Genomic DNA, 144179 nt, shown 5'->3' on the forward strand with positions numbered 1-144179 from the left:
TCCATCGGCTCCTTTAAGAATGCAGCTCTCGCTGCTGTAGCTGCAGCTTTCTTCGCCGGCTCCTTTAATGGAGTGGCTCTCGCTGCTGCAGCTGCCGTTGCCGTTCTCACCACCGCTGCTGACGCCGCTGCTGCTGCCGTTGCCATGACTTCCCCCGTTGGGCTGGGTACACGGGCCCCGCAGGCGCGGGTCCCGCTCTCGGGGTTCCCTGCGGGCTTTCCCCACCTCCCGGGCTGCTCCGCTCCCGGGGCCGCCTTTTATTGCTGATGGGTATCGTCTCTTGCTGACGTCACCCGGCCCCAGCTGGATATAAACACGGTTTACAAATCGCGCTGGCAGTTTTCCCGCGTGCGTGTCCCTGCTCCCTCCGGCTTCTGTGTGGGGTAAGTAAGTGTTTACTTCCCCCCTGGTTTTGCCCCAGGGTTTCCTCCTAACCCTGGCGTCCCTGGGACACTTATCAAAATTTGCTAGATGACTATATATGTTGTAGGTTGTGTAGGATTAAATATTTGAAAACACTGAATAGCTGCAAATACAGCTGAGCATGCTTCGGTAGATGTTAATATTCAGCTGTACACATGCAAAATGATTTTTTTTTATATGGAGATTACATTGCAAGTATCCCAAATTGGAAGTTACTGCTGAATTGTCAAGCATTTTCTCTCCTGGGCCAGATAGGAAATGCTGCTACAACCTGTCCAAGCATTTTTTTTAATTATTTCCCAAATACCATAAAATCCTTTAATTTGAGTTGACTAAACCTAATCAAACTTATTCATTGCTTCTTAACTATTTTATTATTTGTTGAAAATAAATTTTAACAACACACGACTTAACCACAGATAGAAAAAAGTAAATACATATATCAGTTCAGAAGAAACTCTTGGCTGCCATCGTGAGGAAGGATGTAAGATGGGCAAATTTCAAATAGCTGGTCAATGGATTCAGATCCAGAATTCAAATGAGCTCGTAGATGCTTCTCTTCATTCATTCTGAAGTACCTGCTAGTGTTAGAACAATACAATGAGAAGCTTATTAATTATATTAAATTTTTAAACCTAATACAGAAGTATCGTATGAACTCCTCACAAAAAAGAATGTTAATGTCAACACAGCTACAGGAATTAAAAAAAAAAAAAAAAGCACAGTGGTTCACTGGTTGATTTCAACCGATACTGGAAAGTAAATAGAAACATGCCCCATGAAATATAACTTTACTCCCTGAACTAAAGTGGTTATATTAAAAACAAAACATTTCACTTGCAGTAGAATTTAGTACAGGGACAAATATTTGTAAATTACTTTCATATACTTTACTGCACCTTATCAGTCATTAGGAGACTGTTAACCTTGAAATATGATGAATATGATGAAATTTTTATAGATGAAGCTCCCAATCCATTTCCTACCAGAGTTCTCTATCAGGTGCTTTCAGCTGAATTTCCTTTATCTGGAGAAAGGAATTATTTATGTGTATTTCCACAGTACTATAAAGAAGGTATAATTTCTCACACTGTAATATATGAGTGCTGTCATATTTACTCAGTGACATGGGAGTGATCCTATCATGTGAAGATGATCAGTAATTCTTTCCTCCAGTGGAAGAGAGAAAAGCAGAATGAGCTGAGCTACAGCATGTCTCTCCATCATCAGTAGATATGAGATGACATGTTAAGCTAGAGATTTGGGCCTTCCCAGAAAAGCGCATCTTTCCCCTATAGGCATGCCATCTGCCATTCAGACTATGCAAAAAAATATTTCACTAGTCCTGAATTTTAGTGATAGATGAGAACATGAAAAAAAAAGCCCTAGACTAGATATTATACAAGACATGGTGAGAAGCTAAAGCCATGCAGCTGAAGAGCTTTTCTGGGGCTGGGAAAATATCATCTCTGGGAATTAGTAAGTATCACTGAGGAGCAGAAACAGTGCGAAATCAGCATCAGTGCTAGCAGTGATGACTTGTAGTTTGGTCCTGAAAAAAGTTGGGAGAATTTTTTTTTCAGAAGCATAATGGCTTGGAAAGGAAAGCATCAACTTACAAACAGAGCCTTTGTATCCATCATTAAGTATGTTAAAAAGTATCTTTATCTATCATTAAGTTCTAATTCAAATGCAACAAACCCAGAAAGACCTACATATTCATTAAATGTCTGTTTTTGTTTGTTTGTTTAGCAAATACAAACCCTGGAAGCCAAGCAAATGTTTAAGATGAAAAGGGTTAAAATACTGCTCTCTCCTGAGACTAAAAGGAATACTGTGAGGGAAGATTAAAGAAACAGTAGTGGTGCTCTGTAGGCAGTCCTATCAATTTTTGATTGCCTGGCAAGAAGAGCCAGGCTGGCAGCCACTTTACAGTCCTAGGTAACCACAAGGCAAACTTTAGGAGTCCTGTACATGGTATTTTGACAAAAGGTTTGGAGTAAACTAAATACTAGGGCTGTGTGCAGCTTCGGTCCCTGATTCAATTCAGCGGAGATCTGGCCTAATCCAGTGGCTGAATCTCCGAATCTGAATCAAATCAGAGGACCCTTTAATCTCTCCAAATTGAATCCAAACCCTCTGAATTGATTTGGAAAGATTCAGAGATTCAGACATAGAGACAGCTTTAAATGGTTTTTATACATACCTCTAGGTAGCAGGGGCTTGTGAGTGCTGTGATTCTGGGGCGCAAAGAGTGTCCCACAGAAGCACAGGGGGCTCTCCAGCACACTCGGCAGCAGACCAGGAAGTGGACCATAAGCACGTCCGGTTCACTTCCGGGTCCACAGAGGAGTCCCCTGGCTCAGTGACTGGTGCCTCCTAGGTCTCAGAGTGGGGGCGGGGCACCTGGTGTCCCCTGTGGCCGATTGCCAAGCCAGAGGGGAGATGGGCACCCCCTGTGTACTCCCCAGCAGACCTGGAGGTGGACTGGAAGTACTTCTGATCCACTTCCAGGTTCACCACTGAGCACATGGAGGGACCCCTGCACTCCTGTGGGACGCTTCATGAACCCCAACATCACAGCAATCTTGAGCCGTGCTGGTACCTCAAGGTATGTAGAAAAAACTTGTAAAGCTGTGTCTATGTCCAAATCACAGATTCAGCAAAATTGAATCAGGTTCAGTGATCTGAATCAACAAATCGAATCACTGTTTCTGATTTGGGCCAAATCTGAATCTGAATTGAATAGGGCCCACTTTGCACATCCTTACTAAATACCAGTGTACTCAAATGTAAATTCCAGAATTTAGGTTATACGATAGAGTCATAATATAAAGGTCTTCACTTATGATTTAAATATAAAAAAGCAAATAGTAAACAACCAAAATTGTTTATAAAATAAATGTGTGCATTGTAGCCTCAGTTTTACTTATCAGAATTATTGAATTATGTAACCCTATGGAGCTTGTGTGGTCTGACATGGGAAGTGCTCTTCCATTCAGGAAAAACACAAATCATCTGCAGATGCTTCCTCAGCCTGACGAAGGGCTTTTAAACCCAAAAGCTTGCTAAGAAAAAAATTTCCAACTATTCAAGTTGGTCTAATAAAATATATCAGATTCACCCAAATAACCTTGTCTCGGTATTTTGATGCATTTCATACCTTACACACACATAGACACACACATGCAGACACAGACATGCACACACAGATATAGAAACACACACACAGACATGAAAACACTGACACACACACATGCGGATCCAGACACATACACCTCTACCCCTGCCCCAGCAGGTAAGTGTGGGTTAGGGAGGGGGTTTCGGGGGGCGCAGATCAAGAATGGTTGGGGGGGAGGGGTCTCTGTGCCTGCTCACAGAAGCCAAGCGGGCAAGGGCAGCAGTACCCTCTGCAGGCCACACACATGCAGCCTGTCTGGCCAGCTGGGGAGGGGGTTTATATGTGGTGGCCACCACCACCACCAGCCCGCAAAACCGCCACCATGCCCTGTACCACTTTCCACTTTTCCTGTGCTGCTTTCCTCTGTCAGCAGCCAGCAGAGCCATACATGCGACCGGCCACGGGAAAGCAGCATGGGGCATGGCGGTGGCAGAGGGCAGTGGCATTAGTGGCTGCAGTGTGCAAGCCACTCCCCTGCCTGGCTGTCTGGGTAGCATGTATGCAGCCTGAGGAGGGGCACCACTGCCCTCACCCACCCTGGCCCTGCTCCTGGGAACAGGCACAGAGAGGGGAGGGGCACTGCAGTGTGCAGCATGGGGCCAGCAGCACCCAGTGCACCCCTCCCCTTTCTGCTCCCATGGTAAGAAGCAAAGTATGGGAATGTGCCAGGGGAGGTGCCACTGCTGCACCCTAGGGTGCGCTCCATACTCACTCATCTGCTGGCCTGTACATACCCCCTATGGCCTTTCTAAGTACCCTTGGGGGTACGCATGTCCCCAGTTGACAACCCTGGTAAAAGATATCAAATTTACCCAAAGAACCTTGTCTATATGGTAAGTATATACTTATGCTAAAGTCACAAACATTAAAGAAAATACAAAGAGGTCTAGCTTTGTTAGCATGGCCAAGAAATTAAGGAGGAAAAACAGAAGGTAATTAGGAGGTATTTCAGTTCAGTGGGAAGATAACTAAAGAATCTTTTCCCTCTGAATCTGTAATTTCACGCTGGACATAAATTTTGACTAACTAGCACTTTCCAAAATCACAGGAAACTAGTTTGACCTCAGTTACAAGGGTATTAAACAAAAACATAGAAACTGGCCATTCAGAGATATTTTTTCAAGTTAACAATATACACATGTAATGCCCATGCACACTTGTGTGTGCATCTGCTTGCTGTTGTGGTTTTTTCTGTTTTTATTTTTTCTTTTCTTTTCTTTTCTCCTTTGGCATATGGGCAAGATGGCCTCCCTTGTTCTAGCCATGTGCTCTTCTCATAGAAAGCTAGGGCTTTGTATCTGGGTAGGACATGTAAAATACTCTGGCCTGATTGGCCAGGGGGAGCAAAGCCTTCTTCAGGCCAATTGGTTAAGAGAGAGACTGGACTGTGGCACTCCCTGACTGGACAAGACTAAGGTGATGTAATGCTCAGTCAGCTAGTATGTTTTGGCAGTTAGCTTTAGCAATGTTTTTAGCAATATTTTAACAATTTAAACTCAAAGCTACGTCTACTTCGGCTTCAATGACATAGCTATAAGGATTTGGTTTTGAAATGGGATGATTGTTTTCCCCTTTGATTGTAAAGATCTATCAAAGTAAAGTGGTAGGGGTCATCTGTAACACTTCTCCTTTTACAGTTATGCTGGAAAGAAATTATGATGTATTTCTGGATTTATATACTTCATTTCAGAGGCTGATGGAAGGTGTTGGCCCTCACCTGCTACTGGTACCCCAAAATGTGAATCTGGCCATTCTTACTGCCAACCAGTCCCTGGCACAAGGGTTACACATACACATATAGAGGAAATACAGATGGAATTATGGAGACCCAAGGCAACCCTCTATATAAAAGACCTGTTGCTAGCATTTATATCATCTTTCCTAGTGTCTGACTTCTTCAGCAATAATATAAATACAAACATGTGCTTTGCTTTCAGTTAGACACAGGAAAAGTTTACATCTTGTGCACTGGGGCAAACAATAAAAGTTGAGTTGTAGGCCTATCTCACTTATCAGGGATTTATTCATCAATATAACTGTGATAATGGTAGAAAACACAGAAATCAAAGATGGCCAGAAGCAAGTAACATAACACATTAATCAGGAGATACCATGAAAAAACAAGTGGCATTTTCCAAACAGGAAAGTGGAGTTTTCCAAACAGCACTACATGATCTCTTTGGGGACAGTAGCTACTAAATGTCTGTGCAAGCCCAGCAGCAATACCCTCAGTCAGTGTGTTGTTCTCAAATGACCAAGGAGTTAAGTATATAGAACAAAAATACTAATTTATTCAGAGTGCCCTCTTAGTGTTACCTCTGCTGTTCTCTCCCACCCTTTTCCCAGGCTGATGTAACAACTTATATATGACACTGTTAATGGTATCCAAACAGTAAGCATGTGCAGCAGTGTTGGAGCAGGTAGACAAAGTGATGCAACCAACATTTTATGAGTCATAAGGTTTCTTAGGAAAGAATGTAGACCAGCAAAGCTTCAGTCAAGATGAAACTTCCTTGCAGACATGAGCTACTGCAAGGACTTGTAGAACATAAAATAAACAGCTTCTCAGGGTCTCTCATAATAAATCAGTCCCATGGAGGAGCCAACCAGAGAATTTGAGTGAGGCAGGACATTTACAAACATTTTCTATCATTTTTCTACCAGCAGATCACTGAGGGGGTAGATTCGATCATTCCAACGCAACTAATGCTCTGATAATATTGCTTCTGTTTGTTGCCCCTTTCACATGGCATGCAGCACTATACAATTGTTTTAAACATACACAGCTATGAATTAACAGTGTCTTTAAAATTTACTTACCTCAGAGGCTACACTGAGGATATGACAATTTCCCCTTTAGACACTGTACTCTAAAAGGAGGAGATGTTGGATCCTTCACATATCCCTCTTTGCAAACAAAGTCTATAAAATCTCCAGATGCAGAATATAATTTCCCTACTGGAGTCCATTTCAGCTTAATATTGTTTTTCTCCAAATCCTCTTCAGATACTGTACAGGGCTCTGGAAACAGGAACATATAATTCAACTGTTTACACATGGCTTTGCCATGGGAAATTTCATTTGTGCAATCTTATATTACAAACCCTTTAGGTTGAAGAATATTTTCAGGGAAGATTTGTGCTGGAGCAGCTGAGGTTTTGAGAGCAGGTATGACCCTGAGATAAGCCTTCAGGAGTCCTTCTGGTATTTGCAGAACTGAACAATTGGGGGTCAATGCACCACGATATGCTTCAGCCACACCTTCCTCAGCACTAATTGTTGAAAGCTGACATTAACCTAAGTAGGGGTGGGCAGTCCAGGCACCAACCCTGGGCACTGCCACTTAGAGAGGACACAAGAACAGTAGCCAGTGCCAGCCCAGTTATCACTAAAATCCTTTGACAATTTAATGAATTATTTATTTATTCACATGCAACTTACACTTTTTCCTTTAAAAAATGGTATTTCAAAACTGGGATGCATGTCTCTACTGGGGAAGCTGATTTCTTTGTCTGAATGGACGCATGAAGATACCATGCAGTAATGGCTTCTACTTTTCTATGGACCAGCAAACAAGAAGGGTGGAGTCCAGTTCTAACCTTCACACAGTTGCTGCTGAATTCACAGCAGCTTTTGGCTGGGTGGTAAAAGTATTAACACTATAGCCTAAGGCAACCAGTGAATTAGTTGATGCATGTCACTAGCATTCAGCTTGGGCTCTGAAAAAGCGATTTAAAAAAAAAAATTCTGCTTTCCAAAAATAAGATGCATGCCTTATTTGGGGGGGTGTGGTATGCAAGGAAAAAAGCAGTAATTTCAGGGTGACTGGCTGGAAATGCTGACCATGTATCATTATTTCACAGTAGCAAAGGGCATGAGAGTGTTGGGCTAATGCCTCTGATAACCCACACTGAGGGCCAGAATATGTCCTTCACACATTCTGTTTTAAAATCAAGTTTGTAACCTTAATCTGGGGGGAATTTCAGAATCAATGACAGCTGACTTGGACCCCACTACTAAAAACCACCACACTACAGAACTCATCACAAAACATTTTTATTAAAAAAACATTCTACCCACCTATGCAAGTTGGAGGCTCTGTCCATTCCCCTACATTGCATGTAGCAAATTGAGACCCCTCCATGACATATAGATGTTGGCATTTGTATTCCACTCTTGAGTCTTGATCATACTGTTTCAATGGAAAGGAAGTGATATCTCCATTTTCAATAGCAGGTGGGGGCCCACACTTTCCAAAAAATTCTGTAAAAACAGAAATGTTACAGATGACCCCTACTAATTAACTTTAATAGATCATTACGATCAATTAAAGGGGAAAATAATCGTTGTATTTGAAAACCAAATCCAAATTAAATCACTGAAGCCAAATTGACAAAATATTATTTCTTCATAAAATAAAAAAAACGAGTGGCTCTAGCTGTCTCAACCTCTAATTCAGGGCCATGTTTCAGATGGAGAATGTGTGGTAGTATAAGATAATTTAGTTCCCAAGCATTGCAGACCCACTAATTCTACCATCCTGATTTCAACCAACTGACTTCCAAAGAAAAAGGAAGGAGGCTTGGACAAAACTCCTCCATATCCATGGCTCTGCTTAGGACACTTAGGGCATATAAATACCAATTTAAATTAAAAAGAACCCCCCCCCCCCCAAAATAAAGCCCCAAACCATCCAGAATACCTGTGCTTTGATACTATTAGGTTTTGGCATTATGGGGTTTTTCCCATTTGTAATTTATATTTTTAAGATCAGAAGCTCTGTTTTGACAGATGGCTGATCTGCAAAAAAAAGAGAAATCCAAGGAATGTGGTTATGTACAGGGACCATCCGGATGCAAACATTAGATTATTTATTATTCCTGAATAGTTCTTTCCAAACAAATGTTATTGCTTGGTAATGAGACTGATTCTGCAAACCCTGCCTAGAACCCAGGTGTCCTACTCCCTAGTCAGGCAACCAAGCCATTAGGCTAGTGGCCTAAGATGCTAGGAGTGTTCTTTCTTGCAGTTGGAGAGGGCAATCCTAATTCCCCACAGAGATAAATAGAATACTAAACTACTAAACTGTCCATAAGTACTATGTACACCACAACTTTGGTGGATGAAGGGCAAATAGGATCTGACCTAACCTGATAAACTTATAATTGGACTGCTATCATGTCCCCTTTTAAGTACCTTTTGCTCAACTTGAATATGCCTACCAAAGTATCTCCCCATATGACTTGCTTACTGAGATCTCTATCATCTTTGTCACCCACCTCTGGAGCCTCTCTAATTTCTCCATGTCCTTTGTAAAATGTGGAGCCCAAAGTTAGATACAATCCTCTGGGTGAGGTGTAACCAGTGCAGAGTAGAGAAACATCATCACCTCCCATGTCTTCCAAAACTGAATTTGCCCTTTGTGCTGCTGCATCACACTGCAGACTCACATTGAGTCCATGATCTACCAAGACTCCCTGATCTTTGTCCATCATGCTGCCATCCAGACAGGTATATGCCACCCATGTTGTAGTCGTGTTTTTGATTATTCTTCCACAGGTGTAGCACATTGCCTTTGTCTATGGGTCAATGTTAGGTGCTTCCCTCTAGTACACTGTCATTGAATCTACACTGATAATATAATAGAATTTCAGAGACTTTAAACATCACTTACAAGCATGGAAAACCAACTGGATTCCAGGAATGGGTTAATGGTAACAAGTTGTATCAAGTTTTTTATTGGCCTTTCAGTTGTAGACCTGAGAGAGCTACATTTGCATTTTAATTGGGTCAGTATCTGGTTGGTTTTTAGTGTAGTAAGCTGAGGTCCTGGAGCAAGCTGTTGTTAATCACTTTGACTTAATGAAAGTCCTTGGCTTGAAATGTGATGTATTATCTGCCTAAATAAAGTTTCTTGTGTTGGGATGCACTGGTTGGTCATTCATGCAGATGTTCACTAGTAGAGGTATGAATACATTCCCTTGAGGGAGGCAATTTCCTCATCTCAAACTTCAGGTCTGCTTTTTGACCATTTGATGTAGAATCACTGGTTTCCTGTTAGAGATTCTATTGGCTTTGTTCAGTGATAATCTTTCATCATCCTATAGATATTGGCAAGAAGCCTTTGGTGGTTTATTGTATCATATGCTGCTGAAAGCTCTGCAGACATGATACCTATGACCTGTGATCTTTTTTTGGTGCACTGAGTGATGTTCAGCAGTTGGCCAGTAATATGCCACGCTCAGGCAGAATTTAGTCCTCTCTGGGTTCAGGTGCTTCCACAAGAAGTGAAAGACAATTTATGATGAGACTTATATAGAATTTCTACAGAAGACATAGCTCAAACTGAGGCCCAAATTTCTTTGGTTCAGAAGCATCGTTCTCTGGCTTTAGCAGTACATGCATTCTTGATTGCTACATCTTAGAGATTTTTAACATGGATTTAAGAGGTGGAATAATTGAGCCTTATTCCAGCTTGATCTTAAGTGATCAGTTTTGCCATTCTTGAGGGAGTTTATTTCCACATATTAGTTTGCTAGTTGAGTACTGTACCTCAGTGTAATTCATTCCCTGGTCTTTTATCAGTGAATCCTTTTTTTTGCTTTATCAGCCTTCAAGGAGTTCATCCTATCACTAACTTGGTCTTTATTAAAGTTGTTGTGTTTTTCTCAGGCTATTGATAAGTTTCCATACGGCTGTCCATGCTTCCATACTGTTTTGGGACATGTCTGTACTTTGTGTGAGGTTCTGCCTTGACTTCCATCTTTTCTCCATCAGTGCTGAGACCACTTCTTCACAAGCTCTGATGCTTTCCACGGTGAGTGGATCCACTTTATACCCTGGCTCATATTTCCTATATCAATAGGCTATTTTGTTTGATAGTTATGGCACAGTTAGTTCTGTAGCCTCCTGGGACAGGTTTCTTTGAGGATGTGTGCACTATTTTCTGGTGATAGTGCACTACTGACTTCTGTATGATAGCATCTAGGGCCTTGGTAAAGCCTTTCCACTTCATTTTTTTTTTTTAAATTAAAATGCAGCAAAAGGGTGCTGAATCTGGTTTTTAACAGCAGTTTTTATCTACTGTATTTACTTGTGCAACCCGGGTGGTACACGGAAAAGTACTTCCTCTCCGATTCAAGGGAAGTCAGCAGGTGCAGGTATGCTGTGGGGAGCATGGCTGCCTAGCTATGGGCCATCTCACCTCCTTTCCCTACAGAGCAGAGACCCAGGACACCCAGTGATATTTAACTATGTACAGTTTTAATGATACAAAATAATATAAAACTTATAACCATAAACTTACACACACACACACACACACACACACACACATTCATAGGTTATTTACAGATATAGGTTTACACCAGCAATAGCTCTTTCAACTCTGAACTCTGGCACAGGCCTATCCCCCGTGGCCTTCTGAATAGACTGCAGCCTACTGCCCCTCAACAGAGCCCTCTAGCAGCAGGCAAAGGAGCACTGAAGGATAAAACACAGGTTAATTAACAATTCAACATAAGGACTAACCAGCAGTGATGGAACAATAATTGAACATACATGATCAAGTTACATCAGTAGAGTCACCAACACATATGTGGATAACCAATACAATTGAACATAATCAGCTTATAATCCTTTTATATAGCAGCAATAGGGATGCAATAATTCAAACAGAATCCCAAATGCATACATAACCAGACCACAACTATTGGCACAGTAACTGTTCCCTAAGAAGATATAGCAGCCAAGGAAAAGATCCCATTACCTAATAGGACATCATTACCCTATCCCAGGTTGCTGAACTAGGAGGGCCCTGTAACTATGACACCCCCCTTAAACAGGGGTCCTAGGCTCTCTTCTGTGCCTACGGGCAAATCTCCCCGACTCAGAGGCTTCTCCTTCATTCCCCACAGTGAGGAAGGCCCCTTGTCCCCTGTGGGAATCCCCTTTCTGGGTAACTCATGACTCGCAGCATCCTGCCTCTTCGAGGGTGGTCATCCCTCTGGTCGCCTCTCATGGCAGGAGGGCCCAAGCTGCCTGGTGCAGCCACACCGTGCACGACTCTGTGCACCAAGGAGGCTGGGATCCTGCCTCATTCAGGGTTGGAAACCCACACTGCCTCATGCAGCTGCCAGGGTCCTGTCAACTCCTGGATCCTCCATGCACCAGTCTGTGCACTGTCACTCCTGCCCTGTGCAGGGTTGGAGACCCGCGCTGCCTCATGCAGCTGCTGAGGTCCTAACCGCACCTGTACCTTCTGTGCACTGATCTGTGCACCATCACCGCAGTTCCCTCCAAGGCAGGGCAGGGACACAGCCACTTGCCACTCCTCATTTGTCAAATGTGTCTTCAGGGCACTTTTGGGGAAACTGCTCCACCCTGCAGGTCAGCTACACCAGCTCTTCATCAGCCCTCTTCATTGTCCCACATCGAAGCCTCCTATGTGCTGGGCATGCTGTTTTTTTATTCGCCCCGATTGGGAACAAACCAATCAGGGAACTCAAGGGATTAGTTCCCTTTCAAGTCCTCTTTTTACCTTGCCCCTGGGTCAGGTCAGGGCTTTTTTCTGCCATTCCCTGATTGGTGGAGAAGGGAAACTGCCTCCATCAATGAAAGCCCAACCCCTTTGGGCTCAAGCTGACAATTGGGGCTGTCGGTGAGCCTGACAACCAGTCTGCCACACTTGACTATAAGATGACTCTGAATATAAGACAATTCACCAATAATTAGATTTTATGTATGAAAAATTTACACATTGTTAAAATTTTCCAGGTATAGAATCTAAATATTGGAGGGTTGTCTTGAATCCCTCCCTCCCACTTGGGAGAGAGGTCAGGTGTCCCCTTTCCCTCTGTCCTGTCCACTTCTTCCCCTTGCAGCCTTCCTGCCCCTCCTGGCACTTGGACCTCCCAACCCCCAGCTCCCCACAGCCCCTTCCCCTCCCACTCTTCCCAGTCTCTTCCTTTTCTGCCCAAATCCCTCCCCAACCCCTAGGGTCTGCCCCTCCTCCCAAACTTCCCAGTCTCTGCCTTTTCCCATTCCTTCCATCCTTGCTGTCAGACATTTCTTGGGCTGTTTTGTCATAGAGCAAAACATGTGGAAGCTTAGCCCTTGCCTAGCCATGCAGCAGTGTCAGCACTACTGATTGGCAAGGTAGGCAATGCAAGAGTTTTGGTGCTACTGATTGGCCAGGCAGGGGGAAGAGTTTCCATGGGCTTCATACCCAGGAGAGACCACAGCCCTAGCTAGAGCTGAGCTGTTCCTGAGAGTAAGAGAGAGGGAAGGGGTTGGCAGTGGGGCAGAAGCTACAGAAGGAAAGTGGAGCAGGGGGGAGGAGGCTGCTGTAGATCTGGCTCTTCCCAACCTGGGCTCCAGGCCAGAATCATAGTTGCAGCAGCTACCTGTTACCCTCTCTGCTTCCTGTGCAACTGTTAGATAAGGCTTGTTTCCCCATGCTAATGGCGGTGCGGGGGACTTCATCTTATATTCAACTAAATATGATATATGGTGACTGGCCTACACTGTAAGAAAGGAATATGGTCCATAACATCTTTGGTCCACATTTCAGCAATACTGTTGTTGACAAACACCAGGCTGGGATCGCACTCCCATTTGTATATGCTTATATTAAAAGAACTAGGATAATTTAGCTTGGGGATTAGGCTGAGACTCAAGGGGCATTTATATATGTGCTCTGGGAGGCTTGGGGGTGGGAGGGGCTTTTAATTAGCACAGCTCCAATAGTCACACTAATTAAAAGCACCAGGAGCATCACATGTATCAGCCTCCCCATGTGAAAAATGGTGGTGTGGTGCTTTGAACTAAAGCTCATTGAATAAGATTTAGTTTAAAGCTCCCCACCACTGATTTTCAGTGCAGGGAAGCTGATACATATGACATGAGATGTGGGATTAATGTAGTCTGCTCTGATGCACTGGAATTACAGTGCATCGAAGCAGGCTTCCTGCACATGTATAGGAGCCCAAGAGATCTGGATCCATCCACATTTCAACGAGTTCCCTGTTTGCGTTACTTTTGCTGCAGGGGAGATCATGCTCAGGGGCAATCAGCATGGGTTCACCAAAGGCAGGTCCTGCCAGACCAACCTGATTGCCTTTTAGGACCAAGTAACTAAATCCTTGGATGATGGCATCTCTGTGGACATAGTCTTTCTAGACTTTAAGAAGGCCTTTGACACTGTCTTTCACCCCATCCTCATCAATAAATTAAGTGACTGCGGCATTGATGCCTGCACAGTTGGATAGGCAAAAAATTGGCTGATGGGGTGCACCCAGAGAGTAGTGGTGGACGGGTTGTACTCAACCTGGTGAGATGTGAGCAGTGGGGTACCCCAGGGCTTGGTCCTTGGGCCCGCACTGTTTAACATCTTCATCAGCGACTTGGATGAGGGGGTGGAAAGCACGCTGTCCAAGTTTGCTGATAACACTAAGATGTGGGGCAAGGTGGACACACTTGAAGGGAGAGAGAGGCTGCAACTAGAGTTAGACAGACTACAAAAGTGGGCAGATGAGAAGAGGATGGGGTTCAACGTAGACAAATGCAGGGTGCTGCACCTTGGGAGAAGGAATCCACAGCATACATACAGGCTGGGGAGTTCCCTTCTTGAAAGCACAGAGGTGGAAAGGGATCTTGGAGTCATTATTGACTCCAAGATGAACATGAACCGCCAATGCCAGACCGCAGCCAGCAAGGCCAGCCATACCTTGTCATGCATCCAAAGGTGCATCTCAAGCCAGTCCAGAGAGGTGATACTTCCCCTCTATGCGACTTTGGTCATTGACTCCCACTCTATGCGACTGGAGTCAGGCTGCAGTTGGAGTATTGAGGGAGTTGGACTGGAGTTGGTGTACTGAGATAGCACATCTGCTAGGGTTCATCTCTAGGCTGTGCTATAGTTCAAGCTATTAAGAGCTATGGGCTCTACAAAAAGGCTATTTCTTCTACCTGTAAGTTGCCCATTATGGCCTGATCCTATTCACATGCAAAGTTTAGTTTTGTGTGTAGTTATAGAAGTAAGTGTAAGCGCTATAAATAGCAGCTATGCTCTAGAAAACTGGTATCAGGAATGGGAAATCTATAACAATGTTTATCTACATTGAGTTATTTCATTTGGTGAGCCCATAGCTTTTTACTAATTATGCAAATAATTTAACCACTTTTGATTTCTATTTATTCCCACATCATTGTATTCATTGTTTCTGAGTAGAGGTACTCAGACATATTTGAGTGACAAGCAATCAATATCAGACATAAAAAATAAATATCAAAGGTCCCTATTTGATTCTAATATCTGTCCAAAACGTGATGTCCTATAGAATTTTAAACCTTCAGTAGGACCTCCCGAGCTATGTCATTTTGTGACATACAAGAACATGGTTGCATCAGACCAGAATATGTGTATGTGTTTTTTTTTTCCTAGTTCCTTTTCTACTTTGTGGATTGGCATAGAAAATGGGTGGGAATCTTTGATCTGCCTCTACTCCACCTTTCCTGTGCCCACTCCGGTTTTTGGGGCTGAATGCAATTGTGCCAGATCCCCACGAAAAATATACAAGAGAAATATCCCTAACCCGCTCTCATGCCTTCATCATACATCTGGCTTTACTTGTTTTGACTAAACTCATGTTGTGAGTGTGTTAAGGCATATTTGGATGGAAACAGCAGGTATGGTAACCCCTTCTGAGGGCATGGGGCCTGCCAAGCTTCAAGAAGATAGGTGCAGGGGTTTCACTGCCAGGGAAGACACAGCTTTCTTTTTAAGAAGTGTGTGAATGTGGTGCGGAAACAACAAGAACAAATTTAAATTGAAACTAAATGGATTGGATAGGGATAAGTAGAGGGATTCTAGTTAGTAAGCTATATCTAGCCCTTTCCAAGAAGAGATAATAGCTGGAGACTGACTAGTAGACCTGTGCAAAGCGGCTAATGTTCCCTTTGGATTTAGATTTGGCCGATTCAGGGGACAGTGATTCAATTTGGTGATTTAAATCACTGTCCAGAATCTGATTCGGAGATTCAGCTGCTGCTGAATCTCCAAATCAGCCAGGCCAGGCCCATCCCCTGCCCCTTTCCTAGCCCTGCAATGGCTGCCCCACCCACCTCAGCTCCCTGCACTTGGGAAAAAAAGCTCCAGCTCAGTGGGTGCTGCCGGGTGGGAGGGTGATACCTGCTGCCCCCACTGCCTCACACTGTGTGGGGGGCTCTGCATGAGCTCCGCAACTCCCCCCCCTCACTCTCCCAGCCCTGCCATGGGTGCCCCGGCCCTTATAAGCTCCAGCCCTTATAAGAAAAAAAAAACAAAACCCTGGGCTCACCGGTCCTGCCAGGCAGAGACAGATCCGGGGAGGCAGTGGGGGGGGGGGGGCTGGCAGGGGTCCCCCCATGGTCTCCTCCCTGCTCCCCCAACCCCACTCTCCTGTGCCTAGTACTAATAAGTTCAGTCAGCTGCAGCTCCATGCTGCAGCCACCAGGGACTGTCTGAATCATCAAAGCTCTCCAAATCTTTGAAAAAGATTTGGAGAGCTTTGAATTGGTTCAGACCTTTAGATTGGTCCCCTGATTCAATTCAAATTCAGAGATTTGGCTACTGAATCTCCTCCAAATCGAGTCTCCTCCAAATTGAATCACCAGCTGAAGTTTCACACAGCCCTGACTAGGTAGGAAGCCAAGCCAGTCTAGTACCTTTCAGATGCTGTTCCTCAGGCAGAAACAGCTCACAAAAAGCACAGAAAGGTTGCAGACAGAGGCATATATGCTGTTTCTACATCCCTCCCCCAGAACACTGTGATTGGAAGGGGACTCAGGGAAAGATCACAATCATTGGCCAGCTACAGATGTCAGTCTCCCGCCTCCCCCTTCCTCTTCTGAGTTTCTGTTTTCCTGAAAGACTATCTTTCAAACCTCTGAATCTCCAAATCTTTTCCGAATGTTTTCTGAATTGATTCAGAAGGGTTTTTTTCTTCTCTCAATTCTATCCGGATTCAGTGATTCAGCCTCTGAATTTGGCTGAATCTTCTCCAGATTGAATCACAGGCTGAAGCTTCACACATCCCTAATCATTCCTCATCAGCAAAAGGATTAACCTTAGAGAGGGTCCATTTTAAGTAAGTGTAGATCACTCATTGGCCCTCCCTGTCTGGAACCTCATTATACTATTTTAGTGTCTAGAACAATAAAAGATTAGGTTGTTGAAATAAATTGCATGCCATACCTTCACATGTAGGTGGCTTAGTCCAATTTCCTGCCTGACATATGATGTTCTGTTCTCCATGAATCTTAAAACCTCGTTTGCATTCATAACGTACTGTTATACCAGCCTTATAATGATTCTTTTCTCCACGCCTTGGGAGACTATGGAGAACACTTGGAACTTTTCCACATGGCATTTCTGAAAAAGATCCACACAACAGGTTAAAATATATTTAAAATGTCAGGTAAATATCTACCATGCCATGTAAAAATAACCCTGTCACAATTAAAACTATATGAAGTTTATTTAATTAAACATTTTGTAACATGGTGTATGGATATCTGTGATAGCTAATTTAAATGAAGTTCAGCCAATAGAAAACTAAATTAGCCAGGGCCCTAAGTCTTGAACCAAGGGGATGGTTGTTGAAGAAATTTAGTTTATATCCCCTCCCTGCCCTCCCAGGATTGCATTTGCAGTCACTTCTCTGTCTCTGACCTCTTATGCAAGAGAATGTCTTTGTATCAGCATAACTGTTTCTCAGTGCTTAGGGAATCTCATAGATGCCCTCATCATAAAAGCAAAGCAGCCCACCAGCAGTAATTGATTTATAAACATGCAACCTTGTAGAGGCAAGGAACTACTCTTATCCCCATTTAATGATGAAATAGCGAGGCATAGATTTAAGGACCTTGCCCAAGGTCACACATAATGTTCAAGGTAAAGTGAGGTTCTGAAATCCGTATCCCTGGACATCTACTTTGCAAATGTGTTTTAAAAACCAAACCTCCTTTAAAAAATGTAAGGACTTCACTCAATCAGTACTTTCCTAAGGCATCTCCCTCAAATAACCCAGATTTTACATAAATCTACACAAATATAGAATATTAAAACAATTAAGTCTTTACCAAGTGTTTTTCTAAAGACCCTGTGAGAAAGTGTGGAGTTACCATTTTAAAATTTAACCTCTAGTTTAAAATAGTTGACTTCTCCACTTAGTGGAGTACCACTGGAAATTTTACATTGTTAAATTACCATCACAAGTTGGGGCTGCAGTCCATGTTCCCATATTACAAATAATCTCTGATCTTCCATTTAACACAAAGCCAGTATTACAAGTGTACTCTAATACAGCATCATCTGGATAAGTTATTGGTCCTGATTGCTCCATTCCTAGATTCTGATGCTCTTGTCTGAGCTTACCATTTTCCAAGGGGCGTGGTGAGCGACAAACATATTTTTCTATTCATAAAAGAGAAATGAACAATGTTACCATCAAATCCACATCAAAGCTAACATTGTGGAATATATAAAAGCAAAGTGAAATGTAAATAAACCGCCACAACTTTTAAGGCTGTGGAAAAATAAAAAGACTTCTCCTAAATTTGTGATACCTCTTTGCTTCAAATGACAGCAAAAAGGCAAATCCCATCATACTAATGTGATGTATCAAATGCAATGCTAATGTCTAGGGTAGATTGCTCGTTATAAGAAGACAACTAGAATTGTTCTGTTAAAGGTCACCAGAATGGAATGGAATAGTACTAACATTTGCAAGCATCAGTCAAGGTGAACCACCCTCCTGAATGATTTTGTGAGCTGGTGCTCAAGAGACCTCTCTATATATGTACTTTCACTGTTACTGGGAAAGCTCTACAAATATTATGGCATAGATGTATTCCAGGCATACAGAGGATCAACAAATCAGTTATTTGCCAAGTCCTCCTGAGCTGTGTCAGTATGCTCCAATGCAGGCCCAAAGAACTTTTCATTCCTCACGTTACTCTGAAAAATAGATTTCGGTGATGACATTTTCTATGTTCCTTTTTAGGTACGAATTAATTACCAACTCAAAATGAGTGAATGCACTACACTAGGTTTAACAGTTGCACTAGGTTTAACAATTGAGAAAGAGAGATTTAAAACCATTCATGGCTCTGTATAGAAGCGGAATATTGAAGAAAAAAATCTAAATTTCTCAAATAATGTTATGCTGGGATCATATCTGACCTACTAGTATAAATATGAATATGTTAACAGAAATGGAAAATATAGCAATATAATTTTATGTAGAAGCTAGGTTCTTTTTGGTTCTCACATTTAAATGTTGGAAAGAAACCAGAGAATGTAATTGCTTCAAAACTGAATTATATGGTAAGAATAATGAGTTTAGGATTAGAACTTGAGTTGGATTCACTAGCAGAGAATAGAAAATAGAGGTTGCAGCTACACGTGCCTCTTTTAGTCCTACAGAAACAGTGAATAATGAACTAGGAATGAATATACCAGCCCAAACTCTCTCACCATAAACATTTCATTTTTTTCCTAATACAAATTTCCTGAAACCTACACCCTCCATCAATTTTAATGATGTTTATCTTTTGAAGAATCAAATAACATGCAGAAATAATTTTCTTGTCCACTGCTTGCTAGCAGAAATGTCATTATTTTTTTAGCTAAGCTACATTTAATTAGAAGATTAAAAAAGAGACTTTAAAAAAAGTCTAAAGTGGTTAAGAGGTTTTGGCTAGCTTCAGATTCAGCCACTTTTCATTTCCTGACTTGAATGATACTCATTAATCGCTGGGCCAATGCAGGGACAGCATTGGCAGAAGTCCAGAGCAATTCACAATTGTGCAACTGTACAAGGCATTATAAACATTTTGCCATGAGACAAAAGTGGGTCTCTAAAAAGGTGGGAAATGATCAATGAAAAGAAAGGGGGGGGGGAGAAAGGGAAAGGTAGTCACAGAACTTGCTCAGAGAGAAGAAATGTTAAATTAGAAAAAGAAACATAAATAATGTAGCCATAAGTATTATAAAGCCTATTAATCTGAAGTGCAGTATCTCCAAAGACTGAGACATGTTATGCTAAATGCTGTACAAATACATGATAACTAACCCTGCCATAGTACATTTGTGATTGGCACTAGGATTGAATATGTTCAAGTATTAAATGCTCACTGCCTGACATCTTTTGAAGGTGCTTATTTCACTCACAGGGAGAAGTAATTATTATGCACTTCTATCAGATTAGATTTTTGCTTTCCACAACTAATCCCACTTTTCAGGCTTTAGCTCATTATAACCCATTATTAACAAACTCTACATAAGTGGGTACATGCATAATGATCATCGTTTGATTACTTCATTCTTTTCATTTTTATTATGTTACTGAAGACTGCTTTGTTGTGTCCAATATTAATACAAACTGCTAACTTTTGTGTGCATGGGCATAACAATGATTTAACAATTGACTTGTTACTTATACCAGTTGCACATTTCTTCTGATTGAGTGTAGCTAAAAAATAAAATAATAAAAACCTTTAAAAATATATAGATAAGTTGTCAGACTGACCAATGCAGCGTGGTGGTGACTGCCACTTCCCATCTTTACACATGATTTTGTCCACTTCAGCAGAAGCTTCAAAATTTTCTAAACACTGGAAAGGTATTTCTTCACCACTCTCATAGTTTCTCATCTCTGTTACCTTCAATGCACCAGGAACCTGAGGCGGAGGTGGGCATTTTTTTTTAGCCTCTTAAAGAAAGATAAAATGGGTTAGATGTCTTACAAAATATGATAAATGTGAAAGATCATCACAAAGCAGGATGGTTAATATTACATGAAACACTTACCACCCATAACAAGAGAACTGTTAAAAATGTGTCTGATTGGGAACCGGGTCACAACTGTGTCAAATGCAGTGGCTCCTATATTAGGGTGTGGGAATGAGCTAAGGGCACACCTACGTGCCTTTCAGTGGGTAAAGTTGGTGGGGAGTACACTAATGCTTTGGGGATACCAGGGGTTGGGTAACTTATGCATAGGCGGCCAGTGCCTCTTGAGTCACAGGGGGCACATGCCCCCTCCCCTCCCGACACTAGTCAGCAACTGGGGTGGCAGTCCCCCACAGGTGATCATAGTGACCAGGGGAGGGGTGGTCCCCTCACAGCCAATCTCACTCACGAAAAAGAGGCTGTGCTGCTTCTGGAAGTCCCATGGCCACTTCCAGAAGTGGCATGGCTGCTTTTGTTGGTGGCCCTGCTCCCTAGGCGCCGCTCACAGGGGGTCACCGGTGCTCCTGCCTGCCCCCCTGCCCATCACCTAAACAGGGAGTGTGGCCTGACAGGGGATGCACCAGAGCTCTTAGGGGGTGCATGTGCACCCCCGTGCACATCCTACGCATCACCACTGGACTTATGACTGAGGGGCTGTGGTCAAGTAGGGAATGAAGACAGAGCTGGTTGTAAGAAAGATTTTTTTTTTTTTTGAACAAGCAGTGCAAGGGATCTCATTGATAAAGTGCCAAGAAAAGGGATGGAAAAAAGAGGGCAGTAAAGTTCTGCCTGGGTACCAAAGCAGCCAGCTGCAGCAGTGAGGGTGGAAGGAGGTGGAGGAAGGAGCAAATGTGGTGTGGGATGCTTAGAGGACCTATCAAAGCCATGTCATGGAATGCTTAGCGTCCATACCAAACATTGAACCAGCTCACAGTAAACCAGTTCAAAATAGTACTTGATTTCCATGCACATTTCTGAACCATTTAGGGCAACTTTAAACCTATTTAGCACGCTTGTATGTCTGTCTGCCTCAGGTTTAAGCTGCATCTAAACAGTTTTAAGTGGCAAGTGTGCCCATGCCCTTATATAGGTCTTTTGTAGCCATTACTGACTTTTCATTACATCATGACCACACAGCATTACCCTGCAAAACGAAATTGCATTTCAGTCAGAGTGGGAAAAAAAAACGGTTTGCTTCAGAAAAAAATGGAAATTTTGAGGAAAACTGAAATATATGCAATACTTATTTTCTTAGCACCCTTTACAAATCTAAGTTCACTTTGCTACTTCAAGAGCATAAAATGTATTATGTATAACTTGGTTTGCTCATAAACTTATCATGTTTGGTTATTTATTAAATCTAAAAATATAGTTTATTCAGACAATAATTACAAATGTACTAATTGAATTTTCTTTTAAATGTTCTTAATTTTTGTTACAAATTGAGCTACAAGCTGCTGAACTCTAAGGAAACTAGCATCTCTTAGCTGTTGCCAGTTTATGAGAAGCAGCCAAAAATTAAAGTTGAAAATAGAAGAAACCATCAACATTATAGTAAAGCAAAGAAAGTTATTATTATTCTGGACTTAATCTCCTCCACAGTGTCAAGCAGATACTGTACAGGAAGCACTCAGTTTTAGAAAAAGAGCTGAGAAAAAAGGGGAAAAAACCAAGACTGATTGAATAGAAATTTTGCTACATGAAACTGTCTAATCAGTCTCATTTGGTGAGCTATCACTATCAGCAGTTTCTGCTTCTCCTGATTCGTCTGATCCTTCATTTTTATCATCTTCATGGACTTCTGGAAACTGAAGCTCTGCCTGGATTGAGACAAGCTTCTCTACTCTTTCACAGGTTAGTTTATTTCTTGATTTGGTGTGAGCATTTCCAAACATAGACCAGTTTCTTCCACATGCTACAGAAGATGGAGGAATCTGAAGCAGGCGAGAAGCAAGAGGAGTCAGAGGCTGTGTTGTGCAAAGGCCTTGCCACCATGTTGCAGGAGGGATCTGCTTAGCAGAGTCCCAGACTGCATTCCTGGACCAAATACCTGAAGATGTTCTGTATTCTGCAACATTTGAAAGTACCTTTCCAACATCAAGTCCTAAGTGTGTTGCTTGCTTTGTAATCCAGTCAAATGCAGTAGCACTGCTATCATCACTAACATTTCTGCCTTTGAAGCTTAGATCCAAGAGATATGCTGCTGCCTGAATTGACTGGCAACAAAATTCTTCCCGTCTGTTAACAAAGACTTTCACCTTTCTTTTTTCTGTACTTGTAAGCAAAGATACACTTAGATTCTCAAAACCAGTTGATTTTATCCAGACCATTTGGTAAGGAATGTTTGACAAAAGTGCACTGTCTGCTTCAAGTGCAGTGATTGCCAAAGAAATTGGCTTTAGAATCTTCAGGGAGTTCTGCAGCTGAGCCCAGAAGACATCCTCATCAAGTACACTTCTGGGTACTTTAAGATTCTCAGTTACTACTGTTCCTTGATGAGCTTCTTTGTTTTTCAGTAAACTTTCAAATGAAATCATCACTCCACCTCATCTAGTTTTACTACAGAGTTTGAGTGTCACTATTTATTATTATTTAGCAAAAGCATTCTTTTCTTCCTGCTTCTTAAAGACTGCAGCTACAATATGAGTAACTTTTACATGTTTTATAACTTCTTTAGCTCTTCTTTAGATCTTTTGCAGAGTGTCCATCTTCATGATGTCATTAAGAAGCAAGTTTAGCCCATGGGATGCACATCTTACTGCAATAATATGTGGGTATTTATCCATTATGATCTCCCATTCTGCTTTCATGTTACTTGCATTGTCAGTCAGCAAAGCAAATAATTTACCACACCCAGTCTTCTGTAGGACTTCACATATTTTATTACTGATATACTCTGCAGTATGCCTGTTCTTCCCTGTTTCAATGGTTCTGTAAAAAATGGTTGAGGTGTTGTTATCAAAAAGTTTATGATTCCTTCTCCCCTCACATTTGTCCATTCATCTGTAAGTACTGCAAGATACAGTGCTTCATTGATTGTTCCTTGTACAGATTCCATTATACATTCATATTCTGATTCTAAAAGAGCCTTACTCAAAGAATGTCTGCTGGGCAAATGATATGATGGTCTTAGTAATTTAAAAGCTTCCTGCCAATAAGCATTTTCAGTTTTTGACAATGGCATCCCAGAACAATATATTGCTCTTGCAAGAGATTGGTCAATTTGTTCCTGATCTTCAGGTGTCATCTTGTCTACAAATGATGCTATTGAGAGTCTTTTGTATACAGTTGGTTGCAATATTTGGTTACTTGAGGATGTTGATTGGGCAACCCTTAGTGATGCTGATGTTATAGGAGAAGCAGCAGCAACAGTAGGACTTCTGGATCAAGAATGCTGGAAAGAGCTGCTTGCACTGCCATTATCATGAGCTACCTCCCCCTCACTTGTACCCATGAAGGATTTTTTAATGTGTGCAGGACACTTCTTAGATACAAGGATGTGTTTGGCCATCCTAGTAGCATTTGGAAATGCATATTTCATCTGCCAGTATTTGAAAATCAATTTTTTTTCTCAGAATAACTTGCAGTGTGGAAATGCTTCCATATGCTAGAAGTTGGTTGCACCATTTTGCTGAGGGAGAAAAAAGAAAAATGTAATTTAGTGGCTAGCTTGCATATATAAACACTATGCTACAGCTTGTGCAAATTTAGTAATGGATGGACAAGAGGCCTCTTCAAAGTTAACTGTAAACAACTTCCCTGCCCTGCAGGCCTCACCTCACTGCTAAGGTTGGGTGATTTGTCACAAAACATCAGATTAGTAGGAATTCAATTCTGAATTATACAGGCTATGAAAATATACTAATGCAGCTAAAATATAGTTTAATATACTGAATTCAGAGAAATGTAAACTCTTACCTTTCAGTAAAGAAGTATACGTTCTTTCAGCTCTTTTGTGCTGCTTCCGTGTTTCTGCAGATCTCAAAATCACAGGACCAAGAGGAGGCAGGCTCCTTCCCACTCCAAAACCTTTTGACTTGCTCTGTCTCCTCTCCTGAGGCTTTTGAGCAAGCAGGGCAATAAGCTCCTTGTTTCTAATCTCTACAGGAACAAATAGATGCTGCTGCCAGTGGCCACTCCTAGTCCTTTGAGGCCTAGTCAGGAGGACAGGAGCAGATCCACCAACCTCTGAATCGAAGTCAACAATAGAGGAAGTCCACAAGCAAAGAAAGCACTGAATCCTTCTTTCTTCTCTTGTGAAAATGGCAGTAATCCCAGGGACAGAAATGCATCTTGCTCTTGCATTTGACAGTTGTACAGTACTGCTTGTCCTTGGTGTACAGGAATTGTAATAATCTGATACTGTAGATAGTCTTACATAAATGTCTTCCTGTTACATAGTTATTAGGGACACATTTTGAGGAGTAAAGGATAGCAATATATGAACACCTTTTCTTAAACTATTGATTCATCATTCTAAAAGAAAATATTTCATAAGAGGGTTTTTTTTTAATTTTCCAGAATTTTTCATTTCCTCCTTTTGGGGGGGGGGGTGAAAACCCCCCAAAAGGCCTTGGAAAAAATGAGGGGAAAAGAGGGTTTTTCCCCAAATCCATCTAAGTTTTTTTCGGGGCCTTCACATCTCTATTACTGAGGTTGCAAAGTGAAAACTTCTAGAGATAGGACCTTTCTTTCCAGTCCCCAATTGCTTGTCCTTTAATGCTGTCTCTATCCCAGTCTTGTCTCTCTGTGTTTCTACAAATTTCCACTCCTCCATCTCCATCTCTCTTCTCCCCATGTCTCCCTCACCTTGCTCTCAGGCCTACTCTTTCCTTTGGTTCCATGTACTAAATCTCCTTACGCAGCTTCCCATTATCATCTACTTGTGCAATCCATTTCCCCAGCCTCCATTCATCTCTCTTTTGTCCATGCACCTTATCTCCAATTTCTTTGTTGAACCAGCCTATTTTCTTTCCCTGCTCCTTTCCCTTCCCCAACTCTGGCTTATATCCTATATATACTTTGAATTGGAAAGCTTCTGTCATGCCTTCTGGGAAGAAGGAAGGAGCAAGCACAGGAAAGACAGTCTCCTTTCTCTGTTTTCTGGAAAAATCTACTTGAAAGCAGAACAGCAACTAACAAAGAAATTATCTCTGTAATTTTAAAGGAGCAGACTATATTCTACTCTTTAACATACATACTGTTTAGATTTTTATGATTAAACTAGAAGCATTTCAAACCAGTGGCCTTCATAACACTTTGCACAAAGAATTTGTATATAAATGTAAAAGCTTACCTTCAGGTTTGGGTAACCATTTATCAGACACACAAGTGGGTTTTTTTAATGTGTTTGACATCTGTTTTGTGTTTCTACTTTAGAACTGCATGGAAGTTAACTTTTCTTGCTGGGATTAGTTTAGGAGATACAATATTTCTTTTAGTGTTCTTATTTGAATAATTTCATACTGGGATAGCATTACTTTATTGTAAGTTAACAGTGTCCCATTTACTGTATGAAAAACAGCGAAAAAAATAATTTTCTGTCTTATCATGCCAACTGTAGAGTAAGAAGTACAAAAACAGGCATCCTCATCAAGATTTTAGAACCATGAGCACTGGATTTTTCACCCCAGTAAGATGATTATTTTAATCAGTTCCCCAGAGAAGTGTACATGACTTAAAGCTGAGGTATTCAATTAGGTCCTACTCTTGATCAGCAGTTTCAGAGACTTCTAATAATAGATTCTGAAATAACTGTAAGCTAAGCAAACTGTGCTCTCGTGGCATATGCAATGTTCAACACAGTAGAAGATGGATTTTAAAAAAAACTTGCAAACCATGGATAAATATAAGATTTTTTTCTGATGAAAGGGGGACAATGGTAGTAGAATATAAGAAACTCTTGTTCAGTAGCATAAGCCTTCAAGGTAACAACATATATATATATATGGAGGGAGAGTCTCAGCTATGTGATAACTTATACCAGCTGAGAATCTTACTCTGCCATATGTCTTGAATTAAACTGATTTTAATCACCCCTGGCCCTTTTCTATTTTTGTTTTTTGCAAAAACAAAAGATTATTTTAAGGTGAAGAAATAACATGCTACATTTCCAGCTGTCAGATTCTGTTGGCTGTTTTATGTTAGCCAGTGAAACTAAACAGAAGAATTAAAGGAAGAAGCCAAAAACCATGGTCCAGAAATGAAAGATGATGGGATTTACCTCTTATATCCTGGCTTCAATAGTGGATAGAAAAATCTTAAAAAGATTTTGAAAAGTCAACTGGTATCTAAGCAAGTTAATGCAAGTAATTAATATAGTGCACACTAAACTTTATTACTTTCCAAAGCTTCCTAGGCTGACTTTATTGGAAAAACACCCTGAAATATGGGGTTAAAGAAATCCTCCTGATGGCCACAATGCTGCAAGGATTTAAGCCCATGTCTTGGCTTTGCATCCAATGCCAGTGCCTCATGAATTTAAAGGGGACTTTTTGAAGTACATAAGGGTAGGTAAGTGAATAGATCTTTCCACAGTCAAACCCTTCATGATTTCTAACACAAAAAAGCAATACACTTTAGAATGAAAAAAAGTTTTAGTTATGATCTGTGAAGTGTCATAAAAATAACCACATACCTTGTTTCTGCTTAAATATTGATAAATCCAATTCCTAAATGTTTATATAAAATTATTTTAATATCAGTATTGTGATATCCAAAATCAATATCTTAATGCAGTTTACCAGAACATGAAGGTACAGAAATCCATTCTCCGCTAAGACATGTTGCTTCCCCTGTGCCCCAAATTTCAAAGTCTGCTTTGTTCCCTTTAGCAATGCACCTAAAAATAAGATTCCCTTCCCATATCCTGTTCATTTCCCCATCTCTTTATTAAATTCCTACTTACGGGGATTTTTCCAAGTCTTCTTCATTTTTCTCTGCTGTTTTTGCATATACTAGTTTATCGTTCAACTCTTATATAATTTTTTGCACCTAATCAGTTTGATGCCAAGGTTATCCAAAACACTTAGATAGGCTTTTTTCCAGTCCCTTGAGGGCAGTGGTACCAAAAACTGATAGTAAAAAATCTCAAGAAATGTAAAAGAAGTACTAGTCAGTAGCAATCCTAAAGGTATAAAAATGTATAATTTACCAGTGCAAGAAGGTAAAGGGGACCATGCTCCATCAATGCATTCTATTTTGCTTGATCCAATCATTTTAAATCTGTGGTTACATCGGTATTCCATTGTGCTACCATGTGGATATTGCTGCTGACATTCACTGATGATACTGCCATTGTGAATGGCTGGTGGTTGCTCACAAAATCTTAATTCATCTGCAATGAAGAGATTATATCTAAACACTTGTCACAAGTTGACATACACCACAATAAAAGAATGAAACCAGATTTATTGTTTAAAATAGGAATAGGTTAATTAGTTAATAAACTTTATATCTAAGGATGTGGATTTAAAAGGTCACAAGTAATTAAGAGGAAATAAGTAGCTTGGGCACATCTGCCTTCCACTTCAGACAATCTGCAGTTTCTTCTCCAGGAACAGGAATGCTTTACTACAGGTTTATGAAGAAGTTTGCAGAGCACCTGCCTGAGTAGGTATCTGTTCTTATCATCTTAATCAGTTAGTTAATATATCTGTTTGTATATGTTTTTATCAACTTAATGAGTGCTAGAAATAGCCAACAATAGAACTCCAACTGATGACATATATTCACCAGAAATTATATTGACTTGATACTAAAATGAGGTCCTTCCCCTGCGTTAAATGTGGGCAAATGCTCATAGTTTTAGATTTGAATATGAGGGTGGGGGGGGGGCATGGAGGAGGAGGGGAAGGGAGGTGGCTGCTCTAGCTTGGGCTCCAGCTCTTACCAAGGTTCAGGGCCATAACCGCAGCTGCTGCCTACTCCATTCTGCCACTGCACCCCAGCATCTGCCCACGCAGCCTCTGCTTCCATGCCTGCCCCTCTCCCCTACCCCAACTTACCCTTGCTCTAAGCTAGCAGGGTCCTTCAATGCTGCAGCCTGGAGTACTTAACATAGCCCCAGTCTGACCCTGTAGCAGTTATGTGCAGACTGCATGGCTGCTACTGTGGCTGAGCTATAGAATGGGCATAGGGCCTGTTGGTGTAAAGCAAAGGCTGGAGGAGAAAGGGAAGCAGAGGCTGGGGTGGGGAGGCAGGGAAAAGAGGCTGGGTGGAGAGCAAATTCCAGGGAGAACAGTAGAATAACCTCTCACTCCTGTCATAGAACTGGGATGCCAGGGGTCAGGAAAGAAGCAATGCAGCTCAGTAAGTCCTGATGGCTTGCAATGTGCTTGCTTTGTCCCTCCCCTTTACACAGCTGTCACCTTGGTTCTGTGCAGGGGGAGGAGGAGCATTCTCCTTCGAGAGGTAGGAAGAGGAACCATTCATGGACCCAGGACAGAAGCTGGGGCTGGAACCACAACCATACTTTGACTGCAAAGATAAGAAATTGGAAAGGTTGCCTTGTGCCACTTGAGAGTGACTGCGGGTTAAGTTTCACGGCCATGGTTGCTGTTCTAAAGCCAGTCAAGGTCCCCTCCCAGTGCAGCACCTGGGGGAGCAGAAGCAGGGAGTAAGCTCCCCTAGGGTGCTCATCCAAGCCCTGTTAATATGTAACATGTTATTCAAATTGGCTGGTTTGTATCACACTTCAAAGAGATGTTCCACATTTAACAAAAAGCATCTTTGATGCTTGTTTGCCATTTTTGTAGCTGTTTTTATCACTAGATAAATTATTTGAATGTGTGGCATGTTGCAATTTATTGTGCAATTGATGTTTTAACTATACAGTAAATACAGTTCCAGGAGCCTTACACAACATCAAAGTATATCATTTCAGAGTTGAAGTAGATAGTTAAAACTGCTGATCTAACTGCATGGTTGTGAACATCCTTGTACCTAGTTCAACCAGTCAGTATGAGGAGGAATAAAAGGAAACCAGAAATATCATATTGCTCAAATATAAGATAAGGTATTTTCCTCTAGTCAGCATGGGGGAAAAGCACTCCTCATACTATATTTGCATAAAAGAAAACTATCTGCATATATTGCCTATCATCAAACTACTGCCAAAAGCAGCATGTGCTCAGTCATGGAAACCAAATATGAAGTTGATTAAGTGCAGCCAACAGTAAGAATAACTTTAAAACACATGCCATAGAGGGCAAACATACTGATGGGAACCTACCAAAAAGATAGGTTAGTACAGCCCATCTGATATATGGTTAGTAATGAATTTGTTAATAAAGATGTAGCTAATACATGGAAAACATGCATGCTCATGTCTGTGAGTTTATTCTTTTTGCTACAATCAGAATAGTAGGAGTAGGGTCATTACTAGTGGACGAAAGTTACTAAATTAATGATGGCTCAAAAGTCCTTTTATGCTTCCTTCAAAAAGAATGTAAAGAAAATAAATATGAAAAAAATGGGATCAAAGAATCATAGAATCACCGTGTCCAGTTTTGGGCCCCCCACTATTGAAATAATGTGGACAAATTAAAAAGAGTCCAGTGCTCGGCAACAAAAATATTTGAGCACATGACTTATGAGGAGAGGCTGAGGAAACTGGGCTTATTTAGTCTCCAAATGGAAGACTGAGGGGGGATTTAATAGCAACCTTCAACTACCTGGAGGGTGCTTCCAAAGAGAATAGTGTGAGACTGTTCTCAGTGGCGGCAGGTGACAGGACAAGAAGCAATGGTCTCACATTTCAGCAAAGAACATTTAGGTTAGATATGAGCAAGAACTTTCTCACTAGGAGGGTAGTAAAGCACTGCAACAGGCTACCCAGAGAGGTGGTAGAATCTCCATTGTTGGATGTTTTTAAGACCCAGGTAGACAAAGCCTTGGATGGGATGATATAGTTGGGGGTTTGAGCATGGGGTTCACCTAGATAACCTCCTAAGGTCCTGCTCATCCCAAATTTCTATGATTCTATGAAAGTCAATAGGAAGAAACTGGGACCAAAAAAGACCCTGAGAAACTATTATAGAGCAGGAGAGGGAAATACTTAGGAATTCTAAATGTGCTATTTTATAGTATGGTTGATATACATCGTTTATATACACATTTTATATACATCAGATTTGAAAGGTCATGGAGAACTGGAAAGGTACCAACAGAATGAAAATGATTTTAATGCATTTTTAGAAAAATGGTTCCTTGATGTAACTTTGTGGAGGGAGGAATTGAATGGTCTGACACAGGAATCAGAAGTGAAATACAGAGCTGCTATAGCCTTGCTAATTTGCTTATTGATAACATCCACTTCCATTGGTAAGAAGCTGCCTAAGAGATATAAGAAGCAGAAGGTCTCCTTAATCCACTGTATCAGGCCTCATAAAAAGAAAAGACAAAATAGGCTCTTTTCTGCATGTTTAAGAGGTGCAGATAAGCGCGTAAGTGTGGTAGAGATGACATATTCTCCCTGTGCACTTGGGAGTCTCTTTAGAATCCTTCAGTGAGCTCCTCCTGGGATAATCTAGTCCTGTACCTTTTCCACAGCAGAGATTTGCCTTTAGAGGAGGCAATCTAAACAGACAAGGCACCATAACAATAGGGCACCATATATATGATAGTGCAAGCATGATGGGGAGAAAATTTTAGCACAGTAAGATTTAGCTTTGGGGAGAGGGTATTCATAGAAGACATAGGTGACAGTATTTTAGAGACAGAAATATTAATACTTAAAAAGGCAGAGAAGAAACACTTACCTTTACATAATGGAGGTGTAGGGGACCATCCAAAATAGTAGCATTGAGCACTGTCAGGTCCTACTCTGGTGTACCCTTTTGCACAGGAAAATGTTACCACATCTCCATTATGATATTTACCCTCCCTGGGTGACATCTCTCCATTAGGCAATGTCAGCATTTCACATTCTATTGCTAAAGGCAGAAAAGGAAAAATATTCACTCAGGGCAAAAAGTATCTAAAATGCTAGTGATATGAACAAAATAGGCTGGACTCTGATCAAAAGTTACTGAAATCAATCAAAAGTTTCCTGTTGACTTAGAGCAAAATGGTGATCAATAAAATTTTGGTGAATATCATGTGGGAATTTATAAAAAAGCAGGAGGGAAATCTTTCCATGCACTAGCAAGTTACAAGGCACAATATAAGTTGTGTTAGAAGTAAAAACAGTGAGCATTACATAAGGGTATGGATTTCTATCATCTTTCTCCAAGGTACTAGTTCCTTAATACAGATAGTATAAGTAACTTTAAAAATACTGGGTTTTCAGATATATGGATTCTTAGTGTTCAAGAAAACACTTGATATACTGTGTAAAGTCAACTAGTGATGATGCTATCCTATCAATCTCAATTCTTTTATCAAATCTTAAAATTCAAATTTTACATATTAATTTAGACATAAGGTTTGTCTGTCTTTCATATGACAATAAATATGCTGTGGTTTGCATGAGCTAATTTAGCTACTCTGCACATCTTATCTACAAGCTATTTATGCTCCAGAAATATCTCTTGTACTGCAAATAAAACCATGACACACAATGTGGCCCAAAACAGCAATACAATCACAACCATTTCAGCTCTCAACTTTTCTCCAGCCCTCCATCCAGCTCCTTGTAAAGGAGTGGGGCTTCCAGTACGTTCTGCAGGAACATCCTATGGATCCAGTAAGATCACCACCAATCGGCTTCTTAAGCCACAGAACTGAATGCTTTCAGTGGGATCAAACAGAATTTTCTCTTTCCATGGTACCAGTAAATCTCTATAACCATTTTACATAGAGGTAACAAAACCTGCAGAAGTACATGAAGTGGAATTAAAGGAATACAGCCTACAGCTGCTGTACTCTACTCATCCATAATGCCACCTGAACATTTTATTCCAAAATTTCAAAGAAAAGCAAGAAACTGAAATTAATGATATTTTCATGGTAGACTATGAAGAACACAGTCCTAGGCACTGCTCACTGAATGTGATGAGAGGTTTTTGACTGCCCTGTGATGGTTCCCACTCATTCTCCACAAAATGACCTTCAGAAAAAATATAATAAGGAAAAACTTTGAAAAAAATTCTCAAATAATCACATTCCCTTCTCCAGTAAAGACATGTTATTAGCTGAAAGTGGAAAAAAAAAAAAAAAAAAGAAAGAAAAGATCTTACCAAGACACTGGGGCTCTGGAATCCATCCATTTCTGCCACACACTGTGTAATCAATTGTGATTTTATGTATAGTTTGGTATCCAGCTACACACTCGTAAATCAAATCATGTCCAAGTGAAAATACTGTTTTATTTGTTTTGAGAAGAATATTCTCTAAATTTGGTCTTGTACATGTCTCTGTAGAATTAGACAAGTTTAATGATTTTAACAGACTTTGAGTTGTCCTTTTCATGTGTACTTCTGTGCACATAAGCCTCATTAATTACACAACATACATTTTAAAAATTTGAAACTGCTTCACTGCAATACCATGATGGAATATTCTGCACAGAATTCTGCACTTGAAAACTTGAAGAATTGAGAAGGAAAATGTCATGGCTTCAGAAGCCAGGGCTGGTAGGAAACTTTTTGAGCACCGACTCTAAGCCCTGCATTTTTCTAGCTTGCTTCTTGCATCATTCCCACTATGTCTTTTCAGATTTGTTTGTCCCGCAAAATTTACCATGGCCATGCCTCTAACTTTCTTTTGGAGAGTGAATAGTGCCTTGCAATTTAGAATAGTTTCTAGTATTTAGCATAAAGTTTTTTCTACTTTCAGATGATTATGTTATTTTCCCCCTACAATCTGAAACCATGCATAATTTCTGTCCAGACTTTGCTGTATTTTCTGGTGTTATTATGGCTGTTACAGTCCAATTTTAACCATGCTCTCCTGGGCGACTTCTAAGAGGTGAATGAGGAGATAACACTCCAGTTGATGAAAACCAATGTTTAGGGAAATATTTTCTAGAACCAGAACTAGTGCTCGGGGTCACAACATGAAACTATTAGGTAGTAAGTGTAAAGCTAGCAAAAGCAAGTTCTTTTTCACACAGTGTGTAATTTAATCGTGGAACCTTATTGCCACCAGATGCTGTGGAAGCTGACAGGTTAGCCTGATTCAAAAAGGAATTGGACAAATTCTTGAAGGAGAGGGGCATCAGTAGCTATTGAGTATGGGAGTTAGGGATAAAGCCTCTGAATCAAAACTTTCCAGACCTTAAATGCTGGAGGCTGCAAGTGAGAGAGGAAAAGGGGGTGGGAAACCCTGGTCAGATCCAGTCCACTCTTCCTTTCAGCAGCCACTTTCTGCTACTGTGCAACACAGGAAACTGGGCAAGATGGCCCTATGGCCTGACCCAGTCAATGGCAATTGTTATGTTCTGGCCTGGCTCAGCTTGCAACAGGAATTGGGGAAACAAGAACAAAGGAGCCTTTTAATTTAACTTTTACCTTTTAGGGTAAGGATTTAGGGTAATTTACCCTCATCGAGCTGAGTTGTGGTGTTTGCCTGTAAGAACTGTACAGATCATTCCAGAAGCTAGAGGTCACTGGCTGGTAAAAGGATGCCTCAAAATGTTGCCTTTTTCCTCCTGTCTAACTTTTCATGCCAGGGACTGGATGGGGGAATGCCCACTATCAGCTACGCTGCTTTTCTGCTTGTTTTGTTCAGTCAGAGCAAGGCAAAGCAATGGAGCAACAAGTAATTTGAGCTCCATATCTATAAACAGGCTGTGTGGACAAATAAAGTGAGCAGACAATCTTTCAGTTCCAGGACAGTGTCAAATTCTGGGCTACATCCAGATTTTCCTGAGGACCCCCTGAAGTGGCATTTTCATCCCAAATATGATAATTTGATCCTGAATTGGTGCCAAGAAGTCGTGATGTATCTGCTAAGAGGGTATAGCAAAATGCTGCCTGCTGCTGCCTGCTTCTAGGTTAGACTATAGCGACACATTCCTAACTGAACTGGTTAATTGAAATCAGCATTAATCATCCATGTAACAGTAATTGTGGCAGCTTCATAACAATAGAAAGCCCAGTGGCAATAGGTACAGCTCATATGTGAACAAGCATCCCAACATTTGTATAGTTTCCCATAGTCCATGAGGAGTCTAATAACAGGGACCTCAAATCTATCAAAGGCTTCAATATAGTGACCTTGCAAAAAGTGGCATGCACAATGACCTTGATGCGTTCCTTGTGAAATTCAAAAGGATGTCAGTGGCAACACAATACCTAAAGGAGCATTGGGTGGCTTGTTTAACCATCCTAGCCTACATACTAGGGACTTGACCTAGGGACTGCCCAAATATGCTATCAGAGCAAGGCCAGCATCTTAGATTAACAAACACCAATAAAAAAATACTGCATCCCCCAAACAGGAAGGATCAGGCGGTGTTGTCAGAGGATGAAAGAAACACTGCTAGCTCAAATTCAAATCTAAAATCCAGACCACACTCAAGTAACTATTCTTTTCATGTTTAAATGATTTACCCAGATTGTCTGAATTGGGGGAAAAGTTTGGATCATACAAACAGGAAAGTATGGCTGGAAGGTACCTTATGAGGTCTTCTAGTCCATCACCCTGATCAAGGCAGGATCATCCCTGACTTAACCATCCCAGTCAAGTGTCTGTCCAACCTGCTCTTGACAATTTCCAGAGAGGAAAATTTTTCGACTTCTCTCGGTAGCCTGTTCCAGTGTTTGACCACCCTGATAGTTAGAAAGATTCCCCTAATTTCCAACCTACATTTTCTCTGCTTCAGTTTGAGGCCATTTCTCCTAATCCTATCCCTGAAAGCCACAGAAAAAAGTCCATCTCCATTCTCTCTATAATAACCTGTTAGGTATTTGAAGGCAGTTTTCAAATTTCTCTTCAGTCTTCTCTTCTCCAGACTAAACCCTAGTTCTTTCAGCCTTTCCTCATAAATCTTGTTTCTCAGACTCCTAATCGTTTTTATCACTGTTGTTGAACTCATTCCAATGTGAGCACATCCTCCTTGAACTGGGCCTAAAACTAGACACAGTACAGTGAGGCCTTACCAGCACTGAATAGAGTAGAAGAGTCAGTTCCCTTGATTTGCAAGTGATATTCCTGTTACTATAGCCCAGTATGCCATTGGCTTTTCTGCAACAACAGCACGCCTTTAGCTCATATTTAGCTTCTGGGTAAACGTAAGCCCCAGGTCCTTCTCTGCAATACTTCAGCCTAGCCAGTCGCTCCCAGTCAGTATTTGTGCATGCCATTATACTGACCGAAGTGCTGGACTTTGTACCTGTCCTTGTTGAATCTTGTTGGGTATTGAAGCAATAGCTCAGGGAAATGGCAGAAACTGCCTTGTAAGGTCCCTAGATGCTGTCTGACTGATTTCCTTCACCTTCTGGGCCAGGCTATGATTTTGTTGTAAAACTTTCGATTTAAGTATATTCATGTGATAACTGTGTTGCATACTTCAGTTTCCTTGAGTAGCTTGTAAGGGCATGGAGGAAGAAGGGGTGGGAGTGAGGGGTGGGAATGTTAAGGTGATGGCTAACAATAGGGGCTTGTTGACACGTCAGTGAGCTTGTGGTAGAATACCATCTCTGTCTCTTCCCAAATTCTGCTATCTGACAGTTTGGTTACCATGGTCACTGCAAAGGGCAGACACCTCTGTCCCATCTGCTTCAGGTAACTCTGAGTTGTAACCTGAGCTGGATACATTCTTGAAGGCAGGGGAAAACCTGCTCCCTCTACCTATGTGACTGGCCACTATTACCTGTCAGCTCTATCTTCCTGAGGGAGCCCTGGCACCCAGCTTGCTGGACTTATAATGGACTTTTTCTATTCTCCCCCACCCCCCGCCCCCACTTACACACATACCTCATTTAGCCATAACTAAGCAGAAGAAAACTTTAATAGGCATCTCAGGCCGTACATTCCCCGGTCCCACTATGGGAGGCCTATTTAAACTTGATTGACTAAAACTCGGTTGCTGGGTTAGGGAATGCTGAGGCAAGATACCAAGTCAGAGGGGTATGGGCAACAGTTGAACAATGGTAAAGGGTCCATCACAGCGTCCAGCCCATTGGAGCCCTCACCACCAATGTTGTCATACTTTTCCTGGGATGGCTGGTGGAAGTCCTCCCCACAAAGTTTATGAACACTCCAAGTAATCCCCTTAAGTCTGTTAAAAGACTACAGTAAGATCTGGAAAAGTCATGCTAAGCTAAGGCTTAGTCACTACATGTAAAAATGTAAAACCCTGATGCTGCAAGCACATCTAAGCCATCTGAGAAGAAACAATGAGGTATTCCATCGAGTATATGTGCTATCCATAAGAATTTCAAGCTGGTTCCTAAGTGTCTGGTTACTCCTTAAAAACTTATGCTTTTCCTGGTTATTAATCAGTTTCTTGAGATGTTCCAAACCAGATAACCCCTTGTCAATAGAAAAGGCAGTTATTTACACAATTAAAAGAATGCTTTGAAGAAGCTGAGAGTATAAAAATCTGAAAACCCAGCAAATAAGTGTGCTTCAAGAGAGAAATCTCTCTGACACCATCTGCTGTTGTTCTCGAGAAGCTGGAACAAACAGAATGTCTCCCTTCAAGGATTGCACTAAGAACTTTACCTGTCAGCATTGGAACCCAAGTGCTTGGGACTGGTGAGACCCCACCTCTCACTCTCTCTCTATCTTCTTCTCTCTAGGCATAGCTTTCTGAACCTGAATTGTATCAATTAAGCTTGAGCTAAGTTTCCCCAAATACTTAGTGAAACCAGGGTAGTATTGTAATTGTTTGTGCTTGTTTTCCTTTACAGGTCTATTACTACTAGTACCATTATATATTTCATACACTTAGCAATAAATAACTTTTATAGTCAAACTGGTGGTAACCAGGTGTATGTTTCCTTCTCTACTTTTCCTTCCCCACTTGCTCTGCAGCAACACTTCTTTTACCTAAGCTAAAGATCCCTGTGAAGCGCAGAAATACTGTGGGGTCTGCTCATCAAGAGGCTACCACTACTAGAACAGTTAGGGCAAAAGATTGGGACATGCTGAGTTTGAAACACATAAGAGAATCAGCTTGTACAGGCTGATTGACCCAGTTTGGCTCAGACGTGCTCTGATGAACTGAATGCTGGCCCATGACGGTGTCAGCTAGACACCTAGCTGGATTCAGAGGTATTCCGTTTATCTGTGTGTGTGTGTGTGTGTGTGTGTGTGTGTGTGTGTGTGTGTGTGTGTGACTGCTTTGGTGACTGGAGGAACCCAGCCCCATTGAAACTGAGTCCTGCAAGATAGCTCCACTGGGGGGTGAGGACTTGCAGAAGGGAGAGGTACAGCTCCGTATAGAAACACAAGTAACACAAGCAGCACAAAGACCCTAGAAATATGGCACACATGGCAGTAATGCAGCACAAAGGCCAATTGTGCTTCCACAGCCCACTGGTAGCTGGCCCAGAGGTGGCATGCTGTCACAAATGGCAGTAGATCACAGACAGGCAGCAGGCCCCACTACCAGACTGCTGTAGTAGGTAAAGGGTGCAGGGAACTCTCAGCAGTCCAACTGGCAAGAGGGGTAGTGTCCCCAGACACCAAGTGATGGAGCCCCAAAAGCTCCTGAGGGTGAGTAGCCCTGAACTACATCCCAGGGCAGCTTTTTATTCCACTGGGGCCAACACAAGGCAGATTTTTATACTGCTGGGCCCAGCACAGGTGCTGGCCCCAGGCTCTAGCTTCCCTTGACTGCAGATCCAGGAGGAGCCAGGCAGAGTTATTTTGCCCCAAGTGGCACAATTCATCCCACATCAAAATGCATGTCTGGGCACATACACTGAGGCAAAAAGACCTGGTTCAAATTTGCACCGCTCTTATTTGAGCTGCCGCAAGCGCATGTACTTGCAAGTACTCAGAGTCTAAGGAGCTACACTTAGGTTAGCTTCAGGGTATACTCAGAAATCTTTGAAAGGTTGAAAGTCCTCAACCAGTAATGCCCCTGGATGCGTCTTTGTTAGGGACATCCTCTGGCTGGGAAAGACAGCTGCCTTTGCTGTAAAGACAAGGACTGGTCAGAAACTCATTGCACATGACCAAGGCTTGGTATAAAACTTAAAACTCTTGACAGTGACAAAAAAGGAGTTCTTCAGACATTAAACTACTCACTGCTACATCCTGGGGAAGGGCTCCAGCGTGTATGAATGCACCGTGTATTTCCTGTTTCATTTCCATCTGGAGTTGTGTAACCAATGACACATCTATAGGTTGTTTCTTCATTTAAGTTAAATATGTCCTTCTTTTCAGTGAAATAACCATGAGTTATCTCTACTTTTTTACATGTGTCTGAAACAAAAGAAAAGAAAGAGAACCATATCAAGCTAAAATATTATTAAAATGATTTGCAAAAACTTAAGGTGACTTTGAGAAGACATACAAATGAAATAAGCTGTTTCACTTTTTAAAAACACATCTGTTCTTTTATCTGGCATTTACATTTTTGAGAGTGGGTGAGGAATGTAAGAAATCATCAACCAGGTGATCAAGATTATATACCATCATTCCTGCTATTCTTGTACAAACCAATATAAAAGTTGGCTGGATGGAAAATGGCAAATTCTTCATTTTGTTGGGCAGAGTTCCCATTTAATTATATATGGCTTGCATAGAAATATTGTATTTTCTCCCACATAACCTGCACCATTTTTCTCCAGCTGAACAGGGGTAAATTGAGATGTGCACTATATGCAAGGAAAAGGGATCCCCACACATCCATAAATTTGGGTAAAGGGAGGGAGGAACAGTGGCAGCATTAATAGCTATGGCTCTGGAAGCCAAGGCAAATAATGCTGCCACCTCTCAATCCTTTCTCCCTACCACCAAATTTCTGGACCTGTGGGAAGCTCCTCTCCCAACCAGGGATGAATTTGGAGGGTGTGTGAGATTGTTTTGCAGCTGGAACTGGCAAGAAGTCTAAGTCAGCATGCAGTCCTGGACCACGGAGCAAGTGCACGGTCCCAGACTCAGAGCATGGCCCTGGAGCCAGTGTGCTGGATTCATTCCAGCATGCAGTCCTGGAGTCAGCATGCTAGAGTCGGCCCGGCCATGCAGCCCCAGTGTCTGCATACAGTATTGGACCCTGCAGTAACACATAGCCCCTGCTCTGGCACATGGCCCCCAGTCTAGACTCCAGCTTCAGTGCATGGATCCTAACCACCCATCCCAAGCCACCAGCGCACAGCTCCTAGTCCATGGTCCCCAAGCTGGCACACAGATCCCAGCCCCAGTGTGCAGCCCCTCAATCCAGATTTTGTCTCCTTGTTAGGACCTTTCAAAAGTAGGGTACATGTTTTCTAGAACTTTTTCTAAAGGAGCCTTAGATCTATAATGTACTTCACAAATGAAAAGGGACTTCTGCATAAAATGCAGCCCTATATATATATATATATATATATATATATATATATATCCCACAACATAATCACATAACCTGCCTTCTTGAGATACTTCCAACCCCACTATAATATACTTCATCTCCAAGCAGTGGTATACCTTAGGACTACTACCAACAGGACATTTCCTTCTGGGCATTCTCTGCCTGAATTTACTAATTTTTGAAATACACTGTACCTCTTTTCGTACATATCTGGGAGGTTACAGATGGGGAGGGAACACAAATTTGAGGAAGAATGGGGATGTTTGTGTATGTACCTGAGTTCTCTTATAGTATTTGGCTGACTGGAATGGTTTGTTAAACTTTAAATTCCATATGGAATATCGAAGGAGGGCCAAGCACCTCAGGTCTACTGCAATAGTTATCCAATATAACCATACGGGAAGGATGGGCACAAGAAGAATATGAAAACTTGTGTTTAACCTATTTCGCAACACCTTAAAGCATGTTTCAGGTGTAGAGAGCGAAATGTGCTAAATCAACCCAAAAGAAAGCACACAGCACACATGCTCTTGTCCAATAAGGAGCTTTTGGGAAAGAAGAGTCTCCTTTGGGTACCACCACTTTTTGGACCACTCTGCATTCAGGCTTTGACCAGGCTAAAGGGAGGATCTGAAACTAGGGTCGGGTAGCTGCTTTGTGTTGGGGATAAGCCTTTTTTTATCCTTATGGATCCTTATGGAAATCCACAAATATTCAATCAAGTTATAAGCCAACAACAGTCAGTTGTCAAATGCTCAATAAGACTTGCTTGAGCTTGATTATCCTAGCATCTGGAGATTTCTTCTGCACTGAACATGTTCAATCCCAGAATTGCAGAGGCTGAGCAGGACTTTCTCTACAGTGGTTTTTCCTAGCTCTAGAACCACAACATTCAAATAACTACAATTCAAAGGCTGCACTCTTATTGCCCCTCTCTCTATGGATGAAATTGTGGAAGAAGATGTGGACAGTAGGATGGACATTCTTATTCTTATTCTTCTTATTATTTGCCATACTCATCACAAAAAGACAAAACACAAAATACAAAAACAAACATACACGTGGTTTCTATCTTAGACAATCTGACTTCTAAATAAGAGGCATGAAGTAGAAACTCAGGAAGCATCTCAGGAGCATGCACTAAAATGCGAGTTATCTGTTAGAGTTGGTTGTTATCTATTTTAAGCAAACTTTAATACCACAGCTATGTTTTTAACAAAGGTCCAACAGAATATAACAATTAGTGTCAGGGATACACCTTGGAGTACATGACCAACCGTTCTTGGTGCATATAACAATGTATTGCTGATTCCCATGGTCGTTCTCTGAATTACATGAATAGGTAATTCTGTCACCTAAGTGGTATGATGTTGTCCAATAGCTTAAGTGGAATATGCCATTTGCCAAATTATCCACAGGACAGGTTACTAAAGAAAAAATAGTTAAAGCCCAGTTAATGCCCAGTTAAAGGAGGAAGTCAAGAGTGTGATGCTGGGGTACAGAGACTGGCGCTAGCTTGGTATTAGAAGAAAATGTAAAAACAAAACCATCCTGCTGCACAAAATTACCACACTTTATACAGAAAGACCTTTATTTCCAAACCTGAATCAAAGAACTTGATTTTTATAAGGCTCTTCACAGGCAGCAGGGAACCAAAGGTAGGAGCATGGAGAGCCTAAGGAATAAAGGCAAGAAAAACCAAACTTAAGAGTGCTGTCTATATGGTAGGAGGAATAACAGGGAACAGTTAGGACTGGATGGATAAGGAGAGCTCTGAGCATGGTAGTAGGATAGGTTAGGAATACAAGAAATTGGTCTGGACTTTAAGATGGACATTCAATTATACCCAGAAGATAAGCTTTGCTTTTTAGGAAAGGTTCCTGTCACAGAAAGTTTACAATTGAAATACTACACATGGCACAAAAAGTGGAGCTGACAAAGGTCAAAGGTTGTGGTGATCTATTTATCCCACAAGTCCTTGGCTCAGGAACATGCACCACCATGGCAAGACATCTACTGAGTTGTTATTTTTGTATTTATCCTAAGAAAGTTATGACAATAACAGCTATAGAGTTTAGTCAATAAAACACAGGTGCTTCTTACTCTCAGGGATACATCTTGGAGTAGGCGACCAGCCATCCTTAGCGCACATAATCCTGTCTTGCTGATTTTCAGGGATATAGCCCCGGTGACATGAATATGAAATTGTTTCACCTTCTTTGAATTTCTTCCAATGCCAATAGCCGGTACCACCATTTTCCAAATCTGGGACAGAACATAATTCTAAGTAAAAAGAGCACATAGGGTTAATCACAGGAAATCAGGCATGTATAAAAAGGGCTAGAGGAAGCGAGACGGGGAGTGGAAAATAAATCCTTTAAATATCAGCTAAGAATTAGAAAAAAAGGCAAAATTAACCTTTATGCTGGAGAACACGGTGGTACTTAATATTAAAAAAAAAATCTTCATTTTCAAATCTGATGTAAAAGTTTTCCCACAGCCTTGCACCTTGTGACATACCTGTGCATCGGGAACAATATCATACAAGGTGCAAGGCTGTGGAAAATCAGGTCTAATACACCAGACCATCACCTGACTCAGCCTCACCGTTGGCTGACTTCTGAAATGTATTATCGTTTACACTAACCATGGCCTAATACATCTCTGAAACATTGATCTCTAGCACTAGCTTCAAGAAGACTTCATGATACTGCTCCCTCAAGTTATTTTACTTACAGGTATTCTTAGCTCTCTCATAGGCTCAGTCTCTCAAAATAAAGAATGCAAAAATACAAACCAGCCTGCAGAACCCAAATGGTACTGAATCTCCAAGCTCACAGGCAGATCTGTTTCACAGCACTCGATTAGCTCTGTGGTCAGGGTCAGACAATACCTGACAAGATTTTTGAATTTATAACCAAACCAAAAGTAAGATGTGAAGGGTTTGTTTACATCGTGCCATCTTGATGCAACACTGCCATAGAATCATTGCTAGATCATGACCCCAGCCTATGGTAAAACCTGGTTGCCGAAAAAGGCTCCCTTTCCCTATTTTGTCCAGGACACGGGCTCTGAGATTTCTCTGGAGTAATGTGAAGTGATGCTGGTAAAATCCAGAGATGTCAGGGCTGAGCCTTTCAAACCATGTTCACAATATTTATCTTGGAGGCAGCTAATTTGAACAATTATTTTGCAGTTGGGCTCAGATTTGCGTCTCAGATCCTGCCACAACATGACCATTGATTTATTTTCCTCCTCAAGACTTTTTACCAGGACAGTTTTATGCTGTATGTTTGCGAAGAATCTTTCCTTCATGCATCATCTATTCTCACCTCATCCCTTCCATTTCTGGCCTTCCTGGAACCAGAGGAATGCTGTCATTGACTTTACTGTCATCAGGATTTCAACATGAACCCTTAAGGCTTATTGGAGTCAAGAGTGAGCTGGCCTCGTTTATACCTTCTGAAAACTAAGCACACTCATTCCCCCTCTTTGCCCCCATGTCTGCTATAGTGTGGAGGCAGAGAAGGTTGAGACTTTATATTCCAACCTTCTGTACATTTTTCTTAACCCCTTTTCACCTGCCACCATGAATGCAGCAATTGACAAGTTCAATATGACTGAAAGGTCTTAAGTAGTCAGAGCTTTCTTCTTTTATCTGGACACTAAATAGACAAAGCCTCCCAGGCTGAGTGCACCTTCAGATTGTTCCTGCAAATTCACTTCTTTCATGACTTTGTTACATATTACAACATGTATATGCTAAGTCAGAGGAAAGTTAAGTAACATTCAAGTTAGAACATGTTCTGAGCAGTCACATAGTAACATTTCCCACAATGTCTGACCTGCTCTGACTTGCTGTTAGAGGGCTAGGGAGCAGACTGGAGTGCCTTTTTTGCATATTTTCAATGCATATTTCAGCAGATCTTCTGCTCAGACCTCGACTGCCTGCTTGTCATCTAGCCACATGGAGGAGTGCAAAGCTCTGGACATCTTCAGCAGCTGGAGTATGGGGAGGAGTGCACACAGTGCACCTAGACACCCACCTCATGCTGTCACTGAACATTTGGTGGAAGTTGCTGGGCAGAGAGAAGTGGAGGGGTAGGGGAGTGGGGTGGTGGCCAGTGTCCATGGTAGCCCATGTTGGTATGGAACTGGGGTCATTGCTTGTGGTCAAATGGGGGAGAGTGTGGTATATGGAATGTACCTTTAAGGGGCCAGCAGTAGGATGACCCAGTCTTTTCCCCTGATGCCCTATGGGTGTGGTTTGTGCCTTCTGAGCTATTGATCCTATTACCTCTCAGATCCATGTTCTTGGGGAACCCTGGCACAGGACACAGCCTATCTGACTTGCAAAGAATTCCTCACCCCTCCCCTCCTCTACCTAAACAAAACTGATTAAGATGCAGTGGGAGATGCACCTAAAACCCTCCGGATAAGGGTGTCAAGAGTGAAACAACTGCCCTAGGTCTCATTTGCATCTGAGATGGAACTAGATTACAACTCATTTACATGGGAGACGGAGAACAGAAAGCCTGAAGCAGAGACTGCAGTGAATTCTGGGATCAGAGAAACAGGAGAGCACTGCATGATGGGGAATCTGTGCTCCAAATGCTAATCAACCCATGTTTACACACACCCAGCTCAGCATTTATCAGACTAGTTTTAATCTGGATTTACAAAGGACTTTTCCCCTCCACCAGACACACACACACTGCTAAGTTTAATAGGCATCTCAGGCCGTGCATTCCCCGGTCCAACTATGGGATGCCTATTTAAACTTGTTTGACTAAAACTCGGTTGCCAGGTTAGGGAATGCTGAGTCAAGAGACAGAGGGGGTATGGGCAACATTTGAACAATGGTAAAGGGTTCATCAGAGTGTCCAGCCTGTTGGAGTCCTGAGCACAAGTGTTGTCATACTTTTCCTGGGACGACTGGTGGAAGTCCTCCTGCCCAAATGTTATAAACACTCCAATAATTGCCTTAAGTCTGTTAAAAGACTATAGTAAGATCTGGAAAAGTCAGGCTAAGCTGAGGCTTGTTCACAACAAGTAAAAATCCAAAATCCTAATGCTGCAAGCTATCTAGTGTTTCTGAAGAAACCATGAGATATCCCATCAGTATATCTGCTATCCATAGGAATTTCAGCTGACTCTCAAGTGTCTGGGTACTCCCTAACCATATGTGTTTCCTGATTATCAATCAGTTTCTTGAGACGTTCCAAACCAGATAACCCCTTGTTAATAGAAAAAAGAATGATTTACTGTATTAAGAATGATTTGAAGAAGCTGAACTGAGGGTATAAAAATCTGTAAAAAAAGCAGCAGTGTGTGCACTGACACCATCCACTGTTCTTCTCAAGATGCTGGAGGAAACATATCGTCTCCCTTCAAGGATTGTGCTACGAACTTTACCTGTCAGCTTTGCAACCCGAGTACCTTGGACTGGTGAGATCCCAGCGCTCTCTCTCTCTTTTCCCTCTAGACATAAATTTCTGAACCTGAACTGTACTAGTTAAGCTTGAGCTAAGTTTCCCCAAATACTTAGTGAAACCAGGGTAGTATTGTAATTGTTTGTGTTTGTTTTCCTTTGCATGTCTATTACTACTAGTGTCATTATATATTTCATATACTTGGTAATAAATAACTCGTATAGTCAAACTGGTAGTAACTGGGTATATTTTTCCTTCTTTACTTTTCCTTCCACATGTGCTGTGCAGCAACACTTCTTTTACCTAAGCTAAATGTTCCTGTGAAACCCAAAAATACTGTGGGGTCTGCTCATCAAGGGACTAAAGATTGGGACATGCTGAGTTTGAAACACATAAGGGGATCAGCTTGTACAGTCTGATTGACCCAGTTTGGCTCAGACATACCCTAATGAACTGAATGCTGGCCCATGAGGATATCAGCTGGACACCCAGCTGGATTCAGAAGTATTCTCTTCACCTGTGTGCTTGTGTCTTACTGCAGTTTATTCTTGCTCTGATGAACTGATTCTTGTCATATGTGGGTGTCAGCCTGTCCATGCTGATCAACCCAGCTGGGTCAGGTGTGTCACGTTATTCTGTGTGTGTTCATGTGTATGACTGATTTGGTGACTGGAGGAACCCAGCCCCATTGAAACTGAGTCCTGCAAGATAGCTCCACTGGGGGTGAGGACTTGCAGAAGTGAGATATATAGCTCCGTATAGAAACACAAGTAACACAAGCAGCACATTGATAAAATTACCAAGACCCTAGAAACGTGTCCCTAATAAATGAGCACACCTCAAAGTAATGGGCAAATCTGGTAACAAAGGTGACACCCTAAAAGATGACAGCGTTCCCTGCTGACATACCCCTCCTCTCCTGGGACCCACACAGCAATATATGGGTCTGACACTGATGATAACAACACTGTCTTTATGGGGAGCAGGAATGCAGGGCCTTATATGCACATAAATAAAATCCTCTGATTGTACATCTTTGTTTGTATGTGCACTGCAAATTTGTCTCAGGGATTGGATCCTACCCTGCTGAGCCTGTCCCAAGGCATGCAGAATTCACCCAGAAGTAAAGCAAGGATGCAAGTGGGCTGAAATCCACTGACTCACGCTAGTGCATGCAGGACATCCACAGAGGAGGAGGAGGAATGGGCTACAAGTGGTCATTACTATGTGGCCCAGTTGCATAGCAGGGCTTTGGATTGGGTTTCCACCCTGTGATTTACATGAACTGCTTAATGCTTAAATAAGGCACTGAGAACCCTGTCTCAGCCCTCGAGAAATTTAGCTGGCAATTACCAGCTGTGTGTGCATCTGTGTGTGTCTGTGTGTGTATGTGTGCGTGAATCTGTGTGTCTATGTTTGTGGCAGGGAGAGTGTGTTTGTACCTGTGTGCCCATGTGCAGAGAATGAGTGAGAGTATAGTGCATGCCTGTGTGTGTGTGTGCATGTGTGTGTGAACATTTGGCTGTGGTGGGGATAGGGGCTGTGGGGGAGGGAGCAGGGAGCAGAGGCACTGCTCATTGTTTTTCAGATATATAGGGAGTAAAAGGAAGGCCCAGGGCGGTCTAGGACTACTACTGAATGGGCAAAAGCAACTGGTGACAGACAGAGGGGACAAGGCTGAACTTCTCAATGAATTCTTTGCCTCATTGTTCCTAATCAAGGGGCAAGACAAGTCTCACAATGGGATTGTAGAGAGGCAGCAGCAAGGCACCAGACTGCCAAGCGTTGACCCTGAGATGTTGCATTCACTTGGAAGGACTGGATACATTTAAGTCGGCAGGCCTGGATGAGCTCCTTCCAAGGTTACTGAAGACACTGGCTGATGTCATTGCACAGCCACTGGCAAGAATATTTGAGCACTCATGGCACACGGGCCAGGTCCCAGAGGACTGGAAAAGGGCCAATATGGTCCCTATTTTCAAGAAGGGGAGGAAGGAGGATCCAGACAACTATAGGCCGGTCAATCTCACCTCCATCCTTGGCAAAGTCTTTGAAAAGATTATTAAGGCTCATATATGTGAGAGCCCAGCAGGAAACATTATGCTGAGGGGAAACCAGCATGGGTTCATAGCAGGTAGATCATGCCTGACTAATCTAGTCTCTTTTTACAACCAGGTTACAAAACATCTGTACGCAGAAGTAGGGGAAGACATCATTTATTTAGACTTCAGGAAGGCCTTTGATACGGTATCCCATCCCATACTGGTGAACAAATTAACAGGCTGTGACTTGGATGATTACACATTCTGGTAGGTGGCCAGTTGGCTAGAGGGTCACACCCAGAGAGTGGTGGTGGTTGGGTCAGTATCAACCCGAAAGGACATGGGCAGTGGGGCAGTGGCTGCTTATAAATTCATTATGGGGGTGTAGAAGGGAATTGGTGAGGCTCTACTCACCAAGGCACCCCTGGGGGGGTCACAAGAAATAATGGTCACAAGCTAGCAGAGAGCAAATTTAGACTGGACATTAGGAAGAACTTCTTCACAGTTAGAGTGGCCAAGGTCTGAAATGGGCTCCCAGGGGAGGTGGTGCTCTCTCTTACCCTGGGGGTCTTTAAGAGGAGGTTAGAGGGGCATCTGGCTGGAGTCATCTGAACCCAGCACTCTTTTCTGCCTATGCAGGGAATCAGACTCAATGATCTATTGAGGTCCCTTCCGACCCTAACATCTATGAATCTACGAGGTGGGCATGTGCCCCCCCTTCCCCAGCCTGGCAGGGTCCACCCAGCCTCCCCTGCCAATACCTGGAGGGTAAGGGGCCCATCCCCTGCTTGCAGCCTAGCTTGAGGCAGGGAGGGAGCCTCCAATTTTGTGTTTGTCCAGGGCTCCAACATACCTTAATATGCATCTGCCTGCCCAGCCAGCTTAAAATGGTCCCTGGACACCCATGCATGGCCAACTTGTGATTTGAGACCGGGAAGCGCATGACTCCTGGTGCAGCGCATCTTATCTCTGAAATGTTGCAAGCTCTCACAAAAGGCTTCTGTCTCTTGCCTCTGCAGGGCCAACATTTGAGCACAGGGAAGAATCCACCAGCCCCACCCAGTGGGGATGCGGTATCCAGGTTGCTACCACCCATCACTGGAGCCACCCAGCAGTGTGCCAGTGGTGTACTAGGAACCAGACTCTCCTATTCCAGCAGCTGGTGGCAGTGGCAGAGGAGTGTGAGGTGAGGAAGCAGGCACAGGAGGAAGTCTGAAGTGAGGAGGACATAGCTGAGGCGAGGCGCAGGACTGGGCACAGAGGGACCACTGGGCCCGCATGGAGGCCCTGGAGTGGGAGCACCTGGAGCAGCTTTGGCAGCAGGGGAACACCAGCTACTAGGCCATGGACATCCTCCTGGCCCTGGTCCCCACATACATGTCCCCCACTGCCTAGCCCCTGATCCCTGTGCCCTGCCTACCACCCCACAGCAAGCCCCTGCCTGGCCCTGAGAGGAGATCCTTGGGCACCTCCTGCCCACCCACTGGCCTGGCCTCTATCTTGGCCCTGCCACCTCCCACCTGGGCTAGAACCACTACTTTCCCCACACTACATGGATAAAGAACCTGCTGCACATGAGGCCACCACCCACTGCGGTCACTGTAACCCCTGGACCCATGGGGGAACATCCAGGAGCTGGGGTGCTGAACACCTGCCCTGGGACTCTGCCCCCCAGCTCCTGTCCCCCCTCCCCCCTCATAGCTCCCCACTCTGGACTTGAAGACCCAAATTATTGTATATAGTTTCCAACCTGTATATAGTTTCCCACTTGTAAGCAGGCTTTTTATTGTTGGTGGGAGGGAAGGGTGGTGGAGGGGCACTGTTGGTTGAGGGGGAAAGCAGGAGGAATGGGCATGGGTATTGTAGGGCAGGGGCTGGATCATCCCTGGCACAGGGAGGCAGGGTGGGAAAGGAGGGAGGTGCCGTGTGCTGCCCCTGTGCTGGGCACGCAATTCCTGGGCAGAATAGGAGCTGGCCAGGGATCAGAATTTCCAAGATGGCTGCCAAGTGCTGGCACTTGGGTCTGGCTTCAACATGTCTGCCAAGTGGTGGCAGCCATGTAGCAGAAGGCTGGAACTCCTCCCAATGGCCACAGGGGCACATGGCAGCACTGGAGGGACTTGGGACTAAATACATGTCTTTTACATATGGAGTGCTGCAAAATGGAATATTATGGGTTGGCATCACTTTGCATTCAGAGCATCTGAAAGCAGTACTCCCCAGCTTTACCATCAAGAAGTAGCCCTCAGAAGGGAAAATCAGACTGAGCCCAAACAGTAGCTGCTACAGAAACTGCTGCAGAAACTGTCCTGGAAATAATACATTTCCATATGTCAGTGAGTGCACGTGTATGTTTCTATGCATGCACAGACAAACATATCTACAGAAACATAAACGCACAGAAGACGCACATGCACAGACTCAAGGGGGACAGAAGGGAAAACAATTCCCTCTAAGCATTTCAAGTTAACAAAAACATCTGTAAACACCATAGCCATTTCATTATTTTTCTCCTCGTCATAAGGTTTTACAACCTACAGCACCCATCCCCCGTGGGTCTCTACCCAACAGGTTATACACAATCCTTATCCATAACTGTTCAGTTACCTAGGCCCAAGTACCTCTCCATAACTCAATTGCTCTCAAAGGGGTATCACAGCCTCCCCATCCCCTTGCTACAGGGGTAGAAATGTCAGGGGAGGTGACAAGGGCCAGCACAGGGGAGGGGGCAGGTTAACTAAAAGAACAGAAAACAGAAGTCTTCTCCAAAACCCACGCCCTCTATGGCTGCTGCCTATTGTGTGAGGCACTCCTTTTGAAAGAGACATACTCATGTCCTTCAGTGACAGTCTTAGTGGTGGAGTGCAGGGGAATAAGGGAGCAACTTTATTCAATCACCACCATTTCTCTGCTTGAGATTAGTAATCATAGTGAAGTAGGATTTAAGGCAATAACACAATTTTACATTTACTTACTTATACATTTTGGTGCAGGATCCCAGCCATCTCTTGTACATCTGATTAAAACCCAATTTTCCTCAGTTGCAGTTACATAACCCTGGGCACACCTGTAGTACGTTGATGACCCTATCTTTGCTGGAAAGGCTTGTTCTCTGTTGCTTTGATAATAGCCACTTAATTCAATATTTTCTACCTGTGGGTAGTCACAAGGTTGCACTGGAAAAAACAGGTTCAAAATAAACTATTATGAGATACATGAAAGAAACTGAAATAATTATGTTGTGAATTCTCACAGGTCTTTTTTCTCCCCAGCTTAACACTATCATTTGAATACTGCATTAACTGAATTATGGAGCTCTGGTGCACATCTACACACGCCATTAAGGGGCAGTTTATACATGTGCCTGGACTGCAGCACATTGAGCTGGGCTGCAACAGGAAGTTAAGTTCTAAATCCTTACTCCCAGGACTACTTACACATTTTCCAAGAAATAATCTTTGGATAAAATGCATACATCAGTTTTGAGAGGAGGGATTCCTCTGCTAGGATTCCTCTCTCACTGGTAAGTGCACTGATGTTTAGGTTATGAGTCAAAACACAGCAGGGGCTCAGTCTTAATTTCCTTGTTAAAACCACATAAGCAAATGTTTGACTCATTTAATTTCAGAAGCTGGGAGACTGGTATGAGCTTTCTTGCAAGATTAAAAGGAACTTAGATTCTGTTGTCAGGTGTGGTGTTAAAGCATGGATATGCCTAGAAGCAAGAAATAACAAAAGTGCTCTTTCATAGACACTGTTTCAGGTCAAATAAAATTTACCATGTTTTAATACTTAAAAATGGCATAAAAACCCCTTTCTTTCGAAGGATGCTAAGGCATATTTTAACAGCCCTCCCTCAAATGTGTTATGTGCTTTACTAAACAAATAACCCCAAAGGATAAGCATCCTAAATTCAGTGTGATTACTCAGCTAACAGCAACAGCCATTTTTTTTCACCCTCTGAAGTCAGCATCTGGGGTAGTTGGCCCATTTACCCTAGTTCCACCATTGAATATAATAGTAAAAAAATGTGTAACAACTTAGGTGTGACTGAATGGAAATTACCATACTACTGTGTTAATGCACAATAAGAAATATGATTCAGCTTATGTTTGGACTCTGGAAAGTCTCTCTCTTATTGGGTATGGGCAAAATATGTTAAATATTTTTGGTTTTAATTACTCTTATCTTCCATTTTTGCTAACCTTTCCTAACATTTTAAGTAGGAGATCACCTTTGGCATTTAAAAGCAACCCACAATCTACCATGAACTGCTACCCCCTCATTCCTCTTGCCCAGCAGATAAGTCTGTGGGGAGGGAAGGAGGGCACAGATCGAGGCAGAGGGAGAAAAGAATATTTGGGGGTACACCTTCCCAGCAAGTAAGTCCCACCAGGCCTGGGCCTCCCCTCAATTTACCCCTGCTCCAACCTCTGCAGCAATGTCTCTCACTAGGGGGGCCTGAATCTAGCCCCCGCCCCTTCCCTCCCCCACAGACTAACCTGCTGGGCTGAGGCACACACGCATGCACGTGGGCACTCAACCCCCCCACCCCAAGCTTGGATCAACTCCAAGAGTCTCCTAGATCTACCGCAAGAGGCTCTAAGTTCTACTGGTGAATTGAGATCCACTGGTTGGTGACCATTGATGTACAGGTTACAATGAAAGCCTGACATTAATCCATTACCATGGAATTATTTTATTTCCCTGGATTATACTGTTTTCTTCACACACAGCATGAATTGAAGATCAGGACATCAATACAGTTTGATTAACACAAAATAAATGGTTATTCTGGACATATGTGAATATACTAGATGTGACAATTCTTCCATTTTCTGGAGCTGTTACTGGCAGACACTTTATCACTGTAAAAATAAGGCTATATTTGAAAATGAATCTGGATTGTAAAATAATATTGTCAGAAGAAAACAATTAAACATTAAAGTAGAGAAAAATACCGAATTACTGTAACTGAACCTTGAATTGAAAGCAAATTTAAATTTATTGTGTACTCAGATATCATTTTTATGAGAAGTATGTAACCCTACTGTAACAGGCAGACACAAGAGGAAATTGTTTAAGGAGTCTCTTCACCAGGCTGCAAATCTGCTGCCTGCAGGTTGCAGACCAAGGACCCACCTAGAACTCCCATGGCTATTGATTGTGGGCAATTTATACACTAATATTCTACAGTCATATGTTCTTCTCTTGGTGTAGCTAAACCTGAATTTAACTCAGTTAGAGAATGTTAGACAACTGCAGCAGGCCTTGACCATGCCAACTATTTCATGCTGACTCATTCAAAATCCAAGACAGGGCTATCTGACTAAACTGCCTACAACAAACTTGATCAGTTTTGTATCTTTCATTTCCCATATTTCTCTAACTGCAGTAATCTAGGGAAAAAGTCCTTAGATATTCCTTGAAAGAACAATAATATAATTATGTGAATCTAAGGCAACCCTGTATTTAAGACAATGCCCCATAATTAGTCTACATATAGAAAATGTATACATTTTCGATAATTTTACAGGTATAGAATCACATTATTGGAGGTTTGCTTGAATTTGTTCCTCTCCAACTGCTACAGCAGAGAAAATTAATTGGAGGGGGCATGTGGCCCCCTTGCCCTCTGTCCCCACCCAACTTCTCCCCCTTGCAACTCCTCCCCCTCCCTTACTGTCATACCCTGCTTGTGCACTGTTTCCTCCATCAGTATGTAGAAGGGAGGGGCAAATTTGAAAAAAAACTAGGCATGTCTACATATGCTCTTAATATGAAGCAATAAACTCTGGTGTACCCAGGTACACCATTTAAATGTGCACCCAGGACTGCAGCACGTTATGCTGGTTCAGGGCAGCCTAAGCTGGTAGGAGGCCCAGGGGGTCAGCCTGCAGGATAGTACTTGTATTTACAAATACTACATTGCTGGTGAGTTAATTAGTTTACTTCTGCCTAATAGCAATGCATGTGTAAATGTGAGACGTTTACTGCAAAGCTAAATGGTCAACTCCACAGTAAAAGTCTCGTGTAGATGAGTTTACTGACCTTGAATTAAACATAACTGTAGTAATTTGCATATAGGAAAATTACCATGGGTACCCATAGACCTAGTTCATCCAGAATTGGTGCATTTTACATTTTTTACAAATTGCTACAAGTTTCAGCACAGATGCCTCATACACATGCTCAGCACCACTTTTATACCTACTTATACTTAGTACAAACTATGCATGATAAAAGTTTAAAGTCAAAGGCTCATGATTTACCATATAGTTCATTGGGCTGGGCCCCAGCAGAGTTAACAGTGTTTCAAACCATGGTAACCCCACAGCCCAGCACTGTTCAGTATATGTACTCCAAAAAACACCTCCACAAGCATCCATGTGCTAATTAGCACCCCACTCATGACTGGAACAAGGCAGTCCTGTCATAAGTCCTGGGATCCTACAAAAAATAATTGCATAGGAGGTATGGGGCTGCCTGGTCCAGTTCTACCTTATGGAGGACAAAGCCACATTAATCATATGTGACGGGCCAAGAGACAGGGTGCCGGAGCCTCTCATCTAGACAGAAGTTTGGTGATATTTGTCAGACCTTTAAACCTGGTGAAGAAAGAGGAATCATTGGAAATGAGGGGAAAGGGTGCTGCTCAGCTGTGGGAAGGAAGAATGTATGTACTGTAGTGGCTCACCATGACTTGAAAAAGAGTCAGAGCTGATGGGGAATTTGCATAATGGGCACTATTCCCTATTCAGATGGGTTTCACTAGCCACTAGGCTTATGGTAGGGTCTATTCCCCCAGTATAGACCATGTGTTTTACAGGCACTTTCAGTGAGGGCCGCATTCAATCAACTTCATAGCTGGTTTCCATTACTGAACACATGCTGTTTCTGACTATGTATTTAATGAGGCTTTCCTGCACACTAAGATAAAGGGGTCTTCCCACCCACCCCCCTACACCCCCCACTGCTGGTTGGGGGGAAAAAATCTTGTCTTATATTTGAATAAATACAGTAACTCATTGGGAGCAAACTCCACCATTGGATATTTACATAGGCCAATATGCATATTTCTCAGGGTATGCTGGCCTATGTAAAGTCATGAGTCTTACATAAGTCTTGCTCTTCTCTGTCAACTTTCTCCAGTTTATCTAGTCTATGCTCTTTACCTGATCTTGGATTCTGTTATAGGCTTCTTAATTAATAAACAAAATATCAATTTATAACTAAGACATTTGAATACACTCTATATAAAAAACTTTAAGCTTTAGGCATTGCCATACTCTGGTGCCTAAAACTGTCCTCAGCCTTGAATTAGTCACTGGGGTGCAGCTGCATAATGCTTAAAGCATCTCATGAGGGCTATAGAGGTTCAAATGAGAGCTTCTCTTTACAGTAGTGCTAAAGGCCATCCATAGCTGACCCAGATGTGTATGGATACCTGGTCAGGTTGGCTGAAGAGGAAAATGTGACCGGGTGTGATACTAGCCACCAGGGCTCTGTGAAATTTCACCCGGTGCTTTGTTTCAAAGCTGTTTCAATGCATTTTGAGCTTGAAACAGTGAAACTGAAATGAAACAAAAGCCTTTAAAACAGCTTTGAAATGAGACAAGAGAACTCAAAACATTTCAAAACTTTCAGGCTTACTGGCTTTAGTGCCAGTCCCAGCCAGCAGCACCTGGCTCCTCTCATTTGGCACAGCCCGCACCCAACACCACGAAGATCAGTGATGCTGCTGGCCCCAGGCGCCAGCACCCAGTTCCTGTCAGCCGACAGGCATATCAGGGGCACATCCCCCTGGTAGGACTACAGCACAGCCTCCACAAGCCTTCTGGTGGTGCCGGTGGGGCCCTGATCTGCCTGCCAGCTGACGGGAGCCAGGTGCTGCCACCTGGGGCCAGCAGGGCCAGGGCACCTCAGCCCATGAAAGGACCCTCCACCCTGATCCCAGGGCGGAGGAGGGTCCCTGCATGAGCTGATGTACCCCAGGCCCCAGACATTCCTTGAGCCATGTCTTGTACAGGGGTGCATGCCCCCAATCTGCCTGCCCCATGGCAGGAGCCAGGTGCTGCCACCCAGGGCCAGTGGCAGTACCAATCTCCCTGGTGCTGGATGCAGCTGTGCCCAGTGCCAGTCTGTCATCTGGCAGGCAGGCTGGGGCCTCGCACCCCCAGGAGGACTCTGACACAGCCCCCGTAGCCCTCCTGGGGGTGTGGGCGAGCTCCCAACCTGCCTGCCTGTTGCATTTTATTTTTCCCAATAATAACCTACGGGCAAAACATTGAAACAGCGTTGAAACAGCAAAACAGTTTCAACAGAATAGAACAGTTCTTTCAAAATGAAATGAAACTCGACATGAAACACTGTTCTGTCGAATCATCAAAACGGAAGTCGAATCAGAACAGTGCTGATTTGCATAGCCGTTCTCGGCACATTTTTTCTCTTCGGTGTTCAGAAGCCAGTGCAACTAAGGCCAACAAACCAGACTCAGGTGGACCCTTAACTATACAATTCATAAGGACAGTGAGGGTGCTAAGAATGGAATTCACTAAAGCCGACTGGCTGAACAGGAAACTGCCTGCCCCAGTCAGTAAGAAATGATGAGAAGATGGGTGGAACTCAAGTTTTGCCCATCAAAAGTCAAGCACCTCTTTTCATTTCTTAGGGTTCTGTTACAGGTTATCTTTAAAACATTTTAAAGCTGTCAAAGTTAGAACAGTTTCAGAGCAATCACAGGGTAAGATTTAATGCCATCTCAGACCTGCAGGATTGTGACTTGCCACTACAGGGTCTGGAGAGAAGAGGCATGGAGAGGAGCCAGGACTCTATCCCTCCATGGGTGGGAGAGGAGATGGTGACATATAGCTCAGAGGTGGAGAAACTACCATGTGGCTTCCCTCAGTCTACAGTGAGCAGAAGCCAGCCGTGACTTGGTGGGAAAAAATGTTTGAAGTAAGTGTGAAGGGGAAACAAGGAAAAATAAGTAGAGAGAAAGGAGTGAAAAATAGAACAATTAAAAGGACCAAATTCTTGCACATATTTCACTGAATTGGGATTGGGTCACGGGTTAGTATTCACATGGGGACAGAGCTGAGACCCAGTGGTCTTGTGGAATACATGCCACACCAAGGTAGAGCTGAGACCAAGTGAGTTCACTGCATACCACACTGGGAAAAAGCTGAGACCCTGGAGGCTCCCTGCATGCATGGCATGGTGGATCAGAGGTGAAATTCAGTGTGGGGGGCGAGAAGCTGAGCGAAGGTGCATTCAGCAGCAGCAGTGGAGATAGGCAGGTGACTGGCGAAGGAGATGGTTTCCCAGCACTAAAATCCAATTGCCAATGCTCATTAGTGGTTAATTGTCTTTTTATCTGATCCTCTTGAGGCAGATAGCGAACTGCACAGGGAGCTAGAGCAAGCAGTAAATTGGTGAGCTGCACTGGAGCATTTAAAGTTGTCAGAGGCTTCACAATTGCAGGGCAGAAGGGGATGTTGGCTTGGGGCTAGAGCTATTCTGTTGACAGACGAGTTCAGGGACATTTAAAGTTTGCCCAAGAGCAAAGGTGTGTGAAGGGCTGGGAATGGTACATCCTGGGATGCTGAAGGAATCAAAATACAGCATTTGATCTCCCTGGAGAAGACTAACAGTACCCTGGAATGAACTGAACAAAACAAATCAGAAAGCCTTCTCTTGAATTGGCATATCTTTAAAATGTTTAAGGGGTTTTAGCATGGTTAACACCCTTAAATGGATGAATGCTCCTATTTTAAGTGCCTTTATGATGGTTTAAAGGTAACCTGTAACACCATAACTGTGAAGCCTCAGTCTTTTTAAAAAGTATCCAGATATTATTAATAGGTGGTTACAATGCTTTCCTGATAGGTGGGGAACCTGTTTTCAAGAATTCACTTAATTATATTTGGGGAAGAGATCTGAAGACAGGTCTCCCACATCTCAGAAGAGGGCCCTAACCACCAGCTACTGGATATCTTGAGTTGGGTTTCTCTCAGGCTCTTATGTGTTCCACCTTGTAGCAATTAACTATTCATTAGAACTTGAACTTGAAGGTGACTGTCCAATTTTCCAGCCCATCCTAACCAAAAATACCCTACACAGGGAATACTTGGGATTACCTGAAATATCTAGTCCTTAATTGCTTTGATATTTCCTACAAAATCAGGTCCTACAATAGAAGAGCCATTAGGCATCCATAGGGTCAAGTCCAAGCTTATGAGGGGTTTTGAAGATCTCACTCATGGCTAGGTGATAGACTTACATGCCTAAACTCCTCTACTGTCAACTCCTTGATGTTAAGAAAAACGAGTAATATATTCCCTTATTGTCCTAAGTCATAGTAACATTACAAGGCATTATGCAGACTTGTGAATTTATTTTGTTGAAGAATAGTTACCATATAAGCATTATAGCTTTAAGGAAACACATTAAGAAACGTAAACTTATAGGCATCCCATTTGGTAATGTGGTATAAAATATGCTGATTGTAAAATGTGTCATCTACTTCTTTGTAACTAGTCACATGGTCATCCCCTAGTAAGTTATCTTTTCAGTAACAGTGGAATAAGCTACTTCATACTTAGTACCAAATAGAAGCATGCAGGCATGTAAGTAGCTACTTGAGGAGGATAGTAGGGGAGTATGACGTATACAGGCAGTCCTTGAATTAGGGTGTGTCGACTTACGGCGATTAGCACTTGCGGCGCTCCGCCATTTACACCCATGTTATTACTTATGGTGCTGGATCCTCGTGCTTATGGCATGACAGCAACTCAGGAGGTGCACAAATATCATGCCATCATGCCATAAGCGCGAGGATCCAGTGCCATACGTCACCCAGTCAGTCTGCTTCCCGATGTGCTGTGACACGTAAGTTTCTTGACCCTAGTGAAGGTGTTCCTTCACCTTCTGATTAAATAAAATTGAATAGCTGATTTAAATATGGTGTTTGTGGTTATTGCTATAAAATGTTGGGCATCAGGCACTTGGTCAGGAACGTAACCCCTTTGTATAACATTGTTTCTATGGGAAAATCAGATTCGACTTGAATCTTTTTGACTTACAGCGCCTTTTCCAGGAACGTAACCCACCATAAGTGTGAGGACTGCCTGTACTGTATATAATAGTGAGCATAAATAAAGTCAGAATATCTAGGGTTTCAAACAAATAACATGAGCAATAACAAGCAGCTCAGCAAGGACAAATGTATAAGTGACCCATAGTTATTTATTATCCCTCTACTCTGAGCCCCACTCAAACTCAGAGTTTTCTTTTATTTTGGATGACACTTTCTTATATCATTTCGTTCCAAAGAAATTCTTTGCAATTGAGCTACTCAAAATGACTGAATATTTTGATGTTTTTCATACCTTACCTTCTTCCTGGGAAGAGTAAGCCCAGAGGAGCTGAATGAACATATATCTCACCAATGTCATCCTGAGGATCCAGAAAATAAATCCAGCACCTGCAATGGATGACATGCAGTTCTGTTCCTCTTTGGATTCTCTTCTCAGCTGCTTTGTCAGGCAGATCTACTTGTGCCTCCTATTGACACAGCTGTGGCAACTGACTGTTAGTCAACATCAAGGTACAGCGATAACGTAGGTAAACTCCACCATGAAAGCAGTCCAAGGTATTTTATTTTTTATTAGTTTTTCATGATCTGAAGGTCCCCAGTCACCATTATCTGTGAAACACCTGTACTGAGACAGACAAGAATACCACTTATCTCAGAGAAGTGATTCTTCTGTCAGTGTCAGAAAAAAAGAGGTTTTCTTAACTCTGGTTTCACCTTTAGTAAAGTTAACTCACATGCCCCAGCATGGTTTTCTTCTTGGCATCTGCTGTGTACTTCCCTCTTACAGAATACAAACTTAGTGGCATAAACACAGAGTTTCTTGTACTGTAGTCAGATAGTCAAGGACCAAAAATAAGTTTCCTTGTTGGCTGCACTGGGTCCATAGTTTTCTAAGAGGTGATATCTTAGGTCATTCCTGATTCAGAAATTAGTTGAGAGTTTCAGTTGTCTTTAATAAACTTGAGAATTACCCACATAGGCGGTATGCGTTGAAATTTTCAGTCTCCTAGTTAGGAAAATTGGATGGGCACATGAAAAACAAATGGAGGTCTTTCAACAAGACCTTTTAAGGTGAAACCATTCAGTCCAAGTCCCCTAGATAAGAAAGAACAATGGCTGCTGCTACACATATGTTTAAAGTCTTTAAAAGAATATCAAATTTGTAATTTCTTATACAGGAGTTTAATCAGGAAGCAGAGGTGCGTTAGTAAAGTGTTTAGGCACCGTTCAGGCACAGCTTGGCTGTTCGTACTAACCCATTCCATCCCAGGATACAAACAAGAATTCAAGCAATGTATGTGTAACTGAATATACCTCTTAACTCAAAAAGTGCTCAAAAGCCAAACAGGTTCTCTTCTCCCAAGCACCCTAGCAGAATGTAAAAGGTAAGGGTTTCCATGGAAAGCCACAAAAACCTTCCTTGTTCCCTTTTGCCTCTTACGTAGAGAGAGAGAGAGAGAGAGAGAGAGAGAGAGAGAGAGAGACTCTCTCTTTCTGACTATCCCTTCAGATTTTTGCTTAAGCAATCTGTAGGTTACCCCCATTCCACCTGAACGTGCTGTCAAGCGTCAATACTTCCCATTTTTCCCCATCTGCTCTTTTCAAAAGCTGTAGCAGGACGGAGAAAGGATTGTCCAGCTAAAACTCTCATTATATAAGGGAAAGTAGGAGGTAATTGAGGACACAGACCTTGGGAATTTTGATTAATCACATTTTGTTTTGTTTTCCTTTGGCTTTTAGGGATTCCCATCACATGCAAGCACTATCAATATTGTTAATATTTACTTATTTCATCAGGCTTCAGTTCTTTTGTCATGCCCTTCTGAGTTGTCTGAGTACTATTTTAGAATGATTAATTACTGTTGTGTAAACCCCACAGGACATGGGCATTTATAAAAACAAACATTATCCCTGTTCTAGGGAGTATTTATGAGGTAAGCACTGACACCCACAAGAATGAACAGAAGAAATCTGCAGCATGTAAATCCGAGTGCAGGCATGTCTGTACTGCTTGACTCCCGCACTAAGCAGCGTTAGGCTGGAGCACAGTTCTCCAATTTGCCAAGATCCTTTTGAATTCTAATGCTAATCTTCCAAGTCTTTGCAACCCCTCTCAGGTTTGTGTTATCTGCAAACTTGGTCAGAAAACTTTCTGTTCCTGAATCCAAGTTATTTGTAAAAAGGCACTGGACTCAGAACAAAGTGAGAAATTGCTAGAAACCTCCTGCCATTACGACATCAATTGATTTAAAGTTACTCACTGTTTGCAGTTTTTCAACTAATGATATATCCATATAACAGTAATTTTATGCAACTCATATTTCTCGATTTTGCTTATGAAATGTCACAGAGTCCTGGGCCAAAAGCCTTATTAACAATTAGACTCTGTTATTTTCACAATGCATTCCCTTCATCTACTGAAATAGTTAACACTCTCAAAGATACCTTCATTCATTCTGAAAAAAAAGAAAAAGAATCCATGCTGGCTGCTAATGCTTATTCCTTCCTCCTCCAGGTCTTTACCAATGAATGGCTCTAATACCTTGAAGTCAGCCTAACTGGTTTCCTGAGTTCTCCGTTCTCTTTTTTCCATACAGACTTTACATCCATCCTTCTCTGCAATGTCACCTCCCCTCACTTACTTTCCAAATAGTATTGCTCATGGTTTGGAAATTTCTTCTTTGAGAGTTTTTCAGTCAGTTAATTCAGCATCTGTGACAAATTGCATCATGTCTCACTGACTTAAATTCGTTCACATTTACCACTAAAGAGCATTTTGGAAAATTTTTGTTCATGAACTTCTATCCTTCCCTTTCTTTGTCTATCTGAATTTATTTTGCTAGCTGGCGGCAATCCTTTCTTGTCTTGTTTTTGTTGTTGGGTTTTGTTTTGTCTTCTGAAGACTGAGGCAAATTACTTCCCAGGCAGAGCTGTTTGCTTTTAATCTCCTAGTAAGAGATTTCTCTTGAACAGTGAACCCACAGTTTCCTTGGTCTTTCTTTTGTCTCTGACCTATTAATACAATCCTTTCATATGACCTTTAACATTCTTTACCATTTCCTTGCTACTTTTGTCTTTGTGAATATAAAAGTTCTTATGCCTTCTTGTAGGAAGATATTTAGAAGTAGGGCTGTGTGAAATTTCAATGGGTGTTTCATTTTGAAGCTGGTTCAATGTGTTTTGAGTGCAAAACAGCGAAACTGAAACAAAAAAAAGGCTTCAAAACAAAACGAGGGAACTCGAAACATTTTCAAAAGTTTCAGAACATTTCGAGTTTCAAAGCAGCCCAGTGGCGGCAGGTGGGGGAGAGCCGGGGCTGTGCTTCTAGTGGCTCCACCAGCCCCGTGGAGCTCAGACAGGTGGCTGGAGATGGTGGGTTAGCCAGTGGAGGAGTCGCTCCAAGAACAGCCCTGGCCAGTGTCTCTCCCCCACATTCTGCTGCCAGGCTCAGCTCTGTGGGGCTGCGGAGCCTCCCAAAGCTGGGGTGTACTCACCAGGGTTGTACTCTGAGCAGCTCCACCACTGGCTCTCCCGCCGCAGGGCTAAGCTCCGTGGGGCTGGCAGAGCCACTCAAGAGTGCAACCCAGTGGTAGGAGGTGGGGAGAGCCAGGCCTGTGCTCTGAGCAACTCCCTCATCCCCATGGAGCTCAACCTGCCTTCCCAGTGCTAACAGACTTCTCCTGGGGGTGTTGGCCCCAAGATCTGCGCATGGGATGACAGGAGGCTGCTGCTGTTGCCTGGGGCCAGTGGCAGCACCAGTCTTCCCAGTGCTGGGTGTGCGGTGTGGCTAGCACCATTCCTAGGCAGCAGCGGCAGCCTCCCGTCATCTTGAGCACAGATCCAGGGCCCCATGCCCCTAGGAAGAGTCTGGCACAACCCTAAAGCCCTCCCAGGGGTGTAAGCCCCCAGATCCAGGATGACAGAATGCTGTCACTTCCAGCAAGTGACATGAGTTTTGCTTTTAGCAGTTTCAGAAGCAGTTTCCCATTCAGTGTTGTTAAGGGGGCCACTGATCCCAATCTCCCTGAGCAAGGTCATCTCATGGATGCCTTCTGTTGCTCCACCAGCCTTTTAAGCATCAGGTGGAATTCCACTGAGTCTCCACAGCCTGCATGATTTTGTGCTGTAGCATGCTCATTTCTGCCTGTTTCTCCCACAGTATCAAGCCCTCCTTGATGCTCTGGTGGAAGTAGCCCACCACCTTCCTGCATTTTGAAATAAGCTGGCTGTTTGTGGTAGTGACAGTGCTGTCACTGGGAGCCCTGTTCCCCTCCAATGTATCCCTAAGTATAAGGTGCAGCCTGTGTGCCATGTAGAGGATGCCAACAAAGTTGGCATCACACACTGCCTTGACCATGAACCCATGGGTGAGCTTGGCCTGCACAATGAGCCACCCTGTACAATGCAGTTCATGGCCACCATGATCTCCCTTGCCACGTGGGACTCATCCATCACATCGGCTTGGAGGAGAGCCCACTTGTGGCCTGACTGATTTCACCAGTACCCTGTTAGAAAGAGGTAGGTGTGATCACTACCCTAGCTGCTCTGGATGTCAGAGCTGAAGTGCAAGGCTACCTGCAGCTCTGCCTTGCGCAGCTCCTCCCTCAAGTACTCCCTGCATGCTTCATACAGGGAGGACACCACCGTCCTGCTAATGGTGGTGTGTGCAGGCACTTGGTAAGATGGATCCATGAGTGCCATGAGCTGCCTGAAGCCTGGCCACTCAACTAAGGAGAAGAGCTGGCTATCTAGAGCAAGCATCTCCCCAATGGTCTGGGTGATCTTACTCGCTTTGGGAATGTGCCTCCCTCTGTCTGCAGCTTTCCCCCACTGCTCCAGGATGGCCTGCTTCTGATTTGGGGGGACAGGGGCTTTGGAGTGAGCAAGGGCTTCATTTGGGCACGCTTGTACTGATGCGAGGCTGAGAAGGAAGAAGGGCAAGGCAGTGCTGGCACTGCCTTCTGAGATGCAGCAGCATCACTGTGGTGGTGAAGTGTTTCACCTCCTTGCCCTGGCTGATCTGTCTTTGGCAGTGCTGGCAGATAACAAATCTGGGATCATCTGCCACCTCAAAATGACCCCACACTATGCTACTCCCCCACTTCTAGGTTGAGGGTGGGGTACCTGCCTTATTCCCCTCCTCAGCAGTCTGAGGCACAACAGCAGGAGGACCTGCCTCAGCTGAGCCACTTACCTGAACTTCCACAACCTCAACCTCCTCTGAGGTGCTTGCCAGAGAAGGAGACCTGGGTCTAGGGGAACTTTGAAGGGTGTGGAGCACAAACTCAGATTCCTCCTCAGTCCCCAGAATTGCTTGAGCCAGGGCGCTCAGTTCCTCTGGTTCCAGCTCCAGATCTTCCTCTGGCAGTGGGAGGCTTACACTGGGAGATGAAATTGGGGTGGAGGAGACAGTCATTCTGTTATTAGTGCCTATTTATGGAGTTAGGGGAGGTGGTGCAGGTGCATGGGATATCACGTACTGCTCCCACCACCTTGCTTCCATTGGCAGCAGAAGCTGTATGGCTGCTTGGGAAGAGGATGAGTCTATGTTTGGGAGGGGGTGGGACTTGCAGCTCTAGCTCTTACTCGACTACTTCTAGCCCCTCTCCCTCCCCTGTCAGAAGACCTGGCACCTGCCTTTCCAGCAATCTTCATATTAATCTTTCCTGTGCTGGAAAAGCTGTGTGTGTGTGTATGACTTCTTCTAGGGTGTATGATTTGTTTGTTTTGCTTTGTGTTGTGTATAGTGGACTGTGGCTTGATTATTGATTATTAATAAGTATATGGTGTGTGTGTGTGTTGTTCTTTCATGATGTGCTCTTCGCCCTGACTGAATGGGTGAATGACTCTTCCTCTTCTGGGTTGTGTTTCTTTACTGTACTGTTCTGTGTTGTGTAGTGTACCTTTTCTTTTTCTTCTTCTTCTTCTAAGACGCTGAGTTCTGTGTTGTGTGTGTTAATATTAATCTCAATATGAATCTCTACCTGACTTCTTCTGTGTTGTCTTTAGTCTGTATGTAAACTAACTATAATAATATTAATACCTAATAACTACTATATATCATCTGAATCTCTTCCTCTATGAATAGCTGACTTTTTCTTCTTCTATGATGTGTGTGTGAGTGTGTGCAATGTGTGCTTCCCTGCACAGTGATAGATCACACTGTCAGGCAAAACATTGAGCTTTCTCTTTAAGAAGTATTGGAAAACAAAAACACACAAAACAAATTCAAAGAAATGAATTATAAGTAGAGGGATTCCAAACTAAACTAAGCTATATCCTATCCAATCCTTTCTAAGAGCAAAAAGTAGCAGGCCACTGGCTAGGAAGCCAGGCCAGTAGCCACAGTACTTTTGAGACACTGTTGCTCAGGCAGAAACATCTCAGAAAAGGGACAGAAAAGCCTGCAGACAAAGGCTTTTATGCTGTTTCTGTGTCCTTCCCCCAGACACTGTGATTGGAAGGTAAGTCAGGGAGAAATCACACTCACTGGCCAGCTAGCGATGTCAGTCCTTCCACCCGCCCCAATCCACCTCTCCCCTCTGCTTCCCCTCCCTCTTCTAAGTTTCCATTTCCCCTCAAAGACTGCCTTCCGAATCTCTGAATGGCCGAATCACTTGCAAAACTTTTTCAAATTGATTCAGAGGCTCTGAATCGGTTCAGGAAGTTTTAAGCTGTGAGCAATTCAATTGGTTTCAGAGATTTGGCCGCTGAATTGGGCCAAATCTTCTCCAAATTGAATCATGAACTGAAGCTTTGCACAGCCCTAATGTCTGGGTCATATTACTCTATTGGACAAACATACTAATAGGAACTTTTGTGTGTATGTGTGCCCCTTAAAAAATAAATGGGGAATTCCTCCCACAGGAGGGAAAGAGTACCACAGTGAGACACTGCAATGCCAAGCTGACACCTGGAGACACTGGAAGCAAGCCCCAACACCCTCTTCTGGTGCCAAAAAATGGGAATGAGAACCTAGAAGATAGACTAGTGCAGTCCATTAAAAAAAGATATACTGCCCATTGTCCTCAGTCCCCTTCAGCACTGACTCTTTTTTAACTCATAGTGAACCAGTACATAGAATATATTTTGAATTCCTCTCCAGTCTTACAGCTGAGCAGTGCCTTCCTTTCTAGTTTCAAATCATTACTGTTTCTTCACCAGCCTTAAGAGTTTGGCAAACATCACCAAACATCTCTGAAGGCAAGAGGCCCTGTCACCCCCTCTCTTAGCCTGTTGAATGTTATTAGTGTGGTCCTGTAGCAGAAAGCCCCTTTTTCTCTTGCCTGCAGTTGCTCTCCCCTCCTTGGATATGTTTTTCCTCTTCTACCTTTTCTTCCTTCCTCTTTCTTTCACTTTAAGATAAGGAATTGTGTTTTGAAATTTGTGTGTGCGCATTTTGTATCTCCCCTTGTATTTTGGTATTTTTATCTATTTGTGTGCCATGGCATTACTTTTGTGGCTTATATTTTATACTCCTCACCTTTCAACTAAATGTGTTTAGTTTCATAAGTAAGTTATACATTGTAACAATGTTAACAAGGGCAGGAATCAAACTGCCCTTCCCTGTATCAGGCGGGCCCCTGAAAGAGCGAGTGAATCAGTGATTGAATGTGTAACACGGTAGCAGGCAGCAATTAACACCTAAGGAAACTGCAGATCAACCAAAGGAAGAACTCAATAGAAGACAATGTAACAACCGGGAAATCTCTAAACATCACTGATCAAGGGCTAGAAGCCCTGGCCTGAGTTAATCAACGCCGGGGACCAACTTTTGGGCTGAATATCTCCAGATCGACCACTCCCAGAGCCCTATTCAAAATTCATCAACGGACTCCCAAACCTGCATGTACATGCGGACAACCCCTGGTGCTGACAGATGCCATCCAGTAACCACCGAGGGGGGAAGTCCCACGAGGGTCAACGACCCCTGGATTGGGCAAACCTGAAAACGGGGGAGTCACCAAAGTCTGCCAAGGACAGATAAAAAGCAGTGAAAAGTGACCCTCAGGGGCGCCCTCTTGATCTCCAACTTGACCAGCACCCGACCTGTCCAGCCAGAAGGAGCAGCCAACGACCCCCTTCTGGAAGATAACACCATGCTGAAAGAAGCTTCAACGACAGACTCTAGCGCTTGTGGGATAGATATACCTGACTCTTGTAGCTTGCTACTGTGTGTGTGCATGTCTGTGTGTGCATGTGCGTGTGCATGGAAGGACCAACCGCAAGGTTTATGATTTAACTCATTACAGTGTTTCAGTCCGCCTAATAAACCAGAATTTTAAGGATCCCGAGTTGGACATTTGTAGCCAACAGTCCCACTCTCCATGAAGTTGAGCTGGAAAAGGAGACCCCATGCCCCACCTGCATATACATTTTTGGAAGATCCCAGGACTTGTGACATGAATGTCCAGTTCCAGTCATGAGTAATAGGGCTGTGTGAAGCTTTAGTAGCCGATTCAATTTGGAGGAGAGTTGGCCTGATTCAGTGGCCGAATCTCTGGATCCAAATCAAATTGAGAGATCCATTAAGAGCTCCAAATTGAATCAAAGCCTCTGAATCAATTTGGAAAAGATTTGGAAAAGATTCAGAGATTTGGAAGGCAGACATGCAGGAAACAGAAACTTAGAAGAGGGAGGGGGAGGGGGGGAAGACTGCTCTGATATTGACATCTGATATTGACAGTTGGCCAGTGACTGTGATCTTTCTCTGAGTTCTCTTCCAATCACAGTGCTCTGGGGAAGGAATGTAGAAACAACAAATAAGGCCATGTGTAAACTCATCTGTGTGCCTTTTGTGAGCTGTCTGTCTCTGTTGCAGCAGTAGCATCTGAAGAGCTCTGGCTTGGTAGTAGATAGTCTCTTGCCACTAAATTCTATCCAATCCTTTCCTATTTACCCTTGCCTATAATCTCTCTCTCTCTCTCTCTCTCTCTCTCTCACACACACACACACACACACACACACACACACACACACACACAGAGTGAGGGTGCACCTAACAGACACGCAGCTGCTCCTACTTGAAAGAAAAGAAGGGCAGTCAGTTTAGCTACTTGAGATGCTGCTGGTGCTACTGGTGCTGGGTCACTAAGTTATTTTATACCTGTTCCCATGTAACGTGATGGACCAGACTGAGGCAGTAGGGGAGGAAGAGACCTCACTGGGGCACACTACCATGTTGTGCAGAAGCTCCAGCGCCAGTGAGGGTGCATCTTAACACATACAGTGTCACCCACCCATGTCACGAGTTTGGTCTGTACACAGCCAGAGATGCAGGGCCCCAGACTCACCCTGCACCTATCTCCTTGGCAGGTTTCATGGCCACTGCAGGGCCTAGCAGGCCTGCAGTAGTTTTTTTTCACCCCCCTGTACTCCAAGACAGACACAGTCAGTCACACAAGCACCCATGTCACAAGTTTTGCCTGTAGCAGCCAGAGGTGCAGGGCTCCAGAACCCCCCTGCACCTTTCTCTTTGACAGCTGGCAGGTTTCATGGCCACAGCAGGGGCACCATCCTTGCCGTTTTCACCCTGCTGTGCCTTAACACAGACACAGTGTCACCCATGTCACAAGTTTTGCTCTTCCACAGCTTGAGGTGCAGTTGCCCAGAAACCCTGCATCCATCTCCTTGAAATTTAGCAGGCTTCATGCTCTCAGCAGGGGCTACCGTGCTTGCAGGTTTCACCCCACTGTGGTTTAAAGTTTTGCTTTCAAGAATTTGAGGTGCTGTTTCCCAGAAACCCCAGCACCTATCTCTTTGAAACTTGGCAGGCTCTGTGCCCTCCGCAGAAGCTACCATCTCTATAAATTTCATCTGAATCATCCAAAAAATGACAAGGTTATAGATATTTCATTGATTCCCCTTTATATTCTATGGCCAAATCTCCTAATCTCTCTGAATCAGCATTGAATCTTCCAAAGCCAATTCAGCCGAATCAATTCGGAAAAGTGATCCAAATCTCCAAATCGAATCACTGGCCTCTGAATTGTCCGAATATGAATCCAAATCAAATAGTTCTCTATTCTCACAGGTCTACCAGGCATGCTCAGTGTTGGCTGTACTTGATCAACTTTATAGTGAAAAACTCATATTCAAGTCAACATGATCCCCGCAGACAATCTATGGTCTAAACATTTTTATCAGGATGTTTCCAACATGCTTCAAGGAAACATTATATTTGGAAATGTACACCCTTTGGAATAAAATACTCTGCAATGAAAAGGAGGTTTCTACCCAAAATGGAATTTAAAGGAAATCCAGGTCAGGTGGGACACATGTGACATTCACTGACTCGCACATTCTTTTCTGTCATTACTACCAACTCTCCCTTCTGAATTCACATCCAGAGGGGCACAAACATTATGGATCATAAACTTTGTTACATTTCCCAGGTCTGGAGTAAAACTTTTGAGAAAACACTTACTATTATATTTCATTAATGTTTGCAAGTATTCTTTATATTCTTTCAGTTGACTCTCCTACAACTATTATACATTTGGGTGTTTTGACCAATATATATAAATATCTGCCTACAATTAAATATCTTCTCCATAGTTGTCATATGGACCCTGATCCATATGATATGAATGTAAAGAATAATTGCCGTCAAAGGCACACAGCTCACTCCTCCCACAATATCTACACAATTTGATTCCAATTTGTTTAATGATTTTGTTTACCAAAGGCTTTTTGTCAGTGTATTTCAGATCTCGGCAGGGAATTACAAAACCTTTCTAGGTCTCTGGGCTCCTGTGAATGTATTGTGATCTACAATAGAGGGACTTTAGCTGTAATGGAAGAAGTCTGAGTACAACTGTATGTACAGGAACAGATTATGGTCTTAGAAAGTAGGGCTCTGCTTATTTCTGTTTGATGCAATTCCACAGCCTGGACACTGACTCTCAAAGCTCCCAGCAGTTTTCAGTCTCATTTGTGCAGTTTAAAAAAAAGATCTCTGTCACAGCATCTCTGTCAGATTCCCACAGATAATGGAGAATTGGAATAAAGTATCTACTCACAGAATGCCAACATGGACAACCTCCTGAAGTCCCTTCCAACCCTAATTTTCTATAATTCTATACACATCTCACAGCTGTTCTTATCATCTGTTAACTTTCATTATCATTTACAGTTTTCAAAAAATCATAACATTTTGCTGGAAGACTTTTTTTTTTTTAAGTGCAAGAAAAATACCTTTTACATTTTGCTAACTTGGACACATTTAATTTTTACAAAGGAAAACTAAGTAAGGAAGGTGAATTTAAACACTTACCAAAGAAATCAGTGCTTCCTCTAGAATTTTGCTAGATAACTGGATGCTTTTGTGTTTCTTAGATTCGGTAATTAAATCATTTAGGAAAAAAATGTGAGCAGCTGCCAAACATGATAGAGAAACCTGAGAAGACCTCCAGGTTCATCTGCACATATCCAAAAACTTTATGGTATGGAAATAAGGCGACAAGTCTCCAAACATGCAGACTTCTAGTCATTCTGTTCTTGTGTTGGTGCTTCTTTTCCCCCAATGCAGAAAAATGCAGAACTGTACGGTTTCCTTTCAAACTACTCCTTCCAGACTTCATAAAAGACCTCTATTTGTTTGGAACCTACTCATCATATGCTATGTATTTTGCAATTTAAAATTAGTTTTAAAATATGTATATTTTGACCACAGCTAAAGGAGCAGTAATTATATGTACAGATCAAACTGGTTTGACATTTTGGGATAAATCTGAATCACCAGACTCTTCACGGCTTGGATCTGGGCCCACTCCTGGCTGTGGGGTGAGTGACATCAGTAAGCCATAGGCATTAATGAAGCCATCACTTGTTCCCTGCCACTAACATGTGTCCCCAAGAAGCTCCTGGGAAGGACTTCCCCACTGTGGCTGTTATGAAACCATTTCTGTAAGTCATTTTATGATATCATCTCACAGGGCCTCTCCTCAATTACTTTATATCCATGACCATGTTTGCAGTGCCCCATTTCAGACATACATTTTCAAAGGGTACTCAATAAATGCAATGAATAAATTCCCCACATCCACACAAGTCAGCGGAGAATCAGCTTGTCTAGGTTTACCACTCTCCGGTGCAGTGAAGTTCTCCTAGCCCCAATGTCCCAGGTTACCTCCAATAGTTGCTGCAACTCCACTGGGACAGCATCTGAGCTGTGCTCTGGGAATGTTTTTTAAAGCATCCTGTAAACCTGAACTTCTAAGACCTGGGGGCTGAGTTCAAAAGCCCAATCACCTCCCTCCTCAGCTGAGGCAAGCAAGAGAGGCTTCCTCCCTCTTTACTGCAAATATGGTACCCATACCCATGGTTGACAGGTAGATTCTTACCAGCTGTCTCACCCTTGCTGTGCCATTCAGCTATAAAACTATCTCCCCCATTCTGCTGCTTATCCACTGGGACCAAGCTGAGGTTTACCCATGTGGTAACTTCTCACCCCAGTACAACTTACTTCAACCTAAGTGTAGACTTGTGTAGTTCCAGCAAATAAAGCCATAGAATCATGACCCCTCCCCTCCACTCCCCTGACACTAGATTTTGGACAGGCCAAAATTAAACTTTAACAGAAATCATCGCTGAATAAATCAGTTCTCCTACTGTAAACATTAACTTCATTATAACTAGTTAATGAGCAGCAATTAACATCTAGGAAACCACAGACTAAGGAGAGGAAAGGATCAATACAGAGCCAGAAACTCCCTGAAAATTCACTGTTAACAGAAGCTCTGGTTTGAACTAATCAATGCTGAAGACCAACTCTTGGGACTGAATACTCCCCTGATCAACTGCCCCCAAAGTCCTATTCATTGCAGCAGTGAATTAATCAAACTTCATCAGCGGACTCCCAAGATTGCACGTACCTGTGGACGTGACCCCTGGGGCTGACAGCTGCCATCCTGCAACCACCAAGGGGGATGTCCCACGAAGTCAATGACCCCTGGATTGGGTAAGCCCAAAAATTGGGGAGTCACCAAAGTCTGCCAGAGAGGGATAAAGGACAGTGAAAAATGACCCCCAATGGCACCCTCTTTGACCTGACCAGCACCCTGCCTGCCCAACCAGAAGGATCAGCCGGCGATCCCCTTCTGAAGCAACATCGCACTGAAAGAAACCTTGACTGGCCATCTACGGTGGACTCCGGCACTTGGGGATAGGTATATCTTGATACTGGTGCTTAGTGGTCATAGCTAGCTACTGTGTGTGTGTGTGTGTGTGTGTGTGTGTGTGTGTGTGTGTGTGTGTGTGTGTGTGTGTGTGTGTGTGTGTTTGAGGGGATCAGCCCCAAGGTTTATGATCTGACTTTTGCATCTGTCTAATAAACTAGAATTTTTTGATGATCCTGTGAATTGGTCCTTTGTATCCAATACATGTGCTAACAGTACAGCAAAGGCTGTGAATGGGTGAACACTGTAGGGTTTGAGGGATTTCCTTGTTTGTTTGTTTGTTTGTTTTGTCTAAAGAAACCAGTGTGTTGGCTGAGGGAAAGTAACCTGCTGCATCTAGTTATCTCTCAGCCATGACTACAGAAAGGATGTAGACAAATGAAGAGTCCAGCAGAAAGCCATGAAAAGAGTGAGGGGGCTAAGACACATGACTTCTGAAAAGAGGCTGAGGGAAGTGGGCTTATTTAGTCTGGAGAAGAGAAGACTGAGGGGAGATTTAAGAGCAGCCTTCAACTACCTGAAGGGTGGTTTCAAAGAGGATGGAACTAGACTCTTCTCAGCAGTGACAGATGACAGAACAAAGAGCAATGGTCTCAAGTTGCAGCAAGGGAAGTGTAGGTTAGATATTAGAAAAAACTCTCTCACTAGGAACCTAGTAAAACACCAGAACACATGAATATCCATGCCTCCCAAGGCTGGGGGGCACGGCAACAGCCCACAGGTGGTGGCAGCAGTGGCAGTGGTTGGGGCATAGCAGCAGTGAGTGGGGAGCTTCTGCAGGTGGCTGTGGCTGTGTCGGTGGGGTGGGGGTTGGCAAGCGCTGACCAGCAATAAGAAACCACCCACAGATGCTCAAGGGTCACACACAGAGGGTGGTAGTGGATGGGTCAGTGTTAACCTGGAAAGATGGGGGCAGTGGAGTCCCTCAGGGTTCAGTTCTGGGGCCGGTGCTGTTCAACATCTTCATCAGTGACCTGGATGAGGGGGTGGGAAGCACCCTATCCAAATTCGAAGGTGACACAAAATTATGGGGTGCAGCTAACACCCTGGAGAGGAGGAACCAGATCCAGGCCAACCTAGACAGGCTGGGGAAGTAGGCAAAGAGCAACAGGATGCAGTTCAATAAGGACAAGTACAAGGTGCTGCATCTAGGAAGGAAGAACTGCCACCATACCTACAGGCTGGGGGGCAACCTTCTCAGCTCCACTGAGGCAGAAAAAGATCTTGGAGCCACTGTTGGCTCCAGGATGAATATGAATTGCCAATGTGATGAAGTAGTTGGCAGAGCCAATCACACTTTGTCGTGCATCCATAGGTGCTTCACAAACAGGTCCAGGGAAGTGATTCTCCCCCTCTATGCAGCACTGGTCAGACAGCAGTGGGACTACTGTGTCCAGTTCTGGATGCTGCAGTTCAAGCGGGATGCAGACAACCTGGAGAGGGTCCAAAGAAAGGCCACTCACCTGATTAGAGGCCTGCAGGGAAGGCCTTTCGAGGAAAGGCTAAGGGACCTTAACCTCTTCAGCCTCTCCAAGAGAAGGCTGAGAGGGGACCTTGTGGTGGCATACAAATTCATAAGGGGAGAGCAATATGAAGTAGGTGACGATCTGTTCACCAGGGCACCCCCTGAAATGACAAGGAACAATGGCCATAAGCTACTAGAGAGAAGATTTAGCTGGACTTTAGGAGAAAGTTCTTCTTGGTCAGGGTTGCCAGAATCTGGAATGGGCTCCCAAGGGAGGTGGTGCTCGCCCCACCCTTGGGGGTCTTCAAGAGGACAAACTTTATGTCTGGGATAATGAGAACAATATGTCAAATACTGGGAGTAAAACAGTTACACACCTCAGTATACAACCCCCAGACTAACGGATTAGTAAAGCATTTAAATGGTACCCTAAAAAGAATGTTACATAGGTGTGTACAGGAGGACCCTCATAAATGGGACCTTTTGATCACAGCATTGTTATTTGCTCTACAAGACATACCACAAGCTTCAACACGATTCCACCATTCAAGTTAGTGTACGAACACAAGCCACGAGGACTTATGCAAATTTTGAGGGAAGGATGGGAAGGAACAGGTAGAGAAGTAATTAACATCAACACATACAGAGGGAAATTGTTGAATTGATTAGAAACAGCACTGAGAGTGGTTAACGAAAATTTGGAAGGGGCCCAACAAAGGCAGAAAGCCAAGTATGATAAGGCAGCTAAACCATGGGATTTTCAGGTTGGGGACAAAGTGTTCATTTTATTACCGACATCAAAAAATTATTAACAAAGTGGCAGGCACCTTTCAAAATTATACGAAAGGCAGGTCCCATAGATTATGAAGTATTCCACCTAGGTCATGTAAGGGAAAGACGTTTTTTTTCCATATTAACCTACTACGGGCCTGGAAAGACCCAGAACAATGGCTAATAACACCAGAAGAAGTAAAAGATAAGCTTGGCCCAGAGCTCTCACAGATAGAGAAGGTACTTCCATTAGCAGAACTAACAACACAAGGAGTGGGCTTGGCTGAAGATCAAAAGAACAACCTTGTCTGATTAGTATGCTGGTTTCAAGATGTATGTAGTGACAAACCCAGAAGGGCAAAAGGGGTAGTACATAGGATACAAACTTCACAAGGGACAATAGTAAGGGACCAATGGTGACCAGTACCATGACATCTATATCAGGTGGTTCACGGGGAACTGAGGAAAAAGTTAGAACAAGGCATTATTGTACCATCCCACAGTCCATGGCAGAGCCCCTTGGTGGCTGTCCCCAAAGCAGACAGGTCCCTTAGATTATGTATTGATTTCCATAAACTTAACGCAATGGCTAGATTTGACGCATTCCCAATGCCCCATATTGAGGAGTTATTGGAAAGGATAGGGCAGGCACAATATATATCTACAACTGATCTGTCAAAGGGATATTGGCAGATACCAATGGATAGAAGGGACCAGCCAAAACCAGCATTTGGCATCCCATGGGGCCTATATGAATTCATCCGTATGCTGTTTGGCCTCCATGAGGCAGCCACTACATTTCAGAGGCTGATCAATAAAATTGTGATACCCCACATGACATACATGGCCACATATATAGATGACACAGTGATATTTTCTCAAACATGGAGGCACCATCTTAGGTCGGTAGGAGCCATATTGCAAGAATTAAGAAAGATTTGGATGATTGCCAACCCCAAGAAGTGTGCATTAGGAAAAGCAGAAGTAAAGTACCTAGGATTCTTAGTAGGACAGGGAAGAAGTAAACCTCTAGAAGATAAAGTATCAGTGATCGAACAGTTCCAACCCCTACAGATAAAGAAACAAATTGGATTCTTCCTTGGACTGCCCAGTTACTACCACTGCTTCGTTCCACATTCTAGGAAATTCTAGGCCTAGGTAGGTGACAGATCAGGCCCCCTTACAGTGATTATGCAAAAAACAGAATAACCACACTCGCATTACTCGGTGGGCACCAGTACTCCAGCCTTTTAAGTTTTTAGTCAAATATAGACTGGGCATTAATAACCAAGTTGCAGACTTTTTTATTGAGGTATGGCATAACTTCAAAATGGCATAAACCAGAGCATGGGACCAAGGAATGGAAGAACTCCAGTAACAAACAGAAGACTATGCCCAAAGGCAACTTGAATGGGGGGGATACGTGACAGTGGAGATTGCCCTGCCAGCCTGGAGGAGGGAATGAGAAGAACACCCAAAGAGAATAATAAGTGCTGGGGCATGTGCCCCAAGCATGAGTACTTACCAAAGAACCCAGCAGAAGTAAAAGAGCAGGATGCACGGGAAGCAGGAATGGCCTGACTTATTACCTCCTGCCAGTTCTGGTTGGCTGGGCACAGGACAAGGAATATTCAAAAACTGTGCCCTGCAGCTGCCGGAAGTAGAGGAGATGAAAGTAAAAGTGAGAGGGAGATGGACCGGCAGATGTGGAGGGAGCTCCGTGGAGGAAGATCTCTATGCTAAAGGAAGAATAATGAACACTACCCCGGGAAGAGTAAAAGGATGAAAACAAGGAGCTTTCTCCCTTTGAGACTCAGAGAAGTCTTCATACTTACCTGAAGTAAAGGAGTCAAAAAAGTGACTGACAAGACCTAGAAATGAGCAACCATCGCAACGCCGAGCCTGCGGTAGAAGCAGACGTCAAAACCATGAGTGAGGGTACTGCAGGCATGAGCACTTGTGCAAATAAGTCCTTGGAGCCCTGCAGCCCTCTGGGACACACACTCAGCAAAGAATGGCCTGCCTGTATGCAGCCAGTAACAGCCAGCTGATTGAGCCTATTAGAAGGGAACTGCAGTAGGAGAATCTGAAAATCCTTAGCTAGAGGAAAGGATAACAGCTGAGTAGAGTGGCTAGCCACCCTCTTTCTTTTTTTCTTTTTTACACCAAGTTATTGCAGGCAAGATTGGATGTATAAGCTAGAGTAAAAAAGAACCTTCCCATAAACCTTGGCTGTAATACCCTAGATACGCAAGCTCTAGGGAACTGTAAACCACCCATCACATGAGTAGGGAGTCACATCGGGTAGAGATGCTCTCACAATGTGTAATTGTCACAGTACCAGGTGCTTTGAAAAGTGCTCGATGCTGTGATGCTTGCAGTTGTATAAGCGGCAAAATGCAGGTCAGTGTGAAAAAAATGGTGGCGGTGCACTTTTGACCTAAAACACCTCGGAGGTACTGTAGGTCAAAAGTGCACCACCACCATTTTGTGCGTGCTGATGCACATTTCACTGCTTATACAACTGCACGTGGCGCAGCTCAGTGCATGTCAGCTTGTGTGCAGAGCAGACTTGTATGTGTATAAATGCCCATATTAAGTACAATTCAGTGATACCAAATAACTCCACCCGTCTAGATACATGAAAAGTTTTAGGTTTATCAAAAATTGCCTTATGAACCTAAAGCAGAATGACTATACATGCCTGGGTGGGAGTTATCATCTTGGTTGAGCTGAAATTGGGTATGCCTAAACCGTACATCTATGGGTCAAATCCAAGTCAGCCTTATAGGCACCTCCACTGAGGCATGACATCACTTGAAAAAAAAAGGTACTTAGACAGAAGACCCAAAAATGACAGGGTTAGGGGTCTAGAATGGACAAATCTAACCTATGTCTACAGTCTGAGGGCTTCTGCCACTCTAAGTACAGGGGCTTGTCATCCTGGTGTGGGCAAAGCTTTGCTGGCCAAAGTTTTTCTGCTGCTCCTGCCCCCGGTGGTGTTTCTCTAGTTTATTCAATGAATATTTAATGCAAAATACAGAAACACAATTAGGGACGGGAGGAGGGCCAAGAACACAAAAGCCTGGGCACCTTTCCTTCCAGGTTAGTGTTCCACTCACTGAGACACAGAGATGGACTCATTCTGGCTTTCTCTCTTTCTGGCCATCTTGGCTGCCCAGTGTGCCAACTTCAACAGAAGACTGCTCTTTACCCTGTCTAAACCAGCACCATGCAGGGAAAGAGATGTGGACTGAAATACCTTCTGGGGCTTCACTTCTTTGGCAAATGCCCTAATGACTAGACTATTTGGCCACAGGATGGAAGGTTCTTCTTCCTCCAGTGTCAAAAAGCCTCTAGTCATAGTCCTGCTGAAAGTAAATGTTTCAAAAATTTACATGGCATTACATTTTTTCCTGGGCAGAATAGGATCATAGGAGAGCTTCTGTGTCTAGAGGTGACCTCTTCCAAGCAGGCTCAGAAGAAAAAAATCAAGTTCCACTTGGGAAGTATGATGCACAATCCATATAAATGGCTCTAAATGCTATCAACACTTAATTTGAACCATATGTGACTTACCTGCCTAAATGGGCAGTTGGACCCTAGTCTACATATGTGACTCCTGCTTACCAGGGAACCACTCCTCTTGCAATCTTCTGCTCTCTATATGCCTAATGTATAGGCACCATCACATAAGTTTCTTATTGTGGATTGTATCCTAAGTGACTTGACCAAGCTTACATAGGAAAGCTAGGGCTGGTGGAGTAGCTAAACAGCTTTCCAAAGTTTTTGGCTAATACCCAAACCGCTAAATCATGGAGGATAGAGACTCAGTAGCAGAAAATCCTGAAAATGTGTTCAACTGCTTTCATATGCAAAGGTGGATATTATGATTAATTTATCTTCCTCATAGCACTGCGCTAATTTCTACTTCATTGCATGAAGTAGACAAGAGAAACAGACCACAGGGTGCCAGAGGCATGTAACTCACAACTCACTGCTGTTCCAAGGATCTGCAAGAAGTGGTCATTGTATCAGGTTTGTTTTTTTTTAAATCCTAAGGTTCCTTCATATTTTATTTTAAGCTGGGGCCATCAATTGAAGGAGAATAAAATAAGACATTACTAAAAAGTACTAAATGAGATGCAAGAATTCTTAATGTTTAAAAAGGAAAAACCAGTGAGTTTCAACCTTTAGCAAGATATATCAATATTTTATTAGCAGAATGTGATAGATGATTTTATATGTTGTAGGCTGTGTGGACTAAAACATTTTTCACCAGTGCATGTGTGCACTTGGCTCCCCCACCCCAACCCCACCGAATATAGGGGTGAGACTGGTGGGCAAGGAGCCAGCAGAAGCAATAAGGTAAGCTGGGCAGGGGGAAAGGGAGAGGAGGAGCTGTGCCAGCTGTAGGGAATCAGGAAGGGGTTTTCCTCCCCTCCCATCCCTATTTAGCTATGCCAGGTGGGAGCTGTGCTCCCAAACCACACAAACCCATCCCGCAAATGGGCGCGCTCTTCAGGAGTGCGCCAGAGATTCTGAGGGACTGTGTTAGGGGTGAGGGGCAGATGAGGGGGCACTGACACATGGGGAGAGGGGGTCTGCTTACCGGGGAATCCCTGGTGAGGGGAGGCTCCCCGCCCAGCAGGACTTCCTCAGGGGGAGGGGCTGCCAGCTGACTCTTCTGTACAGATGTAGAACAGCCTGAGCCTCTGTTGATTGCCACAGGAAATTCAAAGCATGCTATTCAGGTCCTGGATGCTGAAGTGAGCACATGTGTCTAAGCTGAGTTGTAGATCTGTCTTGTCTAATTTATTTGGGGCCTATTCATCAATATAACTGTAATAATGGTATGAAACACAGAAATCAAAGATGACCAGAAGGAAGTAAAGTAAAACCTAGATCAGGATCTAAATCAGAAGACAAGAGCAGTCCCTTGGCTGGAAGAATTGGGACATCTGCCCCAGGCCCCATGCAGCCAGGTGGAGCAGCTGCAGCCCCTCCCATGGGGCCTGCCTGGAGTTAGTGGCTCAGGCTCTCACCATAGAAGAAGGGTTTGATCGCTCACCACCCCCCACCCCCACCACATGCCACTGGCTTTGTGTCCACTGAAGAGCAGCTCGTCCAAGGTGTGTGTGATCTGCTTGGCCCCAAGCACCAAATTTCATTGCTACAGCACTGCCATGCCCTGCCTTTGTGGGGGTCCCATGGCACAGTGCAGTTTTAAAGGGACCCCACACAGGCTGATTTGCCCCGGGCCCTGCACCCCCTAGGGTCGGCTCTGCAGAAGAACACAACAACCAAAAAGTGAAGTTTACCAAACAGGACAACGCGATGCTAAATAATCTTTTGGGGGACATTAGTTACTGTCTGAACAAGCCCAGCAGCAACATCCTAAATCAGCTTCTGAGCTTGGCGTGTTAGACAAATTGATGCAACCTAAATTTTTATGCAGCAGAAGGTTTCTCAGGAAAGAATGAAAACTAGGAAAGCTTCAGCCAACGTGGAACTTCTTACCAGATGTCAGCTATAGCAAGGACTTGTGGAGCATTAAAAACAGCTCCACAAAGTCTTAGATGACAAGGGCAATCAGCCCTGTGGAGGAGCCAGCCAGAAAATTTGAGCAAGGCAGGACATTTATAAAGCTCTTCTACCATTTTTCTACCACTAGAAGATTGAGGGGGTAGATTGGATCATCCCAGCTCTCCAAAAGCCCATTTTAGTCTAATATTGTTTTTCTCCATATCCTCCTCAGATGCTGTATAGGGATCTGAAAACAGGAACATGTGATTCAACTGTTTGCACATGGATTTGCCATGGGGAATTTCATTTGTTCAATCTAATATTATAAACCCTTTTAGGTAGAAGAATATTTTCTGGGAAGATTAGTGCCCAAATGGCTGGAGTTGTGAGACCAGGAAACACTTTGGAAGAAGCATTTAAGAGCCATTTTGGCATTTGCAGAGTTGAACAACTGGGAATCAATGCATTACAATATGCTTCAGCTGTAACTCCTTCATGAATTGTTAAAAGATAACAGGGGTGGGGACCCACTTAGAGAGGACATAAAAACAGCAGTACTGCTAGCCCAGTTACTGCTAAAATCCTTTGAAATCTTAAAGAATTACTTATTTACTCACTTAAAACTCACACCTTTTCCTTAAAAATAGGCTTTCCAAAAATAGGAGTGCATGTGTTCAGTGGGGAAGCTGATTTTCTTTGCCTAAATAGAAGCACAGAGACTGTGCAGGAATGTTTGCTGATTCTCTCTGGACCAGCAAGCAGCAGGTTTGGTGTCCAGTGAGCAGCCAGTGAGCTGGCTGAGGATGAATAAACTGCTGCAAGCCATTAGCTGTGAGCCTGGATGCTGAAAAAGTTTTTTTTTTTTTTTTCCTGTACATTCTGCCTTCCAAAACCAAGATGTATGCCTGACTGGGGGAAGGGGAGGTGATATAAAGGGAAAATGCATTAATTTCAGTGTTACTAGCAGGAAATGTTTATTATTTATGATTACTTCACATCAGCAAAGGGCTGGAGACGACTGGACTTGTGCCTCTGATAACGAGGGGTCCTGGTTTTCTCTGATTTAAAAAAATCTCCATTTTTGGTTGAAAAAAAGGATCCTCAAATCCACTTTTTTCCATGGTTGAAATTGAACACCACTATTCTAAAATAATAAAAGGCTTAGTCGTCTGCCTGTGTGTCTGTCTGAAACACTTTTGCCCAACTGTGCATGCACCACCGAGAGGGCAGGTGGCAATTGGCTGTGCAGACACCCTGAACAGCTGGCAGGGAGGGGGATGGGGAGGTGGTGGGCATGGAGGGAGGGAGGAAAGTCAGAGGATGTGGAGGGGGAAGCCGGTCTAGACCCAGAGTGGTGGGGTGGATGGGTGGAGCAGGGCTGGATGTGGGGGGCAGGAGTGGGGCCAGATGTGGATTAGAGGGCAGAAGGGTAGTGGAGCCAGACCAGGAGGGGGTGGTGTGGGGCTCATACACAGAAAGAGAAAAAAATTGGGGGGGGGGGGGTTGAGCATGCACATGGGCACCCCCCTGGAGGTGGGAAAGTCTGGTGGGGCAGGGAGTGGGGCTGGGCCCGGGCAGGGATCAGGAAGGAGCGAAGCAGGGTTGGACTTGGGTTTGAGGCCGGGACCCACTACATCCATACAGCTGCCCCTTGTCCCATGCCCAAGGTCACTGTCCAGCGCCCGCAGTCCCCGCGAAACTGTCACCCCGCCATCCCCGCAACAACCCCGGCTGCCTCCCTGCCCCAGCCTTGTAGTGCCCAGGGGTCCCAGAGCTGGGGGCCAGAGTGAAGCCAGCCTTAGCTGCACCACCAGCATGGAGGGGATGGAACCCTGGGACCCACACACTCACCCTGCTTTGCCCCACCCTGCATCATCCTTGGGAAGATCCTGGCACAGCCCAGTAGCTCCTCTAGAGGTGCAGCTCTGGAGAGCCAAGAGGGCGGGGGGTGGGAAATGTGGGCCCCTGATCTTTGCATCGGACAAAGGCAGGCTGCAGTTGTGGGCTAGGTTCTGCCTGCTCCCTGCCTCCATGCCATGCTGCAGCTGCTTTGAAAGTGTGGCACAGCATGGCACCATGTGCCTCACTGCCCGACCCACCCTACAGCAGGACGCACATGGAGCTGAGTGGCTTTCAAAGGAGGCAGTGAGGTATGGAGGCAGGGAGCAGGCAGAACCCAGCTCACAGCTGCAGCCCCATGCAAAGATTGTGGGGCCACGTACCACCCCCCCGCCCTGACTCTCCAGGGCTGTGTATCTGAAGGAGCCACAGGCCTGCACTGGGCTCTTTCTATAGATGATGTGGGGCAGGGTGGGGTGGTCACAATAGTCCCGGGGACTCCTGCCCCTCCAGCCCAGCATTGCAGCCAAGGTGGATGATTACTCCAGCCCCCAGCTTCATGCCCTGGGCAGCGCAGGACTGAGGCCAGTGTGGGGAGGCAGCCAGGGCTCATGTAGGGCTGCGGGGTGGTGGTTTCATGGCAGCAACCAGCACTGGGCAATGACACTGGCTGAGGAGGAAAGGGGGGCCAATCGGGCACAGCAGGCCCTGGCCCTGAGCCCGGGCCCGGCTCTGCTTCATGCCATCCTGATCCTTGCCCACTCTCAACTCCACTCCCTTGTCCCCCACCTTTTCCCACCTGAAGTCCTGGATGCCACTCCTGGAGGGAGCTGCTGCTGCTTGCTCCCTCCCCCCAGCCCTTTCCCGCACTAAGACCCCCCCCAATTTTTTTCTGTCCTCCACCTATGAGGGGGGAGGACAGGGGCCAGACCTGGAGGGGGGGCGGCATGGGACAGGACCCAAAGCAGAGGGGGGATGGACCTGGACATGGTGGGGGAAGGAGGCGCGAGGCCAGATGCAGGGCTCCATCCCCACTCCCCCCCACCCTTCTTGATATGCAATTTGCTATATATATGTAGAGAGAGAGAGAGAGATAAGTGCTGTTTAATTTAAAACACAGAAAAATGTGGATTTGGGGTTACTTTTTTTCCACCGAATATTTCAATGTTTTTAACGGAGGGTGTAGATTGGAATATCCTAACTCAGGTAATGCTCTGCTAACCTTGCTTCTGTTTGTTGCACCTTTCACACAGCATGCAGCATTATACAATTGTTTTAAATGTAGATTACTATTAATGACCCATGTCTTTAAAATTTACTTACCCCTGAGCCCACATTTAGGATATTACAATTTCCCCTCTAGGCACCATACTCTAAAAGGAGGAGATGCTGGATCCTTCACATACTCCCTTTTGCATTCAAATTCTAGAACATCTCCAGATGTAAAATACACTCTTTCTCCTGGAGCCTGTTTCAGTCTAATATTTTTTTTCTCCATATCCTCCTCAGATGCGCACAAGGCTCTGGAAACAGCAACATGTAATTCAATTGTTTATGCATGGATTTGCCATGGGAAATGTCATTTGTGTAATCTTATATTATAAATCCTTTTTAGGTAGGAGAATATTTTCAGGGCAGATTTGTGCCAAAACGGCTGAGGTTGTGAGACTAGGAAAGACCTTGAGAGAAGCCGTTATGAGCCCTTTTGGCATTTGCAAAGCTGAACTGGGGATCAATGCAGTACAATATGCTTAAGCCACTCCTTCTTCAGCACTAATTGTTAAAAGATAACAGTAGCATAAGGAGGGGTGGACAATCTAGGCACTGGCCCTGGGCACACCCACTTAGAGAGGACACAAGAGTGGCAGCTAGTGCCAGCCCAGTTACTGCTAAAACCCTTTGAAAACTTAAAGAATTACTTATTACTCACTTAAAACTCACACCTTTTCCTTAAAAATTGGCTTTCCAAAAATGGTGTGTGTGTCTCCAGTGTGGAAGCTGATTTTCTTTGCCTGAATAGAAGCATGGAGACTCTGCAGTAATGGTTTCTGCTTCTCTCTGGACCAGCAAACAGCAGGGTTGGAGTCCAGTTTTCACCCTCACACAGTTGCTGCTGAACTGTCAGCAGCTTTTGGCTTAGCAGTGAAGTGTTAACACTGTAGGCTAAACCAGCCAGTGAACTGGCTGAGGTTGAATACACTGCTGCATGCCATAAGTTCTCAGCCTGGATGGTGGAAAAGTGTTTTTTTCTGTACATTCTGCCTTCCAAAACCAAGATGCATGCTTTATTGGGTGGCAGGGAGGAGATATACAATGAAAAATGTAGTAATTTCAGGGTTACTGGCTGGAAATGTTTATTATTTGTCATTACTTCACCTTGGCAAAGGGCAGGAGAGGATTGGACTTATGCCTATGATAACCAGGGATTCTGGTTTTCTCTGATTTACAAAAATCCCCAGTTTTCAGTTTAGAAAAGTAACCCCAAATCCACATTTTTCCATGATTAGAATGAAACACCACTAGATAGATAGATAGATAGATAGATAGATAGATAGATAGATAGATAGACTTTGACTTTTAAGAGGCGTTTATTCCAGGGAGGGTGACAAATTGGGGCCAGTAAAGAGTATGCACAAGTTGGCCCGAACACCTGGGCCTCACGGACATGGTCCTGGGCTCACGGCCTGCCTGTACATTCTAGACTAAAAAACCATAGCGAGCCAAAGGTCTATTTACATATTTACATTTCTGCCAGTGGGGACACCCATGGGGGGGCCTCAAGGCTCGACCCGTGTGAAGCAAAGTCCAAGGCCTCAGCCCGCTGGACGCATCGCCGCAGCTTGAGCAGCCGGGGGTGTTACAGGGCGAGGAACAGGTGCCCCACCTCGACTCGGCAGAGCGCCCCCTCGAGGGCCAAGCGTTCCTCGAAGGTGGGCACCGTCCGCCACAGGACAGCGTGCTCAAACTCGAGCGAGAGGCGGGCCCGCACCAGCAGGTGGAAGAGCTGGAGGGCATCGACCATCCCGGTCCCGGCGAGCCAGCTCTTCAGGGTGGCCATCTTGGCCTGGCCCAGCAGGAAGTTGGCCAGGCTGACCACGGCCCTCTCCGCTGCCCGGTAGGGGAAGGAGTGGACATAGACGTCCTCAGAGAAGTCCTGGCCTAGCACCCGAAGCAGCGTGCCCAGGGTGGCAAAGAGTGGCTGCAGCCTGGGGAAGTCGAGGAACACGTGGAAAATGTCCTCGTCAGCACCCCTGGGCAGAAGGGGCAGGCCGCCAAGGCCGCCGGGTCCAGGTGGCGAACAAAGGTGCCGGTGGCCAGGATGCCATGCACGAGCAGCCACTGCAGGTCGCCGGTCTTCTTGGCGGTGGACGCCTTATACAGCGTGTGCCACGCTGGGGTCCCGGGCCGCACCAGGCGCTGCTGCCATGCAATGTCAGGGCATCCGGCCAGCACCTGGGCATGCCGGGTGTGGACCACCTACATGTAGAGGCCCTTGCAGGGCAGGGTGCCAAAAGGGCAGCCCGTATTGCTGCTGGGGGGCACCGGGAGCCTGAGCAGTGTGTTGGGCCACTCGGCCAGCTCGCCGAGTACCGCTGGGATGATGGGCAGCAGTGGGAAGGCGTCGTGCACGGTGGGGAGGGTCCGGCAAGCCTGGAGATGGACTTCCAGGGCGGTCGCTGCTTCCATCGGGAGGGCACCCCTGACAGTCCGCAGAAGCCGGCCCGCAGTGCGGACGGAGCGCAGCACCACCCAGGCAGCCAGGGCTTCGGGGGACAGCCACGCTGACCGAGCAGGGTCCAGGAGGTGCTCCAGGCAGGTGGTGCGTGCCTCGATGAGGGCTGCCACGAGGCTGGCGGAGGCCAGGCTCAACGCGACACACTGCAGGGCCAGGTTGTAGACCAGGGGCTCCCGAAGCAGGTGCGGGAACCGCAGGCGCCTGGCCTGGGGGCAGAGATGGAAGGCCACCCACCAGGCCCACACCATGCTGTGGTAGAATGGGGGAAGAACCTCCCTGTTCAGGAAAGTGAGGTCCAGCAGAAACAGCTCCCAGTCAAAGCCGAGGCCCCCCACTCGCCGCAGGAACCGGCATGCCAGCTGCCGCCATGGGAGGTGGCCTTCGGCATACAGGAGCCGCTGGAGGGCCTGCAGCCGGTAGGCGGTCACCCGGCTGGCCAGGTTGATCAGGCCTTGGCCTCCTTCCCCGGTGGGCAGGTAGAGGGCAGCTCAGGGGAGCCAGTGGAGTCCATCCCACAGGAAGTCGACCAGGAGCCACTGCACTCTCTCCAGGAGCTCTGGCGGAGGGTCCAGCATCGCGCAGCGGTGCCACAGGGTGGCTGCCGCCAGGTTGTTGGCGACGAGGACCCGGCTGTGGTAAGAGAGGGCGGGCAGGCACCAGCGCCAGCGCTGCAGGCAGACCTCCACTCCCTCTGCCAGGTCCTCCCAGTTGCAGGCCACAAAGGCCGGCGGCCCCAGGAACACGCCCAGGGCTTTGAGGCCTTCCCAGCGCCAGGCGAGGCCTCCCGGAAGGTCCGGAGGTGGCGTGCCGGCCCACGTCCCCAGCAGGAAGGCATCACTCTTGCCCCAGTTGATGCGGGCCGAGGCGGTGAGCTCGTAGGCGCGTTGGCAGTCCACCAGGGCCCGCACGTCCTCCTGGCTGCCCAGGAATACGGTCACATCATCCGCGTACGCCGTCAGCCGGAGCGGGGACCGGCGCCAGTGGCAGGGCGAGGCCGGTCAGGTGACGTTGCAGAGTGTGCAGCAGCGGTTCGACGGCCAGGGCATACAGCATGCCCAACAGGGGGCAGCCCTGGCGTATGCCGTGACGCACGGGGAACGGGGAGCACAGTGCGCCATTCACCTTGAGCAGGCCAGAGGCGTCGTGGTACAGGACCTGGAGCACCGCGGTGAAGAGCGGCCTGAAGCCAAAGGCCTCGAGGGTGCCGAGCAGTTACCGGTGGTCGATGCGGTCAAAAGCCTTCTCCTGGTCCAGGGAGAGCACGCCGATGTCCAGGCCAAAAAGCTCCAGGGCCGTGAGCAGGTCACGCAGCAGGAACAAGTTGTCCTGGATGGTCCTGCCCGGCACACAGTAGCTCTGCTCAGGCCCAATGATGGAGGCCATGACGGTGCGAAGACAGTTCACCAGCGCCTTGGCCAGGATCTTGTAGTCAGCGCACAGGAGGGAGACAGGCTGCCAGTTCTTCAGGCAGCCGAGGTCCCCCTTCTTGGTCAGTAGGGTGAGCACAGCCTGGCGGCAGCTGGTCAGCAAGGTCCCGTCGGCGAGGCTCTCGTGGAAGATGCAGAGGAGGATGGGCCCGAGGAGGGCCAGAAGGCTCTGTAAAATTCCATGGGCAGGCTGTCCAGGCCCGGGGCCCTGCCCGAGGCGAGCCCCACCACCACGGCCTCCAGCTCCGCCAGGGAGAGTTCGTGCTCCAGGGCCTCGGCCTGTGAAGTGCCCAGGTGCAGCAGGTCCCAACGCAGCTCCTGGGCGGCCCGCGGACAGACAGGCTCAGCCGCAAACAAGTCCCAGTAGAAGGCGACGGCATGCTCCCGCACTTCGCCTGGGTCCGTGAGCAGCGGGCCCTCCGGGGTCTTGAGGTGGTCCAGCGTCTTCGCCGTGGCCTGCCGCCTCTCCAGGCCGAAGAAGAAGTTGGTCGGGGCGTCAGCCTCTGCCAGCTCCTGGCAGCGGGCCCGAACCCGTGCGCCGCGGGCCGAGCCTTCCGCCAGCTCTCGCAGGCATTTCTTGCGGGAGCAGAGGCTCTCGAGGAGTGCCGCATTGTTGCCCGCACAGAGCAGGGCCACCTTGAGCTCCACCACGTCCTCCTCCAGCTCCTGGGTGCAGCAGCGGAGCTCACTCGCTGCCAGCTGGCTGTAGTGCTGGCAGAACGCCCGGATCTGGACCTTCCCCACGTCCCACCACAGGCACCAGGAGGGGTAGTCTGCTCGCGCCGCCTCCCAGCTCCTCCAGAGGTGGGCAAAGCAGTCCCTGAAGTGGGTGTCCTGCAGCAGGCTGACGTTGAGGCACCAGTAAGGGGCCCACGTGCATGCTCTGCCAGGCAGGCTCAGCTCACAGCAGACCAAGGCGTGGTCCGAGAGGCCCGATGGAACGATGCGGCTGCTGCACAGCAACGGCAGGTGGTGCTGGCCGATGTAGAGGTGGTCGAGGCGGGCCATGGCGAGCCCGCTGGTGCTCATCTTTGCCCAGGTGTACTGTCGCGCGTCAGCGTGGAGAACCCTCCAGGCATCGACGAGGTCCGCTGCCTCCAGCACAGTCCGCAGCTTGCGGGCCGAAGGCAGGTGCGGTTCCGGTCCTGTCCGGTCTAGCAGCACGTCGACGGTACAGTTGAAGTCCCCGCCCACGAGGAGCAGGTCGTCCTTCTCACTGGCATCATGCAGGAGGTCGCCCAGGGTCTCTAGGAAGGCGACCCTCTCTCTCCCATCGGTGGGCACGTAGACGTTGATGAGAAGCAGGCTCTGGTGTGCCAGGATGATGTGGACGGTCAGCAGCCGGCCGGGGATGACCTTTCGTGCCACCGCTGAGTCGTACCGCAGCTGTGGCGAGAGGAGGGTCGCCACTCCTGCGCTGAGGTTGGTGCCATGGCTCAGGAACAAGTGGCCTCTCCAGGCAGCGTGCCAGTCGGCTTGAATGTACGCGTCACTGTGTGTCTCCTGGAGGAAGGCGATCGCCAGGAGCTTCTGCTGCAGGCCCTCCAGGACGGCCGTCCGCTTCACCGGGTCTCTGCAACAGTTGGTGTTGGGCAAGGCAATTGTGGTAACCGCCATGAACAGGAGAAGAGGGAGGAAGAGTAGGCAGGGTACCGGTGAGAGAGAAGGTGGCGGATGCCGGGCAGAAAAACCACAGAGACAGGGGAAAGGCCTAGCATTGCCCTACCCTATTCCACGGGCCCGCCTCGGCCCCACACCTCCCTCACCCGGGTCACCAGCTTGTCGAGCCGGAAGGCATGCTGACACGTGCCCGGGTCCCGGCGCATAAGCCTCGCTGCGTCGCTAGCAGCACGGACAAACTGCGCGGGGTCCGGGCACCATTGCCGGATACTCTCGGCCACGTTCCTCTGGCCCTCGGTCTGGTCCAAGAGGTTGAGGAGACCTCCATAGCTGGGGGCCACCCAGGGGGGTTTCTCCAGCAGGAGGTGGATACTGCCGACCAAGAACCGGCGGGGCTGTACCCTGGGAGGGGACTTCCCGGTGAGACCAGTGAAAGTGCCCTCAATGGCCAGGCTCCCTAGCAGGACCCCCTCTCTATCTGGGTCGAGGACCGTCTCGGGGAGATCGATCCCCATCTGCTTTGGGGGGCAGATGTCATCCCGCTCCCGGGGCCGCTTGCGGCGCTCAGAGGGCAGGCACTCCATCTCCTCCTCCTCATCGGCCCTGGCAGGCAGGGGAGCAGGCAGTGGGGTGGCAAGACCCTCTGCCATCTCTCCTGCCTGCTGCTCCTCAGGAGGCAGGTACTCTCCCCCTGCCTTGCCGCTCACAGGCCCCACTGGCTGGGATGGGGGCAAGGGGTTGCCAGACCTCTCCAGGACACCCTCAGTCGTGGCCGGAGGTGGCAGGGTTTCCGGGGGGCAGGCAGAGCAGGCTCAGGTTCCCTGGTTGCCTTTTCCCTGGTGCTGTCCGAGACAGGCCCCGAAGGGGTAGGAGCTCCTTTAGACGCTCCTTTTTTCTTCTTCTTGTTCTTCGCTTTTTGGGGAGTAGCTGGCACCTCCCCCACAGGGGGTGGGCCAGGCTGCTTGGGTGTCACCACCTCCAGATCCACCACCTCAGTTGGGGCAGGGGTGGAGGGAGGTGGAGGGGGGGTCTCGGGTGCTCCACCTGATGGGGCCCCAGCGCCTGAGACTCTAGCCACCCCGGGGAGAACTGGGACAGGAAGGGACTGGGAGGACTCCCCAGCCCCTCCACTGAAAGGGGCATCCGCTATGACAGGGGCGGGAGAAACCTGGGAGGATGTCCCAGGACCCCCCCTGGGTGGCATGCCACTGCCAGAGGGGTCAAGCCCCTCGGATGGAGCAGGGGCGGAGGGGGGCTTGGCAGGTCTCCCAACCCCACCCTTTGATGAGGGTCCCACACCCGAGGTGGATGCACCATCCTCCTGGGCGGGCGCAGCAGCCGATGCCTCGGCTGACTGCCCAAATGGGCACTGGGCAGTTAGGTGGGAGCTGCCGCCGCAGCGGCAGCAGGAATTCCCGCCCAGGGAGAAATACACCACGTAGGACCTCCCTTGCGAGGCAAAAGTCAAAGAGGGAGGCAGTTTCTGAGTGTCCCCCTTGAGAACATGAACGCCTGCCTCCGGAAGGACAGGATCTGCCTCAGCTTGGGGTTCCTACTCCCTATGGTCAGCCTGCACCAGGGGCTGGTGAGGACACCGTAGCGCTCGACCGCATTGGTGAGGTCCCAGTCTGACAGGTGTGGGGGTATGTTGGAGGTCACCACCCGCACTGCCAGGGTCTCCAGGGGCGTGACCAAGTGGTGGACCCCCGAGACTTCCAGCCCCGCCACACACACCTCACTCACCAGGTTGGGAGAGCTCAAATAGATAATGGCCACCGAATTGACCCGGGAGGCATACCGGACACTCTGGCGTCCCAGCAGGTCCAACAGAGCTCCGGCGCAGTCCTCCACCGTGACATGGAGAGGGGCGTGCACCCGCATGCCATGGCTGAGGGGAAGGTCTGCAGCAACATCCCCATGCCAAGTGTCTTGGCTGCTGGCAGGCATCCCGGCAGGAGAGGGGTAACTCCCTCCCGGGAGGAAAAGAGAAAAAAAAAAAGCCTCAGGCTGACGCCGGGGACTGGGACTGGGAGGGGGCTGAAAACGCCCCAAAATCGGCCTGAGGGGGGGCAGAGCAACCCTGTAGGGGCTCAGGGCAAGCCCCAAGGCAGGGGGAGATGGCAGGGACCAAGGTAAGGGGCCCTGGGGGAGGGAGGCAGCAGGAATTACAGGGAGAACTCAGGCAGGGGTGGGGGAGGGGCAGAGGCAAACGAGGCTGCCAGAGCCCAGGGGAAAAATGCTCAGAAAGCAGGGGGAAGGGGGTCCCCAGGGATAGGGTGGGTAGAGGCAAGGCTTTTGGCAGGGGGGGACAGGAAAAGGGCACGGAGTGCAGGGAACGCGCAAAAGGCACTCGAGCTGCAGGAGCTCAGAAGGGATTCACCTGTCGGCGGCCATCTTGATAGATAGATAGATAGATAGATAGATAGATAGATAGATAGATAGATAGATAGATAGATAATGGTGTTTAATTTAAATCAGAATAATGTAGATTAGGGGTTAATTCCTTTGACTGAAAATTGGGGATTTTTTTTAATCGGAGAAAACCAGAATTCATGCTGATAACCAATGTTGAGAGCCAGAGCTTGTCCCTCTTATAGCCTGTTTTAAATCAAATTGGTAAACTTCATCTGAGGGGAATTTCCAGTTCAGTGACAACTGACACGGACTCCACCACCGAAAATCATTAAACTACAGAACTCATCACAAAACATTGTTATTAAATAAATTTTGTACCCACCCCAGCAAGTTGAAGGCTCTGTCCATTGCCCTGAGTTGCATGCAGCAAATCCAGACCCCTCCATGACATAGAGATTTTTGCATTTATATTCCACTGTTGAAGCTGGTTCACAGTATTACAATAAGGAGGAAGTGATTGCTCCATTTTTAATAACAGGTGGGCACCCACACCTTCCAGCCAGAGATGAAGTATATAAATCCAGAAATACATCACAATTCCTTTCCAGCACATACTGAAGAAATAGAAGTGTGAAAGATGACCCCTACCAATTTACTTTCCTAGATCATTACAATCAGTTAAAGAGAAAATAATCATCCTATTTCAGAATCAAATCCACATAGCTAAGTCATTGAAGCCAAATTACATGTAGCTTTGATTTTAAACTGACAAAATATTATGTCATCACAAAATAAGGAAACTAATGGCTCTAGGTTTCTCAACCCCTGATTCAGGGTTTTGGTTCAGCTGGAAAATGTGTGGTAGTATGAGATCCCTTGGTTCCCAAGCATTGCAGCTGCACTAATTCTGCCATTCTGACCTCAAACAGGAAAAGAAAAAAGGAAGGAGGCTTGGACACAATTCATCCATAACCATGGCTCATCTTCCTTATCCCTCTACTTGTTGTTACAGAGGGAACTACAGTATGTTCTATCTCCATGGCCAAGTGTTAATCATGCATGTTTGAGAAACGAATTCGGTGTACCAGATTAGGGTGAATTATAAGCTTAGTTTTCTCTATAACATTTTGGGAACAGAAAGAAATAATGCACAAAAATTAACAGGGAACAGAAAACAGAAAAGGAAAAGCAATAATCTCAGGGGGATGAAACTCTCCTCTATGAGAGTTCTGCTTCTCTCATGTGGCTACTGTTCCAAAGAAAGAAGACCCTGCATCTTGCCTGGACGTCCATAGTTAACTACACAGAAGGCACTTGACACAACCTCCCCAACTTCCCTCTTTTTGATCCTGTAATGTGTTTCCCTCTGTGGGCTGTAAAAGCCTAAGTCTATTCACTTTGAGGACACACTGAAAATCACACTTAGGATTTTAGGCTTTCATGGATGGAGCAGGGGAGAAGGTGATCATACTTGTTAGAATGGGTGTTACCCTCGCCAGCATGCTAGGCCAGGTGATATGCTGGATTGTGGATTTTCATGGAGCCGGTAGCCCTGGGAACCCTCTCAGGCAGGTCTGCTGACTGAGGTGTCCCATGGAGAGGTGTGTTCCTCACCCTCACTGCCCAAGAATTTACTTTATGTTAAATAAACAATTTTTTTTTAATTATACACAACTATATACAGAAAAATGATTAATTAAGTGTAGAAAAAGATACAGTCAATAATAAAACCAACAATTTGAATAGAATTTACAAGAGCAACAATGGATGAATAATTCCACTATACTACTGGGTGATCCCACTTGTATCAAACAACCTCAATGATTACTTTCAACTGATTATAACAGTTTAAAACAGTTTCCCCCACATAACCCAGGTTGATTTCCTTCTGGTCACAATCCCCTTCCCATAACATTAAATGGCTATAGAGCTTTAAATATGATCCACGACTAGGTGGCAGAGGCGAGGCTTCTGCTGCTCTGGGGAAGATGGACTTTACTTTTTCTTGGTAACTCCACAAAAAGACACGTCTTTGATCAGCCACTGCAAGTAATAGGCTTCTTTTCTTTAGTTTCCTTCTGAAAACTACACTTCCTGCAAACACTAGGGGTTAAATGTCCCCTCACACCCATGCAGATTTGGGATTCTCCCAGCCTGCTCCCTCTCTGAGCTGTCTCCCTCCCCCAACACCTCTGCATGCAGACAGGGTATTCTCTCTGTAGATCTGTCTCTGCAGTACAAGCCTTGCCAGCCCAAACAGGACTTCCTTCTGCAGGTCCCTGACCAGGCAGCTTCTCCCAGCTTCTAGCTAGCTTACCAACCCCTCCCCACTCTTTCCCTGGGTGCCCGTGTCCCTGACTGCAGAGCGCTGACCTGAGTGGGGAATCAGCTTCTCCTGGGATGACTCAGGCTCTCCTCTGTCCTGATATCTGCTCCCCAACAAGCCTCAGCTCCCTTCCCTCTGCCTGGGGGGAACGATGGTTGAGTCTCTGCCCCTCTCTCCAGGATGCTGTAGCTCTCCTGCAGCTTCTCTTTCCCACTGTTTTTCCCTCCCTCAGCTTTTATGGCTCCATAGTACCCAATCAGAGCCTGCAGTTTGCAATGGGGGCTCTGGTTACAGTTCAAATCCTCCAGTAAAAACCATGCATTGTACACAGCATACCCTCTGTTTGGAAAAGCTATCGCATCCTTTGCAAATGTTTTTCTGCCATAGGTATCTGGTGCCTCTTGAACCAGTCAGAGACTGGGGGCAGGGGGTCCCCCGCTGTCTGATCCTACTGGCCAGGGGGGCACCAATATCACTCACAGTAAAAGTAGCCGCTCTACTTCCAGAGCTCCGCAGCCACTACTGTAAGTGGCATGGCCATTACCAGAAGTGGCGCAGCTGCTTTTGCTGGCAGCCCTGCCCTCTGGCCAGCGCTCACGGGGGGAACTGGTGGTCCTGCCTGCGCCCCTGCCCACCAGCTACACAGGAAGCGCAGCCTGACAGGGGGTGCATTGGTACTCTTAGGGGGTGCACATGCAACCCATGCACCCACTACGCATCGCCCCTGTTTGCTGCCTTCCTTGCAAAGTTCTCAGGCACAGCTCACCCACTCAGCTTGCAGCTAAGCAAGCTGTTGCAGCTGTTACATTTACATCAGTGTGGCTTCACTGTTTTTATGAAGTGACTGAACTGTAACCATCTGGGACTCACCTAGGATCTACAAATTGTAGTGTGCATAGTACTTATGGGCTAGGGCTAGGAGTACTTAGGTACAATTCACATGGATGAAGGTAAATAGGATCTGGCCCAACCTGAACAAGTGTGGCAATTTGTAATGTGCAGCTATATTTGGCTTAATGTATCTCAGTGGAAGCCGGCTTCCACTGAACTATGACATTATTAGTAGTGTTTACCTGTGTGGGGATCTTGGAAAGTTGTGTCGGAGAGGAACATATCCCCTGCACTTTTAAGTACTTCCATTTTCTGAGCCTTTCTTCAGATGTCGCTCAGGCTGTACTCCCTCTAAAATTCTGTGAAAGTTTGACTGACTAAAAGTGGCATGATATCACAGAATCACAGACTCAGTAGAGAAGTAGGGCTGGAAGGGACAGAGGTCATTTAGTCCAACTCTCTGACTGAGCCCTACCAAGTCTATCCAAACCAAATCCAAAATCTAAACTCTTCATTAAAACAACTATCAGCTCTGACACAACACAAAACACCCTAACCTGCCAGAGGTAAAGCAGAGGGAACCATAGATCTCAATATCCAACTCCTATAAAAAAGTTTTTAATAAAAGGATCAAGAGATCCCAGGTAGAGTGGTACATTCCCTCCTCCCCACCCCAAACGCAATCCAGAGAAAGGCAAAAACCCCCACAGTCCGTACCAAACTGACCATGGTGTATATTTCTTCCTGACCTGAAATACGGGGATTGGTCTGGTCCTGTGCAGAGGGCTCTGGTCAGGAGCCTCCAGCTTTTAGTCTCAGCTGAAGCACTGGCAAACGCCCCAGCACCAGTCAAAAGCCCCAGCCACCGTGGCAGCCAACACCCAATGCCTCTGAGAAAGGCTGAAAAGGACCCTCACACATCTATCAGAAAGCCAGAGGTGGGGGTGATAACCAGCAACGCCCAGAAGCACAGGAAAACCCATAGCAAAACACAGGTCTATATCATCCTTGACCAGTGCCTGTCCAACCTCTTCTTGAACACTTCTAGTGATGGAGAGTCCTCAGCTTCCCCAGGAAGTCTATGCCACTGCCTCACTTTTCTAACAACAAAGTTTTTCCTGATACCCAGTCAAAATCTAGTCTGTTACAACTTCAAACCACTAGACCGTATCCTACTCTCTGCAGCAAGAGATGAAAGGTCCTCTTTTTTTATGGTGGCCCTTCAAAGATTTGGCAACTGCTATCACATACCTTCTTAAACACCTTTTTCTTAAGCTGAACATACCTAGCTCCTTCAGCCCCTTCTCATATGACTTGATTGTCAAGCCTTCTATCATCTTTATTTCCCACTGCTTGGCCTTCTCTAATTGTTCCATGTCCTTTTGAAAATGTGGACCCTAAAACAGCGCAGAGTGCCTCAGACAAGGCCTAACCAATCCTCAGTAAAGAGGCACCAACATCTCCCATGTCTTATACCTAATATGCTTCTATCGATACATCCCAAAACCACATTTGTCTTTTTTTTGTTCAGCTGCATCTCACTGCAGACTCATATTGAGTGTGTGATCTACCAAGGATCCCAGATCCTTTTCCATGGAGCCTGTCATCTAGCCATGTATCACCCATGTTTTATTCATTTTTTTTATTAACAACATCTGATTTGTAGAACATTGCCATTGTCTGCATTGAACTTCACAGTTATATGGGTCAATCTGAGGTGCTTTCTTCTGGTACAGTCTCTTTGAATCTACTGATAATATAATAGAATTTCAGAGACTTTAAACATCACTTATAAGCAGGGAAACCAATTGCCTTAACTTTGTGCATGACAAAATAACATAGATATGGTGAAGTAAATGATTGAGGGAGAGGATTTTTTTAATTCCAACAATATGCTCACTTCCAGGAAATGTTAGAAACAGAAACGTGAAATACCTTTGCATTGTGGTGTTCTTGGTGATGACCACTTTCCTTCCTTACATACTATTCTTGCAGGTCTAATTAGGCTCAGAACTTGCTGGCACCGATAATGAATGATCTCTCCAGAAAAATACCATTCCCTCTTTGTATCTACAATGCAGCCATCAGCAATATTAGGTGCAGAGCCACGTCACATCTGAAAAGAGATTCAAAGGCCTTTACAAACACCAAAACACATATAAGAAGAACCTCAATTTAAATGATCAATTTATGGTATGAAAGGTGTGAAAGTCCTCTTCAGGCTCTCGAGCACTCAATCAATCCTACCTATCAGAAGTTTTTTCACTGCAGAGGGGCAACACAACTATCTACTGTGAAATTCCTTGAGTTATGATGAAATGAATAACAAGCAAAGGCAAAACACTGATGGCGACCCACTGTATACCAGTAGGAGTATAGGAGGATAAATGATAATTCCTGGAACAACACTTACAGTGTTAAAGAGAGCATGTGTTACACAGTCTTAGGGAGATTAGGTAGTCAGACTTGTAACAGGTAACACATCACCTAAAACATGCAATATCAAGGTTTCTTTTTGTATTATAAAGGAGACTCAGGCCTGTTGACTGAGACAGATTCTTCATGGAAACTTCAGCTGTCTGGAATAAGAAAAGAAAATGTAAATGTATCAACTCTCCACAACTAGGAAAACTTAAACCTGGACAAATCAAGGGAACACTCATTTTCCAAGTTCAGTGCTCACTTTTAGTATACTTGCAGCTTTTCCCCAATTAAGCCAAGTAGTCAGCCTCCCCACAGTAGCTTGTTCCATCTCACATGTAGCCACTCTGTATGCTTACTGACCTCTGCTATTCTGGATTTCTGGCAACCATATTTTACCTCCTACTTTAAAGTCTGGTGTATGACCAAATACTCCCTTTTTTGGATTTGTCCTAGATTGTCCTAGATTGGGAAGAACTCAGGGCCATGAGAGGCAAACCTATTCTTAATTTTTTGACAATTACCAAACATGATAAAAGTAAGGCTGTCTCTTAGACACTGAACACATGCACAGATCCTGGATCTCCTTATGGCCAGAGAAACATGACATATAATGAAAGACTACAAGAACTAGGATTATTTAGTATGGAGAAGAAAAGACAGAGAGCAGATTTGACAACAGTCTTCAAAAACCAGATGGATGATTACAAAGAGTACAGAGACAGACTTTACTTTGTGACTGTAGAGACAGGACTAACAGCAGTGGCCCCAAGAGTCAGCAGAGGAAATTTAGGTTGGAGATTAAGAAGACGTTTCTCTCAACGAGGGTGATTAAGCATTGAAACAAGCTATCTAGAGAAGCTGAAGAATCTCCATCCCAGGAAACTTTAAAGAGCAGAGTTGGACAGACACCTGTCTGAAATGATTTAGTCAAGGATTATCCTGCCTTGATCAGTGGTCTGGACTAGATGACTGTGAATGCACCTAGGTGTGACGTGATGAGTGCTGTACCGTCCGTCTCGACCGGGGACTCTTCCCTCGACTCGCCTGTCGTGATTTAGTGTTACTGTATGAAAAGGAGGGGTTCAGTGGTGATCCTCTTCCTAGGGACCCTGCAGATGGAGGTACTCACAGTTTCAACATGATGTTCCATGGGGCTCCACCTCCCCTACACCCCGTCCACTCACCAATCGATTGGTGCAGCCCATGTTGTTCTGTTGTACCCAGTGGGCCCTGATTTCCCTGAGGGGCTGGCGTCAGCAAAAAATCCTACCGGCTAACCTAGCCTGCTATAATGGTTGGAATCCTAGCCTTGACTGTGGCCGTACTAGGCTCCAGTCTCCTCTTTTCTTTTCCTCTCTGGTGTCCTCCTCTTCCCTCTGAGAGGAACGCCTCTAAAGAATATATATATATATATATTTAAGAGGTTAGATGCTGGGACGGAGAGGAAGAAGGATGGAAGTAATTCCTCCCTTCCAGTTTAATGCAGGGACCCAGCTTCCCCTGCTCAAGATGCCAGCTTCAAGCTGGCTGCCAGGCTCCTGCTGGCCACTGGAGCTTCACCAGGTGGGGTGTCCTCCCCGCTGGCATCCTCCTCCTCTCTCCCACCCTCTGCCAGGTTCTGGTGGGGCCTTTTAACCTTCCTGCAGCGGAGTCTCCAGCCACCATTATTGGCCTGGGGTTTCCCTGCCCCGGGAACAGCTGTTTAAAGAGCCAGCATAATGCCGGCTCGTGCAGCCATGGTTCCTGCTCCAGCTCTGGCCCCAGATCTGGTGGTGAGTTTCCCCAGGCAGGAGGGTCTTGCTTCGGTGGCATGGGGCTGGTGGGGGTTTCCCCACATCCTTCCAGCGCCTGTGGGGGCTTTACGCCGTCACAATGACCATATCAGGTGCCTGGCCCCAGTGGTGGCAGTGATGCCTGCTGATGCCCATGCTTTAATCTGGCTACCTGGGTTCCCTCTCCATTCCCTACCCCCATATCTGCCATGCTTTCATGTAGATAATTTACTTGGAAAGTTGCTCAGGGTCCCCAGAGTGAGCCCTCATCTACTGAAAGTCTGTGCTGTCATGTAACTATCACCTTAAGGGCTATATCTGTGGCCTCTGATCTGCCCTGTAGCCATGCCAGTTACCATTCCATCACATCCTGTGGAGTCTCTAGTCCCATGTCAGCCCCAGGCTGCAGGTCTCCAACCCTTGCTTCACCTCACCCTGGCACTAGGCACCTGGCCCTAAAACTTGCCCTCTCAGGCTACACAGCACCTTGTACCCTGTTCTAGGAACATCACTGGCACTCTGGGACCTCTTCTTCCAATCCCAAACCTAAATCTCCATTATAAACTATAATAAAATTTAAGCCCGCTTGCTATGATGCAGACTAGCCCCACCTGGGGTTCAAACCCAAGTCACTGGCTGCACTACCAGGCTTCCCCATACCCTGTGCTGTATTCCTTGCAGGTCAGCAACATCCTGCCTGAATTACTCTCAGGGTACTTTAGGTGTCAGCCAGGGGCTTCTCTACAAATCTCCAGCACTACTGCTCTTTCTTCAGCAGTATCTAAGCCAGACTGACTGCCCAGGCTCAGCCACAGGGCTTATATCAGGGATGGGCAATTAATTTGGGTGGAGGGCAGCTTACTGAGTTTTGGCAAGCCATCAAGGGCCACATGACAGGTATTATAGGGCATATGTATATTAATTTTCTAGATTTTTTAGGAGCCCCATGGGCCAGATAGAATGGCCTGGTGGGCTGCATCTGGCCCTCAGGCTGCATTTTGCCCACCCCTGGCTTATATGCTCCCTAAGCCATCACCCATTCTGGTCATGTGATGCAGCAGCCACACACAACGGCATTCATTCTGGGCCTAATGATCTGTCTACCTTGCCTTGCTGCTGTTTAATTGCTGGCTTCTGGATACCACTCTATCATCTGCTGGTTTGATCTTTTACCTGCTATCAGGGGCTGGAAGGAAGCTTACAGATCATCAGGTTCAGCTCTCCTGAACATGGGCAGGAAAGACTGCTGAGATCAGATGACTTCAGCAAGATGGGCATCGAGACACTTTTTGAAAATTGCCAGGGTGGAAGACTGTACCTCTTGGGGAGTTTGTTCCAAAGTACTCAACTTGTAAAGATGTTTTTTTCTTATGTCTAGCCTGAAGTGATTCTCAATCAGCTTATGCCCATTATTTCTTGTCCTTCTCTGGGGTGTCTTGGTGAATAGATACTCCCCCAAGCCCTGATATATGCCCTTGAAATACTTATAGCCCACCACCAAGACCCCACAGGGTCTTCTCTTCTTCAGGCTGAACAGTTCCAAGTCTTTCAGCCTCTCCTTGTATGACCAGGTCTCTACACTCCTAATCATGTGCATTCTCCTTCTTTGAACTTTCTCAAATTTCTTCACATCCTTCGTGACGCACAGCACCCAGAACTGAATGCAGTACTCTAGCTGAAATCTCACCAAGGCCGAGTAGACAGGGAGTATGACATCCGTAGCCTTGCTCAAGATGCATCAGTAGATGCATGCCAGGGTTTTGTTAGCTCTGCCAGCTGAGGCATCGCATTGGTGGCTCGTGTTCATTTTGTTGTCTATCACAACACCCAGGTCTCATTCAGATGTGGTGCTAGCAAGCTGAGCCTGTAAGTGTGTTGTGGGTTATTTCTCTCCTGATGGAGCACTTTGCATTTCTCCAAATTAAACATCAGGTTGAGGACTGCCCACCTCACAAGCCTGTCCAAGTTGGCCCGTATTGCCAGCCTGTCTTTGAGTGTGACCACACTTCCCCATAGTTTGGTGTCATCCACACATTTTGCCAGTTTGCTTTTAATACCTGAATCCAAATAGCTGATGAACATCTGCTAGTTTGTCTTCTGCTAGCCTGTAATGGATTCTTTGACAATTTTCTCCAGGATTTTACCAGGGATTGAAGTCAAACTGATTGGCCTGTAATTTCCCAGGTCCTCCTTTCCCCGCTTCTTAAAGATAGGCACTACATTGGCTTTCTTTTTATCTTCTGGGACCTCTCTCAAGTGCCATGAGTCTTCAAATAACTTTTCCATAGGTTGTATGATGATGTCAGCCAGTTCTTTTAGCACTCTCTGGTGTAATTCATCTGGTCCTGCTGACTTGTAGATATTTAGCCTTTGTAGGTCTCCTCCACAAGATTTACACCAACTATAGGAGGGTGATCACCCTAACGATGACCATTCTGTATCCTGTCAAGCAGGCTAACACACTTGGACTGGTGGAATACCATCTTGAAGTATTCCTTCAGGAGTTTGGTTTTGTCCTGATTGTCAGTTATCAGCCCGCCCATTTCATTCATCAGGGGCCCTATGCTTCCCTTAGTTTTTCTCCAGCTTCCTACATATCTAAAGAAGGACATTTTGTTGTCCTTGACTCCAATTGCCAATCTGTATTCAGTTTGTGATTTTGCTGTCCTGATATGTTCCCTACAGGTGCAGGCTGTTGCTGAGTACTCCTTTTTGGTAGTTATTCCTGACTTCCATCCTTTGTAAGCTTCTCATTTTAATTTCAGTAGGTCCGTGACTTCACTGTTGAGCCAAGGGGGTCTCCCAGCCCTTTTGCTGCTTTCCTTGCAAAAGGGAATGGACTTCCTTTGAGCTTTTAGGATTTCTTCCTTGAGAAATGACCACTCACCTTGTACTCCCTTCCTCATTGAACCATGGTCCCACAGGACCTAGCAAACCAATCCCCCTAAGCTTGTGGATCCAGCTTTCCTAAAATCAAGGATTTCTACCATACTGACTTATTTCCCTGACTTACGGGGGATGGAGAAAGTGATCATATCATGGTCACTGTCACCCAGTTTCCCTTCAATCCTCAAGTTGCTCACTAAATCATCCCCATTGGCGAGAGCCAGCTCTAGCAGCCCAGCTCTAGCTGCTGAAGTTTCTTGCTTTAAAGAAATGGGAGCTTTAAGCTTCCTGTTACAATAACGTGGTGAGTTCCCTTCCAGCCCCACATCCTTATAATCCTTTGGCCTGAAAAACCTTCTTAGAATCTGGGTAAGCAAAACAATAGAAATGTGGATGTGTTGAACCAGGGGTTCCCAACAGGGCTGTGCAAAATTTCAGTAGCCATTTCATTTCAGAGGTCTTTTGGCCTGTTTCAGCACCTGAAATACTGAATTCAAATTGAAACAGAAGGCTCAAAAACATCTCTGAAATTAAATGAGGCATCTGAAACATTTTGGAAATGTTTCAGATAATTTTGGAGTTTCAGAGCCAGGCTTGCAGGAAAACAGCTGTATGCTGCTGCCCAGCTGCAGAATTCAGCTCTGCAGAGAGCAGAGATCTGTGACGGGGGTCTCCTCACTGCCGCTGCCTGTCCGGTGATGCAGGGCTACATGGGGTGGGCAGTGGCAGCAAGGAGACCTGGGCATGGATCTCTGCTCCCTGTGGAGCTAGGCCCTGTGGCAGGGCAGTTCTGGTCCCTGCCACATGACCTGGCTCCACAGGGAGCAGAGATCTGTGCCAGGGTCTCTTTGCTACCACTACCCACCCTGCACAGGCCCACATCACTGGGGCAGTGTGGGGCAGACGGTGGTGGTGAAGAGACCCCAGCATGGATCTCTGCTCCCTGTGGAGCTGAGTCATGTGGCAGAATCATAGAATCTAGCCTTTTCTTAAAGACCCCCAGGGTAGGAGCCAGCACCACTTCCCTTGGAAGTCGGTTCCAGATCCTAGTCACCCTGACTGTGAAGTAGTTCTTACGTATGTCTAATCTAAACCTACTCTCCAACAACTTGTGGCCATTATTCCTTGTTATCCTGGGGGCGCTAGGGGAAACAAGGTCTCCCCCAAACCCTTCTGGTCCCCCCAGTGAGTTTATAGATGGTCACCAGGTCCCCCCTCAGCCTTCTCTTGTGAAGGCTGAACAGGTTCAGGTCCCGTACCCTCTCATTGTAGGGTCTGCCCTGTTGTCCCTGGATCATACGGGTGGCCCTCCTCTGGACCCTCTCAATGTTGTCCACATCCCTCTTGAAGTGGGGTGCCCAGAACTGGACACAGTACTCCAGCTGTGGCTTGACCAGTGTCACGTAGAGGGGGAGGATCACCTCCTTGGCCGTACTTGAGATGCACCTGTGGATGCACGATAAGGTCCGGTTAGCCCTGCCGACCGTGACCTTGCATTGTCAGCCCATGTTCATCTTGGAGTCAATGATGATTCCAAGATCCCTTTTTACCTCCGTGCTCTCAAGAAGGGAGTTTCCCATCTTATAAGTGTGCTGCTGGTTACTACTGCCCAAGTGCAGCACCCTGCACTTGTCAGTATTGAAACGCATTCTGTTTTTGTTAGCCCACCCCTGCAACCTATCCAGGTCTTTCTGCAGTCTTTCCCTCCCTACTAGCATGCCCACCTCACCCCAGATTTTGGTATCATCAGAGAATTTGAACAGGTTGCTTTTCACCCCATCATCCAAATTGCTGATAAAGAAATTGAATAGCGCGGGCCCAAGGACCAAGCCCTGAGGGACTCCACTGCCCACTTCCCCCAGGTCGAATATGACCTGTCCACCACCACCCTCTGAGTACGACCCTTCAGCCAATTCGCAATCCATCTGACTGTGTAGGCATTGATGCCACAGTCACCTAGTTTTTTAATGAGGATGGGGTGGTCAATGGTGTCAAAGGCCTTGCTGAAGTCCAGAAAGACTACATCCACGGCAACACCTGCATCCAATGCTTTTGTGACCTGATCGTAAAAAAGCAATCAGGGTGGTCTGACATGACCTGCCCCTAATGAAACCGTGCTGGTTGCCCTTGAGCATCATTCCCGATGCCGGCCCATCACAGGTGTGCTCCTTGATGATCTTCTCAAAGAGTTTCCCCAGGATTGAGGTAAGACTGATGGGTCTACAGTTGCCCAGGTCCTCCCTCTTCCCTTTTTTAAAGATGGGGACCACACTGGCTATCTTCCAATCATCTGGCACCTGGCCCGAGCACCATGAGCACTCGTAAAGCCATGCCAAGGGCCCTGCAATAACCCCTGCTAGCTCCCTCAACACCCTGGGGTGGAGAACTTCTGTACTTACTGAGTTGAACACCTCCAGCCCCTGCAGAAGCACTCTAACCCGGTCCTCCTCAACCTTAGGTCTGGAGGCGTTCCCCTCGAGTCCATCTTGAATCACGGTGGGGGGGTCCCAGTCCCTGCACAAGAAAACGGAGGTGAAGAATTTGTTAAAGAGATCTGCTTTCTCCTCTGACGCAACCACCAGATTGCCCAGTGTATCTTGCAGGGGCCCTAGATGGCAGGGACCATCAGGCTTGTCTGCTGCTCTGCACCGCTTCTTTGCCTCACGACTCAGTGTGACAGGGATCAGAGATCTGTGCAGGGGTCTCCTCACCTACACAGAAGGCAATGGCCCTCCCCCACCCCCAGATGAGCCACCCACGGTCCTGTCCTGCTCCCCACTAGGAGCCTGTAGCCCCTGGTCCCAAGCCTTTCCCAGCTGGATAGGGCTGTATGAAGCTTCCCTTGTAGCCCGTTCGAGACAGAATCGGAGGAGATTCAGATTTGGCCAAAATGAAACAGGACAATTATCCAAAACACTGAAACAAATAATTGTTTTCCAAAATGGCCTAATCTAAAACCAAATTGAAATGCAGCCATTTCACACAGTCCTAGTTCCCAACTTTTTTATGCTGCTGACCAACAAACTGCAGACCGGAAATGACTAAGCCCTGGGGCTAGTCCTCAGGGGTCAGTATACTGGTCATTTCCAGATTTCTGGTCCAGAAACCAACCCTTCTGCAGACTGGAAGCCAACACTTCCTGGCCTGGTACAGGGCCATGGCCTGGGGGTTGGATACCCTTGTGTTACACCACAAATACCCCAGGTAGCAGTGACAGACCTGTATCAAAGTCAAGGCCCTAAAACATGCCTCATAAATAGGAAAAGGAACAGTAACTGCTGCTCAGAAGTTGTCCATGCTGCTTCTCCCTACCTCCCCACTCCTCACTCATCTGCCTCTCCTCCTCCCCCCTCTTTCCAAAGTTAGTGACATGCTGCAAGGAAAAGTAAAGCTAGAGTGGCATGCTGCAACAGGCAGGCTGGCAGCTATGGGCCTGCCCCACCACCTTTCTGGGGCACCATGGCACTTCCCTTCCCCGCCTGGCTGTGCCCTGCACCTGGGATGCTCATTTTGATCTGCCCCACATCAGGACTGGCCTCCAAGAAAAATGGGATGAGTGGTCACCCTAGGACTGAATCTTTCAGTTTCTTATAATCTTTTGCATGATGGAAATGCTCCTGATATCACCTGTCAAGATGCTACCATTTATATTGGCCATAGAGATTATGTTGACAGTCAGATTAGGTTTGATGTAAATTCTGCTGCTTTATTGGTCACGGAGACTTTCAATATCCAGGTTCATCTTTGATATTCAGGAGCAGTAGTGTATTATCCCTCCATCTCCTTTTGATGTAGCCCTCACAGTTGTATTCAGCACACATTTTCTGAATTAGCATAACGTGTGTTGTAGTGGTAGGTGTTAGCAGAATTTTCAGTTTGTAGAATCTGACAACTATGAATATTCATGCTGTGACTCCTCTAAAACCTGCTGCAGCAATTATTCCACAATGCACAAGTGTGGGCTCATCTCATTTTTAGTATGCTCTTGTTCATGGCAAACAAACAAAGCCTGGTCAACTGAATGCAGCTGCATAAGATCCATAAGATTTCTTCCAGGTTTAAGCCTTCTTTTTCAACTCTCACAGTTTACTCTCTCTTCATGCATCTATGACCTACATCATGATCAAAAACTTGAAGACTTTAAGAACAAAGAATCCTGTTTTTTTCCATAAAGAACAGTCAAAAGCAGCCAAACTCACTAATGGGAGGTCATATTAACCATAACCCAGTCAAAAGTTCTTACAAGTACTTTTTATTGAATTTTTATTGGCTTTTTATTGAAACTGGGCATAAATATTTTATTATGGGCATATCTCTATTTGATGCCAATGCATACCAACAATATTTTGTTATAATTTTTTAACCCAGCAGTATGGGGTCATCAGCTGTGCAATGTAATCATATCCCACCATATTTCCAACATTTTCTTATTCCATTCTGGTGGACTTTTCCATTCTGGTGGACAATGGATGGAGCCTTGATTCCCCTCCTAATGAACTTTCCTGAGTCTAGCCCTCCTTTTGGGGCTGAACATAGCCATTCATGAGGGAATATCACATCAGAGGGAAGCTCTTAACATGTAACCCCTTTCCCACCATGTCTAAAAATGTAAAATCCTACCTTGGCAAGTTGGTGGTTGTGACCACTGTCTATTTTCACAATTGACCTCATTTGATCTCACACTCTGGAAGCCTTTCTGACATTTATACTGCACTTTGGTTCCTGACAGATGCGTTTAATTTTCAATATGTATAATAACAGCATTCACAACTTCAAGTGGAGATCCACATCCTACATCTGGAAGGGGTGACAGATGTAAATATGCCAGTAGTAAAATGCTACTGAAGTGGTATCTTGGGTTCTGAAAATATATTGTCCCATTGAGCAAAGTACTCTTGCAAAACAAAAGCTGGGAGACAAACTTCTAACAGAAAAAATGGAAATAAGGGCCTTTTTTATACCCTTGCCCCAGTTATGGTGCTAAGAATGGAATTTGCTACAGCTAAATGGCTGAACAGGAAACTGCCTACACCTGTCAGTAAGAAAATATGGGAAGGGGGTAGAACTCAATCTTTACCCATCAGAGGAATCAGGCACCACTTTCCATTTCAAAGGATTCTGTCACAGGTTATCTTTAAAACATTTTAAAGCTGTACAATGTTATGCTGTCAAAGTTAGAATGGTTTATGAGCAATCACAGGGTAAGACTTAATGCCATCTCAGACCTTTAGGACTGTGACTTGCCACTAGAGAGTCTGGAGAGCAAGGGCATGGGCAGGAGCCAGGACTCTATCCCTCTTCTGGGTTGGAAGAGGAGAGGAGACAGTGGCATATAGCTCAGAGATGGACAAACCACCTTATGGCTTCCCTCAATCCATAGCCACAAACGCCAGCTGGGAGCTATGACTGGGTGTGGAAAAGCCTGTTTGAAGTGAATGGGCAGGGGGAAGAAATAAAGAGAAAGGAGTGAAAAAAGAATATAAAAAAGAACTAAATTCTTTCACATATTTCACTGAACTGGGATTGGTTTAGAGGGAGTTGGGTTAGTACTCACATAAGGACAGATCTGAGACCCAGAAAACTTGCTGCAAGTTGAACCCACAAGGCTTGCTGCACATAGGGATAAAACTTAGACCCAGTGGGCTTGCTGCATGCATGCCACACCAAGATAGAGCTGAGACCAAGTGAGTTCACTGCATACCAAACTGAGACCCAGGAGGCTCCCTGCATGCATGTCACAGTGGATCAGAGGTGAAACTTAGTAGGCTTGCTGCTTGAGTTTGGTAAGTGGTGACAAAACCATTTCAAATAAAACGGTTCATTTCAAAAGAATATCATGGGGGATGAGAAGCTGAGCTAACGCACACTGGCCGACAGCGAAAGGGAGAGATAGGCGGATGAGGAAGGAAATGGTTGCCCAGCACTAAAAGCCAATTGCTAGTGCTCATTAGTGGTTAACTGACTTTTTAAGGGGCTGGAACAAGCAGCAAACTGGTGAGCTGCACTGGGACACTTAAAGTGGTCAGGGGCTAAACATCCTCAGGGCAGGAGGGTGTGTTGGCCTGGGGCCAGAGCCACCCCCTGAGTGGTAGAGTTCAGCGAGGTTGAAAGTTTGCCAATGGAGCAAAGCAATGTGAAAGAAACAAAATAGAACATTTGCTCCCTGGTGCAGACTAACAGTACCCTGAAATGACCTGGACAATACAAATCAGAGATAATCATCTCTTGAATTGGCATATCTTTAAAATGTTTATAAGGTTTTTAGTATAGTTAACACCTTTAAATGGATGAATGTTCCTGTTTCAAGTGCCTTTTTGATGGTTTAAAAGTAACCTGCAATACCAGAGCCATGAAGCCTCAGTGCTTTTTTAAAAGTATCTGAAGAGATCTCGATACTACTGTTATTGATAGGAGGTTATGATGTTTTCCAGATAGATGGGGAACCTGTTTTCAAGAATTCTCTTAATTATATTTTGGCAGAGATCTGAAGACAAGTCTCCTACATCTTAGAAGAAAGCCCTAACCACCAGCTACTGGAGATCCTGAGTTGGGTTTCTCTCAGTCCCTCCTGTTGAAGTTGGAGTAATTAACCATTCATTGCAACTGGGACTTGAAGGTGACCCTCCAATTTTCCAGCCCTTCCTATCCATAAACACCCTGCACATGGAGCTGTTGGGATTACCTGAAACATCTTGTCCTTGGCTGTTTTGATAACTCCTACCAAATAAGGCCCTTCAATAGGACACTATTAGGCATCTATAGGGTGACGTCAGAGTTTATAAGGGGTTTTGAGAATCTCACTTACGCCTCAATAATGGACTTACACCACCTAAGCTCCTCTACTGTCAACTCCTTGACATTAACAAAAATAAGTAATATTTTCTCTTATTGTCCTAAGTCATAGTAACATTACAATGCATTATGGAGTCTTGTGAATTTATTCTATTGAAGAATAGGTACCATATAAGCATAATAGCTTTAAGGAAACAAATTAAGAAAAATTAACTTGTAGCCATCCCACGTGATAATGTGATTTGAAAGAAGTTGGTTGTAAAATGTATCATCTACTTCTTTGTAACTTGTCATATGCTCAACCCCTGGCAAGTGTGAGGTAACTTTTCAGTAATGGTAGAATAAACTACTTCATATTTAGTACAGAGTAGAAGCATGCAAGTGGGTAGGTAGTTATTTGAAGAAGATAGTATGGGAGTAAGAAGTATACGGTAGATAATAGTGAGGTTAAGCCAGAAAATCTAGGATTCCAAACAAATAGCTTGAGCAGTAACAAGCAGCACTGCAAGGACAAATGTATAATTTCTTCTACACAAATACTGGAGACATAAATAATAAGGTAGGTAAACTAGAATGCCTGTATTAAATGGTAATTTTGACCAAATAACAGTCTCAGACGCATGGTAGAGAACAATAATGGACTGTTCTAACAGAATACAAACTACATAGGAATGACAGAGCAGGATATGGGGGTGAAGGAGTGGCACTTCATGTTAAGGGTAGTATAGATAGTAAGAGCATAAAAAGCTCACCTGAAAAGAAATCTAGTGTAGAATCGCTGTGGGTAGAAATTCTATACTTGACTGAAAAAAACATAGTACTAGGATTATACTACCAACCAACTGGTTAGGAAAAACTGCTAAACTGGGACAGACAATAATAATGGGAGACTTCAACTATGTCCACACAGATGGGGTTAACACCTCATCTGGGTGAGACATGGAAACAAAATTTCTGGATGTGATAAGTGACTGTATTCTAGAACAAGTCTCCCTAACACCTATAAGAGGAGAAGCAATTTTAAACCTAATCCTGAGTAACATACAGGTCCTGGTTCAAGAGGTTTCTGTTGGTCAGCCACTCTGTAATAACAACTATAAAGAAATCACATTCAACATTCTAGCAGGAGGGATTAAGCCACAAGAGTCTACCATACTAATATACAACTTTTGGATAGGAAATTACACAAAAATGAAGAAGATATTTAGAAACAAGTTTAAAGGAGCAGTCAAAAAGGAAAAAGCCTGCAGGCAAGGCCCCACCAGTTCCCCTATAGGCAGCAGGAGGTTTCGGTGTACAACTCATCTAGGGTCAGCCTCTGAGGCAATCTCATATACTGATAAGTTCCCCATTTGTCAAACTATAGTGTAGGGCTCGGCCCTCCACCGGTCAGCAATCTTATGTCTGCCAGCCAATCCAAAATTGTGTAAAAGCACCCGGTCCCCTGGGCACAGTCCCTGCTCCCGTACACAAGCATCATAGTTCTTCTTGTGGTACTGTTGATTCCTCCCTGCGGCATCGGCTGCCCGTTGGTACGCTAGCCTCAACCAGTTCTGCAGCTGTTGGGCATACTGCCCATGGGTTAAGTGCCACTCATAGGCTTTCTCTACCCTGAAACAAAAGTCTATGGGCAATCGGGGTTGTCGCCTGAACATAAATAGATAGGGGCTGACCCCAGTGGCTTTGTTATGAGTAGTGTTGTATGCATGTACCAGGTAAGCCAAATACTGGCTCCAAGTGGCCTTCTGCTGGTGTCTTAAGGTGCCGAACATATTCAGGAGTGTTCTGTTGAATCGCTCTGGTTGCAGATCCCACTGCAAATGGTAAGGGGTAGTTAGGAAGTTTCAAATCCCTGCAATGGCAAACACCTCTCTTAGTAGTTTGCTTTCAAAATCTTGGCATTGGTCTGACTGTATTCATGTTGGCATCCCAAACACCGAAAAGTACTTCTCCCAAAGCACCTTTGCCACTGTCCGAGCAGTCTGGTCACTACTGGAGAAGGCTTGCACGTATCAGGTAAAGTGATCAGTCACCATGAGTATGTTGCCTTTTTGATTTCCCTTCTATGGATAAAAAATCCATGCACACCAGCTCCAGCGGCTGCGAGCTCTGAATGGTGTTCAAGTATGATGTTCGGTTTGGCAGGGTCTTCCTCTTTATGCATCTCTCACAGTTGAGACATTTATCCTTCACATCCTCTGCCATCCGTGGCCAGAAGAAACTAGCTAAAGCCAAGGTGTGCTCCATACCCAGATGACTGAAGTCATCATGCAGGGCCCTTGGGAAGGATCAATTGCAGCAGCATCCTTCCCTCTGGGTCCTGTACTTTACGGTGCAACACCCCGTCAAGGAGCCGCAGCCTTTCCCACTCTCTCACCAGGAGACGGGTCGCAGGGGTGACTTGCTTGATGTCGGGAGGGTGCTCAGTGCTCTTCTGTAGGGCCTACAACACATCCCTCACATCAGGGTCTTGCTCCTGGGCTCAGCACCATTCAGCTGCTGTCATCTGGGGAAGAACAGCAGGGGTCAGAGTCGTATACTGTATCCACGCCTGTGGGATCCCATCAGGTGGTATTCCTAGGATCTCAGCTGCACAGACCGTGTTCACCCCCTCAGTCACAGGGTCCCACACAGGCAGATCACAGAGGGCCCAAACTGCCTCTGGAAGCAGCTCATCCCAGTCAATTGGGGACGTCAGTCTTGAGAGGGCATCGGTGTCAATGTTCTACTGCCCTGCCTGTAGTACAGGCTAAATGAATAGTCCACCAGAACAGCCACTCACCGATGCCCAGTCACATCCAGCTTTGCACTGGTCAGTTTGTAAGTGAAGGGATTGTTATTGGTCCATACTTGGAATATGGTTCCATACAAGTAATCCCTGAACTTTTCAGTGATGGCCCACTTAAGAGCCAGGAACTCAAACTTGTTTGCTGGGTATCGGGTCTCACTGGGTGCCAAACTTTGACTGGCAGAAGTTACTGGCTGTTGCCATCCTTCATGCAGTTGATACAGGACAGCCCTCAGTCCTGATAGACTGGCATCTGTGTGCGGAATGAATGGGAGATTTGAGTCAGGACATGCCAACATGAATGCTTCCGTAAGGTGCCGGATGATTTTGTGGAATGCATCCTCACACTGAGCATCGCACTATGACTCAAAAGGCTCTGTAGGGCTACACACCTTCTGAACCCCTTGGGTTGGATCCTAGGCCCCCCCGCTTCTTAGAATACTTCCCTATTTGGTACCTTCAGGTGAGTTGGTTCAGGGACCTAGTGATGGCTGCAGTCTGGTACAAACCTCCTGTAAAACCCCACAAACCCTAGAAATCTCTTAAGTTCCCTGTAGTTAGAAAGATGCAGCCAAGTAGTCACTGCCTTGACCTTTTCCAGATCAGTGCTAACTCCATTTTGGGATACGATGTGTCCCACATATTTGACAGAAGTCTGGCAGAATTTGCACTTGTCAAGCGCCAACTTAAGCCCAGCAGCTTCAAGACAGTCTGGCACATGGAGATGCCTTTTGTTGTGCTCCTCAAGGATTTTACCAAACACTATTAGGTCATCCAAGTACACAAGCACCTGGGTTAGATGCATATCTCTGACTACTTTCTCCATTAAGTGCTGAAATGTGGCTGGGGCCTCTGAGATGCCCTGCGGCATGTGATCAAACTGGAAAAAACCCAGATAAATGTGGTTTTCTCTTTATCTGCCTCTCTCAATGGGATCTGGTAATATCCACTGCAGAGATCCAGCACGGTGAACCAGTTGCCACCCCCAAGACAGTCCAGGGCCTCTTGCACTCGAGGGATGGTGTATTGATCAACCACCGTGTGGGCATGCAATACATGGTAGTTGATACACATCTGCAGATTCCCATTCTTTTTGTGCACAATCACAATTGATGAGGCATAGGGACTTTTAGATTCTGTGAAGATTTTTGTGGTTGGGAAGCTCCTTGCAGATGGCGCTGGACCTCCCCCATCTCAGCCAGTGGTATGCAACGCGACCTTTCATCAAAGGGTCTGAGATTGCTAAGGCGTAGCTGGTGCTCAACTCCATTTGTCTCCCCTACATCCCAGTCATGCAGGGAAACTACATTGGCCCAATCCTGGAGTTTTTTCCATAATTGGGCCTTCCATTCCTCAGGTGCGGTAGAATCCCCAAAGAAAAAACAATTAGGATTGATGTGCAGGGTACTGTCCTTTTTTTCCAGATTCACCACATCCACTTCCCATACAGTAGCGACTTTTTGCCCCGGGTGCACTACTACATCTTTTAGGGAAGGATTTACCACCACTACAGTGACCTGCCTCCTTTCAATTCTTGATCCTTGAATACTCCACTGGGGACTCTCAAAGTTCCCAATCCTGTTTTTCGAGAGAGGGTCTCTACCACAATGGACCCCAGCTGCTGGTGCTCTCCTTCTCACCTGCATGTAGTGGGTAGGGCCCACTGGCCTTGGGCAGGGATCTTCTGGTGGGCCATCCCAGAGAAATGCATAGCTCCCAGTATTTGGGTGGATTTCCCCATACCCTTTCTCTCCCAGTGGGCATAGTCCTCAGAACATAGAGCGTGCATTGATAACTGCTCTTGATAGTCTGGACCAGCCTGTTGCCTACAAAATTGAGCCAGCACTTGGAATATACTGGATTTGGTCCCAATGAGGAGGGAGTCCCCCTTTATCCAACCTGGGTCTGGGTACATTAGGGAAATGGAATTCACCTCCTTCTCCATCCCAGTCACAGATGTGGGGAACTTAAAACAAATTTCTAAGTACCCATGGTATGGGTACAGGTTGTGGCTAAGCCCACATAGACCCAGCCCAGTAAGAGGATGCAACAACTTGTGCTGAAGTTGTTTTTTATATAAGGACTCAAATATGATGGTCACTTGCGACCCACTGTCCAGAATGCCCATACACCTCTGGCCATTCACCGCCACTGGGACCTCTGCCCTAGGGCCGATTAGTCCTTCAGACAGCGAGTTTAAGACCAGGGCTTGGGAGTCTGGCAGGCTCCGGGGTGGAGCCGACTCCCCTGCTCCACCTGTTCCTCATTTCCCACCCCCCATCGGGCCTTTAACTGCTGAAAAACTAGATCAGGGTGGTCCGGCTGCGTACACTCTCGGGCCAAGTGCCTGTATTCTCCATTTTTATTACAGATCCCTAGCATCTTATTCCCAGCTTTGGTCTTGGTCCAGAGTGGGGCAAAGAATAGGGGCTGGGGCTGCCTCCCAGGTGGATCCCTGGAGACTGCGGCTGCCCACACTGGCTGGGAGGACTCTTCTTCAACCTCTGGGGGCCCTCTTCTTGTGAGGTCACCACCATTACCTGACTAACAGGTCCCTGACATAAGGAGACTTCCTCCCGGACTCACATGGCATCCCAGAGGTGAAGGATCTCCTACTCCTCCCTCATTTCTTTCATTAATTGGCTGAACCCAAGAGGGATGGTTTTTCAACCATCCAGATTCAAATCCCTAATAAGGGCTGTATCAGGCCCTTATTTGGACCTGCTGGAGCCTCACATGATCCACCATGCTCAGGCTAATGGCCCCTTGCGCAACCACTCTTTGCAACGCCTACTCCACGCGTAACAAATATGAGGATGCAGCCTTGCCTTTGTGCTGGAATGTGCTAAGCAGTTTATAGTATGCTCCCCCACCCTGGGAAGGCTCTCCAAACACATCCTGTAGGGTCTGAAGGCACTGCTGTGTGGTGATACCAGGATTCTGGAGCTTAGTGGTCTGGATGACACCAAAGGAGAGCTCCCTTAGTATGTGCCCTCCCCCCACCCCCAGAACAAGTGTATAGATGCCCTTAGAGTATCTCTTGCTTGGCACACTGTACCTGATGAACTCCTAAGTCCAGCACAATACTTTCATTTCTGAGTCTACTTACATTGAACCATTTACTATGTGATCATACAGAATGTAAACTTATTCCTGGCAGTGACATGGGGAATGGGCTGCCTTATGAGATTCCACCCCCCCCCCTCCCTGCTCACAGACACACGCTGAGGAAATCTCCTGCAAAGGGATTCCCCCCGTGCACATATATACCACCCAGAAATAGGGTGCATGTCTGGAAGCAGAGAGAGGGGACCCCTATGGGAGTTTTTCCTTTTTGCACTGCAGCTGTGTATTGGGTAAATCCTCTACAGGAGATTTCTTTGTTCCCCAGCATGGGGGCATGTCTGCAAGTGGGATTTCCCTTTGCTTGCAAACTCTAAGTCCAAGGTGAACTGTGGCACCCAGCAATGTGTGGCATCCAGCTCCACAGCTGAATGCACTCCAAGACAATGTCTGTTTCTAGCCTTTGAAGTAAGGCTGGATATTCACTGCATCCTTGTTTCATTCCTAGGGTGATGTCTGACCAACAAGCTTTCCCTAAAGAGGTTATCTTATCATTATAATATTCTATTGAAGTAATTTCAAATAAACCAGATTCTGGACAGAAAGCTGCTAGGAACCCTATTCCTCTAATAACTGAGAAAAACCTTACCAATTTAATTGAAAATTTGGAAGTAGATGCTAGCATGATCACACCTTGTGCATGCTTAAATGGGAAAAGATCAGATTAGAAAAATGGTTTATGAAGGGAGCAGCAGGTTAGCTAATATTTAGCAAGGAGATGAGTATTTAGATGGTCTTCTGACTTTACCTAACTTTTACTGTCCTCTCTAATTACCAGTCTACTCCTCTCTACCCTGCCATTTTCACTGAGTTAATTCCTGTGAACAGCCTTGATGTGTCAGTTAGTCTGGTTTATGAACTCACTGGTAATGCCTCCGAGAAGGAATAGTTCTTAAATTATAAAAAACACCAGGGCAACCTGCTTGCAGAAGAGATTATTTTTTAACTGAAAATTTCTGGTGTAACAACCTGAGTAACATGACTTCACAGATGAAGTCAAACTGGCTTCTTCTTAAGGAGGTGCTGCAATTCCAACAAGCGTTGAAGCCATACCCATAGAAAGTAACCTCCTTGTGTGTGCTGCAGGCTCCTGACTCCTGCAACCTGTGCTCCTTTCTCCAACCTCTGCCAATGACCGCAGGTTTGCTGAGAAAAAGAAAGAAGTCTCAGTTTAGGTTTCAATATTCTGGGAAATATTTGTATACTACAGAAGCTACCAAATCTGTGTAAGAAAACCTGACCGAACAAGCTGGAACATACCTTCAGGTTTTTATGTCTTGACTACACCTAGGATAACCCATTTTGTATGTGTCCTGTTTATATAGTGCCGGTATGTGAACAGCCCACTGAAATCGATTTTGGTGACATTCTCAGTGGTGAAAAATCAAAATATGTGGAAAGTGACAGAGTGCAGTACGCTGCTACCCTGGGTACACGCTGGCTGGATCTGAATGAATAACATGTAATGGAGGAAGTTGGACCCAACTGCCAAAATATCTAGGTAATTAGCAAGTATTTTGATTGAGGTGGGTTAGGTTTTTGGGGAATCTGTAGTCCTCAGTAGTTAACCATAGGCAATTGGCTCCATAGCCAAGAATTTGTTAGTCCCATATGGGATGAAACTGGTGCCATCCTTCTGGTTACTTCTGTAAGCTGCACTGGGGCATCTGATGGAAATATTTGACAAAGAGGAAATTGGGGAATTCTCTAATTTGCCACCACTGGATTTTACAGCACATTATCACCAGGGGTACAATGTTTTCTACATCTAGGATGATGTTGGCACAATCATAGTTGCATACCTTCCTTCCCTGTACATAGAAACGCCTTTCTCTTCAAATCCCTCCACAAAATCCCACCTCAGATTCCTCCACCATACATTAATGGCATGAGTTATGCCATCAGATGTTGAGGGATGCCTGATGTCTTTCCTTCCAGGCAGTGGCGATGAGTAGGAGGTGCATGGGTGTGCACGTGCACCCCCTATGAGACTGTGCTCCCCATTTAGCTGGTAGGCATGGAGGCAGGCGGGAGCACCAATGCCCCAGCCATGAGTGCTGACTGAGGAGCAGGGCAGCTGGGAAAAGCAGACACGCCTCTTCCAGAAGTGGCTGTGGGACTTCCAGAAGCGGTGCGGCCACTTTCATGGTGAGTGAGATCGGGGGCAGAGATCCCCCTGGTTATTGTGATCAGCTACCGGGGAACCCCTCTCCCCTTTGATTAGCATTATCATACACTGGGGGATCCCCCGCCAGTCAGTGGGATTGCCCACCAGGGGGACCCCCCCCCCGGTCAGTGGACTTGCCCCCATCACTCACTGGTGTCGGGGGGGGCACATCCCCCCCCAACTCAAGAGACACCAGTTACTCATGTTTCCAGGGATGGTGGAAGACAATAAAAATTACATAGGCATTACCTTCTCAAACTCTGCATGGATTCATTGAGATTCCTTGGTCACTCCCAAGTGTTGAGTTGGCAACAAACTTACTTCACAGCTTACCTGTCCACATCTGCTTGTAGTGTGAGATATTAGTTTAAATTGTGATGAAAAATAAAAAATAAATCAGGCTTTTGCTTTTGTAACTGAATGTTTGACTGGAAATAGCATATTTAAGCTTTTCCTGATTTCATGTAGCCCCATGTACTATCACTAAGAAGCAGCTAGAGGACAAAAATCTGTTCATACACAATAACCGAAGATGTACAGTTACACTTCGAGTGCTCAAACCGTGGAGTTTTCCTGCACTAAAGGCTATAACCCCACAGCTCCTTCTGTCAGGACATGTGTTGATGGAAATATTCATTTTCCACTGTGTATCCCAAGTAAGTAAGATCAATCACAAAGAATTCCTCTGGATGTAAGAAACTGTCATCTGAAAAAAGAAGTGAAGTGTGAGCTAGAGTGTGGCTCAAAATGGGAAGAAAATAAAGAACCGTGGGTGACAGTAGATTGGAAAGGAAAGGTGAGGTAATATAGGCCAAGAAGATGCTTAGTTTTTCTCTCTGGCTTAAAGATAAAGGTTAAAACAGCAAGAATCTTGTTCAGGAAAACCTCTGTCTTCTCAGGTTCTGAGTGCTTTCCCTGCTTCTGGATACACTCAATATTATGAATACTTTGCACTAAAGGTCAACAGGTTTTTATCTTGAGGATGAATGGGTGTCATCCTGGTTCCATTGGGGTGGGATCATTGTCTTCACTGTGGGCAGGGTTTAATCTGATAAATATAACAATTATTGTAAATAACCAACATAATGTCCTAAATGTACAGATGGTCCTTCTTCCTGAATTGCTATACAAATAATTGCCCTTATCCTTCAGTTCTTCTCAGGAATAAACCTGCTCATGAAAGCAGTGTTTACAGTGCCCCACTCTACCACTGGGATGTGGCTTCCATGAAGTTTCACCTTGTGCTTTCAATGTATGTTTTTGTTTCTATTGATTTTGTGTAGAAACAGGAAAGTGTGGTCGTCCACCTACTATTGATAATGGAGATATAACTAGTTTTTCCCAAAAAGAGTATGCCTCTGGGTCCTCTGTGGAATACAAATGCCAACATTTTTACACACTGGAAGGACAAAATGCATCTTTTTGTAATGATGGAAATTGGACAAAACCACCAGCCTGTGTGGGTGAGATACCTTCAATGACAAGAACGGTTTGCTTTTTAAGGGAACTTTTGCTAACAAATGGTAGTGTAGCCCAGGTAACTCAGGTATATACGTCCCTTCTCCATTTGAAGGGAATTGTTACCTGACAGGTGTGCTGTGGGGAAGGGGGAACTGCAGACCACTCAGTTTCCCTCCGTCCCTATAAAACCAGGACAGGACAGTCAGGGAACTTAACTATATACAAATGTATTTACATTAACTTATCACAAGGAAAAGAAACATGGATATAAACATATGTACAATATATATATGTGTGTGTATAAGATAGCTAAACAAGTAACATAAACAATATCCTCTGGGTAAATGCCATAAAGCCTTATACCAGTGCTCCAGATACAGGTAAGTCACAGGTAAGTATCTGACCTGAAGCAGATAAACCCCAAAATAAACATAGCTAGCTAACAGATAAACTATAGATAAGTATTGGGGGAACAATAAATAAGCCACAAGTAAAAACAAATAAACAACAGGTGGAATAATAGCAACAGGCTGTCCCAGCAGAGCCCTAGGAGTCTACACATCTACTCATTTACAAACATAAGCATTCACAAAATATAAGGCATGACATCACACCACTTACGGTGCAAGAACCCTAAAGATAAACTTAAACCCAAGGGAAAACCCCAATGCCCTTGGGCTTTTCCCAAGCCCTACAAGGAAGCCGGTAACTTTAGGGGGGCCCTCCCAGTGGGACCTCCACACTCAGGAGCCCTTAGCTAAACATGGGGGACTCCCCCTCCCCTGTGGGAATCCTCTTTTCCCTGTAACTCATGGCTCCCAGGCTTGGAGCGTGGCCCTCGTCCTCTGTGCCAAGCTGCTCTCTTGCCTGCAGTGGGCTTCAGAGGGGTCACTGTCCGTGGAACAGGGCTCCTCTATGCAGGGCTTCTAGGGCCTCTGGCTCAGCCCTGTCTGCTGGCTCAGTAGCCCAAGCACCATCTGGCTCACTGGACTCCCTGGACATAACCTTTTCCTATGGTTTGGAGACCTGGGCTGCCTCATGAAGAACCAAGCTCAATCTACTCCCATGCTCTCCATGCAGTGCCTCCTGCACTAAGCTCCCAGCCTTGTTCTGGAGGTTGAAGATCCGATCCGCCCAAGTGCTTCAAAGATCCTACTCCATGCACCGGCCTGTGCACCATCTCTCTGGCCACACGCCAGAGGTTGCAGACCCGAGCTGCCTCACACAGCTTCCAGGTTCTGAACATCATGCTGGACACTGAGAGCCTAGCTGCTGGAGCTGTTCACTGTTCCCCATTGATGGAAGTCTTCAGTGGCACTTCTGGGCTACTGCTTCATCCTGCTGAGCAGCTCTCCTCAGCTCTTCTAAGCCCTGCTCTTCTCTCTTCTCTGTCCCGGATGTGTTCCCCTCATGTTGGACATGCAGCTCCTTTTATATGCTTCAGGGCTCTGCCCCTGAAGTCTTCCAGACCTTAGTGTTGCAGTCTTCAATCATGTCCGAGGGAGGGAACTCCCCCCTCCCCTCATGAAAGTGGTGTGTCTTAACTCCTCTTGCTGCCTCCTGATTGCTGGATGGGCTTCATGAATCAAAACAGGAAGATTTCAAGCCTGGGACTCAACCCAAGCTCCAAAAGGCAAGGAAGAGGTAGGGTTAAATGATCATTCTTTAGGATGGGGGGAGGTCAAAAGTGGGGGTCCACAGGGATCTGTGCTGGGCACTGTATTGTTCAACATTTTCATTAATGACCTAGAAATGGAGGTGCACAGTAAAATTTCAAGGTTTGGAATAATCATCTGCAATCTTTGCCACCTCATTATTTGTTCCTTTTACCCAATCATATAATGTACTAAATTAAAGAACACAGGTCCCTGATAGATCCTCAATGACACTATTGTTTACCTGCTTTCTATTGTAAAAAGTAATCATTAAGGTAGTAGTCTTGCAAGGTAATAATCGCTTAAACTGAAAGTGCTGGTAACATTCTTTCCTGCCTCAAGCAAGCTTTTGAAATTGAAGGCTTAACTAGAGCGAAAGGCCAAGCTAGCTCAGTTAATATTAGCAGTAAAATCTCTTGTATTTTTCCTTTTCTTCACTCAGTTGAACATAATTGCTAAAACATATCAGGTAATATTAATGAAGATTTTAATTCCCCTGATACTTGCTGGAAAAAAAAACAAACAAAACAGGAAAACTACCTCTCAGACTAAGAAAACTTGTTCCTTGGATGGATTCAGTAATTTATTGCCCTCTGAAGAGCTCTTGCATACCATTTGCCAATAGTCTCCACTCCCATTTATCTCCCTGAGGATGCTTCACTACTACTCAATCTCCTGCCTGGAGCTTTCTCGGGTCACCAGTCTTAGGTCGCTCTACTGATGGCTCACGGGGACCACCCAATCCGAAGGCCTGTTGCATAGGGCTACCTCCCGGATGAAGTTGGTTATCGACCTAATTGATAGCTCAATCCAGGTGCAAGTTCTAGTCCTTAAGAGCTGGGCCAGCAGCTAAAAACAAATTGCATTTGAGGATGCCACTGGCTCGCTCTACCAATCCGTTAGACTGCAGATGGTAATGGATGTGATATGTCCATAACATACTATGTTTCACAGGCCAGTCATACACAAGATGATTGTGGAAGTGAAGGACATTATCACTCTGTAATTCAATGGGTGGTGGTTATACAGCTAGCAAAGTTTCCAGTGCTGCCAAGTGTCCTGGACACTAGCTTTTGCCGAGGTGCAGGCGAACATTATTCCCATGATAACTTCTACCACTACAAACATGTACTGTTGCTTGCAGGAAGTTTGAGGGAGGGGGCCTACGAAATTGCATTTCCATACTTGCCTTGCTACCTTTCCCCTACATAATGACAACAGGACAGTCGGGGAAGGTTTTAGTCAAATTTTGACTTCTCGGCAGGTGATGCAAGCGTTAACTATTTCTTGTGCCTCTTTCTTAGTTACATGAATGCCTTAGGATGCGTCTAAGTGGGAGGTTCCATCGTGCCTGTGTTGTCGAGGTAGCCATTCTGTGGCTTGTTCTCCAGGTGTGCAGTGGGAGGAGGAATCGGGCAGTAATGGGCTAGCTGCTCTATTTTCTTTTTTAACATACAAGGTTTCAGTGCTCTCTTCCTTTGTTAGCTGATCAACTTGCCTATTCCACTTTGCTTCTGAGCTTTCCCCTGTTGTCTTTCTATGTGCTGCGCTAACATGTTGAATATGTAGATGAAGCTCATCTTGAGCCAACTTCTATAAGGTCTCCCATTCCTCTTGGCTCTAAATGTCTTGTCCTCATCTTTTAAAGTTTTCCTTGTTCCATAGGGGTAGCCATTTAGTACATCCTTCTAATACCATCTAGGAGTCACTATAAATATAAATGGGCTTTACAGGATGTGGACCTTCTACCAGTTCCTACACAGCCACAGCGAGCACTGCTTTGAGCTCAGCATACTGCATGTTTTTCCAAAGCCTTGTAATATTACTTGCTTGACATCTCGAATCTTCAAGATGGCTGCCCTCCAGGCATGGCCTCAAGCAGACCTATCTATACACTAGACTTCGACATCGGCCGAGGCCTCCATTTTAGGTGAGAAAGAAGGTGCTTCCTTGATGGGTGAAGGTTCACTGCAGCTTGTTTGGTCAGAATAAAAATTAATTGTACTTTTTGTGACTCTTTCAAGTAACACAGGCTGTCCCTTTGGAGTTACTCATTGGACCTGGCTCAAGATGTAATAAATCTACTTTTGGACCGTGCTGTCTTGGGCTCTTCCCCAGGTGGCAGCTGGCCATTCCAAGAATAGGTATTGGAGTAGTGATAACTGTAGGTAATTCTCCCCTTAGCACTTCTGTGGCTTCCAGGGCCACTGCTTCTGTACACTACATTTGTTTCAGGAGAGTATACCTTGCTTCCGCCCCTCTCCAGTCTTGGCTTCAAAATCCAAGGGGCTTTTCTTTTGCTTCAGACGACTCCTTCTGCCACAGGTTCCAGTGTGGTCCTCCTTCCAAGACACCTATATAGAGCCAAAGCTCTCCTTCAGGATGTCATGCTGCTAGGGAGGCATGGACAGCTACTGTTTTTTTAAGGGCCCATAAGGCATATTCTTGCTCAGGACCCCATTCCTATTTAGTCCTCTTCTTACATAGGTTATACAAGGGACAAGCTAATACACTAAACTCAAGAACGTGCATACGCCAGAAGTTGAGTGCTCCTAATTCAGCCTGCAGTTCCTTCACGTCAGTGGGGGTTGGGGTCTCTACTACACTTTGCAGCCTTTTAGTTGGTATTGTGGGCCCCACATTCTGCTATTTTATTCTTAGAAATTCACACTGGGGCCCTACTTCTTGGATTTTCTAATCAGACAGCGTGAATCTGAAGGTATGCACTTTCTCTTTTAATGATTCAAAGGCCTCGGTGGCAGCCTCTTTGTCTTGACTGCCTACCATGACGTCATCTATATACTGCTACATGCGTACATTGGGGTACTTTTTTTGGAGCTCATGAACTACGGTAGCTAGAACCCTGTGAGCTAGGGTGGGGCTGTGTATCCACCCCTGGGGCAACACAGTTTTCGTATACTGCTGCCTTATCTACGTTAAAGCAAACACTGGCCAGTGACTTTCATGGATGGGAAAAGCAAAAAACATGCTCTTGATATTAATGGATCCCATCTACACAGGCCCATAACACCAGATGCTTTCTGTTAAGGCTGGTAATGACGGGACGGCAGATGTTAACAGGTCAGTATTAGCATTTAAAGCTCAAAAGTCAATAGTCAGCTACCATCCTCCATTTGGCTTACGCACTGGCCACACTGGATTGTTATACAGAAAGTGGGTTCAGATAATAGTCCCATCTTCTAACTGCTGGCTGATAATACACTGGATAGGTTGGGTAGCCTCGGGTGGAGTTCAATACTGGGGCCGGCGTACTCCCTTCATGGGAGGCAGGGTTAATGGGATCATGCTACATCAAGTTACAGTCATTATAGCCATTTCTTCTGGTTCCCGGTGAGACACTGTGCACCTAAACTGCCAAATTTCTTGCTCAAGGGCAAACTGCTGTCTTCTTAGTACATTAAGTCCCAGTAAGCTTGGTCCCCCTTTAAGTATTATTACTGCTGGCATTACCTTACAGGCATTAGGTAGAGCAAAGTTCACTTGGACCAGATGTCCTGGTTGTCTAGTGCCTCTGACCCCAATTATTTGATAAGGGGTTCTTTTCTCCCCCTTCCAATCCGTGGAATCTAAAATGCAAATCTGGGCACCTGTGTATGGGCATATTGATTGACTTCTTACTTTTACTTAATTGAATTTGTATGGGTATCTGAATTAAGGGGCCAATATTAACATTAGATACCGGTCCCCGGCCTGCTACTGCCCCCATTGTGACCCCTTTCTTTGGGGGTCAGGCTGGCCGGACTCCCTAGGCCACGTGATCGGAGGGTAAAAGCTGGTGGCCCTGCATGTGCCTGGGAAAATATAAACAGTTCTGCCCTCAGGGCAGAGAATCCCTCTGGTGACACTGCTGGTGGTGCAGAAGTCTCTGCTTTTGGATTTGCCCTCTTGCTACAGTGTTTAACACACAGCCCTCACAGGATATTGGTGGACAGTCTATCAATTTGCACCTTATTGAAACCAGCAGCTAAGTCTTTCTACGTTCTTGCTTGCAGAGTTTTTGGCAGACCTTCCCCAGCTTTTGCCAACAATTCATGGGGGTCAGGAGGTTTGTCTATCACTGAGGCCACTGCCATGGTCGTGGTGCTTTTCATCAGCTTGGCAAGCCCTGGCTGCTGCAAAATGGGTAAAAGCTGCACTAATCACCAGATCACATTTCTTACCAGGTGATTCACCACCTCTGGCTCCAAGGCCAACAGGGCTGAGGTGCACTCTATTGGTGCTCATTGGCAAAACCTCCTCCACAACGGTGCTGTCACAACTTCTGCATCTGGCATGCTTGTCCAAACTGCTGCACGAGTGATTTCAGTTAGTGCTACTGATATAAGCAGTGGACAGCTTCCTCTAAATTGGCCCATGCCCAGGGGGCAAGGTTAAGCTCTTTTTCCATATTACCATAACTGGCTGCAGTTGCCTGCAGCACAGCAGAAAACAGAGTAACATTTTTATTGCCTCCTGCAAACTGCAAACTGATTCAACTGGAGCTTGGGGCACAGGACCAGTTGAGCGGCTTCTGCTCAACTTACTGAAATTGCAGAGGCTCCTTCACTACACATTTGAACTAGACAATCTATTTCTGGCTCCCAGCTTGGACTTATGCTGCTCCTGTATATCTCGAATCTCACCATAGGTAAAGGAATGCAGCTGTTTGGGGATTCCCCCCTTGTGGCCCTGAATGAGTTATCACCATGGGGAAGGCCTGGCTAGGTTCCTCCCTCTGGGTGGGGATATATGGGGGTGGTTCAGCACTAGGCTCATCATCAGCCCCTCCCCTCCATCCGTCCCCTCCCCTTGATCTTCCCAGAGCTTAGCTTCTGGTTTCTCTCCATATAGACACTGTTGCACCTTCTCGAAGGGTGGCTCCACAGCCTGTGCTAACTGCACCCTCTTCTGGAGGGAAGTGGCCACACGCGCAATCATAATTTTTTCTTCCCTCCATTCTAATGACTCCAAGCGACTCTGGGCAGCTCGTGTAGCTTCACATGCCACACTGTTGGAATCCCCCACATCCTCCAACTCCTTACTCAGCCAGGTGACCTTTTCCCAGAGCTGGGCATTCTCTTCAGCCCCTAACCTCAGGCACATGGCCAGCAGCCATGACAGGCACCACTTCTTGGGTTTACCCTGGGCATCAGCAGAAAACCTAGCCCAACAATCAGGTATGGTTCCTGGGTCACTCCAGGCAGGCCTCAACCTATCCTTATCCCACCTGGGATTCTCCATCCCTGTCACTTCCTTAAGCACAGCCACCAATGAGGCCCACCCAAATCCTTCCATTCTGACCTTTCTCTCTGGACCAGAGCCTCTCAAACCTATTCGTGATGCCAATTTATGTCTCAGCCACCAGCGGAGAGCTCGGGATTGAGAGTGTGGTTGGGAGTAAAAAGGTAAGAAAGGTTTATTGACTTAACAAACACACAACTGTGCATAATATAATAAGACAACGACAGACAATAACAATTTGCATCGGCAACTTATCAGCAGTTCCTTCTGATGCCTGATGTATGACAAGTTCCTCTTCTACAAAGCTCAGCAAAGTCAGGCGTCCCCAATCAGTGCTGTCCGAGGGGTACCAGAAGGACCCTGGTATTCAGTATTCAGGGTCCTCAAGATCCACGGACCCACTGAAACCAGGTCAGCAGCTAACTTTAAGTTAGTAGCTTCTCTCACAGAGCAGCATTTCCCTTCTAATGATTTCCTGATGTGAGACACAATTTATAACTTCTAAACTATGCTACTAATATACAGCCATTCAGATTTCTCCCACTACAACTCTTCTTAAAACTGACCAATAGCAATACAAGCCTTTGCATTCTTCTGATAAAGTTAATTTTAACTACACCACAAGGCCTAACTTACTACTTCTACAAATCTTTGCTAAATTTACTAAGTCTCACTATATACAAAGCCTCATTACTCTTTAACTTTAATTAAGCTCTTAGCGGCAACAAACAGCTTATAATACATAAATAAATAATAAAAAAAACACCTAGTCTAATCTTCATAGCATTCAGCAAGCACCTTAGACACAATTTTCAGCTGTCGCACCGGTCCATACAAGTTGATCCTCTTATGTGTCTTAAATTCAGCATGTCCCAATCTTTTTCCCTAACTGTCCTAGTAGTAGTAGTAGTAGTAGCATCTTGATGAGCAGACCCCACAGTATTTCTGGGCTCCACAGGGATCTTTGGCTTAGGTAAAAGAAGTGTTGCTGCAGAACAATTGGGGAAGGAGAAGTAGAGAAGGAAAAATATACCCAGTACCACCAGTTTGACTATAAAAGTTATTTATTGCTAAGTATATGAAATTTATAATGGTACTGGCAGTAATAGACATACAAGGGAAAACAAACAAAAACAATTACAATAGTACCCTGGTTTCATTGAGTATTTGGGGAAAACTAGCTCAAACTTAACTAATACAATTCAGGTTCAGAAATCTATGCTTAGAGAGAAAAAGGAAAAGAGAAAGAAAGAGAGAATGAGAGTTGGGATCTCACCGTTCCAATATACTTGGGTTGTTTGCTGACAGGTAAAGTTCTTAGCGTGATTGTTGAAGGTTAAACAGATGACGGGAAGAGACAATCTGTTTCTTCCAGCTTCTTGAGAACAACAGCAGATGGTATCAGAGAGATTTCTCCCTCTTGAAACACACTGTTTGCTGCTTTTACAGATTTTTATACCTTCAGTTCAGCTTCTTCAAAGCATTCTTTTAATTGTGTAAATAATTGTCTTTTCTATTGAAAAGGGGTTATCTGGTTTGTAACTTCTCAAAAAACTGATTAATAACCAGGAAAAACATAAGGTTAAGGAGTAACCAGACACTTAGGAGCCAGCTTGAAATTCTTATGGATAGAAGATTTACTGGATGGGATTCTCACTGTTTCTTCTCAGATGGCTTAGATATGCTTGCAGTGTCAGGGTTTTGTATTTTACCTGTTGTAAATAAGCCTCAGTTTAGCATGAGTATTCACAAACTTTATGGGGAGGACTTCCACCAGTCATCCTGGGAAAAGTATGACAGCATTTGTGGTCAGGGCTCCAATGGGCTGGACGCGATGATGAATCCTTAACCATTGTTCAAATGTTGCCCATACCTGCTCTGACTTGGTTTCTTGCTTCAACATTCCCTAACCCGGCAACTGAGTTTTAGTCAATCAAGTTTAAATAGGCTTCCCATACTGGTACCAGGGAATGTACAGCCCGAGGTGCCTAGAAAATTTTTCTTCTGCTTAGTTCTGGTTAGATGAGGTGTGGGGGGTGGGGGAGATAGAAAAAGTCTGTTGTAAGTCCAGCAAACTGGGTGTCAGGCCTCCGTCAGAAAGGCAGAGCTGACAGGTAACACCACCACTATTGGGGTTTGCAACCCTAGTGCCTTTAAGCATCCCAGACCTTCCTGGGCTTGGGCCTCTGTACCTCAAACAACCATCAACCCTTCTTGGGCTTAGGCCTGCATTCTCTACCCATCCTCAGGGCTCTGTCTCCTTTAGGCCTGTATTCTCTACCCCTTCTGGGCTCATTACCTCCAACAGATTCCACCCCTTCTGGGCTATTGCCCCCTGGCTCAGCTTTTTCTAATCCCTCCTGGGTTATGGGTCCCTGGATATTTTTCTAGCCTCTCATGTGCTACAAGTTGCTGACCCTGGTTCTTGCCTTCCTGACCCTGGTTCTTGTCCTTCATGGCTATGGATCTCTGACCTTGGTTCTCACCCTTCAAGGGCTATGAGTCTCTCCTCCTGGCTCTTGCCTGTCATGGCTCTGGTCCTACTTCTTGGCCTTGGCCCCTATTGCTCTGGTCCCTGGTCCCACTCCTAGTCCAGTTGGGATCTCTACCGCCCCTACCATCTCAATCCCTAAGCTACCAGATTTGCCTACCCCAGTTCAGGTGTTAGACAGGAACCTTGCTCCAGCCTTTCTGCTCAGGAACTTCTCTCTCCATCCCAATCTGAAAGGTCCGCAAGTCATAATTTTGGTGTCTGGAACTGTTGCCAGCCTTGGCCATTTTCAATAGGTCTAGGCTAAGCTGCAGAAGTGCTGCTAAGCAGAAGGCCCAAAGCCTTTTTCTGAATAACTGCAGTGTGAACTTTTGTAGATCTGACAACTAATTTGGTCATCAAGTAAAGAAAACCATCAAACACAAACAAATCACAAGGGCTAAAAGCAGATAAGACAAGACCATGAAATTATCCATATATGCTATATGTATTAGATGTTATTTTGCTATCAGAGATATATTTTTGTTAAAATGCTTAGATAATTTGTGAAAACAAAAACAGCCTATCAGAGAAGACCATAAAATAAGGAAAGAAGAAACAGAAACAGCATTCCACAATGTGGAAGGAAAGGAGATAAGAAACCCTCCATCTTTCCCAAAGATATAAATATCAAATACTTGACACTTTCCAAGTCCACAAAAGATCTGGTTCAGTCGACCCACTTCCAAAAGTTTCAGTGAAACAAATACATTTTAATAAAACCAAGCAAAGGTAATTTATTAGAATATTAAAACCAGCCATCTATAAATATTGGGCATAGGCTAGACAGAAATTTGGAGAACAGCAAATTCAGGAAGACCTGCTGCTAATCTGCATGCTACCCTCCTCCCACCTCTTAAGTCTCCCCAGCTGGTGTAGGTGAGAATTAATGTTGTGCTGTTGTGGGTAGCCAGATAGACTCTGGGATAAATGTTTGTTTTCATGTTTTAAGTTGCAAGGAAATAAAAATTTTGGCTGTAGACCTGTTTCTGCTTCTTTTATCCATAGCTGTACAAGTATAGCTGTAATCTAGGTAGGAGAACTGTCTTTTGGCATCACTACTGTGGTATTAAAGGGTCTTACTCTAGACCTATGCACTGGTGAGGCTTTTCCCCATACAATGCTTGGAGTTCTTGTGGGAAGTCCTGGAGCTAAAGCATTCTCCTGCCCCTTCTGCAATCTATTTCTTTGCTGGCAGAGTATTCCCTGTGGGAATCCTGTCAGCATAATTTAGAGCAGAGACATTGAAACCTTTTCCTTCCCTTTTCCCCACTCACACATTCTATTGCCCTTTAAGTTTTCAATCTGTGGAGGACTTTCACATAAGAACAAAATCCTATATATGGTTGCCTGGTTAAAAAAAGGAAGCTTTTATCTTTTATAAAGATATAAGGCCTAATTCTATCCAGTGACAGTTGCTCTTCTTCCAACTGGACAAATAAGGTATTAGAGGGTTAATGCTTACAAACTACAATGATATTTTAAATTATTTTAGTCTGGGCATGTCTACACATACACTTAAATGTGAATATATTTAATGCACTGTCACAGGACACTAGGGTGCCTGCTCCTTTAAGGGCAGAATCTGCCTAGAGAGGGGACCCTAGGAGCCAGGCAGAAACCCCACAGGTGAAGGTTACTATGGCAGCAGACTAACAAGGGAATTAGTCTGCACCTGCACCCAGTCAGCTGACCAGAAGGCAGGGCCCTGGGCCCATATAAGCCCAAGAGCTGGGACTGAAGGCAGTTAGGGCTCTGGCACCTGCCAGGAGGAGTGGAGTTCATGCAGAAAATCTCCATGGAGATACCTGAGTGCCTGAGCTACTGCTGGTGAGACTAATGGAGTTTAGGAGCTTCTAAAGTATCCGGGGCTAGGAGGCACACACTGTTGAGGGAGAAACTGGCACTCTAAAAGGGCCAGAGTGTAACCTCTACTGTTATGGTTGCTGTTATGTTATAGCCCAGGGCCTCATATTTACATAGTTGCTTTTAATCCAGTGGACTGGGCTGAGGCTATTGGGGGTGGGGAAGAGGCCTCATTGGGGCACACTAGTGTGCAGAGCCCCATCACCAGATGATGCAGCAACAGGGGGTGAGCAGACCCCAGCACCACACAGTTTAGGGGGGTTCACCAGGACCATGACTGCATAGCACCTTGACAGCAACCTCCCTATCTACCATCTATTATCTTAACCATCAAGACGTGGCACAAGAGAATGGAAGGCATCCATGGGGCAAAGCTAGCAAGGTCACAGGGCCCTAGGGGCATCATGGCCATCCCCAGGGACCCCTCCCCATGACATGAGCATTAAGCGATTTTTAGCAGGTATCTACACATGCAAGAACTTGGGACTTCAGCCTTACCATGTGCCCCTGGGGCCACCAGGGGAGCTCCAACTTCCAGCCACATGACTGCAAGCACTTAGCAGCAATGTTGAAGCCAGACCCAGCTGCCAGCACTTGGCAGCCATCTTTAAAACAGAACCATGCACTGTGACTTCTGGGCAGACACTTCCTGTGGTGAGAGAAGCAGAGTAGAATGGACACAGGCAGCACATGGCAGCTCTGCTTCTTCCCCAGCTCTGCTTCTGTACCCCAGAAACAGGGTCCTCTGATCCTCCTGACCACTGTAGCCATCACCAGTGTCTGAGTCATGGCCACCTTGCTCCTCTGGACTCCCCCACCCACAGCAACCATCACCCCATGCCCTCCCAGGGCCCCCGCCACTGCACAGCTGCTGCCACCAGACACGACAAGCAGCGGCTTCAGGACACCACCTTTAAGGCAGCCATAGCCCTTCTTCCCCTCCAGCCCCACTGCCCCTGGGCCCAACACACCAGCCAGAACTGGTGACAGCACATCGTAAAGCGTGACTGGGATGATGAGCAATGGCTCAATGCCTTCAGAATGACCCCAAGCACCTTTGACATGCTGCACTAGCTCTCACCCCACCTGGAGTGCCAGGACACAAATGTGTCAGGTCCTCCCTGCTGACACATGCCTGACATTAATTCTAGTCTAGCTGGCCACAACAAACAGCCTGTGGTTTGTGGGGTATCTGTTTGGGGTTGATAATGCCACTGCTGTGGGTGCTGTCCTGAATGTGTATGGCACCCTCCAGGACATGCTGGTGGATAAAGTCCTCCCTGCCCCTGACCCCCAGGCAGTGGTTGCAGGGTTCTGGGCAATGGTCTTCCCCCAGTGCATTGGGCCCCTAGATGGGACATACAACTCCGTCATCTACTCACCCCACTCAGGCCACCCCTACTATAGCTGCAAGGGCTTCCATTCAGTGGTCCTCCAGCTGCTTGTTGACCACCAAGGCACTTTCACACACATCAGTGCCATCTAGGCAGGCAGCAGAAATGACACTCATGTTTTCCATGACTTGGCAGTGGGCACACTCATGGAGAGTGGGAGCTTCATACCAGGAGTAGAGGACATGCAGCTGGGCCGTGTTGTCATCCCACCCCTCCTCATTAAGACCCAGGATACCCAGTACTCCTGTAGCTTGTGAGGCCCTACAGCAGGCACCTAGACCCCAGCAGCCCGATTTTAATCAGTGCCTTAGGAGAACCTGCACCCTTATCAAGTGCACCTTCAGCTGCCTCAAAGGCTACTGGTGGTCCCTCATGACCCCCCTCAAGGTGGCTGAGAGAAACCTCCCCAAATTCATCATCATAGCATGAGTGCTGCACAATGTTTCTAAGACCTGGGGAAAGGCCTGGACAGAGGAGGCGTGCCAGGTGGAGGTGGCCTGCTGGCAGAAGCTTGAACTGTAGCAGCATGCCAGCAGTGGGTCCCCTCCAGTGAGGCCCCAAGCAAGGCATGCACCCCCAGTGAGGACCAGGGCAACAGGTGTGGGAGGTCCTGGTGGACCAACCCATGAAACATGCCCACCTCTAGCCCACCTGTTCCACCGCCCACACACCCCCTACCCACTACCCAACCCAAGCACTAAGCTCAGTCATGCAAATGATCAAGAGAAAAAAACTTTATCAACCTCACAACCCCCACCCCATCCTTCCCCACTCAACACAGAGCTTCCTTCCTCCCCACAACAAAGAGCCCCTCCATCATCCCCCCATCCACAAATAGAAAACCTTCTTCCCAAAGTGACCGTTTACAAAAATCTCAGTCTGTCTGTCCTAGAGTGGGGCACCATGGGGGGGGGGGGCACTAGGGGGCAGAGTCCAAGGGCAAGTGCCCAGCACTCCAGCCTCAGGTCATTCACTTGTGGGTAGTGGGCTTCTCCTCAAGTATGGTTCCCCCTTTACTTTCCTAAGTCTAGAGCCAGCATCCCCCTGTGGTGCCGTACCTGCCCCCTCTGGGTCTTCAGCCACATGGCCTCAGGGCAAGTGGCAGGGCTGGGCCCAGGTGCATGGTGGGGGACCTGGGGTGGAGGCTGGTCCAGGGGCTTCTGTGGGCAGGAAGCACCAGAGGAGATCCTCCCAGGGCCAGGCAGGGACCTGTTATGGGGCAGTGGGTGGGACCCAGGAACCCTGCAGGGCCCTGGACATGGGTCAGGCAGTGGGGGGCATAGAGGCTGGCTTTTATAACCTGCAGGTAGGTGCTGCCACAGAGCATCCCAGATTGGGGCAGCCATGAGCCCTGGGATTTGGGCAATTATTTATATAGCAGTTTAGAAATAAGGACTATCTGTATATTTAGTACATTAAGTTGGCTATTTATGATAATCACTACATTTATCCAATTAAACCCTGACCTCAGTGAAGACAATGATCCCACCCCAGTGGGACCAGGGTGACACCAATTTATCTTCATGATAAAAACCTGTTCACATTTAATGTGGAGTATTGTTAATATTCAGTATATCTAGCAGCAGGGAAAGTGCTCAGGACCTCAGAGGATGGAGGTTTTTCTGAAGGAGATTCTTGCTGTTTTAATGTTTATCTTTAAACCAGAGAGAAAGACTAATCCCCTTCTTGTCCTACATTACCTCACATTTTTTCCCAATCTACTGTCACCCACAGTTCTTTATTTCCCCTCTACTTTGAGACCCACTCTAACTCACACTTTATTTCAAATGACATTTTTGTACATCATTTCACTCCAGTGAAACTCTTTGTGATTGATCATACTTACGTAGGATACATAGTGGAAAATGGATATTTCCATCAACACACATCCTGACAGAAGAAACAGTGAGGTTATAGCCTTTACTGCAGGAAAACTCCATGGTTTGGGCACTCAGAAGTATAAGAGTACGTCTTCAGCTATTGCTTATGAACAGATTTTTGTCCTCCAGCTGCTGCTTAGTGATAGCATATGGAGCTAAAGGAAATCAGGAAAAACTTAAACATGCTATTTCCAATCAAATAGTCAGTTCCATACATGCACAAGCCTGATCCATTTTTTCCCACCACAATTTAAACTAGTATCTCATGCAACAAGTGGATGCGGACAGGTAAGCTGAGAAGTAAGTTTGTTGCCAACTCAACACTTAGGAGTGACCAAGGAACCTCAGTGAATCCATGCAGAGCTTGAGAAGGTAAGAACTGTAGTATTTTTATTATCTTCCACCATCCCTGGAAGGGAAGACATAAGGCATTTGTCAACATCTGATGTCCGAAGTGATGCCATTAAGGTACAAGGGAGGAATTTCAGGAGGGATTATGTGGAAGGATTTGAAGAGACAAGCAGTTCTAGGTACAGGGAAGGTAGGATTGTGCCAACATTATCCAAGATGAAGAAAACATTGTACCTACTGGAGAGGATGTGCTGTAAAAGTCAGTGGTGGCAAATTAGAGAATTGCCCAATTTCCTCCTTGTCAAATATTTCCATCAGGTGCCCCAGTGCAGCTCGCACAAGTAAACAGAAGGATGGTGCCACTTTCATCCCATATGGGAATAACAAATTCTTGGTTATAGAGCTGATAGCCTATGATTAACTACTGAGACTACAGATTCCCAAAAACCTAACCCACCTCAAGCAAAATACTTCCTAATTACCTAGACATTTTTACAGTTGGGTCCAACTTCCTCCATTACATGTTATTCATTCAGATCCAGCCAGCGTGTACCCAGAATAGCAGCGGTACTACACTCTGTAACTTTCTACATATTCTGATTTTTCACCACTTAGAACATCACCAAAATCAACTTTGGGGGGCTGTTCACATACTGGGACTATACAAACAGGACACACACAGAGTGGGTCATCCTAGGTGTAGTCAAGACATAAACACCTGAAGAAATGTTCTAGCTTGTTCTGATAGGTTTTGTTATGCTGATTTGATAGTTTCTCTTGTGTACAAATATTTTCCTGAAGACTCAAACCTAAACCTTCTCTTTTGTTCCCAGCAACCCTGTAGCCATTGGTAGAGAGTTTAGAGGAAAGGGTACAGGTTGCAGGAGGGAGGAGCCTGGAGGACACACCAGGAGGTCATTCTCTGTGGGTATGGCTTCAATGCTTGTTGGAATTGCAGCCCCTCTTCAATAAGAATCCAGTTTGATTTCATAAGTGAAGTCAGGTTACTCAGATTGTGATACCAGAAAACAAACCTTTCAGTTAAAAAAATAATCTCTTCTACATGCAGGTTGCCCTTGTGTCTTTTGTAATTAAAAAACTATTCCATCTCAGTGGCATTACCAGTTTGTAGGTAGACCAGACTAACTCTGACACATCCAGGCTCTTCACAAGAATTAACTCAATGAAAATGGCAGAGTGGAGAGGAGTAGACCTCTAAATAGAGAGGACGGTAAAGGTCAGGTAACAATCAGAAGATGGTCCAAATACTAATCTCTTCACTAGATGTTAGCCAACCTGCTACTCCCTTTGTAAACCATTTCTCTAAACCAAGGTTTGCCACATAAACCTGCCTCCTTCGCTTTTGACTCTGAGATATACTCTCTCTCTCTCTGACTGTCCCTTCAGATTTCTGCTGAATCAATCTGTAGGTTACCCCCATTCCACCTGAAAATCCTGTCAAGTGTCAAGACTTCCCATTTTTTCCCATTCACCCTTTTCAAAGGCTGTAGCAGGGGAGAGAAAGGATTGTCCACTGAAAACTGTCATCATATAAGGACAAGTATTTATCATATATTGATTAGGATGTAACTGACCACACATCCTGTCAACATTGTTAATATTTACTCATTTTACCAAGCTTTGCTTCTTTCTTCATGCCCTTCTGAGGTGTCTGAGTATTATTTTACAATGAATAGTTACTGTTGTGTAGAGTCTCAAAAAGCCACAGGGCTTGGACACTTATAGAAGCAAAAGTTACCCTCCATTCAGGACTAGACAGTTTATGGGGTAGGCACTGACACCCACAAGAATGAACAGCAGAAGTCTGCAACATGCAAATCTGAGGGCAGGCATGTCTGCTTAACTCCTACACTAAGTGGCGCTGGGCTGGAGCACAGTTCTCCAATTTGCCAAGATCCTTTTGAATTCTAATGCTAACTTCCCAAGTCTTTGCAACCACTCTCAGGTTTATGTTATCTGCAAACTTCATCAGAAAACTTCCTGTTCCTGATTCCCAGCCATTTTTTAAATTGTTAAAGGCGCTGGACCCAGAACAGGGTGAGAAATTGCTAGAAACCTCTTGACATTACAACATCAATTGATTTAAAGTTACTTACTGCTTGCGGTTTTTCAACTAATTATATTTCCAGATAACAGTAATTCTATGTAACTCATATTTCTCCATTTTACTTAAGGAAATATGTCACCATCCTGGGCCAGAAGCCTTATTAAATATTAGACTTTTCACAACACATTCCCTTCATCCACTGAAATAGTTAACCCTCTCAAAGATAGCTTCACTCATTCTGAAGAAAAAAAAAAAATCTGTACAGTTTAGATGCTTCCTAAAATATTGACAAAGGGCAGCATGTATAAACATTATGAATAATTGGTCAGTGAATACTGATCTTTTGACCCAAGCTAAAAATCATTCGCTAGATGGTCCTTATTGTTTATTCTGAAGTGTGTCAGATATAGAACAAATAATAGAAACATATGTATAAATATCTCTAAATGGCATTAATGCCACAAAGAACCTCTCCCTCCATGAATAACTAACAGAAATGGAATTTCAAGACAGCTACCAATCACATAATTGTTTATTTCAAAAAGCATAAAAAATATATGGAAATACACCCACCAAAAGTTACTTTATGCTTATTGAGCAGTTCAACAAGTTTAATATTAAAAGCAAATGTTATTTCTGAAATAGAGTCTATAGTGTGATTCTAGGCCATGGAAATTGATATCATCTTTAAATCAAACCCAGGTTATCTATCATTTGCATATAGCTGGTCCACATGAACCCATGTGTTCTTGGCTATTGTTTCTTCCTATGTGCTGTGGGAATAATCATAAGAATATAGGGCAATCATACCTGAGGAATGTAACAGGGACCCTGTTACTGTTGGCTTTGAAACAGTGTTTAAAGTTCTGTTTTTTGGGGAATTGGCTTATAGGTATAGATATATGCATTATAAGGGGTTAAGATGGGCAGCAGGGGTTAAATGGATTTCTGAAGAGCTTGGGAAATGCACACAGCTTCTCATGCCCTGAAAGAAGATGGGCTGTCTAGCACAACAAGGACACAGTCTAGGAAACCGCCTGGGAACCAAAGAAATATGTACCATACTGTCCCATAACACAAAATAAATGACAGCAGCAACAAGGCCTCAGAGAGCAGTGGGTCAGTCTGAGGGTTGTGCTCGCCTGGAACAAAGGTATAGGTGCTGGGACCAAATCCAGCATCCACAGTTATTACGCTAGTGCAAAACAGCTAGTATTCACTTTGGATTCAGATTCGGCTGATTTGGGGGATAGTGATTCTATTCAGTGATTCGAATCACTGTCCTGAAATGATTCTCCTGAAGCTGATTCAGAGATTCAGCTACTGCCAAATTGGCTGAATCTCTGAATCAGCCCCATCCCTCTCCCAGTCTCAATGGCTGCCCCACCTGCTCTCCCAGCTCCTGGCTCTAAAAAAAAAAGCCCCCACATACCGGCTGCTGCCAGGTGGCAAAGTAATTCCTCCTGCCCCCCCACCCCTGCTGTCCCCTGCTGCATGGGGGGCTCTACCATGAGCCTCCCAGCCCCTGCCCACTCTCCCAGCCCTCCTCCATGGCTGCCCTGCCCTCCCCAGCTCCCTGCCCTTAAAAACAAACAAACAAAAAAACCCCAATTTACTGGCTCCTGCAATCCCCGCTGCCCACCACTGCTCTGCACTGCATGGGGAGCTTTGCCACCAGCCCCCAGAAGCCCTGAGGCTGCTGCAGCAGCTGTGGAGTCAGAGCATTTTTTTTTTAAAGAGCTGGGAGCTGGGATGGGTGGGGCAGCCATGGGGCCCCACCCCATGCCCTGAGAGAGCAGGCGGGGGTTGGGAGACTCATGATAGAGCCCCCCAAGCAGCATGGGGCAGTGGGGGGCAGCAGGGATTGCCCCCCCTGCCTGGCACCAGTCAGTGAGTGGGGGCTTTTTCTTAAAGAGCCAGGAGCTGGGGTGGGTGGGGCAGCCATGGGGGGCTGGGACAGCAGGCGGGGGTCAGGGGCATTCAGGGGGATGTGGGAGCAGGCAGGGGATGGGGATGGGTGGGGGTACCCCCATAGAGGCCTACAGGTAGCTAAACAAATTACCCTGGGCTGCTTTGGGAGTGCTGCTCCTCCTTTCCCTCTCACTTTCTCCCTATCCTTTGAGGACAAATCAATCCTGACCAAAATCTAATGAGCATTATCCAGTGGGGGAGCGGTGGCAGTCTGCAAACCCAGTTCCAAAAGGTGCTGCATGCAGCATTTTGTAAAGAAAACATTGCATTGCAAAGAACTCATTGAAAAAATAAATCATTTTTGCATTGTACCTCCCATAACAGTACAGCCTGCAAAGAAAAAAAAATCAGCCAGGGGGTCAGAAAAATAAAAAGAAACTTCTCTGGAGCTGCAGCAGCAGGCATTAACCCCAACCCCCAGCTCCCCACGCTTTGGCAACCATGCATATAAAATGCATTATAGTGCATTAAAGACTTGCTAAAGTCTTTAAAGACTTGCTTAAGGCTAAGGGCTCTGGGAGGTTCATGCATGGAGAAGTTTTGCAGATCGCCTGCTTACCAGTGGGTGTGGGTGGAGTTGTTTAGTCTTTTTTCTTATAAGAAATTCTGGCTGCACCCTAGCACTTAAGAAGTATTTGACCTCCCTTTGAGAACAGTCCACTCTGCAATTCTTTCCAACTCTTTCCAGTAATGCCAGGGCTTCATAACCCCCCCCCCCCCCCAAGCACATCATACCCATGCTGAGGCGGGTGCAGTCTCTGACCCCCCCCTCCACCCACCCCAAAGAAAGCATGACACATATAGAGATCAAAAATAAAACAATTTATTCAAAAAGGGAAATCTTCCTCCCCAGCACATTTACAATATAAAATATATACAAAATATTTTGTTAAAACAAAAAAAAAAAGTGTAAATCTGAATAATATAGGTCTTGCTTTCAGTCTCTTCATTTTTTATTTTTACTGTTTGCCACCCCTGGGGAGTTCCACCTGCTAAAGTTTTCTGCAGGGAGGGGGAAAGAGGAAGAAGTGGAAGAGGAGGGGGTTTTGGAGCACAGGAAAAAAAAATGGACTCCCCAACCCCACATACACACAGCCAAAGGTTGTTGGGACATATTACTTAATATCACCTGGGATGCTGCATATCATAAGCATTGGGTCTGGCAGGCAGCATCCTGCCCCTGGACTTTTGGTCATTGTTCTGAAATAGAATGGGAGGAAGTTCAGAATGTTTGCAATATTGAAGGAAGTCATGTAATCACTCACTCCAAAGTTTCAAACTATTTGCAAAAAACTTACCATTACGGTGATGCTGCAGCTGTCATCAGGAGCTGTGTCCGCTGCAGTGGCAGCACACAACAGGGGGTGCAGGGGGCACAGCTGGAGGGTATATGGGGGGGGAGGACAGGAGAGTACATTGGTGGGGCCAGGAGGACATATCTTATAGGTTGAGGGTGGGTAGAAGAATTAAGAGGGGGCAGTGAATTAAGGGAATATTGGCTTCCTCCCCTATTTCTTTTTGTTAAAATTAAAATAAAAATAATAATTTGCTGAGCAGACGCAACCCTAACCTGTGGCCACTCCACTATGTGCTGTGAGGAAGGAGGGAGGGGTGAGGCAGTGGTGACATATAGGACCACAGGATCACCTGTGGGGGACCTGGACTCCAGGAGCACTTACCCCCCCCTGACTAAGGTGGCACCAGTCGCCCATGGGATGAGGAGTGAGGAGTGAAAGAGGGTAAAAAAAACAAAACAAAACCAAAAGCCCCTACTGGCTAAAGGCTGGAAAACAGTGACACCTCATGGTGAAGGGGATTGCTTTGAAGTCTGTGGAGTCTTTGGCTGTTTGCACAAACAAATCCATAGATGGGGCAGCATAACTGGGGAGCACTTCAAAATAACACACCTCCAAGTAGTGTTAGTTAAAGGTGTTAAATGGACTTCTAGGGTGGTGGGAAATCCCAAGCCATGCAAACACAAATACAGACACAGTTGCATTGGTGTAAATGGGAAATGTTGCTTTGTCTACACATGCCTCTAGGCTAGAGAGTATGCAGGGTATGGTGAGAAGCTGGGGTCCTGTTTGCTCAGGAGATTATCTGGGGACAGATAAATGCCCTGTCTGGTGATTAATTGGTATTACTGAAATGCAGAATTTATCACACATCAGTAGGAAAGCCAGAAAATGGAGGAGAAGCACTTTTCATTTGACTCTGAGAAGAAGCCAGCAGAACATTATAGGAAGCAGACTGGCTGGAAATGGCTTCAAATCATGGTTAAGGCAAGGCTTCTTTATTTTTGACCATATTCTATTCAAGAAAACAGATCATATTAAGCATTCTTTTTAAACAAACATTCAAAGTACCTCTACACATCATCAATATCTCCTTCTAGTATGAAAACATTGCATAAATCTTTTCCTATAATCTAATGGCAAATTGTGTGCATGATGGTGTTACTTGTGGGATGAATGGGGTGGGGGGGAGGGGTGTGTCACAGAATTACGTTGTAGTTCCAGCCTGTTCATTTCTCAAGGTTGAAGTGAGATCCCAAGGAAGGTAGTTTAGTAGGAGCCTTGGGGCCATCTGGTGGCCACAATAAGGACTTGGTGAATGTTGAAGAAAGTTGGAAATAAACATGTTAAGCACTGAGAGTAGTAAACCATGTTAATCTGGAGTCAGGAAGAAGGTGGGTTACATAAATGTCATATAGATTAACTGAATCAGAGATGCAGAAGGTTTTGTGAACAAGAACTTCCTGTATCAGACAGGGCCCCCACACAATTTTTGGTGGCCCCCTGATCCATCAAAAAAACCTAACTTGTGGTTAATAATGGTATAAAACTCACTGAAATAATAGTTAGGGCCTGGCTGGTGGGAGCTGCATGTTTTGGGAACTCCTGGGTTCCCTCCCTGGGGCCAAGGCCGGGAACTCCTCCCCTGTTTGGCCAGAAAGGGGCTCCCTGTCTGCATCAAGCCTTTTAAACATGTTGCATGTGGCAGGGGGCAAGCAGGGCATGGCCCCATGGTTGCAGGGCCCCCTATGGCCACAGGTTCCGCAGGATAGGAGAGGATGGCCCTGGTATCAGAGCTGTACTAAGCACTATAATGTCAGTTATGTGAGAGATGGCTAAGAGGAAAATACTTGTTAAAGACTTTACCTAAAGGTTTCATTATTAGAAACCCTCAAGCAACAACCTAAGTGTATATTGTCATGGGATGGGGTCCCCAGGGATGGCTGTGATACCCCTAGGGGTCCCTGACCATGCCAATCCTGCCAATGGACACCCTCTTTCTTGCCTGCCGTGTCTTGTTGTAACTATAATAAATAGGGAGGCTGCCCTCAAGTTTGTATTTTGGTTACTGTCCTGATGGATCCCACTGAACCCTGTGGGTTCTCGGATCCCTTTTGTGTCCCGCTCCAAAATGGAAGCCTCTCAGGACACCCTCAGCATTATAGGATAGATGCGTGGCTCCAAACCTCCCCTTTATAATGCCCCAAGCCTCACAGATGGCATTCACACTTCGTCCCTCCAAGACCTTAGTTTAGCTTGGCCTCTGGTCATCACTGGGCTTTCCGCAGCCCCGTCTCTCTCTGTGCCCCCTGGTACTGGGGTCCACTCACCTCCTTTGTCACTGTGCCCACTCTGGTGCTGGGGCCTGTTCACCCCCTATCAACAGAAATCAAAATATGATCCCCTGGACTATAACATAATGCAAGCAGCTCTGGGTGTGCTCTGTCCCTTTAAAAGAATCACCCTCCCCCCAGCACAACTGTGCCTTGTAGGCCAGGGCGTCTGGTGAGCTCCTGAAGTCCCTTAATCTTACCAGAAGCAGAACGGGCAGCCAAGCCTCTTCACTTAGCTTCTGCTAGGAGAGCTCCTTCCCCCTTGGCTGCTGGCAAAGAACTGCCTCTCTGGTCCCAACCCTGGGGTTTATATATGCTCCAGGCCCTGCCTCTTTCAGGCAGCTGACCACCTGCAGGTGCAGGCTAATTCCCTCATTCCTGCTGCCATAGTAACTTACAGCTGAGGGGTTGCTGACTGACTGCTAGGGCTCTCTCCCTAGGCAGTTTCTGCCCTTAAAGGAGCAGGCACCTTAGTGCCCTGCGACATATATAAAATATTTATATGCATGTTGCAACCTCAGTGATATTAAGAATAAATTATGTAAATGTCAGTAGTTTATCTATCACTGCATTGTAATTGTATGCCTATCTTATATTCTCTTAACCTAATGAACTGAAAACTGGAAGATAAATACTAGGGTGTGAGCAGTCAACGGGGGAAGAAATATTGCAAGGTGATATGATGATGCTTGAGGCCAGTGGAAAACGAATAAAAAAATTCCTTCCCCTGAGAAATTCTGAGGAAGGACATAGGTGTCAGTTGATAGACACAAGGTATATAGCTGGGTTATATCAAACAAACAACTGGAGAACAGAGAGAAGCCCAGATACTATGTGATGCTGGCATGCACGTCACCCTTCTCCATAAATGAGAACCTCAGGGAAATGATAATTAAAACCATAGGCTCCTGTGTTATAAGCAGCCAGGTAGACATTGGAATAAGTCTCTACCCTGCTGGCTGCAATCAATCCAAGTAGTCTCCAGCTTCATTTATTATTCATCTACTCACTACACCAAAAACATGTTAGACATCTACTCTGCCTCATGCTAATTAGCATGCTTAAAAGCAGACCTGATAAATTGAGTCTTCTGGATGGTGTTTATTAGTGTGCTCCAGCACACTCCATTAAATGTCTATTCAGAGTCCCTGGGCTTCAAAATGGCAGGAGAGGCACTTTAACTAAAGTTCGTTTGAAGTGCACTGAATTCACGTGATGTTGCAGTTCTTTAATTAGATAGACTGTCAGAGGCCCAAAGGAGGAGGACCCACAATAAGAAGAAACAACAGTGAAAAGATAAGGCTAAGGAGATTCAACATCTCACTGACATCTACAATATGCAGTGCCACCAAAGCCATCTATGCTCTGAGAGATCAGACATCAGCCACCTTAAAACCTAAGGATGGAGCAGACCTGGTCAAGGAAAGGAGAGCCATCAATGCCTGCTGGAAGGATAATTTTGAAGACCTTCTCAATTGAGACTCTATAGTTGACAAGAGTGTTCTCACTTCCATTCTGCAAGACCCAGTCAGAGAATCTCTCAGAATCCCTCCAGCCCTTGACAAGGTGAGGAAAGCAGATGAAGACTAACAAGGCATCTGCAGCTTATGAAATCCCTGCAGAAATCTTCAAGCAGGGGGAAGAGGAGGTCACATCATGGTTTCATACCCTCACCTTAAGGATCTGGAATAATGAAAAAATCCCAGATGACCTCAGAAACACTATGTTTGTAACAATCTTCAAGAAAGGAGATAAGTCTAATTAAAATTACAGAGGGATTGTCTTGCTATCCACTGCAGGAAAGATCCTTGTGAGAACCCTGCTAAACTGCCTACTTCTACTTGCTGAAGAGCTCCTCCCAGAATCTCAGTGTGGATTTAGGGCATCAAGAGGCACAACTGCCATGATCTTCACAGCTGCAGGAGAAATGCTAGGAACAACATAAGCCTCGGACCATGGCCTTTTTTCACCTCTTGAAAGCTTTTGAGTTTGTCAGCCAAGAACTGTTTGGAGGATACTTCCGATGTATGGATGCCCACCAAAATTTGTCACCGTTTTTTCCCTGCTCCATGATGGTATTTGAACAGTGGTTCTCAGTAATGGATCTATCACAGTTCCCTTTGAGGTTAAGATGGGAGTTAAGGAAGGCTGCATCATAGCTCCAATACTCTTTCAATATTCCTTGCTGGGATCTAATCACAAGGGCTGTTGTAAGCGGGCCCTATTTGATTTGGATTTGGCCCAAATCAGGGACAGAGATTCAATTCGTTGATTCAGATCTCTGTCCCTGATTCGATTCAGCCAAATCCAAATCTGAAGATTCGATGATGATTCAGAGAATCAGTGATTCAGACATAGACACAGCTTTCTGAGTTTTTTCTACATACCTTCAGGTAGCAGGCATGGCTCATGATCGCGGTGATGCTGGGGTGCATGGAGCATCCCACAGGAACATTGGGGTCTCTCCAAGTGCTCAGTGGCAAACCCGGACATGGACTAGAAGCACTTCTGGCCCAGTTCCAGGTCTGCCGGGCAGCGTGCTGAGGGCCCTCCTCCCATGCCTCCCTGGCTCAGTGATCAGCCATGGGGGGGACCCCGGGTGCCCCCCTGAACCCAGGAGGCACCAGTCTCTGAACTGGGAGGGCACGATGGGGGGCGGGGGGCAATGCACTTCTCATCAGACCTGGAAGTGGTTTGGAAGTGCTTCTGGTTCACTTCCAGGTTTGCTGCCAAGTGCACTGGGGAGACCCCTGTGCTCCTGTGGGACACTCTATGTGCTCCAGCATCACAGCATTCATAAGCCCATGCTACCTAGAGGTACGTAGAAAAAATATTTAAAGCTGTGTCTATATCCAAATCTCTGAATCTCTCTGAATCTATTCAGAAGGTTCTGATTTGATTTGGAGAGATTAAAGAGTCCTCTGATTCAATTCAAATCTGGAGTTTCAGCCACTGAAACAGGCCAAATCTCCAATTAATTGGATCAGGGAGTGAAGCCTCACACAGCCCGTCTAATCACCAACAAGCTTCCAGGTAAACTGCAGCTAAACTACTGGATGGATGGTAAGCTGTTTAACCTCAGCCAACTCTGAGCCAAAGCCAATACGACCCAAACCTCAATCATTGAACTCCAGTATTCTGATGATGCTGTAGTGTGTGTTCACTCAGAATTAACCTTTAAGTAATCATCAACCTCTTCACCAAGGCATACAAGAAAACAGGTGTAACAGAGGTAGGACACTCTCCTATTTAGGCAGTCCATTTCCCTCTCTCCTGCCACGTTTTCATGTACTACTTAGATGAAAAAAATAGTGTGGGAGGCTGCCTTACAGATGTGGTCTTAGGATTTGTGGCATAAAGTATATAGCTCTACCTATCTTCACACCATTTCTGTTTCCACCCTTGGATCTTAATGGCACTGGGCAACAGAGTCCTCAGTGGAGACTCACTGTGTCCTTGTTCAACCTCTGAACCTGGGTGCTCAGTTTGGTAGAATTGTCCATTTTTAGTCTTCTTACTTAAACTATAACCATTGCAATACAAAACAATATCTCAAAACAAGGAGTCGTTATTTACTAACAAATCCCCCTTCTCCTGGGGACCTTTTTTTGCAATCCATGTTATAATGCACTCAGAGTCACTGGCCACACTTATCTGGCTTATACTTTTCCAGCTCAGTCTCTGTTTTTATCAGGGATACCATCCCATGCTAATATTCGTCACAGCATGGATCTAATCCTCTCTTTGTCAGCAGTCGTGTTGTATGGGACTGATTCCTGCCTCACAGTCACAGTACTCCCTGCCTGGGTCTTCCCTACCTAGATTGTGTCTTGCCCTTTGGCAAGAGCCTGACTCTTTACTCCCTTTTTTTTATTTTTGTATGAAAACTCTCTCTCTCTTACTTTTCTCTCACCAGGCAGGATGAAATTTCCCATCCAGTGCTTGGGAAATATCACCAGAGGACCAGCTTCTTTCAGTGTTGCTCTTTGGGATGACTTTTCTATCTTTTTGGTCCTCAACATCTCCACACCAGCTCAGGTAAATCATTATACCCAGTCTTGGTACCTTTTCAAGGGTCACCCTTTCATCCACAGCTCAGAGTCCTTTTTTTTTCTCCCCCATGACCCGTGTCTCTTGTTTTTCTTTCATTTCTTTTGTATCCTGTGTCATTTCCCCACACCCCATTTAAGGGGCTTTCATTTCATCCCCTTTTAATCTAATCTTGCCACTGGATCCCCGGCATTGGCTCATTCATAGAACGAGCATAGCAGGGGCAAACCCTGACTCCCTGTTACAACAGGACTGATGGTTAACATTCAGAAGACTAAGGTCCTCCAGCAATAAGCTCACTAATGAACAGTCTCTAGCCCTGGTAATCCAGATCCATGGTGATATTCTGGAGAACACTATTTCCCATACTTCAGAAGCCATCTCTCACAGAATGCTGACATCAACGAAGAAATCCAACTTCACCTCAGATATGAAAGTGCAGCTTTTGGAAAACTGAAGAAACAGGTGTTCAAATATTGTGACATCAGATACAAAACCAAGATCATGTTTTATCAAGCAGTCATGATCCCTGCCTTGTTGTATGGAGCTGAGACATGGGCAATGTACAGGAATCATCTACATTTGTTGAAGAAGTACCATCAGCACTGCCTGCAGAAGCTCTTCCAAATCCAATGGGAAGATAGACACACCAACATTAGCATCCTCCTTCAAGAAATCACCATGAGTATTGATGTGA

The 144179-nt window shown here is 45.3% G+C and overlaps 1 protein-coding gene across 7 annotated transcripts; it reads right to left on the reverse strand.

Moving 5' to 3' along the window:
- Positions 1-778: 778 nt before the first annotated feature.
- LOC102564273 (coagulation factor XIII B chain) lies at positions 779-58951 on the reverse strand. Of its 7 annotated transcripts, none has more exons than XM_059728420.1 (14): positions 58659-58951; positions 50239-50439; positions 41893-42054; positions 41067-41216; positions 38523-38699; positions 32558-32734; positions 31139-31312; positions 27532-27714; positions 20176-20358; positions 17853-18059; positions 16839-17015; positions 7685-7867; positions 6425-6625; positions 779-1004 (listed from the first exon to the last, which is right to left on the reverse strand). In XM_059728420.1, exons 1-13 carry the CDS (start codon positions 58762-58764, stop codon positions 6426-6428), a joined length of 2280 nt encoding a protein of 759 aa, XP_059584403.1. In that variant the 5' UTR covers positions 58765-58951; the 3' UTR covers positions 779-1004; position 6425. The 7 variants fall into 7 exon arrangements, with proteins under 7 accessions (XP_059584403.1, XP_059584402.1, XP_059584401.1 ...); XM_059728419.1 differs by having other exon boundaries at positions 779-1001; positions 41893-42072; positions 58659-58949; XM_059728418.1 differs by having other exon boundaries at positions 41893-42072; positions 58659-58945.
- Between the last annotated feature and the right edge of the window lie 85228 nt (positions 58952-144179).

The sequence above is a fragment of the Alligator mississippiensis genome, chromosome 5 (assembly GCF_030867095.1).
Source record: "Alligator mississippiensis isolate rAllMis1 chromosome 5, rAllMis1, whole genome shotgun sequence".
Taxonomy (NCBI): Eukaryota; Metazoa; Chordata; order Crocodylia; family Alligatoridae; genus Alligator; species Alligator mississippiensis.

Bases quoted from the DNA above. Each gene is read 5' to 3' on its own strand.
- LOC102564273 (XM_059728419.1), bottom strand. From the start codon at position 58,764: ATGTCATCCATTGCAGGTGCTGGATTTATTTTCTGGATCCTCAGGATG. The intron at 50,440-58,658 runs GTAAGGTATGAA...TGTTTTTTCCAG, and splicing joins TTACTCTTCCCAGGAAGAAG to TGCAACCTTGTGACTACCCA. The intron at 20,359-27,531 runs GTAAATTATACA...TCTTTCTTTAAG, and splicing joins CCCTTTACCTTCTTGCACTG to AGGCTAAAAAAAAATGCCCA.